We start from the raw sequence: 144,179 nt of genomic DNA, 5'->3' as shown, positions 1-144,179 counted from the left end.
AAAGGATAATAAAAAGTATTTTATGAGGAAAAACATGGCATTTTAATATATGCACAGTGAACGGAACTAATTAAATGCTATCTAGTTAGAGTTTACATACAATTAAAAAAAAAAGAAGTTGTATTCACTAAAGGATAACTTGTTCAGTGATTCTGTTATATAAAATTCTATAGCAACTGGCAACATCTGAAGATCACAATTGTAATTGTGTAGTCCCCACTATCAACACTGCTAATCAGACCATCAACCCAGTTATCCTTTTGCCTTATAGCCAGTCAACAGTGCCAAAATTATACAGTATCTCACAAAAGTGAGTACACCCCTCACATTTTTGTAAATATTATATTATACCTTTTCATGTGACAACACTGAAGAAATTACACTTTGCTACAATGTAAAGTAGTGAGTGTACAGCTTGTAAATTTGCTGTCCCCTCAAAATAACTCAACACACAGCCAATAATGTCTAAAATAAAAGTGAGTACACCCCTAAGTGAAAATGTATGAATTGGGCCTAATTAACCATTTTCCCTCCCCGGTATCATGTGAGTCATTAGTGTTACAAGGTCTCAGGTGTGAATGCGGAGCAGGAGTGTTAAAAAAGAATTGTTGCTCTACATAAAGATGGCCTAGGCTATAAGAAGATTGCCAAGACCCTTAAACTGAGCTGCAGCACAGTGGCCAAGACCATACAGTGGTTTTAACAGGACAGGTTCCACTCAGAATAGGCCACACCATGGTCGACCAAAGAAGTTGAGTGCCCATGCTTAGCGCCATATCCAGAGGTTGTCTTTGGGAAATAGATATATGAGTGCTGCCAGCATTGCTACATAGGTTTATGGGGTGGGGGGTCAGCCTGTCAGTGCTCAGTACATACACCACACACTGCATTAAATTGGTCTGCATGGCTGTCATCCCAGAAGGAAGCCTGTTATAAAGATGATGCACAAGAAAGCCTGCAAACAGTTTGCAGACTAAGGACATGGATTACTGGAACCATGCCCTGTGGTCTGATGAGACCAAGATAAAGTTATTTGGTTCAGATGGTGTCAAGCCTGTGTGGCGGCAACCAAGTGAGGAGTACAAAGACAAGTGTGCCTTGCCTACAGTCAAGCATGGTGGTGGGAGTGTCATGGTCTGGGGCTCGCATGAGTGCTGCTGGCACTGGGGAGCTACATTTAATTGAGGGAACTATGAATGCCAACAGGTACTGTGACATACTGAAGCAGAACATGATCCCCTCCCTTCAGAGATTGAGCTGCAGGGCAGTATTCCAACACAATAATGACCAAACACACCTCTAAGATGACCACTGCCTTGCTAAGGAAGCTGAGAATAAGGGTGATGGACTGGCTGAGCATGTCTCCAGACCTAAACTCTATTGAGCATCTGTGGGGCATCCTCAAATGGAAGGTGGAGGAGCGCAAGGTCTCTAACATCCACCAGCTCCATGATGTCGTCATAGAGAATAGAGAAGTGGAAAAGGACTCCAGTGGCATCCTGGAGGCTCTGGTGAACTCCATTCCCAAGAGGGTTAAGACAGTACTGGAAAATAATAGTGGCCACACAAAATATTGACACTTTCGGCCCAATTTGTACATTTCTACTTAGGGGTGTACTCACTTTTGTTGCCAGCAGTTTAGACAATAATGGCTGTGTGTTGAGTTATTTTGAGAAGACAGCAAATTTCCCTGGTTATACAAGCTGTACACTCACTACTTTACATTGTAGCAAAGTGTCATTGCTTCAGTGTTGTCACATGAAAAGATATAATAAAATATTTACAAAAATGTGAGGGGTGTACTCACTTTTGTGAGATACTATATATCTCATTGCCCTTCCCCAATCCCTAGCCTTTCAATTTTTGCAATTATTTGCAAGTATAGACAAGTACCCGCAGGAACAGATATTGTATCCAAGTGGACAATGTAATGTACAGCATCATGTCGTATTTGGACACTGCAGTGGCTGACAGCCAGCAACAAATAAGTAATTAACAATAGCAGAGACATTCAAGGAAAAAGTGCAAGGGAAATGCGTACATAGGAAATTGCTAGGATTTTCTGTGTTTACCCTTCTGTTATAGTTAGGACTTGTAGGTTGTGAGTAAGAACATGGACTGACTTTTTGGAGCTTGAGTAGACTAGTCCTAAAAGTAAACTCTGTAAAGTTATCTTAGATCCATTGAGCAAACATTTACGTTTTCCTGCAGAACTCTACAGCAGCCCCAGAACATGGGATGCTCTTTTACTCAAATGGTTACTGCATAATCAATCAACTCCGCACTTTGCTATTGGCCAACAAATACAATAGGCATGAGTGGTGTGATGAGGCGGTCAATAGATTGACCACAATAGCTGTGGTCTGTATATGTATATCAGGTCTTTTTGAGATTTTATGGTTCCTGAGGTACATTGAAGATAATCTGAGAATGCAAATAGAACCTGAACAAACATGTTCTTTGGACTTGGGGTCACATTACAAGGTAAGGTAAGCCCACAAGTTATTTTACAGTGTTTCATATACACATATGGCTATTTAGTCATTATCACTAACTTAATCAGAATGTAAACACATACTGTATCTCCATATATTTAGGAGAGAGAGAGGAGAAAGGCAGAGTGATACTGGGCAAAAGATCGCAGATGCCCTCATTCCAAACAAACAAATGACTACAACAAAAGATCATTCCTACTCTGTGGATCAGGAAGGGAGGAGGTCTCTTCCAATATTATCATTTTGTGACAGAAAAACATTAAAGGGGTTGTAAAGTCAGAAGATTTTTTATCTTAATGTATTCTATGCATTAAGATAAAAAGCCTTCTGTGTGCAACAGCCCCCCTCAGTCCCCCTAATACTTACCTGAGCCCCCTCTCTATCCAGCAATGTCCACGGGTGCTTCAGTCGCCCGGAACGCTACCTCCTGATTGGTTGAGACACAGCAGTGGCAACATTGGCTCCCGCTACTGTCAATAAAACTCAGTTAGCCAATCAGGAGAGAGAGGATGTGGGCCAAACTGCAGCTCCGTGTCTGAATGGATACACAGAGCTGCAGCTTTGCTCGGGTGCCCCCATAGCAACCTTGCTGTGGGGGCACTCAGCAGAGGGGAGAGGCCAGGAGCTGCAGCTAGGGACCCGAAAAGAGGAAGATCTTGGCTTTCCTGTGCAAAAACACTGCACAGAGGAGGTAAGTATAATATGTTTGTTATTTTAATAGAAAAAAAAAACACAAGATTTTTTACAATCACTTTAAGTCCTGGACCTCTCTACCTCTTAGTCCTATATAGGAGTAACCTATAAGCTCTTCCTTTGTAGAGATGAGTGTAGCTTCAGATTGATGTAATCATATGATGCCATTAACCAATTGTGATGAGTATATTGAGATCAATGGAATGTCTTCCTTTCACTGCTGGTCCTGATGAAGTGGAGTTATCTAAGAAATGTGTTGACCTCAACTCTCTGTCTGTGAAATGGGATATTCAGTATGGTTTAAATACTTTGGAATTTGTAAAAAAAAAAGAATATTATTATATTTAATATATTATATGGTATTCTTTTAAACTTTTGTATGATGTGACTAAAGCATTTTGAAACTTTTTTATACCGTGTTTGAATTTATATCCCTGGGTGCTGGCCTAGAAAGTCCCTGTTTTTTAACTTGTTGTAGTCAAATATCTTCATAAACATTTATGTCAAGTGGTAGCATATACAATCACATGCCAATATAGTGTAAAATATTCTTTTCTGTGTGTTCTTTGGAGCACATTTAGTGGATGTTTCATGAATAAAACATGATTACCTTGAGAGACTCTGGGAGTTCACTTTTTCTATCTGTTGTTTGAAAAGGTGAGTCCTGAATCCAAATTGATTAAATTTTTGGCATTAAGCTGAACAAACTGCCCATGTCACTCATGGCTGATAAGGCTTTTAAGGGCACCTTGACTGAAGATGCATTTTAATTGAGACAAAGATTCTTTTCACTCATGAACAATTGCAGGAAACATTTTATTGGTAGTATTCTCTTTCTGTTATCCCCAGACTAAATGTCCAACCGTTTACATCTCCAGGATGAAGGAAACTGTTATTCTACTATGCATACTAAGACCATGAAAACTAAAGAGTTTCTGCTTGTTTCTTACACATTTGTGGATCGAATACATTTTTTCTTTATAGGAATAAAGAAAAATATTTTTAGGTAACAAATGTAATGTTTAAGTTTGTGTACCTCCTTATCATTGTCAGCTTAGCCTAAAAATGTTCTTTTTACTAGGAAACAAATTCTTTAAACATTAAACAGATCAAATATTTTCCTTTCCTTTAAACGCTGGAAGCACAGGAATATGAGTCATTTTTTCTGGAAGGTTTGACAAGTTATACAACCTTTACAGAGCAGGTCAAATTTCTTCCAAGGTGGATCATTTCACGCAGCAGTGTTTATAATAGTGAGTGTATAACTATCAGAACTAACAGAATAAAAAGAAAAGGGGTTAATTAACCCCTTTTATTTATGGGGTAGTGACAGGTACAGTTAGCTTAGCATAAGTATTATAGGACCAGGGATATTTTATAGGGAGTTTAAGCCGGTTAGCTCATCCTTGAGCTGATTGGCTGTTCCTTTTACTAGCTGCCCCAGTATCCAGGCAGATTAGGCTTCTTACCTGCTGCATCCCGTTTTTCCCGCCTATTTTTCTCATCCAGGATTGGTTCAGAGCCCTCCTTCAGCCTCACTTAAGGGACCTCTCACTGACTGGACTTCAGTTCGCCTCAGGAAGACGAAGCCGAGCGGTTCCTGTCACGAAGAAGGAGGAGGACAGCCCAGCGGTCTCTGTCAAGAAGAAGAAAGAAAGCGGCCCAGCGGTTCCTGTCAAGAAGAATTTGGGACAACTCACTGGTTCCTGTCGGCTGATGTAGATGGCCTGCTTCGGCGGATGACAGAGCGCGCCGGAGAAGATGGGGGAGAAGATTGGCTCCGGAGATGTTTGGAGCTGCCTCTCGCCGCGAGACCCGAAGACTCGTCGGGCGGTTAACGGGCCGGAACGTCATCACAGGCGGCGTCCGGTAGATATGAAGGACGCGGACCGGGTGACGCGGGCAATGGAGAAGGAAGAGCGTCATCGCCCGTGAGCCCGGAAGAAGTCGACATCACGAAGAAGGGGGTGCGCATGCGCGTTCCCTCTGAAGATCCGGAGCAGCCGAACGGAGGCGCATTCTGCGCAGAAGATTATTTTCCCAGCGGGTTCCAGCCACCACACCAGGAGGGCCCCGAGAGCCTCCCCGGGCGATCGAGACACGGGAGAAGTACCTCACGGGAGCGGCGCACGGCGGGCCTGTACACAGGCAGCCTCATATCTGCAGACACAGGGATCAGGTGAGGAAGCCTTGCAATGCTCTCTCCCCTTTACATTATCTTGCACTAGCATAGGGTCCTTACTGTGCAGGGGGTGGATAGGTAAGTGAGTATTCCATGCCCCACACTTTTGTTATTTACTAGTTTGTTTCTATGATAGTATGTGATTAAGCTTATAGCTTGGTGGCTAGAGCAGCAGGTTCCTTAATATATTACTGTTTCAACTAGTGCTTAGTCCCTATATACTCCGGTTTCTCCCTCACCTGATTATATATAAAAAAAAAAAAAAAAACATCGCCATCTAGTGGCGGTTTAGAAATTAGCAACACAGCTAGTGTGATTATCCCTAAAATTGACTGGATTTGAGACATGTTAGGGCCGGCAATAGCTCAGCGGCTACTTCCATTATCAACTTGGAGTGGCTTAATCCCTTCGGGGGTTCGAACCCCACGGGCACTATCTGGTCCTTTATTGACTTCAATCCGGTGTAATTATCAAATCTCAAATATGAATATATTAGAAATCTACAAATATAGAGTTCTGTGTTAACCGTAGCATAAAATTATGGAGCGCGGTTCACAACAAATTTGTTTGCTTCCTGCGTTTTAATAAGTCGGAAGCTTTCCAGTCATTTAGTTAAGGTGTTAGGTTTTTAGAGGAGAAGGTTGTGGGTTCAAACCCAGCTGACTTCTTTACAAGTTTTCTTTTTTAACTTACTTTAATTCTCTCGGTTTATACTGCAGTAAAAAAAAAAAAAAAAAAATTCCTTTCTAAGAGTTTGGGTTTTTTCCAGCAACTTAACTCCATATTGGAGGTACATCGTGTTTAATTACGGTAGCCTTCCGCCGGAAGGTTAAGGTAAGTTCAGGTTCATGATACAGGTTGTGGACTCTTGCCCTGGTGGCTGTAATTTTCATGCAGCCAACGCTAAAATGGGGAGGAAGAGGTCAGCCTGTGGCTTGACCTTTTTCTTCCCCTGAGGTCAATTTTCAATAGTCCCAGTTTATCTCCAGCTTTCCACTGATCTGATTGGCTAGTGCGGGTGTCCCTTTCCCCCCTCATCTGTATAGCTCTCCTGAAGCCCCCACGCTCAGTGGTAGAGCAAGGCTGAAATCCCTGTAGAGGAGTAGAAAATTCCACATTGCAGTGAAAAACTGTACCCTTCTTCAAGTACATACAAGTATGGCTCTGCGAGTAGCAGAATGCCCTTCTAGGAGGGATTTGGCGTGGGCTTCGCTTTGCCCAATTTTCTACCCTGGGTGTAAGATAGTGGTCGCTAGGAATAGTCCGCAAGAAGGAGCCAATTCCTACAGGCTCATCCATCATTTATCGTCCCCTTTGGGGAGTCGCTCAATGATGAGATAAGCGTTGATTCGTCTACGGTACAATATACGTCGTTTGCTTATGCTTTAATGCAATTAGGAAGGCTAGGTAGCTGCGTTTGTCCGAAACTGTTATTAAATCTGCATTTAATCTGTTTTCCAGTTCTCCCCGATTCTTTTCATTCTTAAGTTTTTTCTTGATAGGTGAAAATTATTTTAATAGGTGTCTCACTATGGGTTTTTTCTTTCTCTTGTTTTTATTTTGAATGCTTTTCCACGTTTTGGAACGGGTTATCTCGTGTAAATGTACTTCTGATGATACTGACCATTATTTGCATGATTTTTTATTCCTAGGTAATGAGGGGTATCCGGGTTGTTTGCGCCTATTGAATACTTTCTTTGATGTGTGTAAACAATTCGGATTCCCTTTGGCACATGTGAAGTCAGCTTGGCCTTCGCCTTGCGTACAGTTTCTAGGCGTCACCATCGAATCAGTGAACATGAAGTTTAGGCTGCCACAGGGGAAGGTGGCTAAATCGAAGGTATGTCTATTGCTGATGGTTTGCAAACGTAAGGTATGTATTAAATGGAGTACAGTCTCGGCTCGTTAGCTTTGTTTCTAGTGTCATTCCCTTGGGCAAGTTATTTCGGGAAATTGTACACAGCCATTTCAGGTCTGAATCTCCCACTACATATTAGATTTAATTTTGATCTAATTTAATGGCAGAAATGTTTTGCAAAGGATTTTATGCTTAACATGGTTTTATGTCTCTTCGAGTGGCGCACCCATTGGTGCGCTGACTACTGGGATATTAGGTCACCATTTAGGATTCACACATCTCGTCTGTAATTCATCTCCCTCTGCTGTAGGTTCGAGGCTTACATCTCCACCTACCTTTTCAAACACATGTTAATTAGAACAGACGATAAATTGCTTATCTTTTACAACCCTTCCTGGAATTGCGTTGCTAAGTTACATTGTATCCAGTGGTTTGTAGCTAAACATATGGATCGGAGTAGCATTCGTCCCAGGCGTAATTAATGTCTTGGCAGATACTTTATCTCGCCCGTTTTGGCAGATACTTTATCTCGCCCGTTGAATGGAGCGTTTTTTCTGCATATTTCCTGAAGCAGACGAGGCGATTTTTCGGTACCCGACCTACTTGCGAAACAGAATTTAAATTTAATCTCCCGTAATATCATGAGTTGTTTGCCCCTTCCACCATTGCCGGATATCAATCGACATGGTATCTTTGGTTATCCCTCCTGGCAATTTTAAGGGAGCCTCCGACAAATTTCTGAGCGTTTGGTGTTATTGTTTTTTGAATTCACTTTTTTCAGACAAATGTTTTCGGGTACACATTAATTAGATATTAGTTGGGGTGTCGTTTTTTGCCAAGCTTTGGATTTTCCCTCCCTGTTCCTCATTTTACAGTCAACAAGCTTGAAATGGTTATCGCAAGGGTATTTTTCATCCAGATTGCAGGAAACCTAGCACTATCGTCATATTGGCTATGCTATGTACAGTTTCCCGACCTGTGTGTTACTCCGTGTGTGAGCCGGTCCTGTTTAAAGCGGCCTTTTCATTGATGTTTTTCGCGGCACTGAGTATATCTGAACTGGTGCCCCCTGGCTGCCTGCGAGATTTGGGGCTACTACATTCTGATGTGGTTTATATACTGACAGTAGTAGTATTTTCCTTCGCTTTTCAAATCTGATCTTTTATGAGTAGGTGAACGGCTGCATTTGCACAAGTTCAGAGATTTTATTATTATGTACTATTCGTTTACTGGAGTATTTGTCCATGCATTCCCCGGGTCCGAGTTTTTTGTGTCCACACTAACAGCTAAACTTTTAACCGGATATCAATTCATTGCAGTTATAAAAAAAAAAAAAAAAAATATGTTAATGATCGCTGAACTTAAATGTACGGTTGACATCACAATTTTTACATATTGGCGCAGCCTCAGAAGCTGCCAAGTTGGGTTTAGACGGGCACTTATTAAAACAGATTGGTAGATAGAGATCTGATGTTTACCAGTCATATATTCGCCCTGATTCTTTTTATTAATGTTTTAGGACGCAGGGTTGCTGTATGGATCATCGGCCACTCCTTTGTCCATGGGGCATAAGCCAGAGCTAGGAAGAAGACGTACGGCGGAAGCATGGGTCTGGATCCTGACCATTTCGGGGTTCACTGTTTTAGTAAGAGGGGCATGCTATAGTCCGAGTTTCGTTCAGGGGTTTTAGATTAATTCAGTTCCTTTCCCCTCCTGATGTGCTCTTTGTGCGTATTGGGGGGGAAACGACGTGGGCAAAGCTGAAACAATAAATTTAATTTATAATATTAGGGATGATTTTCAACTTATTAAGTTATCTTGTCAAATGGTTTTAGTCTTTAGGACATAATCATTTGGGTTAGTATTGTTTCAAACGTGGTGCTGTAAAGCCACTCGAAAGCTTAGAATAGAATGTACAGGGCTTCGGAGAAATTGCTGCGTACCGCAGGTCTTTTCTCTTTCAGGCATACGGAGCTCGTGGGAGGCGCTAGTGGTCATATAGGCATGATGACACCCATTTGTCAGACATAGGTCTGGACATTTTTAATGCCAATTTAGGGACTTCCGCTGGAGAGGCCGCGTGTTGGGGTTGTGCCAGGCGGGCGTAGGCCGCCTGCCTTGTGGATAATTATTTTGAAGTTTTAATTTTGCTGGTGGCAACCTGGGTCGTGGTGACTGGGTTGTTTTATGATGTTTTATATTGATATCTAAAGTTATTGGTTAATTTAATAAATAATAAACGGCCGCGGCCTCTTCAATTTCCAACCTTAAATTATTGTGGTGTCATTTATTTATCTTAGTTTAAGTTATTTAGTTATCCAAGAAATCCTGTCTACTACCCCATAAAAAGAAAAGGGGTTAATAAACCCCTTTTATTTATGGGGTAGTGACAGGTACAGTTAGCTTAGCATAAGTATTATAGGACCAGGGATATTTTATAGGGAGTTTAAGCCGGTTAGCTCATCCTTGAGCTGATTGGCTGTTCCTTTTACTAGCTGCCCCAGTATCCAGGCAGATTAGGCTTCTTACCTGCTGCATCCTGTTTTTCCCGCCTATTTTTCTCATCCAGGATTGGTTCAGAGCCCTCCTTCAGCCTCACTTAAGGGACCTCTCACTGACTGGACTTCAGTTCGCCTCAGGAAGACGAAGCCGAGCGGTCCCCCCCCCCCCATCCCTTGTTTGTCGCGGTCAGTTTATTATTTTAGGGTCACCTTTGCATGCTGCAAAGGAGGACGTTTATTCTTGTGATTGTATGTTCTAAGTTCGTTTGGATAATTATTTTGAAGTTTTAATTTTGCTGGTGGCAACCTGGGTCGTGGTGACTGGGTTGTTTTATGATGTTTTATATTGATATCTAAAGTTATTGGTTAATTTAATAAATAATAAACGGCCGCGGCCTCTTCAATTTCCAACCTTAAATTATTGTGGTGTCATTTATTTATCTTAGTTTAAGTTATTTAGTTATCCAAGAAATCCTGTCTACTACCCCATGCAAAGACAGTGAATTTTAAAATCCATCAGTAAATTTACAATAGTCGGTTGGTTGTTTCATATTATTTTTTGAATACCCAAGAGGATAGAATAGAAAATGATGTTGTAATTTTTGTTAATGACACAAAATTATGAGACACTGGTTCTTTGTCCTGTCCCAGTGAAGTGACTGCAGATTGCTGACTTCCTAGGCCTGGTAGCTGGTGGCTAAGGTGATTAGGAAAGGCATGCATAGCTCTATCATTTGCCAAAATTATATTCAGTAGACAGATCTCCCAGAGGAAACACCTGCATTGACAAAGGGCTGGAAAAAAGAAAATGGTGTAGAATACAGGGAAATATGTCAGGCCCATGTATAGTGAAATGAAAAGTTTGGGTCGACAAAAAGAGTCAATGTTTCCTTAAAGTTGTATTAAATGTTCAATTCTTGTTAATGAAATAAAGAAGAGGCTTACTTTACCTGCGTTTCGTCATAGATGATGTCCTTAGGGGGACAGGCTAGGATGCCCAGGGTGGGGCCTACGAGAGTGACGTCATCACGCATGTGGAGATGGCTAGGTCCGTTCTGCAAGTTTATTACCGACGCCTTGATGCTTGTCAGCTTTTTCCTTATTGTGAGTGTGTGCTTTACTTCTTTTAATAAAAACTGATTTTACAGTTTTATACTATGGAAGTTCGTTTTATGTTTTACCTTTGAAAATTGTGGCTGCATATCCCTTAGCCAGCTCACGGAGGAGATACATCTGCTGGTGGGAAGTTTTAACACTTATGCGCTGAATAACCATTTATAATTATAATGGTCATTGGTATCTGGTATGGAGATGCAGTGTGTTTTTGTTAGATAGGGTGTACCATGGCCAAATTTGTTACAATCACAGAAAATGTTCAAGCATCATTTTTTTTTTTTCAAGTTTTTGAGGATTATTTCCTTTCTATTTTTGGACGTTACGAGACTTATTGTGGACTTATTTTATTTATCACTTAATGAGGACTGTTTTCATATCATGTTTGATATATTGGGAGTTTGGTATCATTAACACTTAGTGCTGGCAGCTTTTTTTGTCTAATCAGTCCGTTTGCAGGTATTCCTTAGATCTAAGGAATACCTGTCACCCCACTCCCGGTGACATGTCCACAGTTCCCAGTGGATACAGGAAATTAGGGATGCACCAATACATGTTTTTCAAGAGAAGGTACGTGTACCGATACTTGTGTTCAAGTACTCGCCGATATAAATTACCGATACCGTGCAGTGCAATTTGAGCGCTTATAAAATGAATGAGCTCATATCCTACTCCAAAGAATCTCATGCAATTTAAATAGGAATGCTGTGCAGTTCCTGTCCAAATCACATGTGATTTCACGTACAGTTCCTGTGTGAACCCAGGCTGAAGTCACTTTGACAAGCCTGGGTTCACAAAGGAGCAGTGCGGGAAACCGCATGTTGTTCAGACACAAACGGCACCGCAATCCTGTTAAAATTGATGCAATTCTTTGCACTGCAATTAGAGCCCGTTCATTTTATATGGGCTCAAATCACACCGCAAAGGTATTAGTCTTAGGCATCGGAGCATTTGCAGGAGTACAAGTATCGGTGCAACCCTACAGGAAATCGGTATCGGTGCAACCCTACAGGAAATTACTTCATTCTGTAACTATATATTCACTTTCTCTTTCTCTCTGTCTCTATGTCTCTATGTCTCTCTGACTCTATCTCTCGGGCCAACCTCTACATCCTTGCCATGACTCCTAGGTCCCTAGGTTCTCTGTGCCACAACTCTGGCACCCATTCCCAGGCTGGTTGGTTGCCTTAAGCTATGATACTTTTAAAAAACAAAACAAAAAAACAGACCTCTACTTTCCCCCCACAAAAAGATAACATCTCACACACTGAGTTTAGAAATACATTTACAGATCCCAGGGATATACACAGCAGATTTTTTTTCAAAATAGGTCTCTGTTTTGTTTTTTTTTCTGAAATAGAGCAGCTTTAAGTGCACTGCGTTTGAAAAGAAATTGCCAGCCTCTATGCCTTAGATTGGACCGGAGGCAACTTTAGGCACCCTATGGTGAGTAATGATGTGGCATGCTGCGAACATTAAATGTGGCCAAAATGTGCCAACGGGGGGAGGGACTTAAAATGGCAAAGTTAAAAAAAAACTGAGCCTTAATGAACAGCATGCATATGTCAGAGTCTGTGTACCCACCAGAAATAAACCTCAGAAAAATAATTTAAAAAAATAACCTTTTCTACTACACATGCTTCTCTGTAGAAAATTGACAGAGAGCTAACACTTTTTCTGTGTCCACCTTAATGAAGAATTTCAATAAAATAGGACCTGCTTGGCAACCAGGAAGTGTTTAGACAATGAGCACTTTGGTGAGAAGTATGCAATGTAAATTATAGCATAAAAATGTGCATCGGTCAGGAGTATATGATGTATAACATAGTGTTTATAGTGCAGGTTTCTATAATGTACAGGTCAGGGGTGTGTATTGAACAGAGCTTGCGGTCAGGAGTATGTAATGACACAGAATACAGGTGTAAAGAGTATGTAATGCACAGAGCACTGGGTTTGGAAGCATGTAACGCACAGATTGCAGTGGTCAGGGGTACATACTGCCCAAAGTACAGGGGTCAAGGGGTGTATAATGTCAAGAGTGCAGGGATCAGGTGTATGTAATGCACAGAATGCAAGGGTCAATGGCCTGTAACACATCCCCCAAGCACAAATTCTTTCCCAAGGCAAAAACTACATTGTCTGCCCCGTACAAATCACCCTCTACTCAGAATCCTCTTCCTAGTCCAAATATGTATTCCCCCATGTCCAAATCCTCCCTCTCAACACAAATCTTTGCACCCCCCCCCCCCCCCCCAAGTTCAAATCCTCATTCCAACACCAATCTTTGCCCCTTTCAAACCCAAAGCTCCTTCCTCCCCCCCCCCCTCCCCAGCTGCTTCTCCCAGCTCTGTTTTAGCCACAGCAACCTGATAGAGACACATGCCGTAGTGGTTGCAGTGTCGAGACCCAGGGCACCCAGAGGGATGTGAGCAGGGAACAGCCAGCAATGCCTGTGAACTAATTATTTCCTCCCCACACTTCACATAATATATGCTAGCTTTTTATATAAAAGGACTATCCACACATTTTACCTCTGCTGATTGGCTGCTTCATTAGACAGACAAGCTCTTCCCCGGGTCAGAGAAAAGCTAATATAGGCAGACTTGCAAATGAGACAAATGTGCTTTAAAAATGGCACATGTTTGTGCCCACATATTACTTATTATCTAGAAATCTTTATGTAAAGTAAACTGGCTGGAATCATCAGAAGATCTGACCTGATATAGAAGATGGTTAACGAAGGCTACTATTACGGTCAGGCTCAGAGGCCTGTAACTATAGCAGTGGGGCAGCACCCACTGACAAGCGGGACAGATATACACGCAGGTCACCCTGGCTGATAACAGGGGTTTACTTTAGGTGAAGTACTACATCTGTGTAGTACTCACACAGACTACAGGCACCCAGTAAAATCACAGGATTGAAAGTTCCAATCCAAATCGACAGAAACAATAGTCCAGAACCTAGAAAAAAAAAACCAATATGAATCCTGTGTCATATTTTCCTATATTCTCATAGTGACAGGGTCCCTCACTGTCACAAAGGTTAAAAAAAATCTATGTGGCTCATTGCCAAAGTTAAAAAAGCTATAATTATTAAGAAAAGAGCATTTAAAAAATATAAAAATGAAGCCCCATTATCATTATTCAAAAGTTACAAAGACTATAACACAATATGTAAAAAAAATATCAAGGCCGTGAAATTCAAAACAAACAACAGGTTGCAAAGGAGAGTAGGATAATCCCAAAAAAATCTTAAAATATATTAATAGTAAAAAGTCTAGTCTATGCATGTAGGCTCTTTACAAAATAATTTAGAGTTGGTGACTAGGAACAAAGAGAGGGCAAGTTTTCAGCTCTGTGTATATACAGTGTAGGAACGTGGGGGAGTTCAAGTCCATAATGGGTATGGCCTTGGGATAGCCCCAAGGATTCATATGGTCCAGAAACATTTACATAGAATAAAGGCGAATAAGGCACCTGGACCAGATGGCATACACCCACGTGTCCTAAAAGCATTAAGCTCTGTTATTTCAAAGCCATTGTTTCTAATTTTTAGGGACTCCTTAATGACTGGTATAGTAACACTGAATGGGCATAAGGCCAATTTCGTTCAGAAATCTTAAAAGGATTTTAGTAAAAGTAACTATAGACCTGTTGGTTTAGCTACTATAGTCAGGAAGATACTAGAGAGTTTAAAGCAGAGTCCCACTGGCTTTTGTGCTTATTAAAAGTCAGCAGCTACAAAAGTGTAGCTGCTGACTTTTAAAAAAAAACACATACTCACCTGTCCCACGGTCCAGCAATGCGGCCGGGGGGAGCCTTGGTTCTCTCCGTCTTCTCCCCGCAGCTCGGCACCTGGCTGTGACAGCTTGTGGCTTCAGTCGCGCTTCACGTCGTGACTGGCCAGGCAATCTTCTGGGACCTGTGACATGTCCCAAAAGATTGCCGGGAATGAGGGGGAGAGGAGAACTTCAGCCAGAGCCACCTAGGTGTCCCGAGCGGAAGTGGGAGCGGATACCTGTCAAAACCAGGTACCCGCTCCCCCCCAAAAAATGACATGTCAAATGTGGCGTACCAGGGGGTCAGGACCCCGTAAAGCAGAAGTTCCACTTTTGAGTGGAACTCAGCTTTAATAAAAGACCATATAGAAGATTTTTGCTAGAAAATATTATCTTAAGCAACAGTCAGCATACATTCACAAAAGACAGAAGTTGTCAAACAAATCTAATTTATTTATGAGGAAGTAAGCAAAGACTTAGACAAAAGGAGTGGCTATCAATATAGTATACTATGATTTTGCAAAAGCATTTGACACTTTTCCTCACACACGGGTAATATGTAAGTTAAAGTCTACAGACTTGGACAATTCAGTTTGTAAATGGATAGAAAACAGGCATATTCAAAGAGTAGTGATTAATGATTCATACTCAGGATGGTCCACAGTTGTTAGTGGTGTATCCCAAGGTTAAGTGCTGGGACCCTTACATTTTAATATATTTATAAATTATATAGATGTAGGACCCTACAGGTAGGTGCTAGGTAAAGTATAGTGGGCCTTGGCTGCCTAACAGCAGGGTCATGATTTCAGCCGGCTGTCATGTCTCCCAGGTGTGTTTGCTGAGAGGGGAGTCTCCCCACTGGCTCCATGAAAGGATTCTCATTGGACAGTGGAGGAAATACAATCAGAGACACACTCAGGCCTGTATCTACCCCAGAAGGCAGATTCTGCCGCAGAGGATTCTGGGAGTGGGTATAAGTTCTGAAGTAACGTATGACGCAGCATCTTTGGCGGGAAGCAGAGTCCCAGGAGGGAGAGTACGGCTGTCTCTCCTCCTGTCAGAGGAAGCGGGTGTCCCGGGTGGCAGGCTGGGAACCCAAAGAGCGTGGAGTTGAGCTACAGAGGGGATCCGGTGTGCCAAGAACCAGCGGATAGAGAGAGGAGTCCAGTTCCAGGAAAGCCTACAAAGGTCGTGAGTACTGTGGATTGCCCCTGGGGGTCTGCCTAGTGTCAGAGGGGACCACTCCGGAGAAGGTTCTAGGGATCCAGGAGTCAGCTAACTGTTAAAGGGGGTGCCTAGTCAGAGGACCCTGAAGTATTAGAGGGGGTACCTAGTCAGAGGACCCTGAAGTATTAGAGGGGGTATCTGCAGTTTGGGCCCTGAAGAGTCAGTGTCCAGTGTGAAGTATACAAAGTTGAGAGTTGCAGCAGCACAAGGAGTGACAAGGAGCTACCTCAGCCAGTGAAGGGTTAGAGGGAGCTGTTTAGTGAGTTTTGAGCTACACCAAGTATCAGGAGTCAAGAGGTCTACAGTCCTGGAGCTAACAATCCAAGTTAAAGTCGAGGCTTCAGCACTAATTCAGTTAAGCAGCATTTGAAGCGTCAGGAAGCGCTGGTCGGCTTTCAGCTGGCACCAAGACAGCGTTAGTGAGCATTTTTTGTACAAAGTCCCAGTTAAGCCTAGAAGATCCAGAGGAGTATCCCACTCTTTCCCTTTTCCCATCCCCTAAATAGAGATGTTGCGAACATAACATTTTCCGTTCATGAACAGCGAACGCGAATTTCCGCAAATGTTCGCGAACGGGCGAACCGCCATAGACTTCAATAGGCAGGCGAATTTTAAAACCCACAGGGACTCTTTATGGACACAAAAGTGATGGAAACGTTGTTTCAAGGGGACTAACACCTGGACTGTGGCATGCCGGAGAGGTATCCATGGCAAAACTCCCATGGAAAATTACGTAGTTGACGCAGAGTTGGGTTTTAATCCATAAAGGCCATAAATCACCTAACATTCCTAAATTGTTTGGAATAACGTGCTTTAAAACATCCAGTGTGTGTATACGATCAAGTATGATGTTGTATCGATCAGGTATTGTAAGGGTTACGCCCGCTTCACAGTGACAGACCAAACTCTGACAGACCAAACTCCCCATTTAACGCACCGCAAACAACCACAAACAACCGCAAACAGTCCATTTGCACAACCGCAAACTCCCCATTTGCATAAGGTTGGATACCAAGCTAGCCATGTCCCGTTCCTTGTCCTCACTGATGTCATTGAAGGTCTCTTCCTCCACCCAGCCACGTACAACACCAAGGGTCCCCGAAAGGTGAAAACAAGCCCCCTGGGACGCCTGCTGTGGTTGGTCTTCCACCTCCTAAAAGCCACTTTTCTCCTCTGACTCCTCTTCTTAAGACTCCTCTCTCTGTGTTGCTGCAGGTCCAGCAATCGACGACGACAAGGCTGCTTCTGGTGGTGATGGTGACCACAACTCTTCCTCTTCATGCTCATCTACGGCCTGATCCAGCACTCTTCGCAGGGCACGCTCCAGAAAAAAGGCATATGGGATGAGGTAGATGATGTTGCCTTGGGTTTGACTGACCAGGTTTGTCACCTCCGCAAAAGGATGCATGAGCCTACAGCCATTGTGCATGAGCATTCAGTAATGCGGCCAAAAAATACCCAGCTTCGCAGAGGCTGTCCTCTTTTCTTTTAAATTAAAAAAATCTGTTCTTACCAGTTTAATCTCTGTTTTGTCCCCTATCAGGGGCCGGTGTATGGAATAAATTTTAGGAACCGGGAGATGGAAAAAGATGGTTGGTCGGTCCTCTTACTTCCAATTTGGGGCACTGCGCGTGCACCGTGCAATGTACTGTGCCACCCTATATGAGTGGTGTGTTAAGTAGGACTATTCTTATCAGTTAAATCCCTGTTACGTCACCCTATATGAGTGGTGTGCACACAGTACAGTCTGTGGGCCAGTGGCCTCTTACACACGGGCAGGCAACTGCAATATATATATATATATATATATATATATATATATATATATATATATATATATATATATATATACAGTAAAACCTTAGAAGACTGCCTGTTCCTTTCACTTCACAGAGCAGTTCCACGCGGCTTCCACTGCACTTTGACCCATGGCATCACTTCCCCTGCAGTGAGCTGCATGGAGCTGCTGTGAATCATTCCCGGGGAAGCTAAAAGAAGACTACTGGCAGCCTACTGTGGCTGCACCTTTATCCTTTGTAGAGGCTCTGCTTCAAGCCTCTGCTCAGCCTCAATCAGAGTGTGGCACTTACTATTGAGAGCTGTGTTAGCGGCTGCTGGTGTAGCGACTGTCACACAGTGGCGACTTTACGAACAATACTGGCTGGTACTGCTGGCGAGTACTACTGGCGGGTACTACTGGCGAGTACTACTGGTGGGTACTGCTGGCTGGTACTGCTGGCCGGTACTGCTGGCTGCTACTTCTGGCTGGTATTGCTTGGCTGAGGTTAAAATATAGAGAAATTATGAGAAAATAGCAGATATCCTGTCCATAATCCAGGAAGGTGTAAAGAAATGCTATTGCAAGAAAAAGGGGTAATGGTAAAGTGCCAGAGCAAAGAGATTGGAATCATCAACTCAACAGTGTCACTGTCCTGCTGAGTCACAAAACACATTTGCTGTTTCTCACAATGGTAAAAAATTCAATTTCTTACCCGATTTCAGATAGTCCAGTTACTATGGGAAAAAAACAAAGTACTTATGGTCCTGAATGTCAATCTGAGAGGACAGCAGGATCTGACAGGGAGCTAGGTGACTTCACCTTAGTACATGATTGTCAACGGGTCTGTGGTAGTGAGCCCTTATAGATCCCCAGCTCAGGATTCCCCAGGGCGCGGAGTCTAAGCCCCAGCTTGCTTCTTCACCAGGGCCCCTGATGGTGGGGATGGACTTGCAGCAGACTGGAACCAGGTCGCGGCCCCCAGGTAGGCCCAGCTGAGAATGTGGAGACCACTGGCGTGTGCAGGGTAAACAGGAGACTATAAGGAGATCCAAGAGACAAGCCGAGGTCAGGACGGGCAGCAGACAAACGTAGACGGAGAAACAAAGCCAGGTCGCTACACAGGAGATCAGATACAATAGCCAAGGGATACACGGATGGGAGCTCAGAGAACAGCGAAGTTGCTCAAGCAAGGAACAGTGCACTGAGCATGTGTATATATAGGGAAGCAAACAGGGAGGTGACCCAGGAAGTAATTGACAGGAACAGGATATAACCCACAGTGGAGCAGGCGATGCCCATAGGAAACAGAGAAGCCCAAACACCACACGTGAAGGGAGGCAAAACAGAAGCACTGCAGCAAGGAGGTAAGAATATACAGACAAAACTATAGGCTAACTTGTGACAATGATGTTTGCTCGCAGAATGGTTTCCCACTGTTTCAAAAGTTCCATTAGAATGTGACTGAGACCAATAGACAAAAAGGGAGAGAAAGAAAGCTCAGAACTCAGGATGGTGATGCTAAAGAAAATGGTGAGCCCTTTAAAATTGTGCTTAATGAACTATCAGAAAGTGCTGAGGATCTCCCCATTTCTGTATAGTGACAATAGAGAAAAAGGAATTAGATTGCCAAATTGAAGAGCCAATACCTACTTGAAAATATGGCAAATAAGGGTAAATATTTTGGTTTAGATAAAACACCCCAAGATGAGCTTTATAAGGTAATTTGTTCCAGATGCTGAAAGCCCAGGCCACCCTTGCAGAGGGATGCTACTGTGAGATTCCAAAAAGCTAAGATAGTTTTTACAAGATATTTTCACAGCTTAAAAATCACCCTCATATCCCAAGAGCTACCACTCATTGTAAATGTCCTGAGAATAATATGGTTGGTGTGACCCAGATTAAAATAATCTGTTCTTTGAAATAAATAGCCCCTTGAAGTGCCTCTTAGGAATTTATGAGTGGTGATAGCCAAACGTAAAATGTACCCCTGGATGCATACTAGGGTGGTCCCAGGTAATAGTTATTTGGACAATTGTGTGATCAGAGGTTTCTCTGATCTGAAAAGAAATGTAACAAATTATTCTGGTGAGATTCCATACGAAGACACCGTGCCAAGACTAATGGTCTGGTGGAGATACATTGAACTTAAGAGAAGATGATCGCTGTTCTGGACGTTTGTGTGTTCCAACCCCCAGGTCCAAATAGATGGGGTACCATACAATAAGTGACAGATGGGTGTCCTGTTACTGTGTGTAGATGTATCTTATGACATGAAAATAAATTGAGTTAGCATGCAAATGATCTATGTGTAAAATGGATTGTCAGGTGGTTGTTTTCCCCACAAAAGGGCAAATACTCTTTTTGGGGGGGGGGTTAGCATTGGAGACCCAGAAAAAAAAAAATGTAACTATGCAAAGTACGTCATGGCAAATTGTGCATGTGGCAAAATTACACGTATAGTGGGAAGGGCTTAAAAATAGAGAGCATATCCCGAGGGTCGGGAGTCTGTAACACAGAGCGCAGGAGTCAGGAGAGTATAATGCATATGTCAGTAGACAAAATACAACAAAAAATACCTCTCTCCCCAAGCCCTAATCCCCCCCTCCCACTAGTATGAATTTCCTCCCACAAAAAACATTTACCAAACCAGGAAAGTTACGAGTAAGGGAAGCCCTCCTTTGGCTGGATCATGTGACTGGAGCCATGGGGGAGCAGCCTCCCATGATCTGAATTGACTGACTACAGGAGTCGCTATTGCTTTGGGTGCCTAGTGCGGCTGTGTGATGAGAGTTTGAGATACCTCTCTGAGGATCTGAAAAAAAGAATTGTTGCTTTACATGAAGATGGCCTAGTCAAGTCAAGTCAAATCTACTTTATTGTCAATTCTTCCACATGTACAATACATACATACAGAGAATTGAAATTAGGTTACTCTTAGACCCCCGGTGCATACAAATAACACTAACAATATAGCCTAAAAATCTAAAAACGCAAAAAAATAAATAAAAATAAGGTTAAAATAAAAACAGCGCAAGGCACACAACAGATAAAGTGCAGACCAATGACTTCAGTTCCATGGTGAATGAGGTAGTGAGCAGATCAATGCTGCCAAAGTGGCTGGTGCAAGTCATTGAATGCTAGTGGAAGGAGGGGATGGAAGGACCTAGGGATATGGGATCTAGGGAAGGGGAGGTGCATAGTTCAGTGGTGCCTATGGAAGAAAAGGGACAAAGGGGCAAATTCGGAGCAAGTTCAGCTTCCTGACAGCCTGATGAATAAAGCTGTCCTTCAGTCTGCTGGTCCTGGCCTGGAGACTCCGCAGTCTCCTCCCTGATGGCAGCAGACTGAGCTGTGTAACGGGTGGGTAGGATCACCTGCAATGCATAGAGCTTTGTGAGTGAGACGGGTTCCATAAATATCCTGAAGGGAGGGGAGAGAGACACCAATGATCTTCTCAGCTACTCTCACTATGCAGTGCAGAGTCTTCCGGCAAGACGCGTTGCAGGTGCCATACCACACAGTGATGCAGCTGGTCAGAATGCTCTCGATGGTGCCTCTGTAGAAGGTGTACATGATGGGGGATGGGGCTCTGGCTCTCCTCAGTTGCGGAGAAAGTAGAGACGCTGCTGTGATTTCTTGGCCAGTGCTGCAGTGTTATCAGTCCAGGAGAGGTCCTCTGTGATGTGCACACCCAGAAACTTGGTGCTACTCACTCTCTCCACAGTCGCACCGTTGATGGTCAGAGAAACATGCTGAGTGTGCGCTCTCCTGAAATCAACAACAATCTCCTTCGTCTTCTCCACGTTCAGAGAGAGATTGTTGTCACTGACCACCCGGCCAAGCAGCTCACCTCACTCCTGTAGTTTGTCTAATCTCTGTTACTAATGAGACCCACCACAGTCGTGTCATCTGCAAACTTAATGAAGAGGTTGGAGTTGTGTAATGATGTGCAATCGTGGGTCAGCAGAGTGAAAAGGAGGGGGCTCAACACACATCCTTGAGGGGCCCCAGTATTCAGTATGATGGTGCTGGATGTGTTTCTGCCGACCCGTACTGCCTGAGGTCTTCCAATCAGCCAGTTGCACAGCGAAGTGTTGAGCCCCAACTCGATCAATTTATGAATGAGCTGTTGAGGGATGATTGTGTTGAATGCTGAACTGAGGCTATAGGAAGATTGACAAGACCCTGAAACTGAGCTGCAGCACAGTGACCAAGACCATACAGTGGTTTAAGAGGATAGGTTCCACTCAGAACAGGCCTCGCCATGGTCGACCAAAGAGCTTGAGTGCACATGCTTAGCATCATATCCAGAAGTTGGCTTTGGGTGTGGGGGGGGGGTCAGCCTGTCAGTGCTCAGACTATACGCCGCACACTGCATCAAATTGGTCTGCGTGGCTGTTTTCCCAGAAGGAAGCTTCTTCTAAAGATGATGCACAAGGAAGCCCGCTAACAGTTTGCTGAAGACAAGCAGACCATTTCCTGTGGTCTGATGAGAACACGATAAACTTATTTGGTTCAGATGGTGTCAAGTGTATGTGGCAGCAACCAGGTGAGAAGTACAAAGACAAGTGTGTCTTGCCTACAGTCAAGCATGGTGGTGGGAGTGACATGGTCTGGGGCTGCATGAGTGCTGCCGACACTGGAGAGTTACAGTTCATGGAGGGAACCATGAATGCCAACGTGTACTGTGACATACTGAAGCAGAGCATGATCCCCTCCCTTCAGAGACTGGGCCGCAGGGCAGTATTCCAACATAACGACCCCAAACACCCCTCCAAGACGACCATTGCCTTGCTAAAGAAGCTGAGGGTAAAGGTGATGAACTGGCCAAGCATGTCTCCAGACCTAAGCCCTATTGAGCATCGCATCTGTGGGGCATCCTCAATTAGGAGCGCAGGGTCTCTAACATCCAATAGCCCTGTGATGTCATCATGGAAGAGTGGAAGAGGACTCCAGTGGCAACCTGTAAAGCTCTGGTGAACTTCATGCCCAAGAGGGTTAAGGCAGTGCTGGAAAATAATTGTGGCCACAGAAAATATTGGCACTTTGGACCCAATTTTTGACATTTTCACTCAGAGGTGTACTCCCTTTTGTTGCCAGCGGTTTACACATTAATGCTGTGTGTTGAGTTATTTTGAGGGGACGGCAAATTTACACTATTATACAAGCTGTACACTCACTACTTTACATTGTAGCAAAGTGTCATTTCTTCAGTGTTGTCACATAAAAGTAATAAAATATTTACAAAAATGTGAGGGCTGTACGCACTTTTATGAGATACTGTAGATATATATAGGTGGTACATAGGTGCTAGAAGAGAGTATAGTTTTTGGGTCTTTATGGTTAACAAAGAGATTTCCAGGTAAATTTAGATTGCTCTTTGCCTACCACAGAGCAGGATCCATTGGTAGGGTCTGCTCATGGTGCTCAAGTGCAGCTCAGTTTGTATAAATGTTTCACACTGGTCCAATAGGGAGGCATATTGGACAGTGGGGGGAAACCTGACAAATGAGGGCACAGGCATTGTTACAGCCCTGGTGATTGACCAAGGAAAGTACCTCGGTGTATAATGGGTGACTGCATAAATACCAAGGACACATGTGCTCGGGGTCTTTGGCTGGAGAGCTGGGTCCCAGAGGGAGGGGGCGGCTGCCCCTCCTCTGTAGAAGCTGCAATTAAGCCTTGGGTAGTCGACTTGAGGGCCTGAAAGTCAGATAGGAGCTGAACCCAGATATCCTGCAGAGCTGACTGGAAGGGAGACATTGGAAAGGATCTCATTCTGCCTACTGTGAGTACAGATTTGTGTAATGGGGCCTGTCATGTGAGGACCATCCCTTCAAGTGGAAGAGTCAGTGGACGGATGTCAGGTCAGCCAAGGGGATGCTAGAGAGTGTCCTGAAGATAAAGTAGTTGCATCAAGTCTGCTGCTAAAGTGAGCAATAAGACTTAATTCTTCCATGCAAGTGGCAGTAAGGTTAAAGCAGTGTGTCTGCTTCCACAAATAATCTGGTGAGGCCAAGTTAGAATTGTCCTTTACTTCTGTGAATAGTTCAGTGAATCAGTTGGAGCATCCCACCATTCCCTTCTCCCATCCAAGTTCCACAATAAATACAAAAATCCTGGACTTTTTTTTAATAACGAACCAAACGGTAGTAAAGAGGAATAAAGTGAAAACCCCCAGCAACTGTCTGCAGGTAATCAGAGGGAGGCCTAAGAAGTTAACACACAGCAAGCCCTACGGGGACATTGCTACATATATAGATACATTCACCCCTAAAGTGAAAATGTTTAAGTTGGGCCCAAAGTGTCACCCTAATTTTCAAGCATTGCCTTACCCATCTTGGGCATGGAGTTCATTAGAGCAAACACAGGTTTCTACTGGAGTCCTCTTCCACTCCTCCATGACGATATCATGGAGCTGGTGGATGTTATAGACCTTGCGCTCCTCTGCCTTCCGTTTGAGGATGCCCCACAGATGCTCAGTAGGGTTTAGGTCTGGAGACATGCTTGGCCACTCCATCACCTTTACCCTCAGCTTCTTTAGCAAGGCAGTGGTCGTCTTGGAGGTGAAGCTGTGTTTGGGGTCATTATCGTGTTGGAATACTGCCCTGCAGTCCAGTCTCCAAAGGGAGGGGATTACTGCTCTGCTTCAGTATGTCACAGTACATTTTGGCATTCATGGTTCCCTCAGCGAACTGTAGCTTTCCAGTGCCGGCAGCACTCATGCAACCACAGACCATGACACTCCCACCACCATGCTTGACTGTAGGCAAGATGCACTTGTCTTTGTACTCTTCACCTGGTTGCTGCCACACTTGCTTGACACCATCTGAACCAAATAAGTTTATCTTGGTCTCACCAGACCACAGGACATGGTTCCAGTAATCCATGTCCTTAGTCTGCTTGTCTTTAGCAAACTGTTTCCGTGCTTTCTTGTGCATCATCTTTAGAAGATGCTTCCTTATGGGACGACAGCCATGCAGACCAGTTTGATGCAGTGTGCAGTGTATGGTCTGAGCACTGACAGCCTGACCCCCCACCCCTTCAACCTCTGCAGCAATGCTGGAAGCACTCATACATCTATTTTCCAAAAACAACCTCTGGATATGATGCTGAGCACGTGCACTCAACTTCTTTGGTCGACCATGGTGAGGCCTGTTCTGTGTGGAACCTGTCCTGTTAAACTGCTGTATGGTCTTGGCCATTGTGCTGCAGCTCAGTTTCAGGGTCTTGGCAATCTTCTTATAGGTTAGGCCAGTGATGGTGAACCTTGGCACCCCAAATGTTTTCGAACTACATTCCCCATTATGCTCATGCACGCTGAAGTGTAGTTGGGCATCATGGTAAATGTATTTCCAAAACATCTGGGGTGCCAAGGTTCGCCATCACTGGCCTAGGCCATCTTTATGTAGAGCAACAATTCTTTTCTTCAGATCCTCAGAGAGTTCTTTGCCATGAGGTGCCATGTTGAACTTCCAGTGACCAGTATGAGAGAGTGAGAGCGATAACACCAAATTTAACACACCTGCTCCCCATTCACACCTGAGACCTTGTAACACTAGCGAGTCACATGACACAGGGGAAGGAAAATGGCTAATTGGGCCCAATTTGGACATTTTTACTTAGGGGTGTAACACTTTTGTTGCCAGCGGTTTAGACATAAAAGGCCGTGTGTTGAGTTATTTGGGGGGGACAGCAAATTTACACTGTTATACAAGCTGCACACTCACTACTTTGTAGCAAAGTGTAATTTCTTCAGTGTTGTCACATGAAAAGAAATAATAAAATATCTACAAAAATGTGAGGGGTGTACTCACATTTGTGAGATACTGTATATATATATATATATATATATATATATATATATATACACAGTCAGGTCCATAAATATTGGGACATTGACACAATTCTAATCTTTTTGGCTCTATACACCACCACAATGGAATGAAACAAACAAGGTGTGCTTTAACTGCAGACTTTCAGCTTTAATTTGAGGGTATTTACATCAAAATCAGGTGAACGGTGTAGGAATTACAACAGTTTGTATATGTGCCTCCCACTTTTTAAGGGACCAAAATTAATGGGACAGATTAACAATCATAGATCAAACTTTCACTTTCACTCTTTAATACGTGGTTGCAAATCCTTTGCAGTCAATTACAGCCTGAAGTCTGGAATGCATAGACATCACCAGACGCTGGGTTTCATCCCTGGTGATGCTCTGCCAGGCCTCTACTGCAACTGTCTTCAGTTCCTGCTTGTTTTGGAGGCATTTTCCCTTCAGTTTTGTCTTCAGCAAGTGAAATGCATGCTCAATTGGATTCAGGTCAGGTGATTGACTTGGCCATTGCATAACATTCCACTTCTTCCCCTTAAAAAACTCTTTGGTTACTTCCGCAGTATGCTTCGGGTCATTGTCCATCTGCACTGTGAAGCGCCGTCCAAAGAGTTCTGAAGCATTTGGCTGAATATGAGCAGATAATATTGCCCGAAATACTTCAGAATTCATCCTGCTGCTTTTGTCAGCAGTCACATCATCAATAAATACAAGAGAACCAGTTCCATTGGCAGCCATACATGCCCACGCCATGACACTACCACCACCATGCTTCACTGATGAGGTGGTATGCTTTGGATCATGAGCAGTTCCTTTCCTTCTCCATACTCTTCTCTTCCCATCACTCTGGTACAAGTTGATCTTGGTCTCATCTGTCCATAGGATGTTGTTCCAGAACTGCAAAGGCTTTTTTAGATGTTGTTTGGAAAACTCTAATCTGGCCTTCCTGTTTTTGAGGCTCACCAATGGTTTACATCTTGTGGTGAACCCTCTGTATTCACTCGGTGAAGTCTTCTCTTGATTGTTGACTTTGACACACATACACCTACCTCCTGTAGAGTTTTCTTGATCTGGCCAACTGTTGTGAAGGGTGTTTTCTTGACCAGGGGAAGAATTTTTTGGTCATCCACCACAGTTGTTTTCTGTGGTCTTCCGGGTCTTTTGGTGTTGCTGAGCTCACCGGTGCGTTCTTTCTTTTTAAGGATGTTCCAAACAGTTGATTTGGCCACACCTAATGTTTTTGCTATCTCTCTGATGGGTTTGTTTTTTAGCCAAATAATGGCTTGCTTCACTGATAGTGACAGCTCTTTGGATCTCATATTGAGAGTTGACAGCAACAGACTCCAAATGCAAATAGTACACTTGAAATTAACTCTGGACCTTTTATCTGCTCCTTGTAAATGGGATAATGAGGGAATAACACACAAATGGCCATGGAACAGCTTAGCAGTCAATTGTCCCATTACTTTTGGTCCCTTAAAAAGTGGGCACATATACAAACTGTTGTAATTCCTACACCTTTCACCTGATTTGGATGTAAATACCCTCAAATAAAGCTGAAAGTCTGCAGTTAAAGCACATCTTGTTTGTTTCATTTAAAATCCATTGTCGTGGTGTATAGAGCCAAAAATATTAGAATTGTGTCAATGTCCCAATATTTATGGACCTGACTGTATATACAGTAAAGTATATATGACATTTACAAAAAAATATAACTTTATGGGCACCAATGTTGAATGCTCAAGAGTAAAAATTAAAATTTCTTTAATACATCATGAAAGATACATCCTCAAGAACACTTCATGGCTTATATACCATACATCCTAACCTTTAGACTTTCAAAGGAGCATAAATTAATGTCAAATTTTCTAACTACCTATCACATTTTGGAGGCCCCAGAGTGCCAGGATAGTAGAAACACACACAAACTGACCATATTTTGAAAAACAGACACCAAAAAGCTTGCATTTACTGCCACATGTTTTCTGGAAAATGAAGAAAGAAATTTTTTTTTGCCTAAAAGGTTTTGGAAAATGCGAAAAGAAAATGAAAATTATTTTTTTTTTCCCAAAGTTGACAAAGTATTACAATATTTTTCACGCACAGCATGGCCATAGCTAAAATGTCACCCCATTCTGCTACGACACCTGTGCATGGAGATACCAAAGGTGTGAGACTTTTTTTAATGTTTGAACTGATTATGTACTGGACATTGTATCTTGTGTGTCACAAAAATCAATCAGTTGTAAAAAAAAACAAAAAAAAACGGTGTACTAAAATGCTTTGCAGCTGTACGAGTGGTCAGGAAATATACAGTAGCTTAGTGTAGCATCACGTATAGCAGTCCCTGTTCCTATAATAGGGTAACCAGACGTCCCCGATTTCCAGGGACCTTCCCTGGACTGAGGACAATGTCTGCGGAGCCAGTCTGTCCCCGGATTTGTCCCTGGATTGCAGGTGCAGTGCTAGGTGGATGCTGAGGCGGGGGGGCGCCAAAGCCAGTGGCACACCAACTCCGCCCCGGGTGCCACACACTGGGGGTTGTCAGGCCGGCGTCGCCCGCTGTGTCAGCATTCATTTATATCATCAGGCGCCCGCCGTCACACAAAGCCCAGCCTCCTGGTTTAGCTCCTTTGATAGACAGCACACTTGCCCAATGCCTGGACATGTGCTGTCTATCATAGGTAGGAGCCGATCGGGAAGGCGTGACTTGTGTGATGACAGGCGCCCAGGGATTTAAATTAAAGCTGACACAGCGGGCTACGCCAGCCTGTGTGATGATCCGGCAAGCCCTCCTCTTCTCTCTGATCCTGGTAAGGCTGCATTGGATAGGTACTGGTCAGGCTGTATTGCTGGGCACTGGTCAGGCTGCATTGGATGGGCACTGATCAGGCTGCATTGGATGGGCACTGGTCAGGCTGCATTGCTGGGCACTGGTGAGGCTGCATTGGATGATGAGCTCTTGTCAGGCTGCATTGGATGATGGGCACTGGTCAGGCTGCATTGCTGGGCACTGGTCAGGCTGCATGGCTGGGCACTGGTGAGGCTGCATTGGATGATGGGCACTGATGAGGCTGCATTGTTGGGCACTAGTGAGGCTGCATTGGATGATGGGCACTGATGAGGCTGCATTGTTGGGCACTGATGAGGCTGCATTGTTGGGCACTAGTGAGGCTGCATTGGATGGGGACTGGTCAGGCTGCATTGGATGGGCACTGGTTAGTCTGCATTGCTTGGCACTGGTGAGGCTGCATCGGATGGGCACTGGTCAGGCTGCATTGGATGGGCACTGGTCAGGCTGCATTGCTGGGCACTGGTGAGGCTGCATTGGATGATGGGCACTGGTCAGGCTGCATTGGATGATGGGCACTGGTTAGGCTGCATTGCTGAGCACTGGTTAGGCTGCATTGCTGGGCACTGATAAGCTGCATTGCTGGGCACTGGTCAGGCTGCATAGATGTGCACTGGTCAGGCTGCACTGGACAGACACTGGTCAGGCTGCATTGCTGGGAACTGGTCAGGCTGCGTTGCTGGGCACTGACCAGGCTGCATAGATGGACACTGGTGAGGCTCGATTGGGTGATGGGCACTGGTGGGGCTGCATTGCTGGGCACTGGTCAGACTGCATTGCTGGGCACTGGTCAGGCTGCATTGGATGGGCACTGGTCAGGCTGCATTGAATGAGCACTGGTCAGGCTGCATTGGATGAGCACTGGTCAGGCTGCATAGATGGGCACTGGTGAGGCTACATTGGATGGGCACTGGTCAGGCTGCATTGGATGGGCACTGGTGAAGCTGCATTGGATGGGCACTGGTGAGGCTGCATTGCTGGGCACTGGTCAGACTGCATAGATGGGCATAGCTGAGCCCTGCATTCTTTATGTAACACACTGCTGAGCCCTGCATTCTTTATGTAGCGCATCCCAGAGCCCTGCATTCTTTATGTATAAAAGAACATGTGGGTAGCAGTGACCATAGTATGATTTAATTTAGTGTTAGCTGTAAGCAACAAACACATACAGGAAATATAAAAACACTTAACTTTAAGAGAGCAAATTTTCCAAGGATGAGGGCTGCTCTCCAAGACTTAGACTGGGAGGGAATATTGGCATTGATGAACACATAACAGAAATGGGAATTCTTCAAAAAGACTGTATGCGAACTGCAAAGTATATTTCCATGGACAATAAGTTTGAAAGGCTAAAAAAAACCTATGTTGTTTTACAGTCAAAGTCAAAAAAGTAATAAAGAAAAGAGCTTTTAAAAAATATAAAATTAAGGAACACTATCATTGTTTAATTGATACAAAGATAGTAGGACAAACCCCCAAAAAAGTCTTCAAATATATTAATAGTAAAAAGGTCAGGTCTGAGCATGTAGGCCCTTTACAAAATAATCTGTAGTGGGTGACTGGGGACAAAGAGAAGGTAAATGTATTAAATACTTTCTTCAGCTCTGTGTATATAAAGGAGCATGGGGGAGCAAATGACCATAATGAGGATGGTATTGACACAGCCCCAAATGATCCACAATGGCTCAAAAGTGATATGGCCCGGAAATATTTAGACAGAATCAAGGTGGATAAAGCACCTGGACCAGGTGGCATCCACCCACGCATCCTAAAATAATTGAGCTCAGTAATTTCAAAGCCTTTGTTTCTAATTTTTAGGGACTCATTAAGGACTGGAATAGTACTACTGGATTGGCGTAAATATAGGCCAATGTGGCGCCTATATTTAAAAAAGGGATCAAAGTCTTTGCCAAGTAACTATAGACCTCTTAGTTAACATTTTTAGTCGGGAAGATACTGGAGTGTTTAATAAAAGACCACATAGATGAGTTATTGCTGAAAAAAAAAATTTAAGCAACAGGCAGCATGGATTCATGAAAGACAGAAGTTGTCAAACAAACCTGATTTATTTTTAAGAGGAGGTAAGTAAAGCCTTGGACAGAGGAATGGCTGTGGATGTAGTATACTTTGATTTTGCAGAAGTGTTTGACACAGTTCCCCACACACGGCTAAAGTGTAAGGTAAAGTCTACAGGCTTGTACTGGTTAATGATTCTTACTCTGAATATTCTAAGGTTATCAGTGGTGTACCCCAAGGTACCCCAAGGTTCAGTGTTGGGACCCTTAGTCAAGGTCTTACCATGCCCCCCTGCTGGCAGCCATCTTGGACATGTGCAGCCTGCTGCCTGGGCCTCGCACAGTGATGATGCTGCACACCTGACTATATTTATCAACTGATGGGTTTCAGTCCTTTCCCCTGTGTTTGTGCTCCAAGGTGCATCTCTGCTAGCAGCCTTCTGTTTTCTGTGTTCCTCCATGTATGACCTGGCTTGGCTGACGACTCTTCTGGCCCTCAACCCCGCATCAGCAGATGACCCGGCATCGGCAGACTACTCGCTTCTGGACTCGACCCCTGCTTCAACGAAGGAGCACATGCTCCGCAACGCGTCACAGTTAGTCTGCAGCTCCACATCCAGGAAGTGAAGTCACGGCCTTCGGACGGATGGAGCATCGTTAGCCCACGGTTCAGGGAAGCCTCCTGCCAGCACACAGGAGACCTCCATTCCCAAGCACAGCGGTGACCGTTACCTGAGGGACCTCCTTGATGCCTGATTCCCTGGACCCGTGATTTATATAATCCCACGCTCATTTTATGCTACTCTTGTGAGTAAGAATGTTTTTACCCTGTATTAAAGTGTTTTACTACTACACTTAGATTGGCGCTTGTTGTTCTCTCCATTTTGTTTTTGACCCCAGCTTGGATGACTACCTGCTCCTGGACTTAACCCCGGCTTGTGCCTGCTCTCACTTCCTCACTCTTGCTGTGCTTTTATTGTTGTTTGCTCCAATAAACTGCTTTATTTTACCTGCAGCCCCGTGTAGTTTGTTTTTTGCATTGTACCCTGACAGTAAACAAGGGCCATGAATGCTGACGATGCAAGTGCTCCTATGCTCCCCATGCTGGTTACCAAGCTCGATCAAAAAGATCACCTTTTAGGTCAGTTAGCTCAGGCGTTGCAGACGTTGCTTGCATGCACAGTGCACCTGGTGCTGCTAGGCTGGAGGTTCCTCCTGTTGTTTCACCTGTTGCTGCTCCTGTTGCCACTCCTGCTCCTGCAGTTGCAGCTGGAGTCGCTGATACCAGAGGGATGACTTGTTCAGCCCCCCTCCCGCAGCGCTATGGTGGTGAACTGAGTCAGTGTCATGCCTAAACCAAGTGGGCATTTACTATGAGATGGTTTCTCAGGCGTTTCCTTCTGACAGGTCCAAGGTGGGCTTCCTAATCTCGTTGCTCTCAGACAAGGCCTTGGGCTGGGCGAATCTCTTATGAGAGATCGATAATCTTGTGATACTCGATTACCCGAGTTTTGTTGCCTCCTTTCATAGGGTAGTTCACATGCCTGCTCGCTCTGCCTCTGCTGCTAAGCTGCTCCCATTCATTCAACAGGGTTTAAAAACCATTGCCGAGTATGCCATCAAATTTTGTACCCTGGCAGCAGAGATGGGCTGGAACAATGAGGCTCTGGGTGGCTTTCTTCTCTTATGGTCTCTCCAATGCATTGAAGGAAGAGATTGCAGCCAAGGATCTCCCTGATGAGCTTGAGGCTCTCATTTCCTTCCTGATTTTGATCATTACCAGGCTCAGGGAGTGCCTGCGGAGACCTCCTACCAGAATGGCTCCTACGTTTTTTTTCCCACCCATTCCTCCCTCCCCTCCCACGCCTCCTGGAGATGGTGCGTCTGGTTGTGAACCCATGCAGCTGGGGTTTACTCACCTTTCCAAGGCTGAGCGGGCCTTTAGGAGGAGGGAGGGCTGGTGCCTGTATTGCTGTCTTGGTGGGAATTTCCTGAAATCTTGTCCGACCCGTCTGGGAAATGCTCGCACCTAAGGTCCTGTCGGGGACAGATCTTAGGTGGAATTTCCTCGTTCCTAGTTTCCCTTAAAGATAAACCGCTAATAACAATTGTCCTCTCCTGGGCAGTGGGTTAGGTAGTTACTCAGGAGTTGGTAAACTCCGGTGCTGGCAGTTATTTTATTGACAGTACGTTTGCTACTGCGAACTCCATACCCTTGCAGCCTCGTGTTTCTCCACTAGTTATCGAGGCTATTGATGGCAGACCCCTGCAACTGGCACAGGTTACCCACAAGACTGTACTGGTTGATATGGCGATAGGGGCTGTTCGCAGGTAGTCAACCTGTTTCCAGATTATTTCGCCCCCCACACTACTCCGTTGTTTTGGGGTACCTTGGTTTCAGAAACACAATCTGTCCTTTGATTGGCAGTCGATCGAGATTCTCTCTTGGTCTCCATAGTGTGGCGCTGTTTTATCCATGGGCCTGTAAGGGGGTTTGTACCCCCTCAGATTTAGTGTTGCCTACTGAATATCATGAGTATCAAGATGTATTTGACAAGGCGCGCACTGGTACTCTTCCTCCTCATCGTCCGTACGATTGTGCCAGCTGGCCAGTTGGGTCCCCCTTGGGGTTCTCGCCAGGTGTATCGGGGGTCTACGGGCATAGTCTAGAGGCTCTGATACCCTCCTGGTTTATTATATGATAATACTATATAGTTTGGTTGTCTGCTCCCTCAAGGGTTGCTCCATGCACTCCCACCGGTTGCCCTCGAGAGTTCCATATATATGGGTCTCTTGACGCTGACCTTTCTTCCATTGATGGGGAACCCTTGTTTACCCACCAACACAAACCATTTATGTCGGATTTTACATATGTCTTTGCCTTATAGCCTATTTTTATTTTGTGTTCTTACCTCTACTCCTGCTTTCCCCTTCTCTCTCCACTTTGCCTTTCTCTCTTCTTTGGATCTCAGGAAAGGGGCTTGCCTCCACAGGGTATTGCCCTTTATTTTATAGCACGTCTCCAGACACCTTATCATGGCCCCGTTGACGATTCTTTCATTAAACGTCCAGGGTCTTAATATGCTCCATAAACGCACTAAGGCTTTCCATACATTCACTTCCTTGAAGGCCCAAATTCTATGTCTACAAGAAACCCACTTTTTGATTAACTCCACCTCCAAATTTTTCAGTCCCAAATTCCCACACATTTATACGGCCTCAGCCGATACCAAACAACGTGGGGTACTAATAGCCTTCCACAGCAACACTCCCTTTTCACTCCTGAAGGAGATAAAAGATCCTGATGGACGATACCTGATCCTCACTGGACATCTCATGGACACGGCGGTCACCATTGTATCTTAATATGCCCCAAATAAAAATCCTGCACCCTTTCTATCTCATCTTTTACAGGTAGTTGACTCCTATAAAATTGGTACATTAATATTAGCTGGTGATTCAAATCAAGTTATCTCACCTTTTTCTGAACAAATCCCCAGCAGCGCCTTCGTTGAATTCCAAAAGACTCTATTTAACTCAATTACTCATACAATAAAACCTTGTTGACCCGTGGAGGGAACTTAATCCAACCAAAAGGAGATACAGTGAAACCTTGGTTTGCGAGTAACTTTGTTTACGAGAGTTTTGAAAGACGAGCAACATTTTTTTTAAAATCTGTCTTGATATACGAGCCCTGTCTTGATATACGAGCAGTTTAGTTCACTATAAGCATGGCATCCCCTCTGTTAATGCCCTCTGTTACATACTATTATGTGTCCCAGTGCTTGTACCAGGGCCGGAGTGGGACTAATTTTCAGCCCTGGAGTTTCATGCCTTAGACCGGCCCACTTTAGTTCACCTGACTGAAAAACTCACACACGTGGCATCATCCCATCCTACCTTGTTCCTAAGACTTTGCTACAACACTCCCAGCTGTTCACCTCCACCATCATAGTACTGAGCTCAGTCGCAGCGCTTTTTCTCCCCTAGTGCAGTAGGTGTGAGCTAAAAGGTCACTCATGTGATGGTGGAAGTGAACAGTAAGAGCTGGGCGTGTCTTACCAACAAGGCGGGATGGGATACCATCTCTGGGAGTTTTTTAGTCAGGTTTCAGGAGGTATATAAATGGCCTTTACCTATAACAAGGGCTTTATTCATCTTTAGTCAGAGCTTTCAATTTCATTTTATCTACTACCCCCCCCCCCCCTTTATCTGTATTGGCAGTTTTTGGAAAAGATGAACTAATCATTTCATGTTCACTAAAACATGCAGTTTGGCTCAGGTGCGGACTGACAACTCATGGGGCCCCCTGTGTCCCTGTCCATGTGTCCCAGCCCACACTCAAGCAGCTTATCAGTGCCCATCAAATGCAGCTTATCAGTGGCATCAAATGCAGCTTATCAGTGGCATCAAATGCAGCTTATCAGTGCCCATCAAATGCAGCTTATCAGTGGCATCAAATGCAGCCCCATTAGTGCCCATCAAATGCAGCTTATCAGTGGCATCAAATGCAGCTTATCAGTGCCCATCAAATGCAGCTTATCAGTGCCCATCAAATGCAGCCTCACCAGTGCCCATAAAATGCAGCTTATTAGTGCCCATCAAATGCAACCTCACCAGTGCCATCAAATGCAGCCTTATTAGTGCCAGTCAAATGCAGCTTATCAGTTCCCATCACATGCAGCCTCACCAATACCCATCATATGCAGCCTGACCAGTTCCCATCAAATGCAGTCTGTTAGTGGTCATCAATGCAACCTCATAAGTGCCAACAAATGCAGCCTTATTAGTGCCCATCAAATGCTGCTTATCATTACCCATCAATTGCAGCCTTATCAGTGCCCATCTAATGCAACCTCACCAGTGCCTGGATCACACAGAGCAGCGATCTCTCGCTGTGTCACTGAGCTTGAATTTAAATTGCCTGGCGGCTGCTGTCAACATAGTTCCACCTCCTAGACCGGCTCCTATGATACAGGTCACACTGATTCAATTTCCTAGCCTTGGATCAGTGTGCCGTCTATCATAGGAGTTGGTCTAGGAGGCGAGACTTTGTTACATCGCCGCAGAACAATTTAGATCCAGGTTCCGTGACACAGCAGGAGATCGCTGCTCTGTGTGACATACACAAGGAGAGGAGGAAGGAGGGGAGCACTCTGACAGGGGCGCCCCAGAATGACGTCATTGATGCAATTGTGATTCAGCTGTTGCCTGCATCAATGGAGAATCGTTTAAGGCTGAATCGCAATGCATCGATTATACGATTATTTTCAACACCACCAATGTTAGTCCCGGTTCACATTAGTGCGATGACAGACATTGCATGTGATTCGCAGCGCACTGCTCTGAAAATCATGCAATGTTTGTGTGATGCGAATTAAGCCATACCAATTGTATGGCTAAAGTCGCATCGCATTTGGACACATCTCGCACAGGACACTTTTTTGGGTCCGCAGCAGAATTGTATTGCATGGGTGTTCACACCTATGCGATCCGATTCAGGTCTGAACTGACAGTTCGCACTGCGATATGCGAACTGATCTGGGGGTGTCGGTAACTTTGTATTGACACCCCCAGCGATTTGTATATGGCAGTCTGAATTGTCTGCGATTTGAATGCGATTCGGGAACCTGCAGTGATTTCGCAGGGTTCCCTCATCACATGTGTGTGAACCGGCACTAACAGACATTCTTCCAGCTGAAGTGTACAGATGTCAGTGTTAGGGAAAAGCCCTTAGTGTACAGATATCAGAGATATATATAGGGAATAACTCATTAGGTGCTATTCCCTATAAATAACACTGATATCTGTACACTGAGTGGCACTCACTATACTGGGGAATGGCACTGGGGAAGAAGGAAGGAACACTCCTGCTGGTGATTAGACACACAGAACACCTTAAACTGCTGTCATTATTACACACTGACCTGCTGCTACACACACTGCAGGTCAGGCTGGTTTAGCTCCGAGGTGACTCTGCTCAGCTCTGCACTCTACAGCCTCCATCTCCCTCACCCGAGGCAGTGATGTGAAGCCCCGCCCCTCAGCTGAATTCCCCAGAGGGAGGATTGGCCAGAGCTCCTGTCCCTCCCATCATCTTCACATGGCTGATGGCTCCATGATCGCTCTCTGATCCATCCTGTGATAGGGTGCCATCTCTTCTTCCACGCCTCCCACCAGAAGTGTATTGTCTGTGAGCCAATTATCTGCAGCGCTGAGCGGCCGGGGGCGTGTTTTTGGAGTGGGACCGAGGCATGGAACGCAGCATTTCCTGGAAGTGAGTTCAGTAAGTGACTTCCTCCACACCAAGAAATGACAACGGCCCTCGACCAATCCAGCCCACCGGGAATTCTCCCGGTGCTCCCGATTGGCCAATCCGGGCCTGGCTTGTACTGTATATAAAGATGCTGATTTCTACTGTTTCAGAGTGTTTCCCTGCACTTACGTGACTGTTTGTCTCTCTGCTCTACCCGGCGGGAGGGGCCGATCACTCCTGCTGACGTCATCTGAGGAGGAGGGGAGGAGAGAAGCAGAGGGCTGAGGAGTCACACAGCAGCCAGATAAGCTCTAATACAGTATAAATCGGCATCTGTTATATACAGTACAGACACAGGGACACATAATGTTATTTAACAGAGGATATGGCATACTTATACTGTACAGTAATGTACTTTATATATAATACAGCATATCTTTATTTATACCATTAAATGCTTGTGGAACGAATCCTCTGATTTTCAATGCTTTTTTATGGGAAAACTTGCTTTGATATACGAGTGTTTTGGATTACAAGCAAGCTGCTGGAACCAATTATACTCGCAAACCAAGGTATTACTGTATACTCATTTTTCACATCCACATACCTCCTTCTCTCGTATAGATCATATCCTCCTTTCTACCGGCATAACTCCTGAAATCGATTATTCCTATCACTTGGTCAGATCATAGCGCAGCTTGTACCACTCTAACTTCAACCGTTCCTAAAGCCTGTTATCCCACCTGGTATTTGAACGATACTTTACTTAAAAATCCAACTCATTGCTCTGAATTAGCCAACGCCCTCTCTGATTATTTACCTCTTATCGCCACACCTGAAATTTCACCGGTAACCATTTGGGAAGCGCACAAACCAGTTCTCAGGGGAATATGTATGCGTCAAATTACCCATTTTAAAAGGGAACCTAGAACCCTTAGTAATAAGCTAGAATCAACTTTTAATGACTGTTATACAGCATTAAAACACGATCCCTCAACTGCCCGAAAACTTGAATTAGAAAAAGCTAGACTGGAATTTTGACTTATTTATTACCGAGTTGGCAGACAAAACTCTTTCCAGATCCCGACATAACTTTTATCTCAAATCTAATAAACCAGACACCCCTATGGCTCGGATGCTTAAGGCGTTACATGGCTGCTAAGCATATCCGACTTAATATCGTGAAAGACACCTACTCTAGTAACCCTGTCATAATTCTTGCAAAATTTAGATCTCATCTTGCAAAACTGTATACGTCTGAAGGTGAATAAGACCCTAACGCAGCCACCTCTTTTTTTTTCTAATCTAAACCTTCCCTTTCTTTCTTCTATTCAAATTAATTTGATGGAGGCTCCCATTATGTAGGGTGAAATTCAGGAGGTCATTAAAAGTTTAAAACATAATAAGAGACCAGGCCCTGATGGGTTCTCTGCACTTTACTACCAAATTTTTTCATTCGTTTTAGCCCCTCTTCTATCCAATGCTTTTAACTTTCTTCTTCATGGTACTTCTCTAGGTAGGGACTCCCTCACAGCTACTATCTGTATGATTCCTAAACCTCATGTAGACGATTTCATCTGGTCTAAATATCGACCTATCTCCCTATTAAATTTGGATATTAAAAAAAAGGCTAAAATCATTGCTCAGAGACAAAATAACTTTATTGGTGAGATCATTCATCGTGATCAAACGGACTTTATACCCAGGCGCCAAACAGGTGACAATATTCGGCGTGCTATCTTATTGTCTCATATTGTTAAAAAACGGGTATCCCCTACATGTTTTCTATTCTTGGATTTCAAAAAAGCATTTGATACTATCTCTTGGTGCTACATTAATTTCACCCTTCGTAAATTGCGGCTTTGGACCCCATTTCTTGACCTGGGTGGCTGCCTTATACAATAAACCTAGAGCCTACATTAAATATGCAGGCTTTAAATTGGATACTTTTCTTGTACAACAGGGAACACGTCAAGGTTGTCCTTTATCACCTCTACTTTTCACCCTACTCATTGAACCGTTGGCCCAACATATTAGATTAAATACCACCATCAAAAGGTATTGAGCTGGGGGGTCACCACCACAAATTATGTCTATTTGCTTACGATGTGTTGCATTTCTCTCCTCCCCACACATTTCTGCACCCAATCTTATTAACACTCTTAAAGAGTTTTCCCACATTTCAGGTCTACAGGTAAATTTTTTCAAATCTACAGCTTTGAACATCTCATTATCTGACAGTGAGCTCAGTCTTGCTCAATCAGCTTTACCCTTTTCATGGTTCCCACACCACCTTTCGTATCTTGGCAATAAACTCACAGCTAACACTTCTACCTTATTTTCAGCCAATTACACCCCTTTGTTGAAGAAAATAACTGACCTTTTGAAGTTCTGGGCCTCTCTCTCACTTTCTTGGATTGGAAAGATTAGCGCTATCAAAATGTCAATTCTTCCCAAACTCCTTTATTTGTTTAGAGTTCTCCCGTTCTCGGTACCGGTCCACTTTTTCCGCGTCTTACAGCGTAGATATTTCTCATTTAAATGGGATCACACCCGGCCATAAATTCCCAGGTCTACTTTGTTTCTTCCCAAGGCGGACTAGGTTTTCCTAACTTTGTTTAGTATTACAGGGCTGCCCAGATTTCCCCCGTTACCAAATATCATGCCACTAAAGAAATCCCACTTTGGGTAGCTATTGAATCTACTGAACTTGATGCCTATTCAGTATCCAACCTCCTCTGGTTGAATCCTAAATCTCATCCCCCTGCTCTGAACCCAATTACTAAACACACCCTTTCAATCTGGGATAATGTGAAAAACACATGGACTTCAGTCTGCACACAACCCCCTTCTTTCCTTCTTCTATCCTGCCTGGTTTTCCCCAAGATCTTTCCGCGATTGGACCACCACCGGTTTAACTCGCTTGTATAACATGGCCTCTCCCTCAGGCCTATTACCATTCCCCGATCTATGTGAAACTTTTAACATTTTTTTATTCTATGCACACGTCTAGAGATGTCCCTTTGAATCAGCTATCGCCCTTCAAACATATATGCTATACAGAGCCTCATGCCAGAGGCTTAATTTCAAAATTGTACCTGCAATTACTTACCAAACCTGATATTGGTCCCCCAACATATGTGGCAAAATGGGAATCTGATTTAGGTCGCACCTTAAATGACCCAATATGGTTGGACATCTGGACTAATACCAAATCCTCCTCCACCAACACTGTTGCCGTTGAAGCCTCCTATAAAGGTCCTCATGCTCTGGTATCTGGTTCCTGCCAGGATTGCCAAATTTGATAATGACCATTTGGGACTCTGCTTTCGTGGCTGTACAGAGTTAGGCACGCATCTACATACTTGGTGGCTTTGTCCGATTGTCACCTCATTTAGGGGTAAGATCTTTGATTTTGCATCCACAATGTTTGACACACAAATTCTACCTGACCCGGTAACGGCTCTTTTGAATGCTAAACTGGATTGTCTTTTGCGCAAACAATTTTGACTTTTTATCCAACTACTCACAGCTGCAAAGCAGACGATAGCCAAAGCATGGAAATCCCCTTCTTTAAGTTTCCTTGAAACCAAGCACCGTATGAATCGTGCCATGTTACATGCTAAAATGACAGCTTTGGATAACGCAACCGTGAGCAAATTTGACTCCAGATTTTAATGAATCTGTGCTACATTTTTGGTAATGCCCTCATCCACACCGGCTCATGCCTCATGTGGATTCCTGCCCTATTCTCGAGACCTACTTTCTACCTTTCTTTCCTTCCTTTTCTTGACTCTGCAGCCTCTTTTCTCTATTCCTATTCGGCTCCCCCCTCCTCCTTTCTATTTCTCTTTCCTAGACCCTTATTATATAGTTTTCTTTAAATACAATTATTTTTTGCTACAGTCATCTATTTTCCAAATACTCGGATCCTATCCCATGGTGTCTTTAGAGGACAGCCCATGCCTACATTTTTCTTATTATCTTATTGCTTTAAACTGAACATAATTCTTCCTGATGCCCTATAATTCTCATGTTATATTCGTTTTTATGTTGATTTTTTTACTGAATGGTCTCCCTCCGGGCCACAGTTTGATCCCATTTGGGGTGTCCTGGAGGAGATCATGACCTTGCTACCTCTTTCCTTTACCCCGATTCAACTCCACCTTTGCAGTATAGTTCTATACTTCAAACTTGATAGATAGGTTTTGTTCCTGTTTGGACCCTGTGCTATGCAATTTTCATGTATTTGGGAAATGACTTCCATATCCTTATCTATTTGTTATATGCTCTTAAACTAATAAAATATTTTGAACGGGAGAATGAGCTTTTCTGTAAGCTTGAGAAATGTGAATTCCACCTGTCTCAGGTTGGCTTCTTAGGCTACATCATTTCTGCTGAAGGGTTCTCCATTGACCCTCAGAAGGTTTTAGCTGTGCTACAATGGCCCTGCCCCAGTGGTTTCCATTCCATTCAGTGTTTCATTGGGTTTGCCAACTACTATTGGACATTTATCAGGAACTTTTCCTCTTTGGCCAAACCTATATCGTATCTGACCAAGAAGGGCAGCGATTCCCATAATTGGATGCCTGCTGCCATCCAAGCTTTCGAGGACCTCAAGTCTGCTTTCACTTCTGCTCCCATTTTATCTCATCCCAATCCTGGTTTTGCCCTTTGTCTGAAACGGGAGAAGGCGCCCTCCTGTCTCAGCGTCAGACACCTGTTGGACCCTTTCCTCCTTGTGGGTTCTACTCCAAGAAGCTGTCTCCAGCTGAATGCAATTATGAGATTGGAGACAGAAAGCTCTTGGCCATTATCCTTGCTCTCAAAGAGTGGAGACACTTGCTCGAAGGTTCTGTGGTTCCAGTTCTCATTCTCACCAGTCATAGTAATCTGAGGTATCTCTTAGAGGCCAAGAGGCTCACACCCTGTCAGGCCAGATGGGCCCTATTCTGTCTAGTTTTAGCTATGTGGTCTCCTACTTGCCCGGCTCCAAGAAAGTTAAGGCTGATGCCTTGTCTTGCCAGTATTCTGAGTTGCCAACACCGGTCGTACCTTCAGATCATATCTTGGCTGCCCGCACCAACCTAACCTCTCCTCTTGGGGAACATATCCTGGCTTCCCAACCTGATGCTCCCACAGAGAGACCTGCTGGCAAATGTTTTGTACCTGAGGGGCTGCGCATCAGACTGTTGCATAAGTACCACAATTCCAAGACTGCTGGTCATCCTGGTAAGAACCAGATGTCCTGGGCTATTTTCCATCAGTTCTGGTGGCCATCTCTCTGCACTGATGTTTCTGCGTATGTGGCTGCTTGTTCAGTCTATGCCCAGAACAAATCTCCTCTGCACCTTTCCTTGGGCCTACTGCATCCCAATCCCAATGGGGAGCCTCCCTGGTCTCATCTAGCTATGGATTTTGTTGTCGAATTTTCCACATCTTGAGGTTACACGGTTATCCTCATGGTTGTCGACCTGTTCTCCAAAACGTGCCACTGTGTTCCATTTAAGCGGCTGCCTACCACTCAGAAGTTTGCCTCGGTGTTTGCCAGGGAGGTCTTCCGTTTACACAGGTTGCCTAAGGAGATTGTCTTGGACTGTGGGAGCCAGTTTGTCTCTGGGTTCTGGTGCGCCTTTTGCTCCCAGTTGTATATTCGACTCTCCTTCTCCTCGGCCTACCATCCCCAGTACAATGGTGCCACTGAGCATTCCAACCAAGCTTTGGAGCAATTTATCCGATGCTATATCTCTAACCATGAGGACAATTGGGTTGATCTGCTACTCTGGGCAGAGTTTGCCAGGAACTCTGCCATCAACTCGTCTCAATTGATGGCAAATTATGGGTTTCAACCCGCTGTGTTGCCCGAGTCGTTCTCACAGCAGAACATTCCGGCTGTATGCCGGAATTTATTTGTTAAAAAAGTTTGAAATATCCAATAAATTTTGTTCCACTTCATGATTGTGTCCCACTTGTTGTTGATTCTTCACAAAAAATTACAGTTTTATATCTTTATGTTTGAAGCCTGAAATGTGGCAAAAGGTCGAAAAGTTCAAGGGGGCCGAATACTTTCGTAATGCATAATATATAAATATAAGAAATTGTTTTGAAGTGCTGTTTGTTATCACATGTTCTAAGTTTATTTCATATTGCACATAGGGAAATTTGCAGTTTTATGCTATTCTTTTATGCACGATATATATTTTTTTTTAAACAGTTGGTTTTATTGAGGTAAAACAAATAAGTATGATAACATGATAACAAATAAGTATGATAACTTTGCGGTCTTTCCGAGAGAGAAAGACATATGAATAGTGAACAAGCATATTGTAAACATTACAATGGAATACAGTTTTCAGCATTGGTGAATTAAGCGCATTAGAACAAATGATAACATGCATTCTTGAATATGTAATAAGTGTAAACCTCGACCGGTATTGCATGATCGGCGAAGGCTTAACATAATAAAAACTTTTCCATTAAGATGAATTAGGTAAGTTAAGCATTAAAAAATGCAAAAGAAAGAAAAAAAATTAGGGTTTGGTTGGGGGGGGGGGGGTGGGGGGTCTGAATGAGAGGAGGGGGGAAGGTAAGAAGGAAAAGAAAAGAATAGAAGGGTAGCATGACCAAGAGCATTTGGCAAAATACAGTAAAAAGGCATCTGATGTAATCAATATTCTCTGTGAATGAGATTCAGAATACCAGAGGTAGGATTCTGCAGAACATTATCAATAATTCAGTATACACGTTGAGCGATTCAAGGATTACGAGTCAAATATTACGAATCAAGCAGGCATCAGCTCCATATAGTGGTTGGATAAGGTGAATAATTGCCAGTTGGCCCAAATGTTCCTGAATTTAGAAAGTCTGTCATCTGACATTGTAAGGGTTTTTTCCATTTCATAGACTCTCCCAATCTCAACTAGCCATTCTTTTATTGTGGGGACGTCTTGTGACTTCCACCTTCTCGGGATAAGGATTTTCGCAGCGTTTAAAAGGTGTCTAGTCAAGGTGTTCCTATATTGCGAGATAGTGTGAGAATGGACATTGAGGAGACAACGAGCTGGATCATCGTGCGTCCGAGCACCTGAAATCTCTTGTATGAGGTTGCATACTAGTATGTGGTTAATGATGGGCAATCCCACCATATGTGTAGCATCGTTCCCTTCTCTTGACCACATCTCCAGCAACTGTCACTTGTCTGCGGAAACCATTTCTGAAGCTTATCTGGTGTGGCATACCAGTGGGTGAGCAACTTATAGGATGATTCTTGCATTTTTGTACTAATGGAGCATTTGTGCGCCAAAGCGCAGGCTGTGCTCCACTGGCTGTCAGAAATTGTTAAGTTTAGCTCAGATTCCCAGCGCTTCTTAAAATTATCCGTAGAGTCATCATGTTTAGCTTGCAGCCAGGAGTAGGCCAGAGATGTGGTTATAGGTTTGCCCGACAGGCAGATTTTTTCGAGGGCAGTGAGTTCATGTGAGAATTGGGATTTTTTCTTATGTGTGGTGATAAAATTATGTATTTGTAGATAGGTCCAGAATGGGATATTGGTGTTATTGCAAATAGTTTGTAGGTCAGATTTAGTAATAGTCTTAGAGTCTTTAAGACAATGTTTGATTTGTAGGGGTTTGTTATTTGTCGTTTTCAGTGTCAGGTGGGAGGTCAAGCCAGGCGGGAATTCTGGGTTGTGAAAGATAGGGGTCAGGGGTCCAGGGGTACTGGCTAAATCGAAGTGTATAGCCAATTTGTGAAAAATTTCCAAGGTGTTGGAAATAAGTGGGTGTTCCAGTAGTGTGCTTGGGTAATAGGATTTGGTGATCCAGGGGGTAAGGCCGAGTGGCAGATCCGTGTGCGAATGTTCTAGGTTGACCCAATCCTTTTTGTTGGCATGGCAGTTCCAATCTATTACCCTGCTAATTATGATAGCATAGTAGTATCTCTTGAAATCCGGTAGACCCATGCCACCAGAGTTCTTCGAGCGGGTGATAAGTTGGAATCTAATCCTAGGTTTTTTGCATGCCCATATGAAAGATCTTTGAAGTTGCTGGAGTTTTTTGATGAAAAGGAGAGGGAGTTTGATTGGGAGAGCGCTCATACAATATAAAAGTCTTGGAAGTATTACCATTTTTATAATGGCCGCCCTTCCGCACCAAGAAAAATTGCTCGTGTTCCATCTCTTAAGATCTGAATCAATCTTATTTAGTAGCGGGATGTAATTTTGCTTGTATAAATCTTTCCATTGTGGGGTCAGCCAAATGCCCAAATACTTAAGGGAGTCATGGACCCAATGGAACGAGCAATTTTTCTGTGCTCTATCCTTGACGTTAGTTGGTAGGGATATGTTCATAGCTTCGGATTTGGTGTAGTTTATCTTGAAATTGGAGATGAACGTAAATGTTTTAAAGTCTAGTAATAAATTTGGAATGGATATATGGGGACTGGACAGGAAGAATAGGAGGTCGTCGGCGTATGCGCGAACCTTGTATTCCTTGTCGTCTAATTTGAAGCCTTGAATGGAGTTATTGAGATTGACTGTTCTAATCAGGGGTTCTAGTGATAGTATAAAGAGTAGTGGGGGGAGGGGGCATCCCTGTCGTGTGCCATTTTTAATATGAATATCCTTTGATAGGGATCCATTTATTTTGATCTTGGCAGTAGGGTGGTGGTATAAGGAGGTGATTCTATTGAGCATCGACGGACCGAGCCCTATGTGTGAGCACACAGAGAGCATATAGTCCCCGATATATATTATTGTTTATGTGCTGTATATCACATTTGCAGTACACTTAGTTATTTTGTTTGAGTTATGTGCCAGTTAAGGTTTCAGCAGTATTGATTCACATTCCCATATAGGCTTTCCGCCCCTATTCACTTATGTTAGTTGTTTTTAATGGGGTGCACTTTTTAGTTATTCTGTACATATGACACGATGTTGCTGACCAACTACTCTTCTTCATTGAAGCAGTACTCCCTGATGGATTGCAGGGCAATGTGCCCGGCCCTTTTAACTTTGAGCTTTATGAATTTTTCCAACAATCGCTACAACTAAAGGGCCTTTTTAACACCTTATTTTTTACACATATTTTTGTATATGTTACATCCATTGGATATACATTGAATTTTTTTTTCATATTTTTATGTATTTCATAAAATGTACTGTACATCTTTTCCTGAATGGCCACTTTATAGCCAAGAAATGCATCAATGGTGTTTTAATCGGCTGTTCTGATCAATTAATGCAGACCTCCTGATTAATCCACTTGGAAGCACCTTTTTATCCAATGGATGCCTCTGCTGACCATACACTGATTCCTTGGGGGGGGGGGATCATCCTTTTTACCACACATTCTGGCAAAACAGAGTGTTGGCAGGTGCCTACAAGGGATTAATGTTTCCGCCTATGTATAATTGTTTCCCCTGGCTGTGCTCATTTCCTTATGTTAGTTTAGAAGCCAGGTGCCAAATGTTACAATGTCTTGTTGTTTTCTATGCATTCTATGCATTAAGATGAAAAGCCTTTTGTGTTCCGCAGCCCCCTCAGCCCCCCTAATACTTACCTAAGGTCCCTCTTTGTCCAGCGATGTCTACGAGTGTCTCAGCCACAATAGATTCTCCTGATTGGTTGAGACACAGCAGTGGTGCCATTGGCTCCTGCTGCTGTCAATCAAAGTCAGCAAGCCAATCAGAGGAGAAAAGGGGTGGGGCAGGGTGGGGCTGGGGCTCCATGTCTGAATTGACACAGGGAGCTGTGACTCAGCTTGGGTGCCCCCATAGCAAGTTGCTTGCTGTGGGGGCACTAAACAGGAGGGACGGGCCATGATCACAGAAGAGGGACCCGAGAAGGGGAGGATCGGTGCTGCTCCTTGTAAATCCACTGCAATAGAGCAGGTAAGTATAACATGTTTATTATTTTTATAGGAAAAAAAATTAGACTTTACAATCACTTTAAGCTGACCTGTGTGCAGGGTGAACCAGGCTATAAGGGTTAACATTTTTTTTCCTGCCATTTTCAGCCAGGTTACTGCCCCCTATTTAAAAGGGGCTTCCTCCGAACCCAGGGAGCTCTTGCCCTGGGAAAATACTGCCAAAATGTAGCCAAATAGACCTACTGCCTTAGGGGATTACTGCCAATTAAGGACTCTAAGGCAGTGGTCCTCAACTCTGGTCCTCAGGGCCCACTAACAGGCCAGATTTTAAATATTACCTTGGGGAGATGCAGACTGGAATACTGCAATCACTGAGCAGCAAATGAGATCACCTGTGATGTAATTTAGTTATCTTGCAAACCTGGCCTGTTAGTGGGCCCCGTGGACCGGAGTTGAGGACCACTGCTCTAAGGGACTTGTAGTGCCTCCTGTGGATTATTGCCTAAATGACCTTTGAAAGGCATTGCTTTATGCACTTGCCTTCTACATAAGGTACGCACAATGGATGTTAGAAGAGCTCTGTATTGGAGCTGAGTTGAAACTGCATTATGATAACTGTACTATATTCAGCAACCTTAGTAAAGGTAGTTTTTTTTTTTTTTTCTTTACTTGGTCTGTAGTTTCTTAACCCCTTCCCGCTGATGCCTCCTGGCCCTGTGAGAACTTCTAGATGCCTGGAGGCAGAGGCATTAAGGTAATGTGACCGCTGTGATTGGCTGGATATGCATCAGGAGCTTTCCGATCCCCTCCGGTGACTGAGTTGGGAGTGTACAGGGCGTGGAAATTAATGTTGCATCCAATCAGCCAGGAGAAGGTTTAGTCAATCAGAAGGTGAAGGTTACTCTGGTAGTGGAGGGCATTAACTGCTGGATTGGTGGAGCCTGGTACAGGCTCTGCGGTACTATTCTCTAAATGCTGCACGACTGGATGTGCGGTCCCCTATGCAAAAAAGTGCTTAAAGTGAAGCTCCACCCAAAACGGGAAGTTCCACTTTAAGGCCTCCTTCCTCTCTCCTCTTCCTCAAATGGCACTTTTTTTTTTGGGTGGGGGGGGGGGGGGGTAGCAGGAACTTGGTTTTGACAAGTACCCCCTCCCACTTCCGCTTGGATCGCCAAGGCGATCCGACCAAAAGTTCTCCTCTCCCCCTCCCTCCCAACAGTGATCTTGGACATGTCACAGGCCCCAAAAGACTGTGGGACCATTGACAATGCGCAGTGCAATGAGCACCCGGCTGTAAAGATGTAAGCTGTCACAGTCGAGTGTCCACAGTTGAGATGCCAGAGCCAAGGACAGAAGAGGGAAGGGGCAGCTCGGTTAAGCACATCGCTGGATTCTGGGACAGGTGCGACCGTGCGAGTCCATTTATTAAAAGTCAGCAGCAACAGTTTTTGTAGCTTATGACTTTTAAAAAAAGCACAAGGATGGCTGGAGCTCCTCTTTAGCTGTCATCAGTGTAATGGAGTTAGCATAGAGAGCAAGGAGTTAGCAGTGTCATTGCAGCTCCCTTCTAAGCCCGGGAGAGCTGTCTTAACCACTTGCTGACCAGCCGCTGCAGTTATACGGCGGCAGGTTTCCGCAAATCGGCGTACCTGTACGGCAGTTTGCGGGAGCGATCCTGGGGGCGCGTGCACACTTACCAGCGGGGAAGCTAATCCACAGGGCTGGGGGGTGCGATATCTGCCGGGCACCCACGGTCGCTCCTTGTGAAGAGAGAACAGTGGTCTGCTGCTGTAAACACAGCAGGCCATTGTTCTCTCAGCTATCAGCACAGAGCTCCTGCGTTCCTCCTATTTAGGAACACAGGTCTCTGTGTTGATTTCACAAGCCCATCCCCCTCACAGTTAGAAAACACCCCCTAGGCTCACATTTAACCCTTTGATCACCCCTGGGTTAACCCCTTCCCTGCCAGTGTCATTAGAACAGTAACAGTGCATATTTTTAGCACTGATTGTAGTAATGTCACTGGTCCCCCCAAAAGTGTCAATGTCAGTCAGGGGTCTGATCTGTCCGCCACAATGTCACAGTCCCGCTAAAATTCACTGATCGCCACCATTACTAGTAAAAAAATAAAAAATAAATAAAAATGACATGAATCTTTCCCCTAGTTTGTAGACGCAATTTTACCAAAAAATGTAGCAGAATACAAATTGGCCTAAAATTATGCAAAAATTCGATTTTTTACATTTTTTTTTTTATTGGGAATGTTATACAGCACAAAGTGAAAAATATTGTTTTTTTTTTTTTTTTTTCAGAATTGTTGCTCTTTTTTTGTTTAGAGTGCAAAAAAAAATAAAAATCGCAAATACCACCAAAAGGAAGCTTTATTTGTGGAAAAAAAAAGGACATCAATTTTATTTTGGTGCAGTGTCGGACGACTGCGCAATTGTCCATTAAAGTAATGCAGTGCCGAATCACAAAAAATGGCCTGGTCATTAAGGGGGAAAATCTTTTGGTCCAGAATTGGTTAACATTGACTGCCACATGACCTCAGCTCCCAGCCTGCCTTGGTTCTAGGACTTAATGAGTGCAGTTCCATTTGTCCCCACACAAAAGCCCAAGCACCACCCTCAAGGGTTTATGGCCCTGCTAGTAAGATTGTTTATTCAGCATGCTTGTGTTCAATACAAGCTGTAGAGATGCATTCCATTCCGTAATATACTTTGTGTCTATAGGTCTGTACTGGTGGGAGGGAGAGAGATATTTTGTTCAACCTACCGGATGAACGGACAGAAAATGACTAATGTTTGGGTTGCCTTAGCTTGTGGTAGTGTCACATGCTCTGACTGGGCACAAGTACTCAAATGTTCTCTTTTGTTGTATCTTTGCAGTATGAGTCTTTTTGGCTTGACTGTCGGATTGTCCTTATGGTATATTTTTATTCAATGTATTGAATTTGATTAATAAATTAAGAAGTTTTGAATTTGAATTACCTGTGTAAAACCTATAATACATTGCAATGACAATTTCAGGCAGATGTGATGCCAGATTGTATCAAAGCTAAGAAATCATGAAGCTGAACACCAAGCACAAAATCCTTCATTTAAATATACAGTACAGGTTGTACAGCCCTTGCCAAAAGTTTTGAGAATGAAACAAATATTAATTTTCACAAAGTCTGCCGCCTCAGTTTTATGATGGCAATTTACATATTCTCCAGAATGTTATGAAGAGTGATCAGATGAATTGAATTTAATTGCAAAGTCCCTCTTTGCCATGAAAATGAACTAAACCCCCCCCCCCCCCAAAAAAAAAAAAAAATTTCACTGCATTTCAGCCCTGCCACAAAAAAGACCAGCTGACATCGTGTCAGTGATTCTCTCGTTAACACGTGTCAGTGGCGGCCGGCCCATAGGGGGCGCAGGGGCGCCGCCCCCCTCCCCAAAAAAGAAAAAGAAAAAAAAAAGATTTAAAAAAAAATAATAATTTTTTTGCCCACAAGGGGCGCCCGTCTCATTGGTGCCTATGGGGGTGGGGTTTTCCACCCGCAGAGGCGCCGATAGACGGCCTTCTGGGGCGTAACTGTAGCGCAGAGCTCTGCACTACACCACCCCCCTTTTGGCGTCCGCCGCATTGGTGCCGATGGGGGGTGGGGTTTTCCACCAGCAGAGGCGCCAATTGGCGGCCTTCTGGGGCGTAACTGTAGCGCAGAGCAATGCGCTATACCACCCCCTTTTGTGATGTCTTGGATCATGATTGGTCCAGACTCCAGCCTGGACCAATCATGATTCAGGACATCCATGGTGACCTCGTTGGGGGCGGTGCCGGTGCGTGCATCAGTCACTCACCGTCACCGCCCGGTCACTTTCCCGCCGCAGCCCGCCGCAGAAGAGGAGTCGCGAGGAGGGGAGAAGCCGCCGCCAGGAGCCGAGCAGAAGAGGACGGACGTCGGAGTCGCGAGGAGGGGAGAAGCCGCCGCCGGGAGCCGAGCCGTCGCCAGGTAAGTGCCTATTCCACCACCTGCGCCATGCCTGTGCCATGCCTATTCCACCACCTGCGCCATGCCTGTGCCATGCCTATTCCACCACCTGCGCCATGCCTGTACCATCTGCGCCATGCCTATTCCACCACCTGTGCCATGCCTGTACCATCTGTGCCATGCCTATTCCACCACCTCTGCCATGCCTGTACCATCTGTGCCATGCCTATTCCACCACCTGCGCCATGCCTGTGCCATGCCTATTCCACTACCTGCGCCATGCCTGTACCATGCCTATTCCACTACCTGCACCATGCCTGTACCATCTGTGCCATGCCTATTCCATCACCTGTGCCATGCCTGTGCCATGCCTATTCCACCACCTGTGCCATGCCTGTACCATCTGTGCCATGCCTATTCCACCACCTGCGCCATGCCTGTGCCATGCCTATTCCACCACCTGCGCCATGCCTGTACCATCTGTGCCATGCCTATTCCATCACCTGGGCCATGCCTGTGCCATGCCTATTCCACCACCTGCGCCATGCCTGTACCATCTGTGCCATGCCTATTCCACCACCTGTGCCATGACCTTACCATCACCTGTGCCATGACCTTACCATCACCTGTGCCATGCCTGTACCATCTGTGCCATGCCTATTCCACCACCTGTGCCATGACCTTACCATCACCTGTGCCATGCCTATTCCATCACCTGTGCCATGCCTATTCAATCACCTGCGCCATGCCTGTACCATCTGTGCCATGCCTATTCCACCACCTGTGTCATGACCTTACCATCACCTGTGCCATGCCTATTCCATCACCTGTGCCATGCCTGTAACATCTGTGCCATGCCTATTCCATCACCTGCGCCATGCCTGTACCATCTGCGCCATGCCTGTTCCACCACCTGTGCCATGCCTGTACCATCTGTGCCATGCCTATTCCACCACCTGTGCCATGCCTGTACCATCTGTGCCATGCCTATTCCACCACCTGCGCCATGCCTGTGCCATGCCTATTCCACCACCTGCGCCATGCCTGTACCATCTGTGCCATGCCTATTCCATCACCTGTGCCATGCCTGTGCCATGCCTATTCCACCACCTGCGCCATGCCTGTACCATCTGTGCCATGCCTATTCCATCACCTGTGCCATGCCTATTCCACCACCTGCGCCATGCCTGTACCATCTGTGCCATGCCTATTCCACCACCTGTGCCATGACCTTACCATCACCTGTGCCATGCCTGTACCATCTGTGCCATGCCTATTCCACCACCTGCGCCATGCCTATTCCACCACCTGTGCCATGACCTTACCATCACCTGTGCCATGCCTATTCCATCACCTGCGCCATGCCTGTACCATCTGTGCCATGCCTATTCCACCACCTGTGCCATGACCTTACCATCACCTGTGCCATGCCTATTCCATCACCTGTGCCATGCCTATTCCACCACCTGTGCCATGACCTTACCATCACCTGTGCCATGCCTATTCCATCACCTGTGCCATGCCTGTACCATCTGTGCCATGCCTATTCCATCACCTGCGCCATGCCTGTACCATCTGTGCCATGCCTATTCCACCACCTGTGCCATGACCTTACTATCACCTGTGCCATGCCTATTCCATCACCTGTACCATGCCTGTACCATCTGTTCCATGCCTATTCCATCACCTGTGCCATGCCTGTACCATCTGTGCCATGCCTATTCCACCACCTGTGCCATGCCTGTACCATCTGTGCCATGCCTATTCCATCACCTGTGCCATGCCTATACCATCTGTGCCATGCCTATTCCATCACCTGTGCCATGCCTGTACCATCTGTGCCCTGCCTGTACCATCACCTGTGCCATGCCTGTACCATCACCTGTGCCATGCCTGTACCATCTGTGCCATGCCTATTCCATCACCTGTGCCATGCCTATACCATCTGTGCCCTGCCTATTCCATCACCTGTGCCATGCCTGTACCATCACCTGTGCAATGCCTGTACCATCACCTGTGCAATGCCTATTCCATCACCTGTGCCATGCCTGTACCATCACCTGTGCCATGCCTGTACCATCTGTGCCATGCCTATTCCATCACCTGTGCCATGCCTATACCATCTGTGCCATGCCTATTCCATCACCTGTGCCATGCCTGTACCATCACCTGTGCAATGCCTATTCCATCACCTGTGCCATGCCTATACCATCACCTGTGCCATGCCTATACCATCACCTGTGCCATGCCTATACCATCACCTGTGCCATGCCTATTCCACCACCTGTTCCATGCCTATACCATCTGTGCCATGCCTATTCCATCACCTGTGCCATGCCTGTACCATCTGTGCCATGCCTATACCATCACATGTGCCATGCCTGTACCATGACCTCAAAGTCATGCAATTTTTTTACCGCGTTTTTTGCCGCGAAGCAATACCTATTACATTTTTGTTTTTGCGCCCCCCCCAAAAATTTTGAGCACCAGCCGCCACTGGTCAGTGTTGATGAGGACAAGGTTGGAAATCACTCTGTAATGCTGATTGAGTTAGAATAACAGACTAGAAGATTTAAAAGGAGGGTGATGCTTGAAATCATTGTTCTTCCTCTTTTAACTATGGTTACCTGAAAGGAAACACGTGCAGTCATCATTACTTTGCCCAAAAGGGATTTACAGGCAAGGATATTACTACTACTAAGATTGCACCTAAATCAACCACTTATCTGATCAACTAGAACTTCGAGGAGAGAGGTTCAATTGTTGTGAAGAAGGCTTTAGGGCACCTAAGAAAGTCCAGCAAGCGCCAGGACCATCTCCTACTGTTGATTCAGCTGCGGGATCAGGGCACCACCAGTGCAGAGCTTGCTCAGGAATGGCAGCAGGCAGGGGTGAGTCCATTAACACGCACAGTGAGGCCAAAACTTTTGGAGGATGGCCTGGAGTCAAGAAGGGCAGCAAAGAGGCCACTTCTCTCCAGGAAAAATATCAGGGACAGACTGATATTCTGAAAAAGGTACATAGATTGGACTGCTGAGGACTGGGGTAAAGTCATTTTCTCTGCTGAATCCCCTTTCCGATTGTTTGGGGCATCCGATAAAAACCTTGCCTGGAGAGGAAAAGGTGAGAACTACCATCAGTCCTGTGTCAAGTCAACAGTAAAGCATCCTGACACCATTCATGTGTTGGGTTGCTTCTCAGCCAAGGGGGTGGGCTCACTCACGATTTTGCCTAAGAACACAGAGAGCAACTTCTCCAAACCATCCAAGAACAGTTTGGTGACGAGCAATGCTGTTTCCAACATGATGGAGCGCCTTGTCATAAGGCAAAAAAAATAACTAAGTGGTTTGGTGAACAAAACATCAAACTATTTGGTCCACGGCCAGGAAACACCCCAGACCTTAAAGGGATTGTAGAGTCTCATAGTTTTTCATCATCATGCATTCTATACACTAAGGTGGAAAACCTTTGCTGTGGCTGCCCCCAGAGCCCACCCTTTTTGTTACCTGAGCCCATCCGCTCCAGTGCACAAGCCCAGTGGCTCCAGCTGCTGTCTCTGTCCTCATTGGATAGATTCATAGCAGCGGGAGCCATTAGCTTCCACTTCTGTCAATCAAGTGTAGTAGCGTGGGAGCGAGTCCCACTGTCTGTGTCAATAGATGCAGCAGCGGGACTCGGGAGCGCGTCCATATGGGTGCCCCCATGGACAGTGGCTCTCTGTTGGGGAACCCGATGAAGAGGAGGAGCCAGGAGCATCAGCAGGGCACCCCAGCAGAGGAGGATTGGAGCTGCTCTGTGCAAAACCCTTGCACAAAGCAGGTAAGTTTTATATGTTTGTAATTTTTATTAAAAAAAAAAAATTAGAACCTTTACAACCCCTTTATTCCCATTGAGAACTTGTGGTCAATCCTGAAGAGGCAGGTTAAACACCCCCCCCCCCCCCCCCCCCCAGAATTCTGACAAACTTCAAGCATTGATTATGCAAGAATGGGCTGACATAAGTCAGGAGGTAGGCCAGAAGTTGATTGTTGATTGACAGCATGCTAGGGCGAATTGCAGAGGTCTTGAAAAAGAAGGGTTAACACTGCAAATATTGACTCTTTGCATAGACTTAATCGTCAATAAAAGCTTTTGTAATTATACTTCAGTATACCATAGTAACATCTGACAAAAAGATCAAAAAACACTGAAGCACCATACTTTGTGAAAATTTATATTTGGGCCATTCTTAAAACTTTTGACAACCAGTGTACGTTTTATACACAAAGGATTTTAATTCACTTAACTCATGCACCAAATGCCTTTGAAAACTCAGGTAATACCTTGTAAAAGTAGTGGTAATATCACCATTTTGCTGCACCTAGCCTATGCAAAGAGCCCAGCAAACCCACTCACTATAGGCTGCCTGCAGGGAACTACAGGAGGGGTGGATACAGGACCAGTCTTCCTGTACAAAGAGGGAGGGCAGCAATGACTGGTCACTATTACAGGAAAGTCCTGCAGAGAAGCAAAATCTCACGCTAGATTACTGCACAAACCTGGGGAAAATACACAAAGCATACCAATATTCAAGTAGGAACACACATGTCTCTTGTAATTAGACTGTACAGTAAATCCTCGGATTGCGAGTATAATTCGTTTCGGAAACATGCTTGTAATCCAAAGCACTCTTATATCAAAGCGAATTTCCCCATAAGAAATAATGGAAACTCAGATGATTAGTTGAACAACCATTTATTCTTAAATCCTTCAGTTTATAGTCCATATAAAAAGATTATAGCAGGGTGATAGGTTGTGTAATCAGAAAATGTCCATCCACAAATGGCAGCCTCCACAAGGGGATTAGAAGCGAAATCCAGCAGGAGCTACAGAGTATAAAAGAGAAGATAGGCGCCTCTAAGTGTAGTAATATGGTTACATTTAATGAAGGTTTAACATTTAGCAACTCACATGGTTGATGATTAAAAGAGACACATCTAAGTATGCAGGCATCCAGGGTAAAGCTGTCCATGTAGATCATCCTGCTCACCGCTGTCAGTCTGCAGTCGTGACAGGGAAGACTACCCTGCAGTAGAGCGATCTGAAAGCGAGGCTTGAAACGCTCATGGAGTGCAGAGTGAAAGGGATGACGTAAATGGCGGTGCAGAGGATGTTCTATGTAGACAGCTTTACCCCTGATGCCTGTATACTTAGATGTGCCTGTTTTAATCATCAACCATGTGAGTTGCTAAATGTTGTACCTTACATAGTTACATAGTTACATAGTTAGTGAGGTTGAAAAAAAGACATCAGTCCATCCAGTTCAACCTATGATGTGTGTGTGTGTTTGCTTTTAACCGTACATTGTATACCCCTGTATGTTGTGGTCTCTAAGGTGCCCATCTAATAGTTTTTTGAAACTATCAATGCTCCCTGCTGATACGACTGCTTGTGGAAGAGAATTTCACATCCTTACCGCTTTTACAGTGAAGAACCCCTTACGCACTTTAAGGTTAAACCGCCCTTTCCTCTAGTTTTAGTGAGTGGCCACGTGTCTTATTGTATTCCCTTTCTCTGAATAGTTTGTTCCTTATGCTCGGGTCGCCAGTACAGTATTTGTAAATTGATATCATATCCCCCCTCAATCGTCTCTTCTCCAGAGAGAAAAGGTTCAGTGCTTGTAGTCTTTCCTCATAGCTGATGTCCTCCATTCCCCTAATTATTTTTGTTGCCCTTCTCTGGACTCTCTCCAGTTCCCGCACATCCTTCCTGAGGACCGGTGCCCAGAACTGGACAGCATACTCCAGATGTGGCTGGACCAGAGTCTTGTAGAGTGGTAGAATAATCTCTTTATTTCTGGAGTGAATCCCCTTTTTTATACATCCCAGTAATCTGTTGGCTTTGCTTGCAGCGGCTTGGCATTGCATGCCACTGCCAAGCCTGTTGTCTACCAGTACCCCCAAGTCTTTTTCCATCCTAGACTTACCTTCAATAAATGTAACCATATTGCTACACTTAGAGGCACCTATCTTCACTTTTATACTCAGTTGTGACATGACGCTACTTGTATATTGAGACATCGCTTGTTTATCAAGTCACAATTTATAAAAAATGTTTTGCTTGTCTACAAAATGCTCTCAAACCAAATTACTCTCAATCAATGGTTTTACGGTTTTTGTTTTTTCCGAAGATCAACTTTAAGAGTAGTACCGAGACAGGGTACTGTAATGTTTTCAGGAGGCTATGTATGTGTACAGCCTCTTCCGCCAGCCATGATCTGTCTGCATTGCATAGGGCAGCACAGAGACCCAATACTGGTATAAAAAGGTATGTTATAAATTCAGAAATGTTTTATTTAAAAATGTAATTAGCATGTTTATAAGTGGGGGGAATGGAAAAAACAGGGAAGGCAAAATATAAGCAAATTAAACTTCAGCTTTAACAGTTTTTAATTGTATTTGAGAGAAAACTGTAACTGTTGGTTACATCTAAGAAACTCGGGATGCTAGGTCATTTGAAGTATAACTTATGTTATATAGGTAAATTATAAATGTGCTTAAGATAACAACTTCCCAATGGTATTACGCAGGGGATGTTACAAGATCGGGGGCCAAGGGAAAAGCAGAGATAACCGACATTGTTCTTACCAAATGGAAATTAACCACCTCGGACCTGCGCTATAGTCAAAACATGGCCACAGCGCATCTCTCTTGTTCTGGGAGGGCGCCCATGAGTGTCCTCCCAGAACCATGCCCCTCTGTGCGCCCCCTGGGGCACGCATCCAGTGTGCCCTGTGATTGCAGTGTCTTACGGACACAGCTGATCACAGAACGAGCTAAAGGGCCAATCAAAGCAGCCCTTTACCATGTGATCAGCTGTGTCCTGATTCCAGCTGAACACATATAAACAAACTTGCCAGTTATCAGCATTCCTTCCCTCACATGCTGTCACAGCATGAGGAGAGGACAACCGGTAACCAGCAAGTGTTACATGGGACATTTACACAGATAATCAGGGCACTGATCATCAGTGTCCTAATTATCTGTGCAGCCCCATCAGTGTAAATCAGTACGGCCTATCAGTGTCCTTCAGTGCTGCCTATCAGTGCCCATTGGTGCTACCTATCAGTGCCGCATATCTGTGCAGTCTCAAAAATGCCCGTCAGAGCAGTGCATCAGTGCCCATCAGTGCAGCCTCATTGGCGAAGAAGACAAATTACCGTACTTATTTGAAAAATTTTATACCAGAAACTTTTTTGTCTTTTTTCATTTGTTTAGCAAAAATTTAAAAACCCAGTGGTGATTAAATACCACCAAAAGAAAGCTCTAACTGTCTAAAAAAAATTATAAAGATTTAATATGGGTACAGTGTTGCATGACCGCGCAATTGTCATTCAAAGTGCAACAGCACTGGGCCCGGGCAGGAAGAGAGTTAAAGTGCCCAATATTGAAGTAGTTAAAGTGGTTGTAAAGGCTGAAGGTTTTTTACCTTCATGCATTCAAAGCATGAAGGTAAAAAACCTTCTGTGTGCAGCAGCCCCGCCCCCCTAAGCAATCACTGCCAGTGAGCCAATGAGGAATGTGAGGGGGTGGGGCCAAGCCACGACTCTGTGTGTGAATGGACATGCAAAGCAGCAGCTTGGGGTGGAGCCTGTTTGGGTGCCCCCATAGCAAGCTGCTTGCTCTGGGGTACTCGGCAGCAGGGAGGGGCTAGGAGCGCTGGGGGGGGGGACCAAAGAAGAGAAGAATCGGGGCTGCTCTGTGCAAAACTCACTGCACAGAGCAGGCAAGTATAACATGTTTGTTTGGGTTTTTTTTTAATTGCCTTTAACCACTTCCCGACCATCTGCCGCCTTTTTACTGCGGCAGGGTAGCTCTCCTGCGCAAAACAACGTAGACCTATGTCGGTCGCAGGAAGCTAGGGGGCGAGCACACGCCACCAGCGGTGCGCTCCTGCCCCCACTCGGCAGCGGGGAAGCCGATGCACGGGTCAGGTGGCTCCGATTGCCATTTGACACCCGTGATCACTCCCCACTGAGAGAAAAGGACCGGCAGCTTTTGTAAACACAGCTGACCGTTCTTCTCCCTGAAATGATCACAGAGCTCATGTGATCCTTCTATATAGGATCACATGTCTTTATGGTCATTTCACAAGCCACGCCCCCCACAGTTGGAATCACTCCCCTAGGCTCACATTTAACCCATTGATCACCCATAGGGTTAACCCTTTCCCTGCAGTGTCCTTATTACAGTAACAGTACATATTTTTAGCACGGATTACTGTGATTACTGTAGTAATGTCATTGGTACCCCCAAAAGTATCACAAATGTCAGTTAGGGGTCCCATCTATCTGCCACAATGTCGCAGTCCCGCAAAAAATCGCAGATTGCCACCATTACTAGTGAAAAAAAAAAAACCAATAAAAATGACATAAATCTTTCCAGTAGTTAGCAAATGCGATGACTTTTGTGCAAACCAATCAAAATACGCTTATTGCGATTTTTTTTTACCAAAAAATATGTAGCAGAAAACAAATTGGCTTACAATGCTAAAGCATTTTGATTTTTACATTTTTTTTGAGAATTTCATATAAAAAAATGTGAAAAATATTGTTATTTTTTCAAAATTGTTGTTTTTTTTTTTGTTTATAGCGCAAAAAAATAAAAATCGCACAGGTGATCAAATACTACCAAAAGAAAGCTCTAAATAAATTTTGTTTGGGTACATCATCGCACGACCGAACAATTGTCCGTTAAAGTAACGCAGTGCCGAATCGCAAAATAGGGCCTGGTCATTAAGAGGGCAAATCCTTCCGGTCTTAAAGTGGTTAATATCACTTTAAAGACCTTCATGCCAGGGATTTTTGTGCATGCGTACAAATGCTCTGGGTTTTTGCCATGTTCTTGATACCAGAAACTAGCAACACCCGTGCACATGCACAAGAATCCCCAGTGCCTTCACAGACACACAGTGGATCTCAAATACAATCATCAGAGATCTTAAAGAGGAGTTCCGGGCACAGAAACCATTTTGCAATAAACATACAGTCAGGGCTAGCACATTCCAAAATGGCTAGCCTCTGATCTGTTCCGGTTCGCATTTACCTGCAAGAAGAAATACTTACTTATAAAATTTCTTCTCCAGCATTGCCATCTCTCTTGTGGGCAGCTGAAGCCGGCGCAATCCTCTTCCGCGTCCTCTTCTCCCAGAATGCGCCTGCACCGGCCCCTCTCGTCACTTCTGGTGCGGCGCCGCATTCCTCCACAGCTTCTGGTTATGCCCAGAAGCTGTTTAGCAGGGAATGCAGCGTCGCCCCGGAAGTGACGAGCGGGGCCGGTGCCGTCGCATTGATTCCTGGGAGCGATGACGTTCAGCTCCCAGGAATCATTGCAAGCCCGGAAGTGACGGCGGAGCCGCGGCGCAGAGGGAGGAAGTGAAGAATAGGTGAGTATCTTCGATCTACAATTACAAGGTGAGTACAAAAAAAAAAAAAAAACCTAACTATCCAATTCTGTTTCAGGTGAAGGTGAACAAGCGGACGGGCACAAAAAAAAAAAGATCGATTTTGTGCCCGGAACTCCGCTTTAATTTAAAGATGGTGAGAAAATCTGGGGATAATATAGTCAGGTCTCAAATACAGAAATCAGAGATCTGCACACGTCCTTAATTTTAAAGATGGCGAGAAATCGGGGGATAATATAGTCAGGTCTCAAATACAGAAATCAGAGATCTGCACACGTCCTTAATTTTAAAGATGGTGAGAAATCGGGGGATAATATAGTCAGGTCTCAAATACAGAAATCAGAGATCTGCACACGTCCTTAATTTTAAAGATGGCAAGAAATCGGGGGATAATATAGTCAGGGTGAAGTTCTGCCTTAAGTGATCAGAGCCCTCCCTATGATTGCTACCTTGCTACCTCTCATCTTTATTTGAAAACATGGAGAAGTAACTAAAGGCAAGAAAGTAGATTCATAATAATGCAAAAAAAAAAAAAAAAGTCAGCCCTGAGTTCAGCTTTAAGGAAACATATGAAAGTCTAGTGCTTGAGAAAACGAACGCAAGAAAGAAAAGGAAACTTTAAACTGTAACAGTACTCTCCACTGAAAGAGCTCTGGGAAAGTGAGCCTTCTAACCCGCACTTGTAGTGTGAAAAGAAATGTAGATGTGAAAACATATCATAATGAGTTATTATTCCCCTGGCAAATGCAAACAATGCTTCTCTCTGAAAATAAATTCATCCAGGAAAAAAAACATGCTTAGTGTTCCAGTGGATCACAGCAGCCAGCCAAAAGTTTTCCCCTGCAGCTAAGGGAAGAGGAGCTGGCAGCTGGCCAGGAGAGGGAGTTTTCTGCCTGCATGAAGTCATTACTGATATTCCACAAGTTAAAAAAAAAAAATGTAAACCTTCACTTCTAAAATTTCGCTCAGTTGGAGGGTATGCGTGTGACACACCCCTGAATCTAAGAGTTAGCCTTTTGTAGTTTGGATAATTCATCTTTCGCCTCCCCCTGGGTGGAGCAGAGGCTTACAAGAGAAGCTGGAATGTAGTTGTTAGGAGTGTTTTGCTGCAGCCTGGTACATCGCCTACTATTCTGTACAAGCAGACTGTCTGCGGCTTCCCTTCTAATACAACTCGTCAGACAAAAAGTTAGGTATCCGACTAAATCACAGCAGAATCATGGAAGAGAATTCAATTCAATTAGAGCATGCCATAAGCGAAGAGTTTCACAAGGCTGGCGAACATGAAAGTCAGGAGCTGGTGGTGCCCAGCCACAGCCCTGCAGAATCACCAAGCTCCAGCCCCACACCTCAACAACATGGAGTGGATTCCATCAAAGACAGCAACCAGGTCAACGCCATCACAGTCCTCACCCTGCTAGATAAACTGGTCAACATGCTGGACTCAGTACAAGAGAACCAGCAAAAAATGGAAAAGAGGCAGATCGACATTGAAAACTCTGTCAAGGGGATTCAAAATGACATCACAAAGTTATCCAAGAGTCACACTTCTACAAGCAACACCGTCAGCAAACTTCTGGAAAAGTCTCGCAAAGTCAGCGCTAACATGAGGGAAGTAAAGGATCGGATGGACAAGCAGACAACGCAAGTGAAGAAACTGGAGAACAACCAAAGTCAGCTATTGAGAAGGAATAACTTCAAGGTCCTGATTTTCCAGGTAGGTGACACTTCGAATTCAAAGTCCTAATTTTACAGGTATGGAGGAATTTTCTAAAACTGGAGCACACTAATTCTGGTGCAGCTCTGCAAAGTAACCGATCAGCTTCTTCAATTAGGCTTTGACAATAAATCCTAGAAGCTGATTGGTTTCAAAGCAGAGCTCCACCAGATTCTGTGTGCCCCGGTTCTAATAAATCTCCACCTTAGACTTTAAAGTCCTGATTTTCCAGGTAGGTGGCACTTGGACTTTAAAGTCCTGATTTTCTAGGTAGGTGAATCTTGGTCTTCAGAGACCCCTTTCAAACAGGGCGGACTCCGCTTGCTTAGCAGGGAGTGGCAGATGGCTGGTCCGTGCCCATTTTGCTTAGGCAGAGTGGACACAAACACAACCCGCTCTCCTCTATCCATTTAAACTGACTGCCATCAGATCTGATCCGCTAGATGGATGAGGAATGGATCTTCATTCATCTGTTTTTAGCGGATTAGATCTAATTTCATGTCTGTGGGAGAAAATGAACACGTCTGTTTACACCCACTGCTCCATATAGCATAGTGAAGGTTCTGATCAGGTCCACCTAAAAAACTGACAGGTAGACCCAATTGGTCCACTCATGTAAAAGGGGCTAAAGTCCTGATTTTCCAGATTGGAGACCTTTGGACTTCAAAGTCCTGATTTTCCAAGTAGGTGACGCTTGGACTTAAAAGTCCTGATCTTGCAGGTAGGTTACACACAAACATCAAAGTCCTGATCTTGGAGGTAGGTTACGCACGAACATCAAAGTCCTGATCTTGCAGGTAGGTTACACACGAACATCAAAGTCCTGATCTTGGACGTAGGTTGCACTTGGAGGTGACTGATGATGATTAGAGAGCTGGGCAGTGTCAGACTCTGTATACGTTGCCATGTATGTGTTCATTTTTCCAGCTCCACCCTGGCTATGCTTTATACAAGCTGGTACCCTGACAAAGCCACTCTTGTTTTAATAATCTACAGCTGGTTGTTTCATACTGTGTAGGAAGGAATATCTACATTCTTCATCTGAGACTAGTTGTATCCTGTAGTAGTGTCATCCAATCACCTGATCTGTGCAGGTACATATCTTCTTATATCTTTATAAAACCTTCTTCTGTCCCCTTTGCTTTATTAACTCTAGCAGTGCTGAGTATCACCTTGCTGCTTGGACTGAGTGCAAAATATATCAGGAGATAATGCTGGAATGTAAAAAGTACAGTCTAGAAGAATGAAGGGAAAAGGGAGGGGGTGTGATTGAAACCTTAATAATGATTACGTATAGTATTAAATTGTAACAAAAATAAAGAAATTATTATTATTATTAATATTATAATTAAATGATTAAAATTAAAGTTACATTATTTTTTATTAATTTGTATTACTAATTCAGGCAGGGCAGTATTTTCACTATGAAGCTAAGATCAAGAACACATGGACATGACCTCAAACTAGCAGGAGAAAAAAAAAAACTAAAATTAGAAAGTATAACTTTACCAAAATAGTAGTTAATGCTTAGAATAGACTTTCAGCAGAGGTAGAGAGTCAGACAACAGTAAGTGAGGCAAAAAGGCTAAAAACAAAAAAAGAAGGCAGGCTTGAGGGACTACTTGGTCTTTTTCGACTGTCACTCTGTTTCTATGATTGCCAGCAAGCTAGCAGAGACTAAATTTTACATTTAAAAGTTATATAATTACCAGATTTATGATCAGAGAGCCATGGGTAACTTCTCCTAAATTATGAGTGACGATATAATAATAATAATTATATATATAAATATACATACAGGGCTTTTTTTCTCGGCCCTCTACCCACCTCCGAGCACCGATTTTTGATTACCCCCCCTCCCACTACCTCTTAGTGCCGACACCTTTACAGAATACAGAGCCAGGTATCATTTTGTGGTGCTAAGTAATTTGTATGGAATTTGGTAATGATAGCAAGAAAAGCAGTAACATAGATCCCCTGCATTTACTAGCAATAGACCCTCCCCAGCAACTACAGATCGCCCAGCAGCCAGCATCAACATACCCCTTCCTCAACAGCAGGTCCTATCCAGCAACAATTGACTCCCCAGCATCATAAGCCCCCCTCCAGCAAACCAGCAACAAATAACCTCCCCGGAAACAATAAACAACCATGCAAAAATAGATCCCCTCCAGCAACAATAGATCCCCCAGCAGCCAGTATCAATAGACCCTCCAGCACACCCAAGTACCCCTTGCCAATAGATACAGTGCCATTCAGTACTGAAGGTGCCGGAACTGCGCGTTCCTGCTGAAAAAAAGCCATATATATATATATATATATATATATACACACACATACATATACACACATTAGAGATTTTCCTATTGCACTACAAACCTGATATATGATATTCATCGTACAACAAAGCAAGTTAATATCTATGACAGTTTCAACTAGGCTGCATAGTTCAAAATAATATTGAAATGTTTTGGAGGGTGGAAACCCTACATAGCTGAAGGGGTGTGGTCTTTTGGCAAAAAACTGTATTTCCCAAATGCCGCAGAAGGAATGACCTATAAAATATCCACAAAGAAACTTGTACTGAGAGAAACGTAGGAGCTGTCATTGCTAACCTTGTAAAAATGCTAGCTGCCTGGCCACCACTGCCTTCAATTCTTTCTGTGTTAGTAGCCTAGAACAAGCATGCAGCAAGAAAAGTCAGTGATGTCAGAATTCCTGATCTTGTGCTTATCTCAGGTCGGTGACTCAAAGTATTGACAATTATTGGGTTAAAATGACAGTCAGTCAACCAGTATTTTTTTAGAAGGAGAAACTGCAATGGCTTCCTATAAATCTCCTCATTTCCTAGAAATATGTAATAAAGTCAATAGTGGAACTAATTGAAAATGCAATCTAAGTATGAGATCCTAGACTTTGGTAAACTGTAATAAGCTGATGCTGATTTTTCAATAACAACATGTACTATCTTTATATTAGCTGCAGAATGAAGTATCACAATGAAGGGTACCTTTAGTATACACAAAGTAGACACATATTTCATTGGAAACCAGGTGGACTATGGAAAGGGGCACCTATTTATTGTACAGTATGTTACCCAGGCATGGGCTAATAACTAAACTGTTAGATTATTAGGTGACAAATTCAATTTTGGCTGATTAGAGTTTCTACAGATATGCATATAATGATAATTCAAATGAAGGAGTTATGCTCACCATAGGCAGTTTGGTGGCCTATAGTCATATTTGTTTCCATATTACATGTGACCAAATAATCACAAATATAGTAGATCAAAATGCCACAGTGCCACCAGGAAAAGTATTTTAGGTCCTTTTCTGCCTTTTGCTATCTTAAAACCTGGAAACATTGGTGATTGAAAGCAACAAAATTGCCATGCATTTGGCCAATATTAAAGGAAAGGTGGGGGCATCCAGGGTGGGGGGGGGGTTATCGACGCTTCGAGCTTGTGCCTCGTCAAAACGTCAATTACACCGTCATTGTGCTTTCACCTTTCAAGACCCGTGAGTGCCGCTCTCTTTTTTGGTTTATATATATATATATATATATATAAATATAAATATAATGATTTTGGTAAATTTTTTTTCCAATTTCATTTTTTTTTATAATTTGTGTTACTGTTTACAGTATATACAAGTAAATACAGCAGTGATATAGTAGTGAAATGTGAAGGGCAACAATATAAGAATGTATACACCAGCAATCATTAAAAGGCGGACTGCAGTCTTACAACCACACGATGCTTCCGCCCGGACCATCAGGCCACTACCTATGAGCATTCATTGGTTTGCTGGGACCGCGCGTGTCCCAGCAACCAGTGCCCCTTAACATAAAATGTGCCCATCAGAATGCCCCTTATTTTATGTTAAGGGTCAAGTTGATAAGCAAATTTTATGCTAAGGGTCACGCTGATGGACATATTTTATGTTAAGGGTCACACTGATGGGCACATTTTATGTTAGGGGCACTCTAATGGGCATATTTTATATTAAGGGTCACACTGATGGGCACATTTTATGTTAGGGGCACTCTAATGGGCATATTTTATGTTAAGAGCAACGCTGATGGACACGTTTTGTTTTGCCCATCGGCATGCCCTTAACATAAAATGTGCCCATCATTGCACAGACTTGAGATTTGGACCTCGGCTCAAAGATAATTTTAGTGACCGGACCTCTTTGAATTTTAATTCAATACCCCTGGTATACAGTATGAAGAGCCAATGATTAAGGAACTTTGGTTAGTGTATGTTTTTTAAGGTGGTACGTCTTACGGGATAAACATGAGCTACTATGTGGCGGGGGTTGGGGATAAAGGTGAAAGCAGAGAAAGGGCAATCCATATTTGAAATAGTGTTTGGAAGGCATTTGACAGGCAGTGAGGAGGTGTAGTATTGCCTACACATTGCCTGTATTTGTACCCATTGCCTGTATTTGACCCTTAAATCCCGCACTAGAGTACCGCAATCTTGTGCATTGCACATGGTTGCTGGATGCTTGCATAGCAGCCCATTCGATTGAATGAGTCAAATTCAGGGGGCACTTTACAGCAAAGCATTGCAGCTGCGGAATGTAAAACAACCCCTGCGGCTGATTCTGCAGCTAAGCAGAGTAGCTGTTGAGGGGTGGTAAAAGCACAGGTCAACCGCAGGGTTTTATTGTACCCCAACCTCATTTGTGAATGAGCCCAAAAGCAAGATTCTACATTGAAAGATGAAAAAGGAATGAGGAAGTGAGAAAAGAGAAAAAAAAGTGCTTTATATTATTTTATTTAAAATCTTTACAAATAAACCTTATTATAAGGTGTGTCCTTGACACTCAGGTTGCAAAGAAAACCCAGCCTTGCGTGAATGATTCTTGTAGTCTCTGATCTGTTAAAGGATATCTAAACCCAAGAACTACACTGAATTTGTTGCAGCTTATTAGTCCCTAAATTTGGTGGCTGCATTAGTTTTCTTTTTATCAGGCTAAACACATTTCCTGCATAGTAAGTAAAAATAGCGGCTGATCTTGCCAGAATTCCAGCGTCCTTGTACCTTCCTGTGCACTGAAGTGATATTTTAAACAAAGTTATCAGCTTTTCCAGCTCTCATCTGTAAATCACATCCTCCCTATGTAATGGAGAAGGAGAGGGGAAAGTTTGGTGGTCCAAACCTGAAGAGTAGCCTAGGGAGACAGCGCTATGACTTTATATACACAGTACAGAACATGTAATACTGAAAGGATCACAGGTGAAAGTAAAGGGGAAAAAAACCTGAAGCTTAGTAATTAATACATCATATTGAGCTGAAATATATTCAGGGAATACAATTCACTTCCCTTAGTAAAAGCCCCATATAGTTTACACAAAAACACTGGCTATGCACACAGTTAACACTTTGATCGCCCTAGATGTTTAACACCTTCCCAGCCAGTGTACAGTGACAGTGCATATTTTTAGCACTGATCACTGCATTAGTGTCACTGGCTCCCACAAAGCGTCAAAAGTGTCGGTTAGGTGTCCGATTTGTCTGCCACAATATCGAAGTCCCGCTATAAGTCACTGATCGTCGCAAAAAAACAAATTAAAAAAATGCTATTATACATAGTTTGTAAACGCTATAACTTTTGCGCAAAACAATCAATCTCTGTTTATTGGGGGTTTTTTTAGCCAAAAATATGTAGTAGAATACATATTGGATATGTTTCATAGCCGAACATAAAAAATATTGTGTTTTTTCTTCCAAAGTCTTTTTTTTTTTTTTGTTTATAGTGCAAAAAAATTAAAAACGCACTTTTTATGGGGAAAAAAGTGACATACATTTTATTTGGGTACAGCATTGCATGACCACACAGTTGTCAGTTAAAGTAACATAGTGGCGTATCGAAATTTATAGGCCTGGTCATAAAGGGGGGGGGGTACATTTTCCAAAGGTCAAGTGGTTAAGACCTTCCTGTTCCTGCCTGTCTGTTATTCAGGTTTGTTTTTAGTGCAATAGCAGTAAGAAGTTCCCTCATTGAGCTACAGAAATGGAGCTCCACCTGTGACTGCAAGGAAGGCCTCATGCACACTGGACATTATCAAAACGTCAGTACAAGGCTGTAGCTGTAGAAGGAGTTTTTCAGCTTTTTTGCAGTAGTGTTTTTCAGCTGTTTTTAGCTTTTTTTTTAGCTGTAGCATTGTTTATCTTTTTTATACTGTAGCAAAACTATACTCCCACAGGTTATGGCTCAAAAACGTTGACCACAGGACATGGTTCCAGTAATCCATGTCCTTAGTCATCTTGTCATCAGCAAACTGTTTGCGGGCTTTCTTGTGCATCATCTCTAAAAGAGGCTTCCTTCTGGGACGACAGCCATGCAGACCAGTTGCAGTGTATGGTCTGAGCACTGACAGGCTGTCCCCCTCCACCCCTTCAACCTCTGCAGCAATCCTATGTCTATTTCCCAAAGGCAACCTCTAGATATGACGCTGAGCACGTGCACTCAACTTCTTTGGTCGACCATGGTGTGGCCTGTTCTGAGTGGAACCTGTCCTGTTAAACCACTCTATGGTCTTGGTCCCGGTGCTGCAGCTCAGTTTTTATGTAGAGCAACAATTCTATTGTTTAGATCCTCGGAGAGTTCTTTTCCCCAAGGTGCGATGTGGAGCTTCCAGTGACCAGTATGAGAGAGTGAGAGCGATAACACCATATTTAACAAACCTGCTCCCCATTCACACCTGAGACCTTGTAACACTAACAAGTCCCAAGACATCGGGGAGGGAAAATGGCTAACTGGGCCCATTTGGACATTTTCACTTAGGGGTGCACTCACTTTTGTTGACAGCGGTTTAGACATTAATGGCTGTGTGTTGAGCTGTTTTGAGGGAACAGCAAATTTACACAGTTATACAAGCTGTACACTCACTACTTTACATTGTAGCAAAGTGTAATTTCTTCAGTGTTGTCACATGAAAATATATAATAAAATATTTACAAAAAATGTGAGGGGTGTACTCACTTTTGTGAGATACTGTAGATATATAGATCACCGGGGTGCTGTCATCCTCCGAACATTACAACTGATAACAGTGGAGAACAAGCAGAGAGCACAAGAAGTCATCAGCTGATGAGATTTCCGTTAAGATCAACATTTTCTTTTTTTTTTTTTTTTTTTTTGCACTTATCAACATAACAAAACACTTTCAATTGCATATATAACAGACCAAAAGTGAGCAAATAAGAGAAGTTAAGAGCAATACTATTCATTAGCATTACCATTATCCTCACACTAAGGCAGCCCATACATTAATCATTTTTTCCCATTCAGCCAGTGGGTTGAATGGAAGAAAAATAATCCGATTCCCCCATGCACACACACAACATGAATGGGGAAATCACTCCTATGGTCCTTTAGCGGGGGGACAGGCTGGTTGTACAGAAGTCAATTGGTAGATCAACTTTTGTACAACCAGGGTGCCTATACATGGATTGAAATTCATCCAGCCCCTGCTTCACTTCAATGGGTTGCTTTATGCGTGTTTGTCGCCCAAAAAAAGCTCCTGCTCTTTTTTGAGCGACAAGCTTGCTGCGATTTTAAAGGCGCATCTTGCCCCGATTGCAGCATGATTCTGTCTCACGACAATCACTGCAATATTGCACCATGATTGGGTTGCCATTTAGAATGAATGGTACCCAAAGGCATATTGCGTGTTTTGCAACTGCCACTCGATTTGATGTTCTTGACGATCCTATTGCAAATCCAAATCGCCAAGTGTGAATGGGGCCTTACTTCTTCTTGATATACTTCTGACATGGCTAGTTTTTGTTAAGAGGCTCCCAGCAGTGAAAGTAAATGAAAAAACTGCTGCATCATCGAGGGGGAAAAATTAGAGATGTCTTACACCAAAGCACCCTCTAACACACGTGTCAAACACAAGGTCCGGAGGCCGATTCCGGCTCCCCAGGCCATTTCATGTGGCCCTCACACCTCTACTGCAGGTGCGACAACCCCCTGATTGTTGCCCTCACCTTGTCTCAGTAGTCAGCAGCAGAGAGGAGGACAGAACTCCTCCACCAGATCCTTCACTTCTCCATGCAGCCACCAAGAGGCTGGTATCTGGTATCTTCCATGTCTCATCAGTCGGCAACAGAGGAAAGACAGAACTCCTCCTACAGATCTTGTACCCCTGTGTGCAGCCGCAGCACCCCTTCATTTCTGTCTCCCCTGGTCACAACATTCAGCAGACTCTGGTCCACTACTTATCTGCCTCCTCTCACCAATCCAGTGCCGTCTCTGCTCCAGCACCACTCTCCTTTCTTCCTGGATTTACTGGAGACACTGACGGCAGCAGGAGCCATAGGTTCCTGCTTTAAGTCAAACTCCTGTGAGGGGGAGGTGGGGTTGGCTTGCTAGCACACTGATTCCTACTCAGGAATTGCAGCTGACACTGAACTGTACATAGCTGTGTTCCTTTCTATGTATGAATGCGGTGTTATTTCTTAGTGAGTAGTACTCACTTGCTATGTTCCTTATTGTATTTGGTGATAATTTGTAATGTATTATTTACTTATGCCAAAGCAGTAAGGGTCCTTTCACATGGGTTTTCCGCCCGGCTGACTCCGTTTTACTCAGCGGGGATCGATCCGCTGATCCCCGCTGAACATGCAGATGACAGGTCCATCTCCGCTTACTTTACAGAGACGGACCTGTCAGATCCCCACTCTCCTCTATGGGAGATCGGATTAAAACAGACCGCCTGTCCGTTTTCATCCGATCCCATCCAATCCAATCCTCCAGATGGATGGAAATCCGATTTCACGGGTTTCCATCCCGCTGTGTGTGGAGACAGAGCTGTTAGGTCCCCGCTCTTCTCTATGGGGGAATGGTTTCTGTGACGATGTTCACCGTCACTGGAATTTAAGGACAGATGGGTGATGGTTTGGATTGCTTCATATTTGTCAGCAAGGTCTCCATGTAGAAATATTGAGATTTGTTCCCATTTGCCATGAGGTCTTTGACCAGGAAGTACAACTCCTAATATGGCCAGGAAGTTCAATGAGGAGACTGACTGTCTAACAATGCTACTTTTGTCTGAGGTGGCTTTCCATTCACCTATTGTCGGGTGTGCTAATGAACCCACCTGTTGTCTGCTAAGGGATGTATTGACACTCAGAGTAATGTGTATTAGGGGGGCTTGTTATGTAACCATTGTTGTGTCTGGCTATTGTGTACATTGATTGTCCCCTGGGGGCTTCTGTCTCATTACACATAACAGTCCTTCTAATCAAGCTAACGGGCCAATCCCTGCTGACTCATTTTCAAGTCCTCATTTGCATGGCTAAGGAGAACCTGAAGGAGAACGGCATGTACTGTGCAATTGACCAGTGGGAAAGCGGTTGTTGGGGGCAGGATGTTCCAAATTCTGTATAAAAGTGTGCTGTTTACTTTCAATCAATTGTCTTCCTGTTTGAACTTACATACAGCCTGCCTGGTGTTTGTTCTAATGGATTCCGAAAGGGCACATAGCTGTAGTTCGGATCCCAGAGCCTTGGTTGACCGAAACATCAGACGTTGCGATCTGCAGGCTGACTCACTAGAAGCAGAGGAGTGTCGGGAGAGCGGAAGCGAGCGAGCAAGGGTCTCGTCACAGTTTCCATCCGGATTTGACGGACAGGATCGGATCGGAGCTGACATCCGATGCCCCATAGAGATGCATGGGACATCCGTTCAGATCCACCGTAAAAACTGACAGGCAGATCTGAACGGTCCGCAAGTGTGAAAGGGGCCTTAGTGTGTTCCAATTAGGTAAAGCTGTGTATTAGGTTAGATATTTGCCAAATGTCAATTGTTGAATGGCTGTTAATGCAGTGATGTGCTGGCTCCACCTGCCTCCTCCCACAGTGTAGAAGAAGGTCGTGCGAAGCTGTACCCAAATAAAATTTATATCATTTTTTTCCCAGAAATAGAAATTTCTTCTGGTGGTATTTGATCATTTGTGCAATTTTTATTTTTTGGCGCTATGAACAAAAAAAGAGCGACAATTCTGAAAAAAAAAATATTTTTCACTTTTTGCTATATAACATTCCAAAAAAAAAAATTAAAAATCAAATTTTTTCATCTTTTTAGGCCAATTTGTATTCTGCTACACATTTGTGATAAAAAAATCCCAATAAGCGTACTTTGATTGGTTTGCGCAAAAGTTATCATGTCTACAAACTAGGGGAAAGATTTATGTCATTTTTATTTCTTTTATTTCTTTTTACTAGTAATGGCGGTGATCTGCGATTTTTGGTGACACTGCGACATTGCAGCGGACAGATCGGACCCCTAACTGACATATTTGACACTTTTGGGGGAACCAGTGACATTACTACAGTAATCAGTGCTAAAAAAATATGCACTGTTACTGTAATAATAACACTGGCAGGGAAGGGGTTAACTCAGGGGCGATCAAAGGCTTAAGTGTGAGCCTAGGGGGTGTTAACTAACTGTGAGGGGGATGGGCTTGTGAAATCAATACAGAGACCTGAGTTCCTAAATAGGAGGATCACAGTCGCCCTGTGTTCATTCCAGGTGGCACAAAGGTCTGCTGTGTTTACAACAGCAGACCGTCGTTCTCTCTCCACAGGAAGCGATCGTGGGTGCCCGGCGGCATTCGCAGGTGCCTCCCCCGGGAATCGGCTTCCCCGATGCCTAATGGGGGGCGAGCCCGCCCCCAGGAGCGCTCCCGCGAACCTCCATACTGGTACTGCGGTTCGCGCAGCCTAGCCAGGCGACCGCAGTATATTTGTGGTGGGCAGTCGGCAAGCAGTTAATGGGATGGTTTCTCCAATGCCACCCTCCCATGTAGATTAGTATTACATTCGTTTTGTGTCCATTTACTCCACAGTCAGCTGTGCAACTGTGTAGCTTCTTCTGTTAGAATTTTTTAAGCTATGCATATGTATATTATGTACTATGTATTTTATGTATTATATATAATCAGACTCGAGTACATTGTTTGTGTTATTGTAAGTCAGCTATATTATTTCAGTTCAGTGTATCACAGAATAGAAATGTCATTTTTTAAATAAAATAACTTGCAATAAATGCAGTGAAATGAATATTACAATAAATTGGCCATTAAACAATTTCCATGCAGTTCTGACTTTTAGGTTTCACTACATTTTAATACTATCTGCTAAAGATTATAGAGGGAAATGCAGTCTAAAAATGGAAACATTTATCAGCCTTTTATCATATGTCCATTTTTGGTCTCTAAGTCCTAGTTTAACTTTTGGCATGAGAATTTCCCATCTCAGCGAGAACGAGAGTGAGTGTATGTGCAACTATGAAAGTGTACAGTATGTACAGTTTTGTGTGCCTATATTATGCTGCATTTGCCAAATGTTGGTCATGCAATGAATGGAGCTGATTATTAATTTAACCATTTCCATACCAGAGTACATCATATGACTTCCTTTTTTTTCTAGCCAGCGATTCCCTTCACCATGAGAACAATCATAGCATCTTGATTATTCTATCCGGTGGCAAAGGGGGACGTCACACCCCACCCCCCCCCCCCTCCTACCGCACTCCAGTGCTTCTACCGGCAAGCCCATGCGATCGTCGAGCCGGAAAAGGAATCTTCCGGTGGCCGAAATACATCACAGAGAATATCGAGGACAAGATGGTCCTCAGCAGTCTATGACTCTCGGAGGCCCGGGCGTGACATTATGACGTCACGCCAGCCCTGGCAGTTGTAAATACTGCTGTGATCTCAGGTGGATTGTTTTTTTGTTTTTTGTTTTTATCTCTGGCTTTCCAGCCTGTAGGAGAGATCTGAGGTCTTATTGACCCCAGATCTCCCCATAAAAAGGACCTGTCATGCACTATTCCTTTTACAAGGGATGTTTACATTCCTTGCAATAGGAATAAAAGTAATCAAAAAAAAAAAATGAAAGGAAAAGTGTAAAAATAAAAAAAAATAAAAAAATGTAAAGTGCTCCCGTCCCCATGTGCTTGCATGCAAAAGTGAACGCATACGTACGTCGTGCCCACGTATGTAAACAGCATTCAATCCACACGTGTGAGGTATCGCCGAAAACCTTAGAGCGAGTGAGCAAGAATTCTAGCACAGGACCTCCTCTGTAACCCTAAACAGGTAACCTGTAAAAAATTTGAAAGCGTTGCCTATGGACAGTCGCGGTGCTGTCCCCCGGAATTTCAGCCCCCTCCTCCTTCCCCCACTGCCGAGCCAATTAGAATGTGCAGCGCGCTTCGCGCATGCGCAGTAGGGGACCGGCTGTGAAGCCGAAAGGCTTCATTGACAGTTTCCTTTAGAATGAATGGCAGTGGCAGCACCCAGGCAGCCGATCTGAAAATCGGCTGGGGTGCTGACATCGCGGGCTTCCTGGACAGGTAAGTATCTATATATTAAAAGTCAGCAGCTAGAGTATTTGTAGTTGCTGACTTTAAAAACATTTTCCACAGCTGGAACACCCCTTTAAGATAAAAAAAACTTCTGCCTTAACAAACCCTTTAAGAACTGGTCCAGGCTTGTGATAACTATGGCAATGGTCAGACCCCCAAGTGATTGGTTTAAAAAATAGGCAGGAAAGTGTCAACTAGATTTTAATCAGGGGTTATTTCTGGAGGCTGGCAGCAGGGCCGCTGTTAGAAATCATGGGGCCCTATACAGTCCTCCTGACGCCCCCACCCCACACCTGGGGTTCAGTGGAAAAGCAGCACTCACTTCTTCTGCCTAAACCTAAAAAATGGAAAAAAAAGGCCCTCCTCTGCTCCCACCTCCTGGGCCCCTCTGTTAACCTGATAGGGCCCAGGGAAATTAAGTTTAGGCCCTGGTAGGCAAGGGAAGTGAGGGTGTAGACTAGTAAAATCAATTTATTAATTTAGGCAGTAATAGCAATAAAGCTGCCCTGATCCCCCTTGATTAGCTGATGGGGCCTGGGCCCAATACAACAGGATTGCCTGTACTGCCTTATCAGCGGCCCTGCCTGGCAGACAGCATAGCAAAAAGGATGGGGCCCTTTGAATCCAGTCTTCTGGAATTTAAAGCAATACAGAAGAGAAGAAGGAGAAGATCTCAAGTGGTCCTTTTAAAGGAAAGAAGCTTTAAGGAGTGCACAGTATAATAAAGTACAGCGCCAAAATTCCAAATAAATGAATATATAGGAGAAAAAACAGACTAAGCAAAGTCCATAAAGTCCGTGAGGCCAGGTGCTGAAGTGCAGAGATGAATGCAAACAGATTCCAACACCATAAGTAAGAACACAATCCTGACGATCACCACGTGCTCAAGTATAGTGATTCCCTTACCGGAACTTTAGACCCCCTGTTACAGAAGGTCCAAGCATGGAACATGGAAATAACCACCAGGATAGGGTCCACTCTAAGGTCCAGCACCATATCCACCACGGTACTTCATCCAAAATAATATGTCCTCATATGTTCAAGTGTCTCAGATAATAGATGATAATATCCCTCCAAAGACAGATGAGGCTCAAATAGTGAAGTATGCACATTTATTTGAATATAAAAACCAAGTAAAAAACTCACATGACATCTGTATGATAAAGGCATGTAGTTACAGTCGCCGTGGCTGGAGGCGTGTCTGCGTGAGGGCTGTCGTGGCTGACGCGTTTCGTCTTGCCATCAGACGTTGTCAAAGGCCAAAGGATGGATCAATGCACAGATGTTGATACCCTGCAGAAGTTCAGGTTACCCAAGCCACTTATCATGGAGCTTCATACCCAACTCATAGGGTACCTTGAGCCCTCAACACAGAGAAGCCGTGCCATACCAGCTATGACTAAATTGCTGGCTGCCTTACACTTTTTTGGAAAAGCATCATATCAGATGTTTATGAGAACTTACCGCACGGTTTCGTGCAGTATTTAAGGCATACTTCGGAAAGATAACGCATCCAAAATTTTAGGGAGAGTTTTTGTAAATTGCACAGTTTTTTTTTTTTTACTCGGATGCAGTAAAATATATATTAGTGAATTGTGACCGATATCACATATAAAAGCTATGACACTGCGCTTGCTTTTTCAGGGGCAGCATCACCAGTAAGCTATCTACATAGCCAACATATTCAGCTTGCTGATGATGCTGTTACTTCACCATTGCTCTCCCAAACACAGTCGCAGAGCTAATATGTGAAATCATGACACACCCCAAAAAAATGTTTTTTTTAATATGTGAAATCATAACACACCCCAGAAAAATGTTTGTTTTAATATGTGAAATCATGAGCCTATGTTCAGGAGACGCTCTCAGAGACTAGCAATAGGGAAGGGAAGGAACAGCAGTGGGAAGCGAGTCTGACACACCCCAAAGTGTAACGTTTTCAGTTTTCAATGCCTAAATTCTGCAGTTCTTAAAGGAAAAGTGTAGCCAAAGCTTTTTGCCTTTTTTTTTTGGGGGGGGGGGGGGGGTTGCGGGTACCTTTTTTTGAGGTTCTTCTCTGGATCCGACATTACAGGGAAATTACTCAGTTATTCCCCGAAAGTTTCTTCAAAGTGGCTTTAAAGTCTCTTCAAAGTTGCTTAAAAATCATTTCAGTTACTTTAAAGTCGCATCAAGTAGTATTTAAGTTGCCAGAAAATCGCCTGGCAAGGTCGCGGCAGTCTGAACCGAGCCCTAATGTTTCTGGATGTTAGATTTTTTTTAAACAAAGACTAGTTAGATGTTGATGGATTGGAGAATGTTTTATCCTTGGAATTGTGCTTTACTCACTTGCCAACCTGCGGCTGTTATATGGCGGCAGGTTCCTGCGAATCGCCATACCTGTACAGCAGATTATAGGAGCGATCCTGGGGGGGCAGGCATGCGCCCACTTGCCAGCGGGGAAGCCGATTCACAGGGCTGGCGGCCGCGATTGCCGCTGGGCACCCGCAATTGCTTCTCGTGAAGAGAGAACGACGGTCTGCTGATGTAAACACAGCAGACCGTTGTTCTTTCAGGAATCAATGCAGAGCTCCAGTGTTCCGACTATTCAGGAACACTGATTTCACGAGCCCACCCCACACTTAGACAACACCCCCTAGGCGTACATTTAACCCTTTGATCACCCCTGGGTTAACCCCTTCCCTGCCAGTGTCATTATTACAGTAACAGTGCATATTTTTTAGCACGGATTACTGTAGTAATGTCACTGATACCCCCAAAAGTGTCAAAAATTCCAGTTAGGGGTCCGATCTGTCCGCCACAATGTCACAGTCCCATTAAAAATCGCTGTTCACCGCCATTATTAGTAAAAAAAATAAATAAAAATGGCATAAATCTTTCCCCTAGTTTGTAGACTCGATAACTTCTGCGCAAACCAATCAAAATAGGCTTATTGGGATTTTTTTGCCAAAAATATGTAGCAGACTACAAATTGGCCTAAAATGATAAAAAAAAAAAAAAATGTGATTTTAACATTTTATAGGAAATGTTTTATAGAAGACAGTAAAAAATATTGTTTTTTTTTTTCACAATTGTCGCTCTTTTTTTGTTTATAGTGCAAAAAATAAAAATCGCACAGGTGATCAAATACCACCAAAAGAAAGCTCTATTTGTGAGGAAACAAGGACGTGCACAGCATTGCACGCCTGCGCAATTGTCCATTAAAGTAATGCAGCGCCGAATCGCAAAAAATGGTCTGGTCTTAAGGGGATAAATCTTCCGGTCCAGAAGTGGTTACGTTTATGTCAAACATTTTAGGTGAATACAGATGCATTATTTGCAGGGTTTACAGCATTAGGATTTTGTTCTCCCATCAACACATGTGTAGGTAAATTGGTATTGTGCTGTATCCAAAGAAAAAAAATCAATAGTGGGTATTTGGAACTTTTAAGGCACAAACACATATATGTAAAAAAAAACACATTTTATTATAACAACATTAAAACAATTAAAACTAATAGGCTGAATACCTAGTATTTGTGTCCTTTGGTTTATAATGTAATACAAATATTTTGTAGAAAATTCTCAAGACACTGTGGATTATGTTAATAGTGTCAAAGGATCTGCGGTAGCAAGTCACTTTTTAGTTATGGTTCAGAAAAGCCGGTGTACATGACTGAAATACAAGATGGATTGGGTATGCCTAGTATGCCAAAAATAAATGACCTATCCTAAAAAATAAACCCACAAGGAAAGTGCTATTATTTAAAGCTAAACTCCGGGAAAAACAAATAGTGTCCAAATGCAATGGGGCATGTGTATTCTTACTTGTATCTTGGTGTCCTGTGTTTATTTCTTCCAGATTTATGCAGCAATTCAATGTCAATCCACATTAAGGTCATTACAGAGGACAAGGGGGTACTCTTTATGTCTGGAGGAAAAGAGATTTAATCTCCAAATACAGAAAGGCTTCTTCACAGTAAGAGCTGTGAAAATGTGGAATAGACTCCCTCAAGAGCTGGTTCTGTTTTATGAACGGCCTGGATTATTTCCTAAATGCACATAAATAAAACTGGATACTAATATTTATAGGGAAAGTTGATCCAGGAAATATCTGATTGCCTCTTGGGGGATCAGGAAGGAATTTTTCCCCTGTTAGACCAATTTGGATCATGCTTTATTGGGGTTTTCTCTGCTTTCCTCCAGATCAACTGTGGCTATTGGATAGTTTACTGTATATGGAGGTTTTCTATTTGAGTGTGTTGGGTTTCTTTTCTTTTTTTCCTCTGTTGGTTGAACTGGATGGGCTTGTGTCTTTTTTCAACTTGATTAACCACTTGCCAAATGCCAACAGAACATATACTGTGGCAGGTCGGCTCTGTCCCGCGAAACTACGTAACTATACGTCATTTCCTAGGACCGCTAGTGAGGGCACAAGTGCACGCCCCGATTGGCTACAGGGGGAGCCAATCAGCAGGTCCAGCCACCGCAATGTGCGCTGGGCATCCGCGATCATTCCCTGTAGAGACAGAAAAGTGGTCTGCCGTTGTAAACGCAGCAGATCGCTGTTCTGTCAGTAATGAACACAGGGATCCTGTGTTCCTCTTATTTAGGAACACTTGTCTCTGTGTTCATTCAGCAAACCCATCCCCCACACAGTTAAAAAGCACCCCCTAGGGACACATTTACCCTTTGATCGCCCCTGGTGTTGACCCCATTCCCTGCCAGTGTCATTAGTACAGTAACAGGGCATATTTTTTTAGCACTGATTACTGTAGTAATATCACTGGTTCCCCCAAAAATGTCAGAAATGTCAGTTAGGTGTCCAATCTGTCCACCGCAATGTTGCAGTCCCGGTAAAAATTGCAGATTGCCGCCATTATTAGTAAAAAATAAATAAATAAATAAAAATTACATAAATCTTTCCCCTAGGTTGTAGACACAATAACTTTTGCGCAAGCAAATCAATATACGCTTATTGGGATTTTTTTTTACCAAAAATATGGAGCAGAAAACAAATTGGCCTAAAAGGATGAAAAAATTTGATTTTTATAGCAGACAGTGAAAAATATTGTTTTTTTTTTCCAGAATTGTCGCTCTTTTTTTGTTTCTAGTGCAAAAAATAAAAATCGCAGAGGTGATCAAATACAACCAAAAGAAAGCTCTATTTGTGGGGAAAAAAGGACATCGATTTCATTTGGGTACAGTGTCGCACGTCCGCACAATTGTCAGTTAAATAAAAGCAGTGCCGTATTGCAAAAAATGGCCTGGTCATTAAGGGGGTAAAACCTTCCGGTCCAGAAGTGGTTAACCATGTAACTATGTTTAACTATGTGAAACTTATAAGACCAGGCAATGCACTTTACAAGATTAGGTGTTTGGTCTTGTATCCATCTCCTCCTGTAGTTATCCTCAGACATTCTGTAGTGGGTCAGTCTGCTGAGCCCCTCCTATAGCGCTTCTCTCTGCACAACGTATGGGCTGCACATCATAGTTTATGGGTTTATAAAGGCACTTGATGCACATAAAGTGGATTTATATCCTCTGTGTCTATTGTAAAATATTTTTAAATAAAAGTATTTGAGCATTAGTGCTGCAATTTGCATGAAATACAGCGTACCATTGTTTCTAAGAACCCTGCTAATGAAAATTGTTAGTATGGGTGCTGATTGTGTATATGTCATTTGTAGCAAGTATTTGTTTGAGCTGTTTCTCCATGAACTAGGAAATACTTGGAGTCCTGTCACATTTCTGTATGTGGTGTAAACCCAGCTCGAAATATTTTACATTCCTTTTGTGCACATAGGCCCAACCCAGGATAAGACTGAGCTGCATTGTTAGGCCCTGACAGTAGCTACTTTTTCATACATCTTTCAAACACCGGCATACTTTTTATAGTTTTAAATTTGCACACTTTTTTTATTTGCTTTTTACAGTACTCTTATTTTAAACTTTGACCTTGATTAACTGTTTTATTCTCATACAGTACATTGCATAACTTTAATACATAACTTTAATATATTCAAAAGGCAGCAGTCCCTGTTCTAGTTTGATAAATACCTTCACCATTGTGCAGTGTATGTCATTGTTGCCCAGGGCTCTTAATTCTTTTCTAAGCTGCAGAACCTTGGAGTGCTGGATCTGTTGGTGAAATAGTCATGTGAATCACTGGGACTGCATCGTGTGGTTCTGCATGGTGCTTCGTGTATTGAATGGACTGTAATGACCAGGGCTGCTGTTAGAAATCACGCGGCCCAGCACTGCCTGCCTGGCAGGGCTCCCCGAATGTCAAGACAATATTTAAAAAAAAAATACATTAAAATTGTTATTAACGGACATAAACATAACAGAGAACCTGTGTGAATTAGTCCATATTATTTGTTTTTTTTAATTAAATATATATAATTTTTTTTATGTTAAAAATGTGTGCAATTATTTTATTTTACAACTTTTTTAAATTAATTACAATGTTTAATTATTTTTTTACAATTTGTTATTCATTTACAGGACAGAAAATCCTTCATCGCTGCGGGAGGGGGGAAACAGCACAGTGAAAGGGGGGCACACGGGGGGGGGGTGGATCAGAAGCAGGCAGAACAGGGAGTTGGATCAGTGTTGGAGAAGTAGTTACAGGAATGATGTCCTGTGTCTGTGTCTCTCCCTGCAGCAGCTGAAAGCTGGCAGGAGGGGGAGAAACTGGCTTTCAGCTGCTGCAGAGAGCCGCACAGGGCTTCCTTCTGTAATTGCCCCTCCACTCGACCGCACCAATTCCCCATGCTGTTGGGGCCCCCCTGTGTGCCCAGGCCCCCTACAGGAGGACTGGTGGTCCCCCCTATCAGTGGCCCTGGCAATGACCACATAGTGGGTGACAGTTATCACCACTGTATGATTATTGTTGATGATTTGGGTGCCAAGAAAATACTACGGCTGTGATAAAGCTGTAGTGTATGAAACCAAAACTCCAGGCAGAGTTAAAAGTGTCTCTTACGGCTCTTGTGCAGCAAAGCTAAGACTGAGAGAGGGAGAAGCAGCAAAGCAAGCCAATCATTTTTGCTGCAGTACTCTTGCATGATAATAGGAGGAGAGAACAGAGTGACAGAAAGTTGAGTGTAACAGTGTCCTGCTTCTCCTTCCACCATCCATGTGGGGGGGAGGAAATCTGCAAGGGTCTAATAGCCACTTGCTGACCAACAGTATGTCGCCCCAGTTATGTGCACTGGAGAGTCCCCTCTACCAGCTATCGGCAGCCCAGACATCAAGTGATTGCTTTGCAATCCCATGACATCTAGTAAACAACAATTATGAAAGGGATCCGTTAATGACATAATTGTTTACTACTGTGTGTGATCTGTGATTGGTCACCAGTGATCACAGGGTTCCTGGGCCAATCACAGCACCCTGCACCATGTGATAGCTGTGGCCAATCACAGAATAACAATAGTAAACCATGAGTCATGAATTAAAGCCATTCACTACCATTCAAATTATTGCAGTTACAGTGATCATCATTGTAACAAGCAATCACAGTGTAAAAAAAGAAAAGTATGTAAAATAAAATTGTAGAATTAAGAAAAACAATCATAAAAGAAGAAAAAAAAGTTGAAAAAAATTAATAAAAAAATATTATTATCCCTGATCACTGCCACACTGGGCATATGATAAAACTGTACTGCACTGGTGACAGTATGTAGAAAAAAAGTGAAAAAAACTGGCTGTGTCTCTTTCTAAATACCTTGGACTGTATTCTCCCAAAAAGGGTCATTTTGGGGGGTATTTGTACTGCCCTGGCATTTTAGGGGCTCAATAAATGAGATAGGCAGAAAACAATGATATCAACTTAATTTGGGTACAGTGTTGCATGACCAAGCAATTGCCAGTTAAAGTAGCATAGTGCTTAATAGCAAAAATGATTTGGTCCTGAATGGGGATAAAAGAGATTAACGCAAAACTAAACATCAATTGGCTATTTCCCCAAACAGTTACTTTCAAAGCAATGCATTGACTGGTACTTCTCACAGTTGCTTGTGCTCTAAATCAAGCTGTCTGACCATCAGATGGCTGGTATCATAACTGATAACATGTGCTGCATTATGCCAACTCTAGCTTTCTTGGCTGTAAAAGATAGGAGGGTTTAGGCGTGCTTTCCCTTTGGGAACATCTCACCATAAAGGACAATTTTGTTGCAGGGGATGCCAAAAATCTAACTTATATCTTAATGCAGACTTCTGGGAAAATCAGTAAGCCAATCACACATACAGGAAATTACATTTTCAGGGGGGGTTCTGTACACCATCTGTGTACTACAGAATACCTCCAGGTAGCTATATCCACATTGAACAAACACAAATCTGCTGCGCTAGATAAAAGATAAAAATTGATAAAAATTGATAAAAATCGGTACATTAAAAAATGATTTTATTTATTTATTTTTACAGGTACTCTTGTGGAGGGATCTGGGGGTCTAAAAGACCCCATACCCCTCCCCTGCACTTAAAAGCATTCAAAATGCCAAGTTTGGCTGTTTTGAATGTTATAATTTTTTTTTATTTGGTGCCGAGTACCCGGAAGTGATGTCATGACATCACTTCCGGGTTTTTACATGGAGACCCTATTAGAGCCAAAAGCTTTGATCGCGTCTTCTCTTCGGCGGCCATGCAGGATGGTTGCCCGGTGGGACGGGAGACTCGGGCGAGCCGCAGAAGGCGACGGGAGGGGGGGGGACGTCCCCTCCAGCTCCTTGTAATGACAGCCAAGCGGCTTCTCAGCCGCATTGGTTGTCATTACAAGACAGCCGACCGTCGCCTATGGACGCCCGTATCGGGGTGATGCCTCTAGCTGCAGGCATCATTCCGGTACAAATACTTTCCCAAAATATCGGCAATATCGGTCACCTTGGTGGCGGATTCCGATACATCAGGGAAAGTGCAGATCGACCCTCTATATATTGGCTTTGCCGATAATTGGTCGATCTCTAGTTTTGAGGTCTATATAATATTTTTAGTGTCTAGCCACCTTATTGAGTTCCCTGTAACCAGATAACATATTCTGGGATTTTTCAAGGATCCCTAAAACCAATCTGTACAACAAATGAGCTTCCTAAACAAATCTTATTGGTGCCGTATGTGAGTACAAGAAGGTCATACTGTATACTGACCACACTGTTCCATCTTTTCATGTTTCCACTAGAAGACTGGCAAACAGATTTTCCACAGTGTCATTTTTTCCTTATTCTGTCCCAGACTTTCAGAATATAAACTTGGAGAATCAGAATCAGAAAATGGCATTAAGCCCAGAACCCTTAACACTTGCAGTGCTTCTCTAAAAGAAAATGTTCTTGTTTTTAAAATCTTTTTTTTATTTTTTATTAAGTATGTTTGTGTGTGTTGTGAACTGCAAGGGTTGAGATTTGTGTCTAAAATAACTTTTTAGAAAAAAAAACAGGAATTCTGCAATGTTTATTACTTAGCTTCACTTGGATAACTTAAAGTGGAACTTTATGTAAATTGTAAAAATGAGCGAACAGGCAGGATATTTAATGCAGAAGAGACATGACTTATCTCTTCTGCATAAAACTTATGTACCTGCCTGTCCACCTTTGTACAGTGAGCTGCGCCCATACGGCTCACTGTAGAGATTCGAAGCCGAAAAGCCGAAGCCAACTAAACTCCCATCCATGCACAGGAATGATGTAATATCAGCCTGTCCAATGAAAATGGCCCATGCTCAATACCCAGAAGTCAGCCACTCAAAGATGTCAGCGGCCGGTGGGGAGCTCCAGAACGATGCATCAATGAAATCTAGGGGAGTATAGTTCCACTTTAAAACAGGCCCTTGGACGAGGCGGCGCATGCGCGGAACTCGCCGATGTCAGACGTGTCTGACTGAGCTCCGCTCCGTGAGGTGACAGCCCGCCGCTCTCCCCGGTGACTAGCCGCACACTCCGCAGCCCGATCTCACCCCGCAGGCTCCCGCAACCCCCCCCTCCGCCCTGCCATGGTCTCGGGAGGCGCCAAATCAAAATTAAAGAGCCGCAATATCCGTGATGTCCTGGTCAGGGCATCATCCAAGATGGCGCCGCCCTCAGTATCCCGCGCTGGAGCCAGCACATCCAGGTCCCCCAGGATTGCTTTGCCTCACCCAGATGAAGGTGAGTCAGACACTGACTTCTCACCCACTTCGGGGGCAGCTGCGACATATGGCCCCTCAGAGTCTGCTATGATGCAGCATTTTGAACGCATCCTGCATAAGGCCCTCAAGCACACCTCAGACCAGATAACTGACAGACTTACAAAAGAAATCAGGGAGCTGGGCCAGCGCACCGCTGACCTGGATCTCAGGGCAGACGAACTTGAAGTCAGTTTCTCACACCACTCTGATGAGCTAGAAGCCCTTAGGGAGGAAAACCAACTTCTACAAGCACAATTGGAGGACCAGGAGAACAGGGCTCGACGCTCCAATATCAGGATTCGGGGTATCCCTGAAACTGTGTTGGACTTACAATCCACAGTGACTGCCCTCTTCCAGGAACTCTCCCCCTCCATCCCTATTGAACACCTGGAGATGGACCGCATACATAGGGCTTTGGCCCCCCGCAAACCTGAGGGACCTCCCAGGGATATCATAGCCAAGCTCCATTTTTACAAAACTAAGGAACAACTCCTTCAGGCTGCAAGGCAGAAAGATACCCTCCACTTCCAGGGCTACACATACCAGCTTTTTGCTGATCTCTGCAAGGCTACAATCACCAAGCGTAGGGCGTTCAAACCCCTTTTGCAAATTCTCCAACAACACCATATCATTTACTCCTGGGGCTTCCCATTTTCACTGCGCTTCACCTACCAGGGCCGCAAACACACCTGCAAGACCACTGATGACCTTCAACAGCTCCTCCAAGACCTGCACCTGACCTCCGCCCTAGTGCCTCCCACCGCTCAACAACAGCGCAGACGCTCCGCTTCCCGCTCCCCTCTGAAACCTACCGCTACCACATCCACTACCCCTAAGCGGAGCCGGCACATCTCCCCCCTGCCTGCATTTATGGACTCGATGGACTGAGAGCCCCACCTGCATGTGTCCCTGCCTTTTTTGCTTCACCTACTTTGAGTGACTCTCGCTACTCGGTTTTACTCCTACTGACTTTGATTTTCTTTTTTCCTCTCCCTCTTCCCCCCCCCTTTTTTTTTTTCTCTCTCTTCTTTTTGTTTATCTGCTGAACTGACTTTGCTTCCCAGGCCAGCCTCGCAGACTTCTTCCGGCAGATCCTGGATCCCTCGTCAGACGGCACCACTCCACGGGACACCGCTTCATCGTTAGGCTCACCCGGCCTGACAGCAACTACACAGTCTGGACGGTATTCACGGTAACCATGTTCCCGCCGGGAACTCCCTATCCTCCTTTACTACAGGAATCCCTCCTGACGGGGATAATGATGGACCCTTTCTCCCCCCCCCCCCCCCCTCTTTTATTTTGCTTCTCATTTTTGCGTTTCTTGCTCATAAATGCTTGTATGTTCCTGATATTTTGTTCACTCCTACTGTTCATGCTGCACCCTCACACGGATGCCCCTCCTTTTATTCACCAAAGACTCCCCTGGTCACCACCTTGGACTCTATCACCTTCTCACGCCCGCGGGCGGATCTGTCACCCGTCGGCTGCCACTGCTGCCCCAACCCGCCACCGGAACCCTCCTCTAGGAGACTTCCCGTGGTGGCCCATCTCCCTCAGCGTAGGCGGTCACCCTCTACGTTGACGGACAATGTTTTTGATTTTTTATTCTGTGTTTTTTGTTTTCTTGCTTGTGCTGATATGTCTGCTAATTCCAGTGTCTCATCTTTCCTCCCTTTCTCTCCCTAGTCTGTGCCTTCTTTCGCCCCCTCCTCCCCTCCCCCCCCTCTCCCCTCCCACTCGCCGGGGGGATCCGGTTAATGTCACACTGATCCCTGATCTAGTCTCCCGCCTCACACACAAGCGATGGCCTCCTTGAATGTATTGACCCTCAATGTGCAGGGTCTCAACTCTCCACAAAAAAGGCGCAAGGCCTTTCGCTCATTGGCCTCTCTAGATGTGCATGTAGCTTGCCTCCAGGAGACACACTTTTCAACCTTGCATACTCCCAAATACCTAACTTCCTCTTATCCTCAATTTTTTACAGCGTCTGCCTCGGTTAAGAAAAGAGGGGTTTTGATAGCTTTCCACAAAACGGCACCGTTCACACTCCATTCATCCATTGCAGACCCTGAAGGCAGGTACCTTATACTCATTGGCACCTTACTGGATACGGAGGTAACCCTAGCTTCCTATTATGCACCTAATGTAAACCCCCATGCCTTTCTCTCCCATTTTCTTCAAATCACTGCAGAGCACAAAAAAGGCACACTTATTCTCTGTGGAGATTCCAATCAGGTCCTCTACCCTTTCCTGGACAAATCCCCAGCTACACCCTCACGGTCAGCAGGTAGACTCACCTTCCAGCAGTTACTCCACACCCACTCTCTGATCGACACGTGGCGCGAACATAACCCATCCAAACGACAGTATACTTTTTATTCCAACCCGCACAAGACATCCTCGCGTATCGATCATATACTTACCTCTATAGCGACTTCTCCCTCCCTCTTGGCTTCCTCGATCCTCCCGATCCCCTGGTCTGATCATAACGCAGTAGTCTCCACCTTCAACTCCCTGATTCCCAAACAGCGCTCCTTCACCTGGTCGCTGAGCGACACCCTCCTAATGCACCCTTCCCACAGGCTAGAGATAGCCGAAGCACTTGAGGACTATGTCACCCATAACGACACCTCTGACGTTACACCGCTTACGCTTTGGGAGGCACATAAGTCCGTCATCCGCGGCGCTCTCATCAGCCTGGCCTCCCGCCGCAAAAAAGAACGCCGACGACTCTATGACACCCTGAACTCAACCTACACTGGTGCTTATGACCAGTACCAATCACACCCCACCCCGGACTCTAGGCTTGCCCTCGACAAGGCCGCACTGGAACTGGATCTTTTTCTCACTGATTCAGCTGAGAAGCAACTGCGACTCTCTCACCACCGGTTTTACACCAAAGCTAATAAACCTGACACATTTTTAGCTTTGTCCCTTCGCAACGCCACAGTCATCCGAAAACCGATACGCCTTAAGACCTCCCCTACCACCCATACCAGCAATCCGGTCAAGATCTTGGAGACGTTCCGTCAACACCTCTCCAAGCTCTACTCTCCTCCTCAACCCCCCTCTGACGCTCAAACTTCTGATTTCCTCTCTGACCTCGACCTGCCCACCTTATCTGCTTCCCAACGAGATACTCTTGACGCACCCATTTCGGACCTCGAAATTCGTAATGCGATCAAAACTCTTAAACTCAATAAAAGACCAGGTCCTGATGGGTTTACAGCCAATTATTATAAACGTTTCTCTGACCTCCTGACCCCTATGCTTAACAAGGCTTACAACTCCGTGCTTAAAGGTCACTCCTTTGGTTCTGATTCCCTCACCGCAGCTATCTCGATGATCCCTAAACCACAGACGGACGACTCCTCATGGGCCAATTACCGCCCGATATCCCTTCTTAACATAGACGTTAAGATCATGGCCAAAATCCTAGCGGCACGCCTCAACCCGATAGTTGGATCCTTAGTGCACAGGGACCAAACAGGATTCATCCCCTGCCGCCAGGCTGGTGATAACGTGCGGAGAGCGATACACCTAGCGCACCAGGCCCGCCGTCGTAAAGTCCCCACATGCTTCGTCTCCCTCGACATTAAGAAAGCTTTTGACGCCCTGTCTTGGCAGTACCTGCAGACTGTGCTCCGCGTGTGGGGTTTCGGACCCCACTTTTTAGCCTGGATCTCCTCACTCTATTCCTCGCCCTCGGCCTATGTGCGTTATGCAGGGTTTCGATCTTCCACCTTCCCTATAGGCTGCGGCACCAGACAAGGATGTCCCCTCTCACCTCTCCTCTTCGCCCTCGCCATTGAACCCCTAGCCCAGAAAATTTGTGCTTGCCCTGATATTAGAGGCTTGGAAATAGGGGGACACCACCACAAGTTGTGCTTATTCGCGGATGATATCCTCCTGTTCCTCACATCCCCGCTCACCTCCACACCCAATCTCCTTGTTCTCCTACAGCGCTTTGCTGCGATTTCTGGGCTGGTCGTCAACCCTCAAAAATCTAAGGCTCTTAACATCTCCTTGCCCCCCACCCTCCTTCAGCAATTGCAGTCAGTGCTTCCCTTTACCTGGGCTACTCATCACATACCCTACCTGGGAATTAAGCTCACGGCAGACCCCCTGGAACTATTCATGGCCAGCTACCCCCCCATGCTGCGTCATCTCACTAAACTCATGGAAACGTGGGCGCCTTTACCTATAGCCTGGTTGGGCAGCATCACGGTAGCTAAAATGGCCTTACTACCTAAAATATTGTACTTGTTCCGGGTCTTGCCTATAGCGGTCCCCTCTTATTACCTGAGACAACTCCAGTGCAGAACCTTCTCTTTCATCTGGGGCAAAACCAGGCCCAGGGTACCTCGTAGGGTCCTCTACCTTCACAAGCTACAGGGTGGATTGGGTGTTCCCCAATTTGCCAAATATTATCAAGCGGCTCAATTGGCGCAGTTGCCCAAGTGGCATGCCAGCCAAGAAGTCCCTCTTTGGGTGTCCCTTGAGGCGGTAGAATGTGATCCCCTTTCTGTTGCCAACCTGTTGTGGCTAGCACCAACAGACCGTCGCTCATTGACTAACCCTATCCTATGCCATTCCCTTCGTCTTTGGAACACACTGAAGTTCAAATACAAGCTCCAGTCGCCCCACAACCCTCTACTGTCCTTTCTAAATAACCCATCTTTCCCGCCAGCCTGGGACTCTCCTTCCTCATTCCACAGATGGGCATCGGCCGGCCTGGTTAGGGCCCACTCCCTAACCCTGTTTGATGCCTTCAAGACCTTCCAAACACTTAAAGACACGCATAGCCTCCCTGACTCTGAAATCTTCCACTATCTACAGATTAAACACTTCCTAACTCCATGCCTTCGCACCGACACATCTTTGCCCACCCTGACCTCCTTCGAACACGTTTGCCTCCATGACCCACATACCCGTGGCCTGATCTCCATGCTCTATTCCAGACTCACAGACCCCCCGGATCGTGCTCCCCCCCCGTACACTGTTAAATGGGAACAAGATTTGGGAATTACGCTTGACCCTGCAGATTGGTCACATATCTGGCAGACGACGAAGGCTGCCTCACAAAATGTGGTAGCCTCAGAGACGAACTACAAAGTTATGATGCGCTGGTACCTAGTGCCAGCACGTATTGTGAAATTCTTACCCACATACTCCCCAGTATGCTTCCGAGGTTGCTCAGCTGTCGGCACGCACTTGCACATCTGGTGGACTTGCCCTAAAGTTCAAACATTTTGGCGAGCGGTCTTCCAAATCCTTTCTACCCTGACGGAAGTGCCTCTCTCCCCGGACCCCTCGCTAGCTCTATTGAACCTGAAACCAGACAATGTTTCTAAATTTAGGCATAAGCTATTCCTGCAGGTCACCACGGCAGCCAAACAAACTATAGCGAAAGCGTGGAAAACACCACACTTGCCCTTGCCAGAACTCAAACATAGAGTCACCAACGCGATGATCCATGCCAAAATAGAAGCAATCTTAACTGATAAGGTGGAGAAGTTTGATAAACTTTGGCACCCCTGGGTGACCCATTATCTGCCCTCCAACTTTGACGAAGCCCTGATGCTTCCTTAATCGGCTTCCAAACTTCGAATAGATCGCACCACTTACTTCCAGTTTCCCCCCCGGCGATCTGTCTTCCCCCCCCCCTCTCTCTCCTACCCCTCTCCCACCCTCCTGTCTCCTTACCTACTCTGTTCCCCTCCTTCCCCCCCCTCTCTTTTTTCATTACTGCTATATATTCTTTCTTTGACAACGTTCTTATCTGGTTCAACCACTATTGTTCAACCACTGTCATGTGGTGACGGAGAGCTATGTTTCCCCCTGTTCACTGATCGTAACCTCGTGTTCCAGCTGTCTTGGTCCCTGCCCAGGACAGCCCTCTTTGTCCCATGTTTCCCTCCTCCGGGATCTGATTACCCTCTTGCAGTTGCCTAATCACTCGGCGAGTGCTTGTTGGCCGCGCCTCTCCTCCTGGGCACAGCTTGTTCCCTTTACGGGGTGCCTGGGGGACGGGCTCCTTCTACCACCCTCCATCCCCAGATACCCCATTTGTTCATTGCCTTTGTTGTCACCAACTGAGGTTTTCCTGAGGTTACGACTGTTTGTTACTTTATGATTGCTCTCTGTACCCTGTGAGTTATTACTTGTGTCACTATAACTTTTCAGTGCATGTTACACGTTGTACTGCATTTGTTAATTTCAATAAAAATTTTTGAAAGGAAAAAAAAAAAAAAAACAGGCCCTTGGACACGACTTTGTGAAATCACTTCCATATTTAAAACAAGTAACATGTCATACATATATGAGATAATAAAAATTCCATAGTGCCAGCTTCAGACATGTGAATTTTTGTCAAAATTCTGGGGAACTAAAATGATTTCTTGGAAATAAAAAATCTTGCTGTGCACAAGTACTGCAAATTTGAAAAAGCTTTGATCATTTCACCCAAAGTTAATAAAGGGAATGTATAATGATTTGAGACACATTTATTTTATTATTAACGGGTCTAAACAGTCTGTTAACCACTTCTGGACCACAGGGATTTGCCCCCTTAATGACCAGGCCATATTTTGGGATTCGGCACTGCGTTATTTTAATGGACAATTGCGCGGTCATGCAACGCTGTACCTAAATAAAATTGATGTCCTTTTTTTTACCACAAATAGAAATGTCTTTTTTTTTATTCGATCACCTCTGCGATTTTTATTTTTTGCGCTATAAACAAAAAAAGAGCGACAATTCTGAAAAAAAAAAACAATATTTTTTACATTCTGCTATATAACATTTCCAAAAAAATTATTTAAAAATCAAAATTTTTTAACATTTTAGGCCAATTTGTTTTCTGCTACATATTTTTGGTAAAAAAAAAAAAAAATTGCAATAAGCGTATTTTGATTGGTTTGCGCAAAAGTTATCGTGTCTACTAACTACGGGAAAGATTTAAAATGCGTTAGCCTTTCACTTTCATGAGATATTACATCATGGACATTGTTCAATGGAGTTGATATGCTGGTTTACATTGCATGTTTGTGAGTAGCCATTTTTTAATATTTTATCAATAAAAAGCATACTGAGGATAATGCGCTAGGCTGGTGTGCCTTCTTTTTGTTTATGTCTACATTAACGAGTTCCATACCTGCTCCTCTAATTTTGTGGTCTACTGTTTGTTGTGCCCATGTGGTCTACATTATGTAGGCAGAACCATACGGGCATTGCGGGCACGTTTTGGTCAGCACAGACGTTATATACAAGAGGGCAAGGACATACATAGTGTCCTGAGACACTTTCTCCATCATCACGCCAAGTCCATCCATGGCTTACGTGTATGGGTGATCGGATCTATCCAAAAGGGTCTCCCTGCTGCAGAGAGATTCAAGCGGCTCTGTCAGAGAGAAACGTATTGGATATATGCCTTAGACATTCTCTCACCCGGGGGACTCAACAATGAACTTGACGTCAATACCATTCTGTAAGGTTTAGTTAGCTACATATGTGCGTTTGTGATTTTAATTTAATTTAATTAATCAATTTATTTATATTATTATTTACCAGTTATATTCTAATTTATTGTTTATTATTATTTTCATTTTTTTCTTTTCATTTTAAATATGTTATTGTATCAATAGTTTATTTTAGTAAATGATCCTAATCTTTTTCTCTATATCTTTTTTATCGATCAGCTATTTATACATTGCATGGTTCGTTTATACATGTGTGACATTTTCACATATGAGTAGTATGCTTTTTTATATATCAGTAATTACTTGGTATTAATTATGTTTGTTTTAGTAGTAATGATTTTCTAATGCGAATATACCAGTAATACGTCTGTATATACTATGTTTGTAATCACCATGGCATTGGAACTCTTCCTGATGCCGAGTGTCCCGCCCCCTGGTATCCCTTGCTGTCACTTCCGCTGCTGGTCTTTATATGTCCAGCGTTATGCGAGTATATGCATTTGTCTGAGGAAGGAGCTTTGTACACATGCCCTGAAACGCGTTACGTCATCACTTAGAAGGCTTGCGGTTCACCGCTGCCTCTGCTTGACCCGGCTCTCCCCATTGGCCTTTTCCTGGTGTCGTCATCCCCCGGCTGCCGGTCAGCCAGAGTGGGGGGGGGGGAGTATCGTGCACAGGTAGGGATCCAGGAGACATGGAATAAAGCATCCATCCCCATGTGAGTCTATATTTTATGTCATGCCAATAAATGTTAATGCTACACTCAGTGGCGCCTGTTTTTTCTTTTTCTGTTCGCCAGCGGGATTCTCGCTTCTACCTGCCAGAGCTGCCCTTTTTGTTAGCATAGTAACATCACACGCTTTAGAAGTCCTGGCTATCCAAGCAGACTGTTATCTTCCATCACATTGGGGACCCTTTCCCTTGGCACAAGCGCCCAACATATTCCTCTTGTCTCTGCACTTTTAATCAGTACAGCCTTAAAAAGCATATAATCAATGCAAGAGTGTTTTAACAGCAAGTCTATAGCATAAAACAAAACAAACATCTGCTCGTTCAAGCCACTAACTAAACTGAAATCCTTGGCTAACAGGGTGCTCTGCTAGTTAATGGGTCCCCCAAGCAAAACAGGAAGCTTTGGTACCTTTTTAGTGTTCTGTCAGCAGTCAGCCTTTTCACCCATCAATACGCTCTTACAGGAGAGAGAGTGAAAAAAAGCAAGAAGGACTTTAGCGCCAGTCAGCTTACAACTAAAAGGCCTGTGGACAGCTGAGATTAATTGTGAGGTCTAGCCAATTGATAAGATGTGGATCTGGAGGCTTTGTTCCATCCAAAGCTCTACACAGTCTCTGGGCTCAAAGCTCTACACAGTCTCTGGGTTCCATGACCCAGACCTGTATAGGATCTGAGAAAACAACAATTTGGTTTCTCCGAAGCAGACACCAACCCCGAAGCCCCTCACCATATGTAGTTAAAAAACCAAAGTGGTGCATATACACCATCCCCAGTCCTGCTAGAGGGTTCCTCACAGTAGCACGCCAGGAAAGGGGGGGGACTAGTGTGTGACCCCCCACCTTTTGAACCATACCACATGCCCTCAACATTGGGTGGAGTGCTTTGCTCTGGGGAGCCCTCTGGCAAAGCACCCTGTCCCCATGTTGAGGAGCCTGGGCTGGTGGTTGTGGGGGTGCAGGGGGGTGGCTTATTAGAATCTGGAAGCACCTTTTAACACGAGGGCCCCCAGACACCAGCCCCCCCCCCCCCTGTGAATGAGTATATGGTACCTAGCCTACATAACCCTACTCATTCACCAATAAAATGCGAAGTGTAATTAAAAACAGCACACAGTTTTCGACCAGTACTTTATAAAAAAGAAATTTAAAAGATGTCCCCCAATGTACATCTATTGTCAATCACGATAAACATTGCCCACCGCCCCCTTATTTACTTAAGTGGCAGGGGTGAAGCGTTGTATCAATCGGTGGGAGCCAAGCATTGGGAGCAGTTGTGTCATTGTGTTGAGGGCATGTGGCCTGGTATGGTTCCGGAGGGGGGCACATGCTCTCCCCCCCCTTTCCTGGCCAGTCAGGTTGCATGTGTTTATTTGCACCATACTGGCACTATATTCACTGGAGCATTTGTATTTTACAGAGCAGAGTAGGGTCTGGCCAAACAGGGGTTATTTTAAAGGGGTTGGCTAGCCTAAACATGTATTGCAATGTATGTAAGCAAAAATCCCTGTTTTTTTTTTTTTTTGCAAAGTTTGCTAGAAAGGATGTATAGCAGTGTGCAGAAAGCATATTCAGTATTTGAGGAATTTGAGGGGGACCCCATGTCATTTTTTTCCTTTATTTTATTTTGTAGGCCTTGGATACACATATTATGCCCTAATCAAGGAAAAGGGTCTGGAATTAATTTTTAGGGAAATTTTGTTTTGAAGTTTCCTATTAAAACCTTATCAGACCCATTTCGTATATTGTATAATTTTTTTAATGTCGGCTCTTTTGTTCACATTCTGCTGTCAGCAGGGTATCCTCTGCTGAAAGTAGGGATGATTCATGGTTGTTAGGAAGCTGATAAGTGCCGACTCCTTAACAACCGTTTCTATTACCATCATACTTTAATACATTCCTTAAATAACATGTGGCTAGAACACTCCTTTTTTAAGTAATGTAATTTATTTTTGTGAATTGACTTTATTGTCAGTTTATGTGGTATTTGACATGCATTTGTTATTTTTGTGGTAAATACTGCATAAACTGATACCAAATTCACTTTTTCAATATGGCATGTAATATTTGGATCATAGTTACATAGTTACATAGTTACATAGTTAGGGAGGTTGAAAAAAGACATCAGTCCATCCAGTTCAACCTATGATGTGCGCGTGTGTTTGCTGTTAACCGTACATTGTATACTCCTGTATGTTGTGGTCTCTAAGGTGCCCATCTAATAGTTTTTTGAAACTATCAATGCTTCCTGCTGATACGACTGCTTGTGGAAGAGAATTCCACATCCTTACCTCTCTTACAGTGAAGAACCCCTTACGCATTTTAAGGTTAAACCGCCTTTCCTCTAGTTTTAGTGAGTGGCCACGTGTCTTATTGTATTCCCTTTCTCTGAATAGTTTGTTCCTTATGCTAGGGTCGCCAGTACAGTATTTGTACATTGATATCATATCCCCCCTCAATCGTCTCTTCTCCAGAGAGAATAAGTTCAGTGCTTGTAGTCTTTCCTCATAGGTGATGTCCTCCATTCCCCTAATTATTTTTGTTGCCCTTCTCTGGACTCTTTCCAATTCCAGCACATCCTTCCTGAGGACCGGTGCCCAGAACTGGACGGCATACTCCAGATGTGGCCGGACCAGAGTCTTGTATAGTGGGAGAATAATCTCTTTATTTCTGGAGTGAATCCCCTTTTTTATACATCCCAATATTCTGTTGGCTTTGCTTGCGGCGGCTTGGCATTGCATGCCACTGCCAAGCCTGTTGTCTACCAGTACCCCCAAGTCTTTTTCCATCCTAGACTCACCCAGAGGTTCCCCCCCCCCTAGTGAGTAGCTTGCTTTCTGGTTTCTGGCCCCCAAGTGCATTACTTTACATTTTTTTTTTAAATTCTGTTTATTAAGTTTAAACACATAGAAAGACAGGGCCATAAGGGGGCATACCCCGGCCAACAGACAATAACATAACCCCAGAAAAACCCACCCAAAACAACCCGCAACCACACTGCTCAGCACCCTCAATCAAGAATCAACATTAGCAAAGCAAACCAATACTTAGACAGGAACACATAGTCTCTGTTCTCTCTCCCCATGGTCCAACCAGAGCTCAAGCCGCGTCAGGCTCAGAGTCTCGCTCGTCAACCGTGGATTTGGAATCCACCCAGGCTCGCCAGACCTTTTCATATTTCTTAGGACAATTCCTAGAGATATAGGTCGCCTTGTACAGCGGAACCACCGCATTAACCAACCCTTTCCAGAAGCCCAGAGTCGGAGAATGAGGAGACTTCCACTTGAGGACTATGGCCTTCCTAGCATAAAACAGCAATATTCCGATAAGAGTTCTCGTCGCCCTGGCCGTCGCCAACTGGTCGACCAGGCCAAGAAGACAGACCCCCACCTCCCAGCCTGTGAGGAGTGTAATAAACCCTATGCAATATTTTAAATTGGACCAGCACGTCCCTGGTCGCGATGAGCGGCTGGAACGAGCTATCCCAAATGTCCTCCCAATCCTCATCATCCAAACCCTCCTCCCCCGCGCTCCACGCCGCCCGCAGTCCCGTCAACCCAGCATGGACCGATGGTAACAAGGCCTTGTAGATGGTGGAGAGCGGCTGACGCATACCAGGGTCCCACAGCTGGGACTCAAAGTCGCTGCGCTCCAGACCAGCCACAGGCGAGGGGAACTGCGCGCGGTAGGCATGGCGGAGTTGGAGGAACCTGAAAAAGAAGGAGTTGGGGAGTTGAAACTTAGCCTTAAGGTCGTCAAATGTAGCCAGAACCCCGCCAACGCTGATGTCCGCCAGGGACTTAACGCCCCTAGCGGCCCACAGGGCCGGGTCCGGGATGGAAAGAAATTCCCCCACGTGGGGGTTGAACCAGAGCGGAGTGTCCGGAGACCAGCGGACCAGCTTCCGCTCCGGCGCAACCACCAGTTGGGTCCATACCCGCACCACCACTCGCAGAGCCGGGGTCAGAGGGGGATGGGAAACTCTTAGGCCCCGGTACAGGGCATTACGAAGAGTCTCGTAGGAACCCACATGTGCCGCCTCAAGGATAACCGAGGAGTTGGTGTCGTCCGACAAAAGCCAGTTATGAGCGTGGGTGAGCATGGCAGCCAAAAAGTAGGAGTAAAAGTCAGGGCAGGCAAGCCCCCCCTGAGTCCTGGTCCGGCGGAGGATCCGTTTATTAAATCGAGGAGGTCGAGAAGACCACAAAAAGGTGGAAATTACAGAGTCTAAATGGGCAAAATAAGACTTCGGAATCCAGACAGGGGAATGCCGAAGAGTATAAAGGAGGACCGGAAGAACCTTCATTTTCAACAAGTTGATCCTGCCAATCAAGGACAGGGGCAACTGGGACCACGCCCGCAACTGTTGCTTACACCAAAGTATCTTGGGCTGCACATTAAGTGTCCGGAGAGATATGAATACCCAAATATTTAACCACACGGGTCAAACGAAGCGGGGACGCCGGGTCCCAGAAGGCAACAGCCCCCTCATCGATCGGCAATACCAGGGACTTATCCCAATTAGTGCGCAGGCCAGAGACATCAGCGAAGGAGGCCATAATACGTAGAGCCTCCGCAAGGGAGGGGCCAGGATCCGCAAGGAAAAGAATGAGGTCATCCGCATAGAGAGCCAATTTTTCCTCTATAGGGCCCACGCTAATCCCTCGCACCCCCGATGCTGGGTCGCATCGCAGGTCACAGCCAGTGGCTCCATGGCCAGAGCAAAGAGGGCCGGGGACAGCGGGCAGCCCTGTCTCGTTCCCCGCCTGATACCAAATGGGGGCGAGAGCTTCCCACTGAGCTTAATACAAGCAGTGGGCTCACTGTACAGTAGGCCGACCCAACGACAAAAGACCGGGAAAAACCAAAGGACTCCAGGACTTGCATAAGATAGCGCCAGCGAACCGTGTCGAAGGCCTTTTCAATGTCGAACGACACCAGAATCCTCGTTGCGCCAGCCGGAGGAGGCAGCTGAAGCTGGGTAAGGACCCTCCTAAGATTGATATCCGTGGAATTGCCCGGCATAAAGCCCGTCTGATTAGTATGTATCAGCGCTGGCAGGACTCTCATCAGCCTAGTAGCAAGCACCTTTATGAGTATTTTCAAGTCACAGTTCAACAAGGAAATGGGCCGGTAGGATGAGCAACACTGCAAGTCCTTGCCCGGCTTAGGCAGAAGCACGATATGCGCCTGGTACATACTGTCAGGGAGGCGACCAGCTTCCAGACATTGGAGGTACAGCTGATGCAGCCTGGGGGCCAAGACCTCCGAGTGTACCCTGTACCAATCCCCAGGCAGGCCGTCCGGGCCCGGCGACTTACCGCCGGGGAGAGAATGAATGGCAGCCACGATTTCTTGCATTTGAAGCGGCTGATCCAGCTCCACCCGAGCTGCCTCAGACAACACCGGGAGGTCCAATTCCCCCAGCATCTCCAGACAGTGATCCCCGAGGGCCGAGGCCGGATCATCATAAAGAGCACTATAGAAGGAGTAAAACTCGGACAAAATGTCCCCCTGGTCAGTGACCAGGCGCCCTTCCCGCGTCTTGATCTCGGGAATCACCGTCTGGGAAGCGTGTCGGCCACCAGATTCGCCAACAGCTTGCCATTCTTGTCCCCCGCTTCAAACAACCATGCCCGGAACTGTGCATGGTCCAATTGCACCAGAGAGGTGTAGTGCAACCGCAACTCCCTCCTGACAGATGCCAGCGTAGCATAGGATGCATCACTAGGCTGCGAGGCAAATTGAGCCGCAGCCACCATTTCCTCCTGCCCCAGCTGAGTCGTGCGGGAAGCCGCCTCCACCCGTACCGCCTTGATGGAGGAGACATATTCACCACGGGCAACAGCTTTGCAGGCCTCCCACACCACGTCAGCCAAGGCAGACTGATCGTTAATGGTCCAATATTCAGACAATTTAGCAGACACCCGCTCCTGTATCTTAGGCTCATGCACCCAGTGAGCTGCCAGCCGCCAGCATCCCGGCTTGCGGCCGCCCCCCAGGGCCACACAAATCTCCAAGGGAGAGTGGTCCGAGAGGCCGGCCGGGAGGTAGGAGGCCGCCCTGACCCAGGGGAAGACCCCGGAGGAACCAAACATGAAATCGATGCGAGCCCCAGACTTATGCGCGGGGGACACATGAGAGAAAGCCCTCTCCCGGGGGTTGCGCCAATGCCACAGTTCCTGGAGACCAAAGGTGTCCGCCCAAGCGACCAGGTCCGGATGTGCCCCCCTCAAAGAGTTGGACGCATCCAGATCCCCGTCTAAAATGGCATTGAAATCCCCGCCCACCAGGAGATGAGGCACCTGGAGAGGGGCTAGCTTAGCAAACACAGTATAAAGAATACCAGAGTCAAAGGGCGGAGGAGCACAAATATTGACAAGGGCCCAGCGCGTAGCGTACATTTGCAATATTAGAATAATTTAATGACCCCCAGGATCAGTAATGACCTGCTCTACAGCACACGGTAGAGCCTTATGGAGCAGAATGGATACCCCCCTAGAATACGAGGAATAGGTGGCATGGAACCCCTGTTTAACCCAAGCACGCTTAAGAGAAAGTACCTTAGCACCCGTAAGGTGCGTCTCCTGCAGGAACAGGATCGTGGGTTTATGGGCCGTCAAATATTTAAACATCAGGGACCGTTTGACTCTGTCATTCAACCCCCGCATATTCCAAGAAATAACTTTAATAGTAGAGCCCATGATACCTCAGAAACACAACTGGCGTAGCAGGATAGCACATACAATACAAAAACATTACCCAAGCAAGCGAGCAGAACATCGGCCCCAGGGGGACCCAGAGGGAGAGAGAAACCCATGAGATCCGAGAGATGTGGTAGCACCGAGCAGTCTGAAAAATAAAAAAAGGAAAAAAACAAAAAGAAAAACAACAGGGCACAGAAGCATGCCCAACAGTAAACTCCCGACTGACCAGCATTACCCCAACAACTAGCTAGACAGTTTACACCCCAAACTTGTGACAGAAGTCAACCGAACTACAGAGTTCTCAGGGAGGCCCCGAGGTGCGTCCGTATCTGGGCAGTGGACGTAGGTTGAAGCAACCCCAAAACTCAAAAAAAAAAGAAAAGAAAAAACAACCCAGAGGGGGGGAGTGATCCTCGAGAGCTCAGATGAATCAGTAGGCACTCCAGCAGAAGCATCCAGAACAAAAAAAAGGGGAAGGGAGGAAGGGAAGCCAGGTGCGGAGCGGTCCAGGAGGAGGGGGGGGGGAGATGAGAACAGGGCAGGATGTCCGGCTACATGGGGGGCATGAGAGACAGGGCATATACCCCCTCCCTCAACATCACGGGGAGCACAGAATGTCCAGGGGGCATAAAAACCCAAGTAACAGTACAGGCCACGACCAGGCTCCGCGAGACCGGGGGGGGGGGAGGGATTAGGGAGAGGGAGGAGGCTGGGCACAGGGCACAGGTATGGAAAAGGTGAGGAGAAATCCAACCATCAATGCAGGGATTCCTAGGCAAACAGGTCTCAGTGCAGGGTCAGGATCCAAGCATCAGCTTCTTCAGGGGTATCAAAGAACTTCACAGAACCCTGATGTTGCACTCTAAGGCGACTAGGATAGAGCATAGAGTACTTGATTTCCCGCTCCCTGAGTCTGCGGCGGACATCTGTGAAGGTCCTCCTCTTCTTCTGCAACTCAGCGGAGAAGTCCGGGTACAGGTGGATTTCAGTATTCTCAAAGGGAAGAGTGGCATGTTTCCTGGCTTCACTCAGGATGCGATCCCGGTCCCTATAATTGAGGAACCGCACAAGGAACGGTCTGGGAGGGGCGCCGGGTATCCCCCGACCCCTTGGGACCCGATGAGCCCTTTCCACCACATATGTAGGGGAGACATCAGTAAGAGAGAGCAGGGATTTAAAGAAGGACTCAGCGAATTCAGCAGGGCGGTCTCCCTCAGCCCCTTCAGGCAGGCCCAGCACCCTGACATTGTTCCGCCGTTGGCTGTTCTCGGCATCATCCGCTTTGGCAAGAAGCATGGCAACAGTCTGCTGAAGGGAATGCAGGGACTGAGAGTGCTGGGTGGAGGTGTCCTCAGTGTCAGAGATCCTAGTCTCAGTCTCTGACAGCCTGCCCCGTATCTTATCAAGATCGGCCCGGATGAAATTACATTCCTCAGCTAAATGATCAATGCGCGCCAAAAAAGAAGTCTTACTATGCTCGATGGCCATAAGGATCGTTGCCGTGTCGTTGCCCGGAGCTGCCGGAGCCGGGGATGGAGGAGCTGCCCGATCAGAAGACATCTCTAACGTTTCCAGCAGCGTGCGGAGCCGATCCAAGATGGCGTCGGGACACGAGGCCTGTGGAGGATCCGGCTTCCTCTTCGGTGCTGCCGGGGACGATTTGGACCTGGATGGCATCCCAAAACGTGTCCCAAGAGGTCCGGGAGAGGAGGGCACCCCGAGCTGGTAAGATTCACCGCTGGAACCAGGATAAAAGGTAAGGATGGCACAGGATTCACCGGAGCTCTCGCAGCACACGTCCTGCTCGCTCTACATCTGGACACGCCCCCTCTTACTTTACATTTTTCAACATTAAACCTCATCTGCCATGTAGTTGCCCACCCCGTTATTTTGTTCAGGTCCTCTTGTAAGGTTTCCACATCCTGCCCAGAAGATATTGGCATGCTCAGTTTAGTATCATCCGCAAATACTGAGATTGTACTAGATATCCCCTCCTCTAGATCATTTATGAATAAATTAAACAGGATTGGTCCCAGGACCGAACCCTGGGGGACCCCACTTTCCACCCGCCCAATCCGAGTACTCCCCATTAATCATCACCCTCTGGACTCTCCCCTGGAGCCAGTTCTCTATCCAGGTACTCACCTTATGGTCCATACCTACCTTCCTTAGTTTGAACAGTAAGCGTTTGTGTCAAAAGGCTTTGCAAAGTCCAGATACACCACATCCACAGGCTTACCTTTATCTAGGTGGCAGCTCACTTCATCATAGAAGGTTAATAGATTGGTTTGGCAAGAACGATTTTTCATGAATCCATGCTGATTACTACTAATAATACCATTTTAATTACTAAAGTCTTGTATGTGGTCCCTTAACATCCCCTACAAAATCTTGCAGACTACAGATGTTAGGCTGACCGGCCTATAGTTAACCGGGATACACCTCGGCCCCTTTTTAAATATTGGTACCACGTTGGCTTTTTTCCAATCAGCTGGCCCCATACCCGTCTGTAAACTATCCTTAAAGATCAAGAATAATGGTCTGGCAATCACCTGGCTGAGCTCTTTAAGAACCCTCAGGTGCAAGCCATCCGGTCCCGGTGATTTATTTATGTTAAGTTTCTCTAGTTTAGCTTTAAGTCTATCTTCTGTTAGCCATGACGGCACTTCCTGAGGTGTGTTGTTTAGTTCGGCCTTACAAGCTGGGTTAGTGTAGCCCCCCGATTCTTTTGTGAAGACTGAAGAGAAGAAATTATTTAACACTTCCGCCTTTTCTCTGTCCTCGGTGGCCATATTTCCTTTGTCGTCTTTTATGGGGCCAATGTGTTCTGGCCTCGCTTTCTTACTGTTTATATACTTAAAGAACTCCTTGGGGTTCTTTTTACTCTCCTATGCTATATGTCTCTCGTGTTCTATTTTAGCCGCCCTGATTTCGTTTTTACATTTCTTATTACACTCTTTGTAATGCTTAAATGCTGCCAATGACCCCTCAGTCTTGTATTTTTTGAAGGCCTTTTCTTTAGCACTAATATGCATTTTTATGTTGGAGTTTAGCCACCCAGGGTTTAGTTTTGCTCTTTTAAATTTGTTTCCCTTTGGAATGCACTAGTCAATCCCCTTGTTAAGTATGCTCTTGAAGCACTCCCATTTTTCCTCCGTGTACTTTGTTCGCAGGGTTCTATCCCAATTGATATTTTCTAGCAGCGAGCGCAGTTTTGGGAAATTGGCTCTTTTGAAATTCAGCGTCCTTATATTACCCCTCTGCTTCCTATAACTGTAATTAATACTGAAACTTATTGACCTATGGTCACTGTTTCCTAAGTTGTCCCGTATTTCTATATCCGTGAGCAGGTCTGTATTGTTGGTAATCAGTAGGTCAAGTACCGCATTGTTTCTTGTCGGTGCATTCACCATCTGACCCATGAAATTATCCTGCAAAACATTTAGGAACTGCCTAGCCTTGGCTGAGTGTGCGGTTCCTTCTGCCCAGTCTATATAAGGATAATTAAAGTCCCCCATTATAATGACATTTCCCATCCTTGCTGCCAATCCTATCTGTAAAAGGAGGTCCGCCTCCCCCTCCTCCCTCTGGTTGGGGGGCCTATAGCATACGCCCAATATTACCTTTCCCACCGTGCCTTCCCTTTAAAGCTCTACCCATAGGGATTCTGCCTCGTCCTTAGCTCCATTATTAATATCATCCCTCATATTTACCTGTACACTGTTCTTAATATACAGACATACCCCTCCCCCCTTTTTACCTTCTCTATCTCTGCGATAAAGGGAATACCCCTAAATGGTCGCCATCCAGTCATGGGAGCTGTCAAACCAAGTCTCAGTTATCCCCACAAAATCTAAGTCCTCCTCAAACATCAGCAGCTCCAGCTCTCCCATCTTGTTGGCCAGGCTTCTGGCATTGGTATACAAACCTCCTAATTTTGACCGGTTACATATATCCTCATTTGATGTTATTAGGCTGCTCTCTTGATTTTTCCCCATACCCACCCTGGGTATAGCACCTTACCGCTAATGCCCCCATTTCTGCCCTCTGAAACTTGCTTTCCACTGGCTAATTCTACATCTGTACCCCCCCCCCATCACCTAGTTTAAAAGCCCCTCTAACTTTGTGGCCATCTTCTCAAATGAGTCTTGTTGTCCAAATATCACATGTGATATCCTTTACTGAACTGAGCCCATAGTCCGATTAGTCATTAAAGGAGTCATCATTTTTTTTCCATGCTGATGGGTTTATGTTTGGAGAAAGCAAAAGTATGTCTTTATTTAAAAAAAAAACAAGTATTGAATATGGTTTCTAAAATCTATAATGATACAAGCAGACATCTTGTGTTACTTGCTGGGTGTATTGATCCAATTATTTAAAATAGGCAGGAATCCGTCTGCCTGCCTGACACTTTTTACATCAATGCAAAAGTCAAGGCAACAATTGCAATGTGAACACCAAATAGCAAACAACCAAATTTACACTGTTGTGCAAGCTGTACACTCACTACATTACATTGTAGCAAAGTGTCATTTCTTCAGTGTTGTCACATGAAAAGATATAATAAAATATTTACAAAAATGTGAGGGGTGTACTCACTTTTCTGAGATACTGTGTATATATATATATATATTTATATATATATACACTGTACATACACTATATTACCAAAAGTATTGAGACGCCTGCCTTTATACACATGAACTTTAATGGCATCCCAGTCTTAGTCCGTAGGGTTCAATATTGAATTTGCTTTGTGCACTGGTCCAAATCATTTTTTGGAGGGGGAATTATGGTGTGGGGCTGTTTTTCCAGGGGTGGAGCTTGGCCCTTTAGTTCCAGTGATGGTAACTCTTAAGGCGTCAGCATACAAAGACATTTTGGACAATTTCATGCTCCCAACGTTGTGGAAACACAGTTTGGGGATGGCCCCTTCCTGTTCCAACATGACTGCGCACCAGTGCACAAAGCAAGGTCCATAAAAACATGGAAAAGTGAGTTTGGGGTGGAGGAACTTGACTGGCCTGCACAGAGTCCTGACCTAAACCCGATAGAACGCCTTTGTGATTAATTAGAGCAGAGACTGTGAGCCAGGTCTCCTCGTCCAACATCAGTGCCTGACCTTACAAATGCGCTTCTGGAAGAATGGTCAAACTTTCCCATAGACAATATCCTAAACCTTGTGGACAGCCTTCCCAGAGGAGTAAAGGCTGTTATAGCTGCAAAGGGTGGGCTAACTCAATATTGAATTCTACGGACTAAGACGGGGGTGCCATTAAAGTTCCTGTGTATGTAAAGGCAGGTGTCCCAATACTTTTGATGTATATATTTATATACACACATTTTTTTTTTTACAAGGAATCACATGACCTACCTCTGTTTTCCACATAAGAGGCTTAGATAGGTGGGGTTGCACACTCCTTGTGACAATGTGGTAGCATGGCAACAGCAGCTTGAATGGAGCACAGGCACTGTCACACTGTGATGAGCTGGGCAGGCTACATGTCAACAGGGGGCAGAGACAGCAGTATACTGATCTTTCCAGTGAAGAGCTGTGCAAGGGGGTTGTCAGCAAAAATATGACCACTGGAGGACAGGCGGTTGTTCTCATAAGTAGAGTGCAAAGAAGCAAGCTGACCACTCTGGGATGAATGTGCTTTCATGCCCTGGTGTGGTCAATTTGAGATGGGAAAGCAAACGGACTGGCAGGATCACTAGGTATATCACACAAAGAAAGCAAGGCAAAGAGAACAGAGTGACTTCTAGTACAGGTACATGGTAACACAGACATATCCGAAATATGAAATATTGGGGTAGCATCCAGTGTAAGCAGTCACAAAACATTTATTATCAATTCTCCTTCTTTGCTCACACTACAATAGCTGCTACTAATGGTGTTCATTAGCCACTTTTTTCTGTCTGTGTCCCCGTTAGTAAGATTCACTCTCTACCTATGTACTGATCACCAAGGGGGAGAGTAAATCAAATAGTAAGTTGTTATCAGAATAGGAGTAGATAAGACATTTTTACAATGGGTACACTCGTTCCCATGACAACTGTCTCAGAGAGGCTTTACTATGATCTATAGTCAATGAAATAAAGACAGTGGTAAGCAGTTGAATTAGCAGTATGTATTAAATGTTTCTCTATGACAATACATTACCTTTATTGGATGTACTTATGCCAGCAGAAACTGTTTTCATCATTGTGACCAACCATCCAGTTGATATTTCTGCTGGTCCATGGAGGAGAGCCTACAGCCCACATTATAGCACTACAGAGAAGATGTGATCCTGTAGGCATGCTGATCCCAGTCACAGGGTGCTCTGGTGTACAACAGTCATCCATTCTTCCCTGCCAACATGCAGCTGCTGTACATAGGGGCATTGGAGACAGATTGCCTTCTGATGGCTAAAAGGATTATGGTCAGGCATCTGAAGAATAAATGAACCATTGGCTACAGTTCAGATTTAATTAAAACTGCATTTTTGTATTATAATTACAGTCTGTTTTTCTCTTTTTTCCAGCACGGCTGTTTGGAATGGATCTGGGAAACATTTGTGTCTCCCATTCTTTGTTTTTGTTAATGATTGTTAGGCAATCTCAGAATGAATTTGTGGAATGTTAGGGGCCTAGGATTGTGAATTTGTATATACTCTTTCCATGCCCTGCATTCCCTTTTTATAAACTAAGTAGAATGGATTATCCTATGTTATTTCATTTATCCTAACTATGCCAGAGTAATTGAAATTCTCCCATCAGAAGATTTACCTTTTGCATCACATTTCCCTAATTAATGATCTGTTTTTCCCTCAATATCATGCGGTCCATACCATGGGCATCCGCAGGTAGGGGCAAGGGGGGAAAATGCCCCCCCCCCCCCTGGAATCTCAACTTCCACTTTAAAGTGGTTGTTAAGCCACTTTATACCATTCTTTCTGGTCTGTTTAATAATCCTGTGTGCCCGTGCCCCTTTGTCTGTGTATGTGTTTTAAGAAAATAAGGCAATTTTTACCAGTTTTCAGAGCGCCGAGCACTGCTCACATGACCTGTCGGCTCTCTCCTCTCCCCATCTGACAGCTGCCTGCAGGGGGTGGAGCCGAGGATTCCTCGCTGTCCTCAGTCGGGAGGGAAGGGGGAGAAGAGAAGGAGAGGGGTCACGTGAGCGGCAATCAGCGCTCTGAAAACTTATAAAGAGCAGCTTACTTTTATAAAACACAGACTCAGGGGCACATAGGGTTATTAAACAGACTGTAGACAGGAAATTCAACTTTAAATTAAACTACAGCAGCAGGAGGGGAGGAGGGTAGGCCCTGACACAGGAGCAGACAGGCAGGGAGGGAGGGGGAGAGAGGACAGAGGAGGACAGGTGAGCTGTGGATGATGGAGGCACGTACTGTAGACTCACCACAGTGTCAGGGCTCAGCAGCCATGGTATACCGCGGTCAGTTTACAGAGGGGAGGATATACCCAGGCAGGATCAGCCAGGAATTTTAGGTGATACCGGAGGGGGGGGGGGGGGGGAGGGGTAAAATTACACAGCATAAACACTGTGCTGTATAACATGCTTTAAGGTAACAGGATCAATTTTTTTTTTAGGTTACCAAATGCTTTAAAAATAAATGCTGTCATTTGCCCTTTAAAAATAAATACTCAAAAGAAGTAGAATGACTAAGCCCCTCTCCTTCATGACATTGTTAAAAAGGGGCGGAGCATGGGTGACCTTAAAGCGGAGTTCCACCCTGGATTTTTTTTTTTTTTTTTAATACCCCCGGGACAGTCAGGGCTAGTACATTCCACAATGGCTAGCCTCTGATCTGTCCCGGGTTGCACTTACCTGTTAGGACAAATACTTACCTTGCAAACGTCTTGTCCAGCGCTGCCATCTCAGATGTGGGCAGCTTGAAGCCAGCGAGATCCCCTTCGGCGTCTTCTTCCGCCTTCTTTGGTCCCACGATGCTCTGCGCCGGCCCCGACGTCACTTCCGGGTCGTGCGCGTCATCCCTCTACAGCTTCTGGGCATGCCCAGAAGCTGTTTAGAAGGGGATGACGCGCGCGACCCGGAACTGACGTCGGGGCCGGTGCAGGCGCAATGATTCCTGGGAGCTATGACGTTCAGCTCCCAGGAATCATTGCAGAGCCAGGAAGTGACGACGGGCCGCGGCCGAGGAAGGAGGAAGAAGGAAGTAAGGTAAGTATTTTTTCTTCGCTACGAGGTAAGTAAAAAAAAAAAAATATGCGATTATCCATTTCTTTTTCAGGTGACCCGGAGCGAGAAGATGGAGGTAAGTATAAAAATAGGGTGGAACTCCACTTTAAAATGATGCCCCCCCAATAAAAGTTCTGCGGACGCCCATGGTCCATACAGTTTAGCAGATTAGGCTTTATTTTAGGATCTGATTGAAGAAGAAACTTACATGGACACAAATACAAAACATCAGTAAATTAGTAAATGCCAGGCTGAACCAGGCTTCAAACAGAAATGTGAAGAGGGAGGCTGGCGTCAGACTTTAGTGTATTAAATTAATTTATTAGGATACAATTAAACAAAAGTAAGTTGCACCCGCAAGCATGAAAACAATGGTTGCATGCCTCAGTGACCGGTGTCAGATCTCAAGGATCAGTGGAGATGAATTGGCTGGAACCACTGCAGCCGCATCAAATTCTTTCCCTGTAGGAATGGCGTAAAATGTCATTTCTTTTTGTTTTGGTTTAAACCATAAGGCTTAACCACTGCTTGAATGGCAGGAACCTGCGCAGAAATTGAAAGCGCAATCCAGGCAAGATTCCCAAAGATTTCTTGCATCTCCTGCAACGAAAATGTAATATTTGGTGAGATGCTCCCAATAGGAACACGTCTAAAGGGATGCAGGCCCAGCAGCTTTCCTCATTAGAGCCCTGCAGCTGCCACAGCTGATAGATAATTATGAATCTACTCCCATTTGACCCACTCAGAACAGAGGCACAGAGGAACAAACAATGATTTCTTCAGAATAACAAAAGGTAGGAATCTGCAACAAAGTTTGTTAAAATTCCTGCAATGTACATCAATTACCCAGAGGGGAATGATTTTTTATCAACAAAAGTGGAGTTACGCTTTACAGTGGTTGTAAAATCATATAATCAGCTCTATTACAATATTATATAATGTAAAATGTGTGTTTCTGTAATACTTTTGTGCCAAAAATATTTGTAACAGCGCCGCTCAGGTTCACCTGACCTCCTCTTCTCCTGGCTGTCAGCGGGGGATCTATGCTCCTCCCTGTGCAGTTATCGGAGCAGGGAAGAGAGCTCCGACAGGTCACGTAAGCACCCAGTGGCACTGTACCAAAGGTATTTGGCACAATAATATTACAGAAACACACACATTGTACATTATATAATACTATAGTAGAGTGAATTATAGAATTTTACAGCCATAAAATGCGCTATAAACAAAAAAAGAGCGACAATTTAAAAAAAAAAAAAACTATATTTTTTTACTTTCTGCTATATAACATTCCCAATAAAAAAATTTTTTCATCATATTAGGCCAATTTGTATTCTGCCACATATCTTTAGTAAATCAAATCTCAATAAGTGTATATTGATTGGTTTGCGTAAAAGTTATCACGTCTACAAACTAGGAGAAAGATTTATGTCATTTTTATTTATTTTTTTTATTTTTTTACTAGTAATGGCAGCAATAAGCGGTTTTTAGCAGGACTGTGACATTGCGGGGGACAGATCATACTCCTAAGTGACATTTTTTACACTTTTGGGGGGACCAGTGACATTACTACAGTAATCAGTGCTAAAAATATGCATTATTAAAATTTTTTTAAAAAAATATGCACTATTACTGTACTAATGACACTGGCAGGGAAGGGGTTAACACCAGGGGCGATCAAAGGGTTAAATGTATGCCTAGGGGGTGTTTCCTAACTGTGATGGGGATGGAATCAACACAGGGACCTTTGTTCCTAAATAGGAGGAACACAGGAGCCCTGTGTTGATTGATGAAAGAACAATGGTCTGCTGTGTTTATAATGACAGACCGCCGTTCTTTCTTCCTGGGGAGTGATCGTGGGTGCCTGGCGGCAATTGCGGCCGACAACCCCACAGATCAGTTTCCCCACATCAGCGAATCGCGGGAAGCGGCGTATGGGTACGGCGATTCGCACAGCCGAGCCACCTTGCCGCAGTATATCTGCGGCGGGTGGTCGGCAAGAGGTTAATAAATCTCTTTACATTGGTAGAATAATGAAGGATAAAATATAAATATGATGCTCTTGTCTTCCTCGAGAGCTGGTCATAGACTTTAAATTGGAAATAAATATTTAGGTGCAAACGTAGCTGTCTGTATTTCTAGAGAAAAGAGAAAGGGAAAAGTCAACACATCCTTGCTGCCAGGCTTAACCCAGAGGTTTGTTTCTAGGAAGGAGGAGAGGTTAGGTTAAGACCCATACACATGATAAGAAAATCGGAAGAAAAATACAGTTTTCGAAGCGAACATATGATAATTTAATGCAGGGTTTCTCAACCATGGTTCCGTGGAACCCTAGGGTTCATCCTGAGGTTGCTAGGGGTTCCTTGAGAAATGGGCAATTTCTGCCTCTTAGATAAGTTCCCAATGACACCATTGTTCCTTTTAGCTATCTGTAAGGGGGTAATTGATGACAAGAGTAAGGTGCATTCTTCCCACTGACTGTCACACTAATGTGTTATAAGTTGTAGAATTTTAATTTTTAGTAGGGGCTCCCTGAGACCACAAATTTTATTTCAAGGGTTCCTCTGTGTTGAAAAGGTTGAGAAAGGCTGATCTAATGGTTAGTTTGTGATAGCTGATCACAAGAGTTCATCCGATATTATCCGAAAGGACAAACATGAAAATCTTTCTTGTACAATGCCAAGTCGTACAATTTTGTGTAATTAGTACGGTCTTTGTCTGAAAATTCAATACATTACATCACTTCTGAATTTTAATTCTGTCATATGAGAATTTTCAGAATTTACTAACATCTTAATTTTCGATATGGAGACCAGCATGCAAAAAAAAGACGCTCATTTGTAGTGATCAAGCGATATCGATTTTTCATTGCCGATATCGATATTTTGGTCATCGCGTATTCGTTTCGGCCGATATTTTTGTACATTTAAAAACATTTTTTTATAATTTTTTTTACTTGACAGGTACTCTTGTGGAGGGATCTGGGGGTCTAAAAGACCCTAAACCCCTCCTCTGCACTTAAAAGCATTAAAAAAAAACAAGTTTGGCTGTTTTGAATGCTGTCATTTCTTTTTAATCTGGTGCCAGTACCCGGAAGCGATGTCATGACATCACTTCCGTTTTTTTTCATGGAGACCCGATCAGACCCGAATGCGGGTTTGATCGGGTCTTCGGTGGCCATGCAGGCTGGTTGCCCGGGTCTCCCAGTGGGATGGCGAGCCGCGGAAGGCGGCGGGAGGGGGGACGTCCCCTCCCGCTCCTTGTAATGACAGCCGAGCGACTTCTCAGCTACATTGGTTGTCATTGCAAGACAGCCGACCGTCGGCTATGGACGCCAGGATCGGGGGTGATGCCTCTAGCTGCAAGCATCACTCCGGTACAATCACTTTCTGAAATATCTGTAATATCGGCCACCTTGGTGGCCGATTCCGATATATCAGGGAAAGTGCATAGCGGCCCTCGATAAATCGGCTTTGCCGGTAATCGGTCGATCCCTACACATTTGTCCGATAATTTCATCGTGTGCACCAGGCATTAGACACTTTCCAATAGCAATGGGCTCAGGCGTGTTCGGGATCCTACTCCCAACCTACCTGCCCGATCCCACCAGGAAGCCGACACTGCACACTTCTAATCACAGGCATTGGGACATTTTCCAGTCTGTGCAGCTGAGGTTCGGGAAATGACTCACTGCCTGTGATTAGCAGTGTCAGCTTCCTGGCAGGATCGGGCAGGTGGGTTGGGAGTGACTAGGATCCCGAAAACGTCTGAGCCCATCTCTACTTTCCAATATAAGGAGTCTTCTAACTGAAGACTAGTAGTAAGCTTAATAAAGCCACTGGAAGCCATATTATGTACTGGACCAGCCACTTGTACAGTGATGTTTACTAGGTAAAGTAGCATCCCATATTTGAATGAAGTCATTTACATTTCAGTATGTCCCTTCCTTTTTGAAATTCGTTTTAGATTACTACTCTTAGATGATGGTAGTAGAGGTGTGTGAAATGTGATACTGAGCTTGGACCTCTTCCATGAAAAGGGCTTACAGTTTTATCTAAACAATCTCAGTTTCACCTTAGGGGAAAATCTATATAGTATAAACTGAAGATAAATCATTTCACTTATGTTTAACTAAATAACACTTTCTAAAGCTCACAACTTTTCAGTATTACAAACTAGAAGTTGAATGTCTGGCCTTTTCTTTTCTTGTTCATGTAATGTGGCATGTAATTGTGAAGTTTTATGTTCAAACAAACAATACTGGTTTGGCATTTGTTACGGTTTATATATTTCTGTTTTAAATATGTTACTTATGTCGAGCAGTGAAGATTTAGAATATTACATATATTATTTTCTGCAGATGAGACATGTTTGTTGTGGGTCAAAGTGACTGATAATCCTGAACAGCTTCCAGCTGATAATGATCATATGCTGACACCCTGTTTTCACTGCCTTTCAAAGGCATTTCACTGCTGCTAATAGCCATGTCCGTTCTGTTTCAATCTGCCAAAATAAATTGGTTTTCATTCAAGACCCTGACTTTCCTATGTCTAAATGTACCAACAAATTGGGAAAAATCAACAGCTAACACACATGTGCACAGATCCTTAAACCCTTTGATGAGATATTTTAACAGAAAGTGGTATTTAGGCTGTAAAAGTCAGTTCCCAAAGATTACCACCCAAGTTTTCTTTATTTGAATGTTAACTTCAGGCTGGAGTTAACAATGCATTTTTATTGAGGTGTCTATTGAGGAGAGCAGAAAAAGATGCCATTGAGCTGGTGATAACAGTAAAATAGCCATTTATTGTAAACAAAAAGTCCACACCTAAAAATTCAAGATCACTACACACAATAAAACAGAAAAGTAACAAACAGATCTTACCATTAAAAGGCTTTTCCTCCATACAACAAATATCAGCCCTGGCTTAAAAACAGGGCTCACCAGCTAGGAGGGGGGCACAAGATATACAGGAATCGAAAGATCACGGATAACTCTCACTACAGGGTCCAGGATAGGGTTGTCACCTCATCCCTTTAATCTAGGAAACATATGAATTACACAGGTTCTCAGGCTAATATAATGCACATAAGGCACTGAGTTTAATTACCACCCTTCTCAGCCACAGAACCTGTGTAAAGCCTCCTACACACGCAAGGAATTTCCGCCGACTGGTCGTTTGTCTTTTGTCCAGAGTGGTGTCTGTTGGTTGGAATGTGCTCTAGACTGCACACAAATTTTGTCGTCCGACAGAATTATACTTCAGAAGTGAAGTCATGTGTTGGATTGCTTTCTTTGTGTTCTTTCAGCTCTGAGCATGCCCAGTCTTGCTCATAAGATTTTTCCCTGTCGAAATCTGTACTGACTGCATGAAAATCGGACGTGTTTTGACGGTGGACAAAAATTTTATAGCCTGCACACCAGAATTTTTTCGGCCAAAAAGTCGGAGTCGGTTGTTGAGAGCACCATACTAACAAGCCGAAAATCGGCAGATCGGTCGTCGGATGAAAATTTCCGGCCGAATTTCGACTCGTGTGTACGAGACTTTAGTAATATATGTCCTGGTTATAAGGGATGAGGTGGTAACCCTAGTCCAGGAGCTACACCTCATTCACAATGTTGATCCAGAACCAACAGACCAGGTTACTCGCAGGTTGTCCCCTTCAGTCTCTGCCAGAGGTCCTCATATTACTTACAGTGGGAAAAAAGTATTTGATCTCCTGCTGATTTTGTACATTTGCCCACTGACAAAAAAATAATCAGTCTATAATTTTAATGGTAGGTTTATTTTAATAGTGAGAGACAACATAACAACAAAAAAATCCAGAAAAATGTTATAAATTGATTTGCATTTTAATGAGTGAAATAGGTATTTGACTCCTTTGCAAAACATGACTTCTCCCCCTTTTGCTCCCTCCACATATTTTCTATTGGATTATGGTCTGGAGGCTGACTAGGCCACTCCAGGACCTTAATGTGGTGCTTCCAGAGCCACTTCTTTGTTGGCTTGGTCATGTGTTTCAGGTCATTGTCATGCTGGAATACCCATCCAAGACCCATTTTTAATGCCCTGGCTGAGGGAAGGAGGTTCTCCCCCAAGATTGGATGGTACATGGCCCCGTCCATCGTCCCTTTGATGCGGTGAAGTTTTCCTGTCCCTTTAGCAGAAAAACACCCCCAAAGCATAATGTTTCCACCTCCATGTTTGACGGTGGGGGTGGTGTTCTTGGGGTCATAGACAACATACCTCCTCCTCCAAACATGGCGAGTTGAGTTAATGCCAAAGAGCTCCATTTCTCATTTTGGTCTCATCTGACCACAACACTTTCACCCAGTTCTTCTTTGAATAATTCAGACGTTTATTAGCAAACTTGAGACGGGCCTGTACATGTGCTTTCCTGAGCAGGGGGACCTTGCGGGCGCTGCAGGATTTCTGTCCTTCACAGCGTAGTGTGTTACCAATTGTTTTCTTGGTGACTATGGTCCCAGCTGCCTTGAGATCATTGGTAAGATTGTCCCGTGTAGTTCTTGGCTGATTCTTTACCGTTCTCATGATCATTGAAACTCCATGAGGTGAAATCTTGCATGGAGCCCCAGACTGAGGGAGATTGACAGTTATTTTGTGTTTCTTCCATTTGTGAATAATCGCACCAACTGTTGTCACCCTCTCACCAACCTTCTTGGCGATGGTCTTGTAGCCCATTCCAGCCTTGTGTAGGTCTACAATCTTGTCATTGACAGCTCTTTGGTCTTGGCCATGGTGGAGAGATTGGAATCTGATTGATTGACTGATTGCTACCGTGGACAGGTGTCTTTTATACTAGTAACAAGCTTGAGATTAGGAGCACTCCCTTTAAGAGTGCTCCTAATCTCAGCTCCTTACCTGTATAAAAGACACCTGGGAGCCAGAAATCTAGCTGATTGATAGGGAATCAAATACTTATTTCACTCATTAAAATGTAAATCAATTTATAACTTTTTTAAATGTGTTTTTCTCGATTTTTTGTTTATTTTTTGTTGTTAGTCAGTCGCTGTTAAAATAAACCTACCTTTAAAAGTATAGACTGATCAATTCTTTGTCAGTTGGCAAATGTACACACTCACAAGGGGATCAAATACTTTTTTCCCTCACTGTAGTTTTAATAAATGTAAAGTTGATTTTACAAAGATTGTATGGTCAGATTGTAATAATTATGGTGGGATGGGTGGCAGCATTGGAGATGGGATGGGACAAGTGGCAGTGGTGATGGGATGAGTGGCAACGGTAATGGGACAGGATAAGTGGCAGTGATGATGGGATGGGATGAGTGGCAGCGGTGATGGGATGGGATGATTGGCAGCAGGGATAGGATGAGTGGAAGGGGTGATGGGATGGGATGGTGGCAGCGGTGATGAGATTGAGATGGGATGGGTGGCAGCGGTGATGGGATGGGATAAGTGGCAGCTGTGGTGGAATGGAATGGGATGAGTAGCAGCGATGATGGGATGGGATGAGTGGCAGTGGTAGTGGGATGGGATGAGTGGCAGCAAGGGTGGGGTGGGATGAGTGGCAACCATGATGGGATGGGTGGCAGCAGGGATGAGATGATTGGCAGCAGTGATGGGATGAGTGGCAGCTGTGGTGGGATGGGATGAGTGGCAATGGTGGTAGGATGGGATGGGATGAGTGACAACAGAGATAAGATGGAAGAGGATCAGTGACAGCTGTGGTAAGATGAGATGAGTGGCAGCGGTGATGGGATGGGATGGTGGCAGCGGTGATGGGATGTGATGAGTAGCAGCTGTGGTGGAATGGGATTGGATGAGTGGCAGCAGTGGTAGAGGGATGAGAAGAGTGACAGCAGTGATGGGATGGGATGAGGTGAGTGGCAGAGGTGGTGGGGGGGGGGTGGCATCAGTGGCAGCTGTGGTGGAATTGGGTGGGATGAGTGGCAGCGATGATGGGATGGGATGAGTGGCAGTGGTAGTGGGACGGGATGGGATGAGTGGCAGCAGTGGTGGGATGGGATGGGATGAGTGGCAGAAAGGGTGGGGTAGGATGAGTGGCAGCGGTGATGGGATGGGTGGCAGCAGGGATAGGATGACTGGCAGCGGTGATGGGATGAGTGGCAGCTATGGTGGGATGGGATGAGTGTCAACAGTGGTAGGATGGGACGGGTGGCAAAGGTGATGAGATAGGAAAGGATCAGTGACAGCTGTGGTGGGATGGGATGAGTGGCAGCGGTGATGGGATGGAATGAGTGGCAGCGGTGATGGGATGGGAAGGTGGCAGCGGTGATGGGATGGTGGTAGCAGTGATGGGATGGGATGAGTGGCAGCTGCGGTGGAATGGGATGGGATGAGTGGCAGCGGTGGTAGAGGGATGGGATGAATGGCAGCAGTGATGGAATGGGATAAGATGAGTGGCAGCGGTGGTGGGGGGTGGCATTAGTGGCACATGTGGTGGGATGGGATGTGATGGGATGGCATGAGTGGCAGCAGGGATGGGATGGGATGAGTGGGAGCAGGGATTAGATGGGATGAGTGGCAGCAGGGATGTGATGGGATGAGTGGCAGCATGGATGGGATGGGATGAGTGGCAGCAGGGATGGGATGGGAGGAGTGGCAGCAGGGATGTAATGGGATAAGATGAGTGGCAGCAGGGATGGGATGGGATGAGTGGCAGTAGGGATGGGATGAGGGCAGCAGGGATGGGATGGGATGAGTGGCAGCCAGGATGGGATGGCATTAATGGCAGCAGGGATGGGATGAGATGAGTGGCAGCAGGGATGGGATGGGTGGAAGAAGGGATGGGGGAGGGGAGAATGGGATCAGTGGTAATGGGATGGGATAGAATAAGTGGCAGAGGCGATGGGGGAAAGGGATGAGATCAGCGGCAGTGCCACCCCCTCCTCCACAGGTCTCATCCCTATCCCACCCCCATCACCTCTACAGCAGGGGGGGGATAGGGAATGAAACCTGTGTTGGGGAAGGGGAGGGGGACTGGCAATTACTCACTTTGTCAGTCGATGGATTCCTTCTTGGTTTCTTCACATGCCTCCAGTAATGGCTCTGATAACATGGGGACTCCTCGCAGAGCTCCTCCCCAATTGGATGTCAGCTAGTCAGCTGACTTTTTCCTTCAGTTTCCTCCTCCCTACAGGCTACATGGCTTCCCTCTGGAGAGAAGGGGCAGTGATAGTGCTTAGCCTCCCCAGCAGCGAGCGAGCAGGCGGTGGCCGCCCCTACATCCCACAGTGGCAGAAAGGACAGCAGGCGGCCCCTCCATAGTGGCAGAATGGACGAGCGACTGCCTGCCCCCCTAGCTTCGGCCCTGGTGACACCCCTGACTGGTATGCGCTCTAGGCCAGCACCTACCTTGCCTATACGTGGTGCCGGCCCTGATCTCATGCTATGCACAACATGGGGAGATCTTTGAAATATAGGGCTAAGCAAAAGAAGAGCATGTCAGCAAAGAAAGAAGAGAGCAAAGTAAGCATGGACTCACCAAAAATGAACAATCAATGGATGCCTGGCCTAAAAAATTATAAATGATCCTGCAACATGCAGATAATTGGGTCCGAGTTTGATGTTCACAGCATGGATCCAACTTGTCTTGGATCAAAGGTTTGGATCTGTTAGCACACATTAGGCTGCTTAATAGCAACTGAAAATAATTTGAATGCCGCAGCATACCTGGGTAGAATATTGCTGTAACAGTTTGGCATGTTAAAAATAACCACTACAAAAAGGCAGATAAAATGGTTTCAGCAGCCAGATGAAGCCGTGGTAATGCCAGAAGAGACTTAAGCTCCATATAAGTTCCTTTTAGAATAACTTCCTTTTTTAATACAAAGTAGAATGGCTGATATCAACACTCCCCACTGCTATTCAAGGCTTATTGATACCTAACTGCTAATGCTCAGGAATTCAGAATCATATCATTTTGTGGCACAGTTTTCCTGTTTCAAAACCATTTTCTGTCCATTTTACTGGTCATTAACTCCTGAACACAAGCCAGCCAAGCATCAGGAAGTAATCTCATTAAGCATTACTACCTCAGGATAAAGTGACTATGAGAATAGTGCTTAATTCATTTTTTATAATTATTATCTAATAGCTCACAGGATGAAAAGAAGTTATTCGTGATTGGATTTGAAAAAAAACATTCATTTTTAAAGATATAATTGGTATTTCTCACTGTGATAATTGTCTGCAAATGGCTGAGCATTCCTTGGCAAACCCTTCCTGGTGTAGCAAACAAGGCTGTGAATTGACACAGCCTTTGAGACAGGAGAATAACACATTATGTGATGGGTTAAATGCCTTTGCTTAATTAACCTGAATATAGATTAGAAAATACAGTAACTCCCCTTGCAAAACCTTTCTTTACACTGTTCTGAAATTAGAAAAAAAATTGAAGTATTTATAGTATATATAGAAAATATTTACCCCTTTAAAATACTTACATTTTGTTGCTTTGCAGCCTGAAATGAAGACAGACACAGTTTTTGGTTTATCCAGCTGTATTTTCTAGTGCAAGTTATAACATCCAAATGAAAGATATACCAGTAACACCAACATGTCAGGGAAAAAAAAAAAAATAAACAAAATCACTGAGTTGAAAAAAGGATCACCCCCTTATGCCAGTATTTTGTTCTACCACCTTTTGCTTTAAATACATCCTTTGGTCTGTTGGGACATGTCTCTACTAACTTTGCACATCTAGACTTTGCAATATTTGCCCACTCTTCTTTGGAGAACTGCTAAAGTTCAGTTAAATTTGATGGTGACCAATTGTGGACTGCAGTCTTCAAGTCATTTCACAGATTTTCAATGGGTTTTAAGTCTGGGATCTTACTAGGCCATGCAAGGACATTAACTTTTTTCTCCTTCAACCCACTATGATATTTATGGTGCTTTGTGCTTTGGCTATTATGCATTACTTACAGATGGGGGTGTTGTTTAGTAGTACCTAATGCTGGCCATACACTAACCGAAAGATCATTCGAATATCTGTCATTTGGTCTGATCATCCGTTTTTCGTTCAGTTAATGGGCACAAATAGAAAATCATTTTTAACTTTTCAGAGCCGAAAAAAGTTTTGAAAATCCGCCGACCGAAGATAAACAAACGATAAATTGAAATGTTAATGTGTTTCTCAGCCGACCTGTTTGCACTAGGCATATGTGACAAACTGAAAGAAAAACTGATTAATTTTTGTCCATTGAACGATTTACTGTTCGAAATTCAGTCATTACATGATGGCACGATCGTCTGCTCTCACAGCCGATTTTTTGTTTTTCGAAAATGAGTTTGCCCAATATTTCGGCTAGTGCATGGCCAGCTTAAGTCCTACTACATTAATCACAGTGTTGTTATTCCTAATTGGATTCCTGGCCTTATATACTAGACCCTGAGGAACGCTGCACTATACCCAAAGACATAGAACTGTGTGGTCCATTAGCGGGCAATACCATCACCCATGTGAGTCAATGGGGGGCAGGATATGCCCATAATAAAATATAAAAGTATTCCTTGGCCCATCTTTAATCTATTTAACACTCCCCTGGTTAACAGATGGATACATTCTTTATACCTGTGTGAACAAGGAATTCCACCTTATTCATCTTGGTAAGAACGTATACCCTCTTCATCTCGAGTAAGTTGTGGGTATTAATTATTGCTTCATCTTTTGAGGCCTAGTTTATGCCCTCCAATTGAGCCTACAATGCATTCCTGGTTGTCTTCTGTAGGTCTGCCCCCATATCTGCCATATGGTCCGTGCCCACATCCAACGCCTTTGCCTCCACTTACCTATATTCTATTAGTATCTACCTATCTATGTGAGTAGAATTTAAAGAATAATGTTTGATGTAATATCTATATGGTACTTATTGTTAATATGTATAAGCAGTACATTGATTCTATGTTTTTTTTATCCATTTGGAAACTTTGCTGAAACGCTCCTGAGGAAGCACTTTTTAAGCACGAAACTAGTTGAGCAGGATTGAATCATCCTATGTGGCAATAACCCCCAACTGAATGTTACCATATTGAGCATTCATGATTGTCATGCGTTACAAGAGTCAATGTCAGGGAATCTAGCAAACCTTATGGGGGAAACTGCTAATATATGTGATTACTATTAATGTTTGTACAATTTGATATGATTCAACTTTTTTATGATTTCCTAAATAAAGTATGTACACATTTTAAATAATTCGAGTGTTGGTGCCTGAAAAGTCAATTTTCTTTATCAACCCCGTTCGGGTTTGCATCTATGTCCATAAATGCTATGGCACCCTGTTAATCCCTCCAACCAGCAGCTACCACACAATAATTTTGCAAGCCTGATGATGACATTACAGGAAATAATACAAGCTGGTTGCAAGAAAAAAAGTTCAAACAAATAATGCAGGGGAAGGCGGTTTGGGCTTAAATGTTAGTCATGTGTATACAAATCCTTTCGTGTCGGTTCACATTGGTGCAATGCGGGAACCCTGCGAATCCACTGCGGGTTCCCACATCACACCCAACTTGCAGGCAGTTCACACTGCCATTTGCGAATTGCTGGGGGTGTCAATACAAAGTTAACGACACCCCAGATTAGTTCACATATCGCAGTGCGAACTGTCAGCTCAGACAGGAATCAGATCACATAGGTGTGAACACCAATGCGACCTGATTCTGGTGCAGACCAAAAAAAGGGTCCTGTGCCACTTTGGTCTGAATGCAATGCGAATTCAGCCATGCAATCAGCCATCGCATGTGATTTGCACAGCAGATTTGACATCCATCGCATAAATGTGAACCGGCACTAAAGCAGTTAGTTAGAGACACATTATAGTAGCTTAAGCTGTCTAAAATACCAAAACCAAATAAAGAAAGACATTAACATTGCAATAAGAACCCAAAATATGAGTTCATGGAAAATACACTCAACATTCCCTTTGAAAGAATATAATAGCTCCTTTTCTTCATTTTATATATACAAGTAGCAGAAGTTGATGGATTATAAATTTCACTAGCATACAACTCATCTTCTGCCTCCAGCCATAGTTGTTTTGAGGTTATGACAGAAGAACCATATGACTACATGGGTTATTTTGATTTATTCATGCAGTTTTTTTCATATGAGTTTTACTAATTTGCTTTAATGATGGAAAATAATGCTAAGGTTTGTTTCGGTTTTGGCATTTAAGATGAGCCAGTGTCTTGCCTTTGCACATTATGGCCCATTACATTACATATATATTATATATATTACTCATCTTTCATTCACCTGCCCACCATTGTTTACCCACTGTTGCAAAGAGAAAAAAGTGGTTCCTCCTGGGTAAAGAAATTTAACTTTCTTCTCAGGTGTTACCTAGAGTATGTCTTTGAATATTCTCATTTATCCAGGTCCTGGTATATCTAGTAGTAAGTCACATTCAACTGAACTTGTTCTTAAATGTTGAAGAAGTTTTGTAGCTTTTAACCTCTTCCCGACTGCCCCATGCATATATACTGCAGCACGTGATCCGGGACTTCTGGATCTGGGGCGCGCACACGCCACCGGCGACCCACTCCCACTGTGATTGGACACAGCGGAAGCCAATCAGTGGGTCCGGCAGATGCAATGTTCGCTCGGACAAGGCTAACCACTGTTTTATGACAAGGGAAGGCAGTGATCTTGTGTTTCTGCTAAGCAGGAACACAAATCTCTGCCTTCCTACAGAACAACCACCCCTCACACAGTCAGAAAGCACTCCCAGGGAACACAGTTTAATTGCCCCTGATGTTAGCCCCTTCCCAGCCAGAGTCATTAGTACAGTGGCAGTGCATATTTTTCAGCACTGATCACTGTAATAGTGTCACTGGTCCCCAAAAAAGGGTCAAAAGTGTCAGTTAGGCATCCAATTTGTCTGCCACAATATTGCAGTCCCCTATAAGTCGCTGATCGCCGACATTAGTAGTAAAAAAAAAAAAATAAGAATAAAATTGTCCCACAGTTTGGAGATGCTCTAACTTTTACGCAAACCAATCAATACACCCTTATTGGGATTTTTTTTTACCAAAAATATGTAGCAGAATACATATTGGCCTACATTAATGAAAAATTTGATTGTTTACAGTTTTTTATTGGGTATTTTTTATAGCAGAAAGTAAAAAACATAGTTTTTTTTCAAAGTTGTCATTGTTTTTGTTGATAGCGCAAAAAATAAAAACCGCAGTGGTGATCAAGAACCACCAAAAGAAACCTCTATTTGTGGGAAAAAAAGAACACACATTTTATTTGGGTACAGCATCACAGGATGGTGCAATTGTCAGGTAAATAACGCAGTGCCGTATTGCAAAAAATGGCCTGGTCATAAAGGGGGTAAACCCTTCCGGGGCTGAAGTGGTTCCAATAAGTTGCAGTAAGAGCCGGTTCACACTGGGGCGACTTGTCAGGCGACCTGGTCGCCTGACAAGTCGCCGCAGGTCGCCTGCCATAGATTAGCACAGGACCCGTTCTAATAGGAGCGACACAAGTCGCTCCGACTTAGAAAAAGGGTCCTGAGCTACTTTGGGGCGACCTGGAGTGACCTGCATTGACTTCAATGATATCGGGTCGCGCCTGTGTGAACCGGCTCTCAGACAACTTGTTAGCATGTAAGAGGCCATCTACATCAAAACAGAAAAACCATCACTAAACAGGGGTGGGGCAACACCATCTGTCTTGCACATGTAAAGCAGTTTTAACATCTCTACCCTGGTGCTCTGACAGCAACACACCAAGGATGGGATGATGTAACTAGAACGGGGTGGTTCCACAATTTTCACACCTCCCATCCTGAGAAGAAAAAAAAAAAACAAAGCTCAAATGCCTGTAAAAGCAGCTTTTTTTTATCTCAAGTGTGCATTAGGGTCTCACAGAACAAGTCCAATTGAATGTCAGTAACTACTACTTGGTTTAGCTGGAGCATACGAACAAGGGTGTAAATTGTTAGCTATGCAAATCACTGAGGCAGGTGTTAACTAGAAATATATAAAAGTAATGTGAAAGTGCTGATGGTCACTATTTTAGGATAATACTGTAATTTGCTGATGAGTGGCATTGCAGACCCACACCTCAGAGAGAGAATACCCTAGTTAACCACTTAAGCCCCGGAGGATTTGGCTGCTCAAAGACCAGGCCCTATTTTGCGATTCAGCACTGCATGACTTTAACGGACAATTGCACGGTCGTGCAATGCTGTACCCAAATGAAATTGACGTCCTTTTTTTTCCCACAAATAGAGCTTTCTTTTGGTGGTATTTGATCACCTGTGCAATTTTTATATTTTGCGCTATAAACAAAAAAAGAGTGACAATTTTGGAAAAATAACAATATTTTTTAAAATTTTTTATATGAAATTCTCAAAAAAAAATGTAAAAATCAAAAATTTTTCAACATTTTAGGCCAATTTTGTTTCTGCTATATAATTTTGGTAAAAAAAATCACAATGAGCGTATTTTGATTGGTTTGCGCAAAAGTTATTGTGTTTACTAACTACGGGAAAGATTTATGTCATTATTGTTTTTTTTTTTTTAACTAGTAATGGCGGCATCTGTGATTTTTTTTTTTTGCAGGACTGTGACATTGCGGTGGACAGATCGGATCCCTGACTGACATTTTTGGGGGTACCAGTGACATTACTACAGTAATCAGTGCTATAAATTTGCACTGTTACTGTAAAAATGACACTGGCAGGGAAGGGGTTAACTTTATTGGTGATCAAGGGGTTAAGTGTGTCCCTAGGGGCGTGATTCTAACTGTTAGGGGGCGTGGCTAGTGAACTAATCACAGAGACATACGATCCTACATAGCAGGATCGCATAGCCTCTGTCATTACTTCAGGGAGAATGACAGATGGCTGTGTTTACATCAGCCGTCTGTCTTTCTCCCTCTCCTACGGGAGACCGCGAGTGGCCGGCTGACATCGGTCACACGCGCGGGCTAGGCAGGGAACGAGCAGGGGCCGGTGCCCCTACAGCCTCATGGGCGAGCAACGTACCCCTACGTCACTTTGCCCAGGAGAGACTGACCGCCGCAGTAAATAGTCGTGCGGCAGTCGGCAAGTGGTTAAGATGGACTGTAGAAGCCATTTAGAATGTGTCATTATTACACATTAAAAAAAGATTTGTGGTGTTTTACTTTTTTTCCACTATTCCTTTACCATAAGCTAGAAAAATAAAGGGATTAGTACATGAAGCATTGTTGGTACTTTTATTAGTATATGGAATAGCAAGTGTCCTGGAAAGAGAAAATTCAGCACATTGGAAGTATGACCCAACCCTTAAAAGAGAAGTATGGCTTTTGGGGGTTTTCCCCAGTTAAACTTACCTAGGTGGATGCAGCATTGGTCTGATGCTGTATCTGTCCCGCTACACTAAGAACTGAGCGATCAAACACCGCCGATCGCTCGGTTCTGACAGCTCCCTGAGCAGAGAGTTGCTGACTGCCTGTCAGCAGCTCTCCGCTCTGCCTCCTCCTCGAGGAGAGAGAGGCTGAGCAGGGTGTAAGTCCAGACACCTGGCGCATCCCAACTTCCATTGTCGCGATGACGCGGTGCCTGGACCGATTCTGTGAATTCTGTGATGTCAGCACTGTGATTTCAGCCTGCTCTCTGCTGAAAATGGGTCACAGGAGTGCAAAACGAATTGCACTCCTGTGATCCACAGGAAAAGTACAGCCAAATGAGCTTTGGCTATACTTCTCCTGTAAGCCTGGTGCACACTATTCGTTTTTCCAAAAAACAAAAAAATAAAATGCGTTTTTAAACTAAGGCTTTAAATGGGTAAAATTCAAAAATCGTATAGTGTGATTGGATAACTCCCTGGATTAACATTCTACAATGTTGTTTACTGTATTTTATCAGTAGCCATTTATATTTTTTTGCTATTTATAATTTGTACATTTAGAAAAACACTCAGCCCTTTTATGAATTCCATTGAGTCAGATAAAGCCAGTTCCCGTTGAAGATCTTCCCACATTCAAATAGCCCTTACAGTAAATAGTCCTTTTTGTATGTGGGAGTTAAACCTCTTTTCCACCAGTCACAAAAATTCAATAATTATTTATGAATAGTTTTGAAATTACAGGAAATACAGACCTAAATAAAACTTGTACAAAAATTTTGAAGCTGTCATTGTTGACTTCTAATCAAAATACAAGTTCTTGTGTGTGCTGATCCAATGGCTTCAGGAATTACTAAGACATTGAGGTTGATTTATTAAGGTAAATAGATTGTTTCCTTTGCAAGAGAAAAAGAATGCCAAATCACGTGCAAGGACATTTAAAAAAACAGCCCTTTGCTTGCACATGATTTGTTGATGAAAGTCAGAAGAGCTTCATCTCAGTCACTCATTTATATTACATCAATCCCTTTGACTCTTTGACTATCCAGATCTGCATGCTTATTTTAGGCAAGTGCACCAAAAATTAAGATAAGAGACAGCCATGCAACTAGCATTTTCAAAAGCAATGGCAGCCTACATGTGTGTGTGTGTGTGTGTGTGTGTATATATATATATATATATATATATATATATATATATATATACAGCCCTTAAAAATTATACTCGCCTGCTCGCATTTTGCAAGTGAAATGATGAGGAGGGCGAGTAAGAACAGGGCTGTACTGTAGGGGGAATATGCAGATCCTCTGTTCAGCCTGCCTACCCTGTCACAAGGCTCTGCCTTCTCCCACCTCTCTCTCTCTCTCTCCCTGTGCCCGCCCACATACTCAGTACAGCCCGTGTGTGCTGTATGTGAAGGAGATGTGTGGGCGGGAAAGTTTCATTAGCAGCCAGCAGCTACATGGTGAACATCTCTGACTGAGTGAGTAAGATGAGCACTGTGCCTGGACTTACTCCTCCCTACCCTGTCACCCCGCCCCCCTCTGTCCCTGTCATTACCCCCCTCTGTCCCTGTCATCACCCCCCTCTGTCCCTGTCATCTTCCCCCCTCTGTCCCTGTCACCCCCCTCCACCTCCCCCCTCTGTCCCTGTCATCACCCCTCTCTGTCCCTGTCACCCCCCCGTCCCTGTCACCTCCCCCCTCTGTCCCTGTCACCCCCCTTTACCTCCCCCCTCTGTCCCTGTCATCCTCCCCTGTCCCTGTCACCACCCCCCCTCTGTCCCTGTCACCCCCCTCTGTCCCTGTCATCCCCCCTGTCCCTGTCACCTCTTGTCTCTCCCTGTCCCCCCCGTCCCTGTCACCCTCCCTGTCCCTGTCATCTTCCCCCCTCTGTCCCTGTCATCTTCCCCTGTCTGTCCCTGTCACCCCCCTCTGTCCCTGTCACCCCCCCCCCTGTCCCTGTCACCCCCTCTCACTCTCCCTGTCACCCCCTCTCTATCTCGCTCTCTCTCCCTGTCACCCCCTCTCTATCTCTCTCTCTGTCCCTGTGCCCGCCCACACACTCAGTACAGCCCGTGCGTGCTGTATGTGAAGGAGATGTGTGGGCGGGAAAGTTTCATTAGCAGCCAGCAGCTACATGGTTAACAATGAACATCTCTGACTGAGTGAGTAAGATGAGCACTGTGCCTGGACTTACTCCTCCCTACCCTGTCAACCCCCCTGTCCCTGTCATTACCCCCCTCTGTCCCTGTCATCACCCCCTCTGTCCCTGTCATCTTCCCCCCTCTGTCCCTGTCACCCCCCTCCACCTCCCCCCTCTGTCCCTGTCATCACCCCTCTCTGTCCCTGTCACCCCCCCTGTCCCTGTCACCTACCCCTCTGTCCCTGTCACCCCCCTTTACCTCCCCCCTCTGTCCCTGTCATCCCCTCTGTCCCTGTCACCACCCCCCCTCTGTCCCTGTCACCCCCCTCTGTCCCTGTCATCCCCCCTGTCCCTGTCACCTCTTGTCTCTCCCTGTCACCCCCCCCCCGTCCCTGTCACCCCCCCTGTCCCTGCCATCTTCCGCCCTCTGTCCCTGTCATCGTCCCCTGTCTGTCCCTGTCACCCCCCTCTGTCCCTGTCACCCCCCTCTGTCCCTGTCACCCCCCCTGTCCCTGTCACCCCCTCTCACTCTCCCTGTCACCCCCTCTCTATCTCGCTCTCTCTCCCTGTCACCCCCTCTCTATCTCTCTCTCTGTCCCTGTGCCCGCCCACATACTCAGTACAGCCCGTGTGTGCTGTATGTGAAGGAGATGTGTGGGCGGGAAAGTTTCATTAGCAGCCAGCAGCTACATGGTGAACATCTCTGACTGAGTGAGTAAGATGAGCACTGTGCCTGGACTTACTCCTCCCTACCCTGTCACCCCGCCCCCCTCTGTCCCTGTCATTACCCCCCTCTGTCCCTGTCATCACCCCCCTCTGTCCCTGTCATCTTCCCCCCTCTGTCCCTGTCACCCCCCTCCACCTCCCCCCTCTGTCCCTGTCATCACCCCTCTCTGTCCCTGTCACCCCCCCGTCCCTGTCACCTCCCCCCTCTGTCCCTGTCACCCCCCTTTACCTCCCCCCTCTGTCCCTGTCATCCTCCCCTGTCCCTGTCACCACCCCCCCTCTGTCCCTGTCACCCCCCTCTGTCCCTGTCATCCCCCCTGTCCCTGTCACCTCTTGTCTCTCCCTGTCCCCCCCGTCCCTGTCACCCTCCCTGTCCCTGTCATCTTCCCCCCTCTGTCCCTGTCATCTTCCCCTGTCTGTCCCTGTCACCCCCCTCTGTCCCTGTCACCCCCCCCCCTGTCCCTGTCACCCCCTCTCACTCTCCCTGTCACCCCCTCTCTATCTCGCTCTCTCTCCCTGTCACCCCCTCTCTATCTCTCTCTCTGTCCCTGTGCCCGCCCACACACTCAGTACAGCCCGTGCGTGCTGTATGTGAAGGAGATGTGTGGGCGGGAAAGTTTCATTAGCAGCCAGCAGCTACATGGTTAACAATGAACATCTCTGACTGAGTGAGTAAGATGAGCACTGTGCCTGGACTTACTCCTCCCTACCCTGTCAACCCCCCTGTCCCTGTCATTACCCCCCTCTGTCCCTGTCATCACCCCCTCTGTCCCTGTCATCTTCCCCCCTCTGTCCCTGTCACCCCCCTCCACCTCCCCCCTCTGTCCCTGTCATCACCCCTCTCTGTCCCTGTCACCCCCCCTGTCCCTGTCACCTACCCCTCTGTCCCTGTCACCCCCCTTTACCTCCCCCCTCTGTCCCTGTCATCCCCTCTGTCCCTGTCACCACCCCCCCTCTGTCCCTGTCACCCCCCTCTGTCCCTGTCATCCCCCCTGTCCCTGTCACCTCTTGTCTCTCCCTGTCACCCCCCCCCCCCCGTCCCTGTCACCCCCCCTGTCCCTGCCATCTTCCGCCCTCTGTCCCTGTCATCGTCCCCTGTCTGTCCCTGTCACCCCCCTCTGTCCCTGTCACCCCCCTCTGTCCCTGTCACCCCCCCTGTCCCTGTCACCCCCTCTCACTCTCCCTGTCACCCCCTCTCTATCTCGCTCTCTCTCCCTGTCACCCCCTCTCTATCTCTCTCTCTGTCCCTGTGCCCGCCCACACACTCAGTACAGCCCGTGCGTGCTGTATGTGAAGGAGATGTGTGGGCGGGAAAGTTTCATTAGCAGCCAGCAGCTACATGGTTAACAATGAACATCTCTGACTGAGTGAGTAAGATGAGCACTGTGCCTGGACTTACTCCTCCCTACCCTGTCACCCCCCCTGTCCCTGTCATTACCCCCCTCTGTCCCTGTCATCACCCCCCTCTGTCCCTGTCATCTTCCCCCCTCTGTCCCTGTCACCCCCCTCTGTCCCTGTCACCCCCCTCCACCCCCCCCTCTGTCCCTGTCATCACCCCCTCTGTCCCGGTCACCTCCCCCCTCTGTCCATGTCACCCCCCCTCTGTCCATGTCACCCCCCCCCCTCTACCACCCCCCTCTGTCCCTGTCATCCCCCCTGTCTCTGTCACCACCCCCCTGTCCCTGTCACCCCCTGTCCCTGTCACCCCCCTCTGTCCCTGTCATCCCCCTGTCCCTGTCACCTCTTGTCTCTCCCTGTCACCCCCCCCTGTGTCCCTGTCATCTTCCCCCCTCTGTCCCTGTCATCTTCCCCTGTCTGTCCCTGTCACCCCCCTGTCCCTGTCACCCCCCGTCCCTGTCACTCCCTCTCACTTTCCCTGTCACCCCCTCTCTATCTCTCTCTCTCTCTTTGTCACCCCCTCTCTCTCCCTGTCACCCCCTCTCTATCTCTCTCTCTCTTTGTCACCCCCCTCTCCCTGTCACCCCCTCTCTCTCTCCCTCCGTGTCACCCCCCCTCTCCCCCCCTCTCTCCCTCCGTGTCACCCCCCCTCTCTCCCTCTGTGTCACCCCCCTCTCTCCCTCCGTTTTAACCCACCCTCTCTCCCTCCGTGTCACCCCCCCTCTCCCTCCGTGTCACCCCCCCTATCCCTCCATGTCACCCCTCCCTCTCTCTCTGTCACCCCCCTCTCTCCCTCTCTCCGTGTCAGCCCCCTTTCCCTCTCTCCATGTCAGACCCTTTGCCTCTCTCTGTGTCAGCCCCCTCTCTCTCCGCCCCCCCCCCTTTGCCTCTCTCCGTGTCACCCCCCTCTCTCTCCCTGTCACCCCTGCTCTCTCCCTGTCACCCCCTCTCTCTCTCAACCCCCCCTTGTCTCTCTCTGTCAAACCCTCTCTCTCTCTCTCTGTTGAACCCTCTCTCTCTCGGTTGTTGTTGTTGTTAATATTTATTTTTGCAACTTAATTCTGAATAAAACATTTAACAGTGTATTTTTATGAGATATTTTACGAGGGCGTGTTTAGGGACGGAGCAGGGTAGGGTTTGGGTGGGGCAACAAGTGGCGAGTAACTCTTAAGGCCTGGCTAGTAGCTCAGGACTTGAAATTTTGAGCCCTGTATATATATATATATATATATATATATATATATATATATACAGTATATATATATACATACATATATAAGAGAGTGGCCCTCACAGTTCTTGAGAGGTGAACACAGTGAACATTTTATTTTGACGTTTAGATGAGGCACAAGCTCATCTTCCTCAGGCTACAAGCTTTGCTGTGCACCTGGGCCCATTTTTCTCTGATATGTGTGCAGTGGCAACCACCTGAATAATATATATACAGTATCTCACAAAAGTTAGTCCCCCCCTCACATTTTTGTAAATATTTAAAAATTATAAAAAAAAAAAAAAAAAATTTCACCAGCGGTTTAGAAATGAATGGCTGTGTGTTGAGTTATTTTGAGGGGACAGCAAATTTACACTGTTATACAAGCTGTACACTCACTACTTTACATTGCAGCAAAGTGTAATTTCTTCAGTGTTGTCACATGTAAAGGTATAATAAAATATTTATAAAATTGTCAGGGGTGTACTCACTTTTGTGAGATACTATATATATATATATATATACGGTATATATATATGTGTATATGTATGTGTGTGTATATATATATATATATATATATATATATATATACACAATGTCTTATGTCTTTCTACAGTTTTCCTTTAAAACATACCATGCAAATGTATAGGCCAACTGGCAAGTGAACTGTAATTTCTGTATGTATTGTAAAATACATTCTTACCTGTAAAAGCTCATTACTCATCATTAATAAGTCTCATTTGATTATATGGTGATATTAGTAAAAGTAAATTCATTTTTGAAGAGGCAAAACTTTGCCTTTATCATGTCTTGATGACTAGTGTAACATTTAGATCAGCCATTTTTAACGTAATTTCAGTATTTACTATATAATTTGTGTTCCCAAGTTTGAATTATCTAAACTTTACTAATGTAATGCCTGTTTGTGTTTAGGAAGAAAATGAAATACCTGCAAGCGTCTTTGTGAAAGAACCAACACCGGTTCCAAGCATTACAGAAGGCACTGAAGAACCCACTGACCCGAACAAGTTACAGGAGGAGACCATGCAAACAATTGACCTATCTTCAGATGATGAAATTAATCACGATGAGGATGGCCATGATGACAGCACAGATGAAAAGCTAGAGCCCAGTAGAGCTGAGAAAATGAAGAGATCTAGTCTAAAGAAAGTAGATAGCCTGAAAAAAGCTTTTTCTCGTCAAAATATAGAAAAGAAAATGAGCAAGATTAGCACTAAAATTGTGTCACCAGAAAGAAGAGAAAAAATTAAAAAGTCCTTTACACCATCCCATAATAAAACTTCAAAAGGTTCAGCGCTCAAAGTTCCAATAGCCTTTAGTGTGAAGAAATCTAATGATGAGGAGGCACATACAGAGTCTGAAGAAAAAAAGGAAGCTGTGGAAGAACAAGATGAGAATGAGCAGAATGGCAGTCCAGAACATGAAAACACTTCTCCAACAGAGGATGTAAAGATGCATGAAGAAGTAAAGGTGACTAAAGATGCCACAGATAAAGAAGACAAAACCGAGGAAGTACAAGTGGTGAGGAAAAGTACAGAGTTGGCTATTGTTGAAGATGAAGAAGAGGATGAAATAGACCTTGAAACTGAGAATCCGTTTAGCCCTGAATATAAGCCAAAACCTGAGGAACTAGAAGAATCCTATGAAGCACCTACTAAGTCAACTGCTCTCCAAATAGACCAAAGTGCTTAAGTTGATTTTGATTTATAAGCCTTTCATTTTAAGTCATGGTTTATATGAAAATGAAAGGTGTTAAAAAAGTACAGGTGGTAATATGTTTTGATAAATAAAAGTCTTGTTTTAGATGGGAGCAATATATTTGAAAGAGAATGTTGCGTATAGATTTATCTCTAAGAAAGTCTTGTAAGTAGCTACCAATTTTTAATCTTATGTTAATTTTAATCCTAATATATTCACCTTGAGTTTATATCAAGTTAAACAGTGACTGCAATATTATCCTTTTACAATAATGCATTGTAGTTTTAAAGTTTGAAAGAACTTGTGGTAATTAATCATTAATGGTAATTAATTAATGCATTAAGAAGTGCACCACACATATTGACATTGTGAGATCAGAGAATTCACCGCTCTCAGGTATCAACTGGGAATCGGTCAGAGAATGAAGTGAGTATAGTGTGTGAATTGGAGTGGATAGTTTGTCCCTGCTTGTCTTCCACTTAAGTGACTTATGGGAACTTTGCCCTGAACCTTAATTTTCTCTCAACCAGCTACAATAAATCAGTTGGACATCTCCAGTGTCCATGAAGTTCATCATTCTTTAGTTTTGAAAAATTCTCAGAATTTGCAAAAGGTTTTGCCAGGATTAAGGATGCAGCTCTAAGGGTAAATTACGCACTACTCTCACTTCTCTCCCAAGTTTAATAATTTCCAAGTTAATAGCATTTAATTAGCCAAAAGTGTATGCAAGGTGCTATGTGTAATAGAGAACTGTAAAACACAGCTGCACCTAGGGCAGGTCATAATGCTTTTTGAATAAGCACCTAAAGGGAAAAAAACATGGAGAAAAACACCTGTCTCTGAAGCTTCTGATACTATCTGCCATTCCATGACTTTCAGATTGATTGTTTGTCTCGGGGCAGTGAAACTGAGCCTGTTTAGACTTAATGTGAGTGAAGTCACTACCTGAGAACTTGTTTGTAGCCCAGAAATCATTCATCAGATGCTTCGGAGAGCGGGGTCTCGACCAATGACAAATTCATATTATAAAGGAAATTTGAAAAGTTTGGAATACTGTGAAATAATATATAAAGTTGGCCTGCCTGTTATTTTAAACATTTACAGATACACGCCACTCAAATGGAAATGGGATTACACAGAGAACACAACTTACCTGCTTAGAACTTTTGTGTTTAACCCAGACATTGCAAACGAGTCCAGAAGATGTATTCCCAATAAACTCATAATGCAAGCTCCTTACTATCTCTTCCTTACAGAAAGGAAGACATTACAGAGCTAAGGTATTAGGAAGTACACTTTGAATGACCCCGTTAGGTGCTCTCTGAAATCTGTCCACAGTGGATAACACAACTTTCAAACTAAGGAGAAATGAATGACAATTTTTAACATGAGCACAGGTAGAGCTGCTGCATGTCTGACTTTATAGGGCAGAAGCCTGGGAAGTCAGTGCTTACTTACTAACAATGGGGATTATTTACTAAAACTTGAGAATGCAGTTCTGCATAGAAACAAATCAGCTTCCAGGTTTTTTTTTTTTTTTTTTTTTGTCAAAGCTTAATCGAAAAAGCTGAAGTTAGACGCTGCTTGGTTGTCATGTACAGCTGAAGCAGATTTTGTACTCTCCAGTTTTAGTAAATCAACCTCAAAGTGTACCTAACAAGGAAGGAAATATAACTTATAAAATCAAAGGTAGACAACTTGTACTTACTACGTTTGGGCAGGACTTTTATTGTCCAAGGTTTAAAATGCCTCAAAGGCTCTCATTAAATTAAGTCACCCAGGGTCATCAGGTGTGTTACTTTAAGTAACGTTCTGTATTAAAAAAAGTGGTCTAAATATTAACAAAAGGACATGGATTTCCTTTTCCAGTGATCTAGCCACAGTTTTATAAAGATTTTAATAGTTTAACTACATTATCAAACAGTAGGCAACAGCTGTATGTTTGTATATGTGTGTGTTTGAAATGTGTATATATACTGCTTTTTTTGTAGCCAAATTTACTGTAATTATTGGTGGGGGTGTTTTAAAGGCAGTAGAAAGTAGTATTGGTGCTGGGAGGAATACGGTTCTCACATATTTGAGACATTCTGTAGTTTCACTAAGAATTTGACACAATAGACTCACACATTTTTAAGGAACACCAGGGACTAAGTAATAGCCAGAGTCATTAGCACCTTAGGTAGTCTAAGGGAGTAGAGAGGGTCTATAAAGCTAAAAACCTATATAGCAAATAGAATATAACTACTGCAGCACTCAAGAAATATATATATAAATAGCCACTCTGAAATGGCCCCTTATTATATATGTGTGATGTAAAACTGACAATATAATCTGAACATTAGCAGTTTGGACATTATGCACACAATAGGGAAATATTTAATGAAAGAGACACTATTAACCCCTTACAACACTAAATATAAAAATGTATATCTGCTTGCTCATGTTTATGTACATTTTTGAAGTAATGTTAATAATCCACACATCACAAAATATAAACTTGTATATTTGGCTTGCTGATTTTTGCATGTTTTTTTTATATAGTTTATGCTTATGTATGACCTAGACTTGATAACTGCCTAGGACTACTCTGCTGCTTTTTCAGTCATTTTGGAAAAACCTTTCCTCCAAGCTATGTATAAAATGACTAGAGTAGAACCGCTTTATACCAATGAGTTGTTTACATAGGTAAAATAGCAAGTGTGATTATTTCGCAGTGACTTAAGGAAAACAGCTGGTATTCTGGTAAAGCAGGTACACTTTACAAACTCACCATATTTTTGCCTCTCTTATGGCTGTAGGCAGCCCATATATTGAAGAGAGTAGTCAGATGTACAGGTACAGTCTGTACATCCTGAGACAGCTGGAGCAAAAGACAAGTCACATAGTCACACAAGTCACATATACCTGCAAGCTCAACTTGATTTACCTTGCAGATACACTCTACTGGGAAAGGATGGGAGGCGTTGCAGAGAACGGAAGAAAGGCAGCATATCAGTGGGAATGGTTGATCAGGTTTCTAGCTTGATCAATTGACCATTGTCCCTAAAAGTAAGCGGCTGCCTGGAAGGACCATTTTAGACATCAGATTGTTGACCAATTTGTTCAAAAAAAGTCAGATCATATGACTGTTAGTACCCACAGACCTGACAGTTAAAGCTGAGCTCTAGCTTTCTAGAAAATACAACATAACATGAATCTAGTGTATTTTGTTAAATGTTGTCTTAACCACTTTACTTCTAGTAACCTAAAGTGGCTGTAAACCTTCATCCTGTGAAGTGAACAGGCTCAGATAATATACAGAGATGAAACAAATCCTCCTACATAAGTTTCACTTGTTTATCTGCAGTCTTCTCTTGTCTACACCCCCTTCAAAATGTCAGAAAAATGGTAAAATCTTTCTTCATCTGTCAGGAGTGCAGAGGAGGGGGTGAGATGCTGCAGTAACAGTGTGTGAGAGTTGATTGGAGGAAAGCAACATACCCCCTCCACACAGCAGAAGAACTGTGTTCTGAATAGTCAAGCTTAGCTCTGAGCTCTCCCTCCCAACACAAATTTATCTCATGTGTCGGAAAACTTGTGAGACATGCTGATAACAGAGGAATGAAGCACCAGAGGGAAACGACACTTAGAGCTTTGGAGAGAGATAATTAAACACTAAAATAAAGTACTTTGCTCAGATTCCATGACTGAGGTTTAAAACCACTTTAAATAATTGCTCAAAAGTTTGCTTCTGCCGGGCTGCCCAGCTGCAGAGTGATAATATAGGCACAGGCCAGCCAGAGGGTGTCAGAAAAACTGCGCTCCACCCACTAATCAACACCACAACGTACTCTGTAAATTTAATAAGAGATTGGGATGTGCTGGAGCCCGCACTGTTTTATCTGCACCAACTGCCACAGACATTCCCTTGCTGCCCAGCACAGGCTGTCAATAGAGGAAATTGCAAGTGATTTTGTGTATGAATGCTTGGAATTCACTTCCACAGCATTTCTTATCATCAGAAATATAAATCTAACTTTTTAATGGTATGACCACAGGTCAGCTTTAAGACTCAATGCTCTATACATTTGAGCTCCCACCAACACACAAGTAAACATATTTAGAGTTCCTGGATAACCCTGGTCAGTAACATCTTCTAAAGCTAAGGCAGTGTTGTAACAGTGTAGCTGGTGGTCCACCTGGTTAAAATATAATAGTACAGGTGGTACTGGTACATAGACACAGCATAGATTGATGGGGATGTATTGCAGATTTACAGTTAGGAAACACTGGAGAAGTAAATGTACATGTCAGTCAACGGGTGGCTCATGTGTGCCTCCAAATTTTTACTATTATTGTGTGGACTGTATTTTTTTCGGTAATTAAGTTGGGTCATATAAGTACATGTCATGTTTGCAATCCTAAATCTACCAGAAGTTAAGTTAGTTTTTGTGTAATATAAGCAAGTTCAGGAAACATTGTATGTGTTATAGTGTGCCATGCTGTTGAATGCAGATACAGCGATGAGCAGAAGGTGGCATAGATAGTGTACAATTTACATTTATATAGTTAAATGTTCCAACTGCTGTGATGTATTGAGTAAATGGATACTGTGTATATTATGGTAATTATTTATTTTACCAGAACACAATGTGCACATCTGTTTCTTCAGTTTCTTTATTCTAGCGGCACTAAGGCCTGATGGTTTCAGAATGTATAAATGGCATTTTTATGGCAGAATAAGCCATTGGATGCAATTAATTTGTACCGTCTTACCTGTCACACGTTTATCATTCCTGACGCTGAAATTGCAGAATAGATAGGGGAGCAGCCAGTTTTTTTTTCTCTTATCCTAGACACTTTTATCAGTTTTGTCCTTATTTCCAGTCATTCTCATGACCATATTGTCCATGTCACAGATAAATATTAAAGTTTAAAAGCACATCCATATGGCTAATATTATCACTTACCTTGATCGCACTGTATCTATTCATCATATGCTATATTGTCAGTTACTCATTGGTGTACCCAAGATGACCAGAGCTAATGCTGCTGACAAGAGAAAAACAAACAATGCAGATACCTGGGATAATTATCATTACGGCATTTAACAGTATGGTGGGGCTTCAGTTCTGGAGGAAATCAGGTATGCAGTAAGAGACAGTTATTAAACTGGTATACTATAGACATGATTAATTCTGTCAGATTAGGGACCACATATGTATGCACAGTGTAGGCTGTGATAGAAGTTCAAATATTTTTCCATGTAGATTTTAGTTAATATCAAAATGGCTGTTACATAAATATGCTGTCAACAAAGGGAAGCTATGCTGTACCTAATACAATGTAATACATAACAAGCTGATAGCACTACAAATTTTTTGCAAAGTACACATGTAAGTAATACGTTCAAAATGCTTGAACAACACTGGCAAAATGTTTTGATGAATTTTGTGATAATAACACATAGCCTCAAGCACACAAACAGTATAAAAAAAATAGATGAATACTGTGGGCCTGATTTATAAAGCAAATAAACAAGAGCAGGGATGAATCACTACAGTGTGCTTCCATTGTGGGTCTGCAGGAGAATGAGGATGCACCTACGCATACACAATATATCTAATGCATACGATGCAGTCCTAGTTTACCAATGACAATGAACTCCCAAATTATGTTGTGCTTGTGCCTTTTGTTCAGATGAAGTGCAAAAAATTATGCATTTTCAATATTTGATCAAAACAAAACAAAAAACCCCAAGCTAATGTGACCATCTCACCAAGGAATGATATATGCAAGTGTCAGGCAAAGCAAAGGTTCTAAAAACACTAATATTGTGCTCTCATAGGAATTAAAGTCAGCTTCGTAAAAGTTTATTTTATAATTGGAATCTCTTTTCTAAGCGTCAACACATGGAATTTGCTACATCAGTTGGTGCATGAGTTTCTGTACATACATACTATGAGAGAGGCGTTGGCAGCACAATACCCTTATAAGTATGGTTGAGAAATTGCAAAGTGTTCTCTGGATAGTGCCCATGCACGTGACCCGGAAGCGACCAGTAATCACTGTAGTAGTGGTGTCTATTACAGTGATTTCCAGCTTCCGTGGGGAACAGCCAGGTATGGCACATGCATAATTACATTTGTCCAAGCTGGACCAATATAACTATGCAAAAATATTCATACCTGGATTCCAGCTTTAAGAATGTTAACAGCAGTTAACTGATCCAAAAACACAAGAGAAAATGCCTTGTATTTTAGGAAGGCATGTCCTGACCCAGTTGACTTATATTCGAACACTGGAGTGTGACAATTCACAGACAACCACAGCTCATTTCACTGGCACCTAGTCAATATCTTATGGATATGACATAGATGAACAATATACGTGCCAACACAAACACATATCCTTTGGTAAATAAAACCTGCATGTTACAATACACCACAGAAAGTTAAAGAAAAACTGTAAATCTGCACACCATGGCCAGACAAAACAGGTCATTAGTAAGCATCTTGCGATGTCTACAAATATAATAGATATTTAATCCAAATATGAAATGGTTACAATTTCAGAATCTAATGGACAATGCCAAGTGTCCATGAGTAAAATAGGTTTGACTTTTGGTGTTGGTTGAAAGGGACACTGGAATGCGTATGAAGAGGACAGGTGAAAATTATATGATGGCTAAGCATGGATGGCAGGTTAATTTACAACAGATCTTGCTCTTCACCTCCTCAGTCACTGCAATGCACCATAGTACCCCAAACATCAGTGCCTTGGGGTATATTGCACTGGAGGCGGCAGAGGAGAAACGTAATATATGCTAGCCTTGCTTCAAGGTAGATGGTTATTGGAGGATAAGCAGTACTCCTAAGAAATAGAATACATACACAGAAAAAAATAAAAAATAAATATATATATATATCAATTTGACTAAAAAGGTGTTACATATTAATATTATGTGATTGCCAAACTAAATTTATAAAATACTGAACTATGTTTACAATAAATTTGCAGTCAAATTCAGGGGGATAATTTTATTTATGTAATTCCCCTCAACTTTACTTTGAACATAGAAGATTCTTAAAGATTATTAAACCCGTTCTATATAAATAACTTGTGCATTTTTTTATTTAATTTTTTTCATTAATATATAATCAAAACTAAAGATGTAGTATTCAGTTATTGGGCTAAAAGGAAAAAAAAAAAAATTAATACAATCATTTTAATCATGTTTGTACTATGGCTCTAAACATACATGTACTTTGCATGTTCGCATTATTATTGCACATTCAATATTATATATTTGACATATACAGATCAGGTTGGACAAATCTAATGAGCTATACAGTTCTGCCTCTGAAGAAAATAACCGTATCAGTTCTATTTAAAGACATTTTTCCCAAAGGGTGCTGCTTACGAGCCTAAATTGTTTGCATTTCCATTAACCCATGCTCCATAGCACCTCTTTGTCTGCCAGTTGGGTTTGAAGTAGACCTAAACTAAAAAAGTGAAGTTCTGCTATATTATATGGAACATCAAGTAATGGTAATCGTGCCTAAGCTCTACCCTGAAAGATGTATAATTTTTTTAGAATTCCTTCTAAAAAATAGTAGTGCATTTCCTGGTCCTGGTATGTGAGGGTGCCTAGGCACTATTGTGCCCATGTCATTATAACTGCTGTATATCTGCAGTGTGAGATCTAAGGCTCTGCTTACTCTGACTGCAAGTCTCAGAAGATCTAAAGCAGGATTTGGTGATGCCACCACTATGTTTCTCACTGTTCACCTTGCTGGAGGCTCTGGCGTAAGAATGCAAAACCCTGCCTCTACCAAGGTGGACCCCCCTACCAAGATGGATTCCTCCAAAGAAAGGCAGTGCAGAACAAGATATGGTGACTAGCCATTTGTTTGCTTTTTTAGGGCACTTCTTCCAGGGTTCAGTTCCTTTTTAATGATCTCCACAAGCATTAACCAACAACTAATAATTGATTTTCCTTGGGTGTAGCCTTAGGCAGGCAGGACTCTGGTGCTGTTTGGACTCTTGTGCACACAACCACTTAAAACTGGCTTCAGTTTTGGAATAACTAGATGTAAAATACCATATTCATTTGTCCAACCCTGATAAAGATATGTTGAGTTCAGATATATAGTGAAGACTGTAACTTCTAATAACGACTGTAGAACTCTGGGAAGGCTAAAATTAAAAAAAAAAAAAAAAAAAAAATCCTTACCAGGCAAGGTTACCTTTATAGAAAATTATGGCAAAATGTTATGTTTGTATTTAGTTGCACTATGACTAAATATATACACATGAAAATGTGTATATTCACTAAAAAATTAGTATGCATAAAAGCATAAACAACACAAAAGCATAAACACTGAATAGTATTATAGTAACACCTATTCATTTACTGACAATTCTATGACACATATAGCTTCCAAATTCTTTTTATCTTATTATTTTTGATATTATATTCCCTGCTTCTTTTGAATTTTTAAAAACAACTTTATTACTAAATGTATTTAGTTATCAGAAGCTTGTCGGATTTTGAATGACCAGATCAAAAGACATTTTAATAACGTTAAGACAGAAGAAAGTTGTACAGATCAATGTATTCAATTGTGGTATAGAGAGGTTGTATAGCAAGTAGCAATTTGCTATCCCCAGATTTTTTTCATCAGTTTTTTATCAGTTAAAGGAAACCTCTACTGAGAATTAAATATGAATGGCATGGCTGACTTTGTTCTGCATTTTGAGTCACTGACTCAAAACAAGAATGCAGCTAGTGAAATTAAAGGAAGCCCTTGGATTGGCTAAACAAGCAGAAGACTAAAGCTGTCCATAGATGAATCGAATCTTGGCTGGTTCAGCAGGGACCAGCCGAGATTTGATCCATTTATGGGCAGGCTTATTGTACCTATGTTGACCCATCAATAGACTTGGGTACAACCAGCATGTTGGATTTTTAGCGTGCAGTTATTGCCAGCGTCTATAACTGCTAGCAGTAATCACAGTGTTCTCCCGCCAGGGACAGGTGACTGCGTGGATGGGGCATTTGAGCGATTTTCTTTCCTGCTCCTTGTGGTTGCAGGAAATAAAATTGCATAATCTATGGCTTGCCTAACATTTTGCTCAGTGCAGGTGTCCTCTGAAGTTGGTTATGTTATGGCCACTAAATCCAAGTTTTACATCTGGTAACAACAAGCAATTGGGGTCAAGCAAATTTTTTAAAATGTTGTGCAATTGGTCAAACACTGTGTTGTTGGTTCGTTTTAGAAAAAAAAAAGCATCTTTAAAGTAGAGTACACTTAGCTTAAGCAAAATATATACTCCTGGGTACATCATTTGATTTAACAAAGCAAGCATCAACATAAAAATATAATATATGCAACATGATTAAAATTACCACATTTTTTATTTTATTTTTAGAAACAGACCGTTAATAAAGTTTGATTAAGACAAACTCATTTTATTTATATTATGGCTTAAATGCATAATAAATGTTAATTTTAATGACTACTAATATGTGTGCTAAAGCAAGATCAAATGCAATGTATGTATATTGACTTATAATGCAAGAGGTGATTTTATTTTGTTTTGTCAATATAAATTCCTATTTTTAAGCTATATAAAGAATATCCTGTTTGGTTTATAAACACAATTTGGTTATTCCATGTTCTGCTGCAATTTGCAGGTCTAAAAAGAAATATTGTACTGTGTGTTTATAGTAGCTGTTGAAAGAAGAATGAAAAAGGCAATGACTGTGTCCCCTTATATCTTCCTAGCCAACTAGGTGATTGCATCCACTGTATGTTATCAAAACAATAACCTATTTTTACCAGAACCATTATTCTCGCTAATTTGTCATTCAAGAAAAAAATACTATAGCAGGAAGTGTTTGTTGTTGGACTATTTGTAATGGTGGAATGTTTGGGTAGATCTTCAGGTTCTAGATTTTATCATTCTTCCTATAGCATTTATGCTAGCAGTCACTTAAGCTGTTAGCCTGGGATTAACATGTGAAAAACAATTGCAATACACTGTGACTATATTGCAAAGAAGTCAGACAATAACAAAAATACCCAGTTCTAATTTATATTTTTTACACATTTACTACTATGTTTAGTCTACCCATATTTATGACTTTTTTTTTTTAATTTAGGAGGGTATCAATGCCTTTTAATGTAACTGTCCTGGTTTAGGAAAGTTTAACTTAAAGTCCTTTGCTGCCTTTACTGCAGAATTTGGGAATATTACAACTCTTGTATTAAAACAAAGGGTATAAAATGAGTTCCCTGTTTACATTTGGTTTGGTATGCTACTAGAGAGATTAGAAATGTAATATTATTATAACTAAAGATAATGGATAATATTATATCAAATATTACATTTTTATAGGAATACAGAAAACAAGAATGTTGTAATTTTGAGGACGAAACTCGTAAAACATCCCCTATAGGTTATTCTTTGTAGTCTATATAAATAAAAACTGTATTGTTATAAAACATTATATGATTTTTAGGTGTTAGGATTAAGGGGACCACATCCTGTAGGCTTGTTCATAACTCTTTTGCAACAAACACCTGGCTAATAGAGCTACTGAATCCACTTTCTGAAAGTTGATGTTTGCATTGCCATGAGTGAACCCCCCATGTGAAAGCAGTTGGGTCTGGTTATAGGTTGCTCTGGTATCAAGAGTTGTATTTCAATATGGGTGTGGCTACTCAAATTGAACCTGTGACAGTGCTGTAGGCAAGAGCTTTCATCGGCACCTTGTGGTACCCATTATGCAGTGCTGTTTTATTCATTATATGTTTAGTAACAATACAGACAAGTCAGCAGTCTTCAAAGCTCAAAAAGATCCAATTCCCAAAGTCATGTGAAATCTACAGCAGTCTGTTTCCTTTCTGTTCATATTATATGCCTGGGGTGGGATTGGAAAATGGTGGTCTTCTGTAAGCAAAAGATACCACCATCTGGGAGGGCTTTCTAACACATTTAACTCTACTGCCAAGGGAACATGAAGCTAGCCTCCCATCTATACATTCTACGGAGCCCATCCCTGGCAAAGGTGAGGTCACAGAGAGGGACTTGACTACATGAAATTAGTAAATTTTTGAATGGTTTTGCATGATTTTCTAAATAATGGGTTAGAATGAATAAAACTGGAAGAGAGAATGTGTCTTGCCTTCCACATCTACCAGTTAGATTTCATCAGTTAACACACCTGTACATATTCTAGTTTTTTAATAGATTCACCCCATTATCTGTCTTTAATTTTTTTTACCATTTTGAATAATAAAGATGACAGTTGTGAGTTCCGGAATATATGTAGAAATGTGAATACTTGTAATTCATATTTTTGATGTTGTTTTATTTGTACCACTGAACATTAGTTACTAGTTAGTTGCTTTTAGAGTTGTAAATTGAAATGCAAGGATGGTGTTATGAGGAACTCTGCCAGGCACTACTTATTTAAACTGACCAAATAATATACCTAACTCCAGTGCAATTTAAGAAATACTTCTAACGCTTTCTCTAACAAAATGCAGCCCTAAAAATGGATTAGCCTTCCCTACAGATAGCTAAACATAACAGATTACCTGTGGCAGATGAAGAATGTCTTCACACTGTTTGACCTGCTCATCATAGGCTAGCATTTACATTGATATCAGCTTTCTAGAATCAATAAGGGACGAGCTTCTAAATATAGATAAAGATAGGCACATAAGAGAAAGAAAGGAGGAGCAAAAAAGTCCATTACCTGTGAACACCTTATAAATGTTTTAATAAAATGCCAAAAACATACTCACAGACATGAAGAATAAAAATCACATTACAAGAATCCAACACATGTGGAATGGAACATGTCTCTGTAAATAGGACTGCTACCGCGTTTCGGGAGTCAAGCTCCCTTCATCAGAGCTCTGATGAATGTTCCATTCCATGTGTTGGATTCTTGTAATGCAATTTTTATTCTTCATGTCTGTGAGTATGTTTTTGGCATTTCATTAAAACATTTATAAGGTGTTCACGGGTAATGCACTAGGTGTTTGCGCCTCCTTTCTTTATTTCATGTGCCTATGTTGGAGTTCCCTACCTGAGGAGAGCAGCATGCCTGTCATCCCCATCGGAGTGAGTGCTTGGTTGTATTGATTGTATAGATAAAGATAGGTTGGTTCCTATGACATGAAGGCCATTACTCACTGCAAATCATGCAGCAGAGGCAACAAAACAGTCTTCGTCCTTTGTTAAAATGTTTGCCCCTTTTGAATGTGTTAAAATAAACCTATGTGACAAGGCTGTTTAAAGAAGGATGTCTATTGAATGGCAATAGTAGGTTGCATTTAGGTATTTGCAGGTTAAGCTGAGAAAATTTTGGGATACTGCATATTTGGGAAAAATGAAACTTACGTCCTAAAGACGTAAAATAAAATTAGGATCAGCAAGTGGACAAAACTGGAGGTCTGAGCCAAAAACTGAAAAAGCTCTGTTGATGTAAACCGATAGGAGCTTTCCTTCCATGGCCTACCATGGCTTTATATGCCATACATTCCCCTGTAAGGTGGGCCATTGACAGAGTTTAATTACCGTGTGCTTTCTAGTATTCATAAAGCAGCGTGGACCCAGATTAAAATTATTTAGGCTATGATTTAGGCAGGCATTTACAAGCAAAAATTAACAAATGTCCATATGTGCATACACATGGACATTTGTTAATTTTTGCTTGTGAATCCTAGTATGGGGAACAATAAGTTAAGCAAGCATTTCCAAAGCTTTTAAAAAGTGAATCTACTGTGAAAATAGAAAACCATGCACTTCAAACCCCTGTGAACATAGTGAAAGAAAAAAAAATCTGTGTGCAGCTAGCCATAAAAGATTGAAATAGGCAATTCCCACTAATTTGCTGCTCAGTCTTACTGAGACATCTTATCAGCTCTGCCGGTATAAACTAGGGGAACATTTTTTCCTGTAGATCAGAGTTCTTCTTTAACCTCCTTGCATTCATGTTAGTAACTTTCTTGCTATGGCTTAAAAAGGAAAACCTTTTATATGCTCTTACCTAGCAGAATGTTGTGTTTATGAAAGGCCATTCAATGAGTATATTAATGATGTATTTTGGAGAGATTCTATTATTACTATAACACAAAACTTGCAGAGTTTTAGTTTAGTTTAAGCCACACAATAACATTTTTTAATGCTTATTTCTATTCACAATAGTTTGACAATTATGTCTCTGTAACAAAAATATATGTAAATAAATCTAATGAAATGTTAAAGTGTGTCCTGTTTATACTACTGTATGGTTGAATAATCAAAAGGGGAATTGTATACCACCACTAATTTTATGGACAAAGGCTGCTTCCACCTGTCCAGTAAGTACATTTCTATTGTAA

The 144,179-nt window shown here is 43.9% G+C and overlaps 1 protein-coding gene across 1 annotated transcript; it reads left to right on the top strand.

The window, feature by feature from the left end:
* The first annotated feature begins 60,843 nt into the window (after positions 1 to 60,843).
* On the top strand, positions 60,844 to 131,274 carry CAVIN2 (caveolae associated protein 2). Its single transcript, XM_082262268.1, has 2 exons — positions 60,844 to 61,589; positions 130,012 to 131,274. Exons 1-2 carry the CDS (start codon positions 61,092 to 61,094, stop codon positions 130,789 to 130,791), a joined length of 1,278 nt encoding a protein of 425 aa, XP_082118394.1. The 5' UTR covers positions 60,844 to 61,091; the 3' UTR covers positions 130,792 to 131,274.
* Positions 131,275 to 144,179: the final 12,905 nt, after the last annotated feature.

This window comes from Pelophylax lessonae, assembly GCF_965119305.1.
Source record: "Pelophylax lessonae genome assembly, chromosome: 6".
In the NCBI taxonomy this organism is placed as follows: domain Eukaryota; kingdom Metazoa; phylum Chordata; class Amphibia; order Anura; family Ranidae; genus Pelophylax; species Pelophylax lessonae.
Note: the sequence above shows the minus strand (reverse complement) of the source record. Positions and strands in the feature narration are given on the sequence as shown.

What these genes read in the sequence shown, in the direction of transcription:
- CAVIN2 (XM_082262268.1), top strand. Translation starts at nt 61,092, where the DNA reads ATGGAAGAGAATTCAATTCAATTAGAGCATGCCATAAGCGAAGAGTTT. An exon ending in TCAAGGTCCTGATTTTCCAG is followed by an intron (nt 61,590 to 130,011) that starts GTAGGTGACACT and finishes GTTTGTGTTTAG; the next exon opens with GAAGAAAATGAAATACCTGC.